General features: G+C 44.0%; 7 protein-coding genes and 1 long non-coding RNA gene across 16 annotated transcripts; 3 read left to right on the plus strand and 5 right to left on the minus strand.

Moving 5' to 3' along the window:
* Nucleotides 1-9,823: 9,823 nt before the first annotated feature.
* Nucleotides 9,824-27,495, plus strand: grid2ipa (glutamate receptor, ionotropic, delta 2 (Grid2) interacting protein, a). 3 transcript variants are annotated; one of them, XM_037088970.1, is made up of 19 exons: nucleotides 9,824-10,547; nucleotides 12,054-12,139; nucleotides 12,578-12,647; nucleotides 13,128-13,424; nucleotides 14,070-14,221; nucleotides 14,431-14,592; nucleotides 15,040-15,146; nucleotides 15,241-15,388; nucleotides 16,723-17,054; nucleotides 18,313-20,721; nucleotides 21,359-21,446; nucleotides 22,063-22,152; nucleotides 22,300-22,496; nucleotides 22,601-22,756; nucleotides 23,139-23,255; nucleotides 23,359-23,488; nucleotides 23,687-23,805; nucleotides 23,927-24,091; nucleotides 24,981-27,495. In XM_037088970.1, exons 1-19 carry the CDS (start codon nucleotides 10,261-10,263, stop codon nucleotides 25,059-25,061), a joined length of 5,193 nt encoding a protein of 1,730 aa, XP_036944865.1. In that variant the 5' UTR covers nucleotides 9,824-10,260; the 3' UTR covers nucleotides 25,062-27,495. The 3 variants fall into 3 exon arrangements, with proteins under 3 accessions (XP_036944865.1, XP_036944866.1, XP_036944867.1); XM_037088971.1 differs by having other exon boundaries at nucleotides 23,169-23,255; XM_037088972.1 differs by lacking the exons at nucleotides 23,687-23,805; nucleotides 23,927-24,091; nucleotides 24,981-27,495 and having other exon boundaries at nucleotides 23,359-23,543.
* LOC119014104 lies at nucleotides 23,157-23,810 on the minus strand. Its single transcript, XR_005072882.1, has 3 exons — nucleotides 23,677-23,810; nucleotides 23,330-23,554; nucleotides 23,157-23,208 (listed from the first exon to the last, which is right to left on the minus strand). It is a non-coding gene; the product is annotated as an uncharacterized LOC119014104 (long non-coding RNA).
* A 150-nt stretch (nucleotides 27,496-27,645) lies between the features above and the next one.
* slc5a11 (solute carrier family 5 member 11) lies at nucleotides 27,646-35,808 on the plus strand. 3 transcript variants are annotated; one of them, XM_037088983.1, is made up of 16 exons: nucleotides 27,646-27,770; nucleotides 28,780-28,928; nucleotides 29,888-29,959; nucleotides 30,224-30,328; nucleotides 30,432-30,491; nucleotides 30,577-30,681; nucleotides 30,763-30,868; nucleotides 30,971-31,051; nucleotides 31,131-31,336; nucleotides 32,258-32,393; nucleotides 32,574-32,681; nucleotides 32,776-32,926; nucleotides 34,085-34,253; nucleotides 34,426-34,641; nucleotides 35,193-35,349; nucleotides 35,435-35,808. In XM_037088983.1, the coding sequence occupies exons 2-16, from the start codon at nucleotides 28,788-28,790 to the stop codon at nucleotides 35,665-35,667; spliced, it is 2,046 nt and encodes a 681-aa protein (XP_036944878.1). In that variant the 5' UTR covers nucleotides 27,646-27,770; nucleotides 28,780-28,787; the 3' UTR covers nucleotides 35,668-35,808. The 3 variants fall into 3 exon arrangements, with proteins under 3 accessions (XP_036944878.1, XP_036944876.1, XP_036944877.1); XM_037088981.1 differs by having other exon boundaries at nucleotides 27,651-27,770; nucleotides 28,777-28,928; XM_037088982.1 differs by having other exon boundaries at nucleotides 27,656-27,770; nucleotides 28,741-28,928.
* A 143-nt stretch (nucleotides 35,809-35,951) lies between these two features.
* Nucleotides 35,952-59,848, minus strand: arhgap17b (Rho GTPase activating protein 17b). 3 transcript variants are annotated; one of them, XM_037088978.1, is made up of 21 exons: nucleotides 59,390-59,848; nucleotides 52,880-52,919; nucleotides 47,630-47,734; nucleotides 47,148-47,224; nucleotides 46,873-46,984; nucleotides 46,506-46,582; nucleotides 45,419-45,521; nucleotides 45,071-45,139; nucleotides 44,832-44,913; nucleotides 44,144-44,271; nucleotides 43,456-43,567; nucleotides 43,290-43,371; nucleotides 42,914-42,994; nucleotides 42,026-42,139; nucleotides 41,835-41,926; nucleotides 41,531-41,669; nucleotides 40,422-40,706; nucleotides 39,716-39,837; nucleotides 38,510-38,902; nucleotides 37,798-37,849; nucleotides 37,130-37,270 (listed from the first exon to the last, which is right to left on the minus strand). In XM_037088978.1, exons 1-20 carry the CDS (start codon nucleotides 59,440-59,442, stop codon nucleotides 37,842-37,844), a joined length of 2,274 nt encoding a protein of 757 aa, XP_036944873.1. In that variant the 5' UTR covers nucleotides 59,443-59,848; the 3' UTR covers nucleotides 37,130-37,270; nucleotides 37,798-37,841. The 3 variants fall into 3 exon arrangements, with proteins under 3 accessions (XP_036944872.1, XP_036944874.1, XP_036944873.1); XM_037088977.1 differs by lacking the exon at nucleotides 37,798-37,849 and having other exon boundaries at nucleotides 35,952-37,270; XM_037088979.1 differs by lacking the exons at nucleotides 37,798-37,849; nucleotides 40,422-40,706 and having other exon boundaries at nucleotides 35,952-37,270; nucleotides 59,390-59,847.
* Nucleotides 59,849-61,048: 1,200 nt separating this feature from the next.
* On the plus strand, nucleotides 61,049-65,715 carry aqp8b (aquaporin 8b). Of its 2 annotated transcripts, none has more exons than XM_037089012.1 (6): nucleotides 61,049-61,187; nucleotides 63,455-63,751; nucleotides 64,462-64,588; nucleotides 64,858-65,072; nucleotides 65,341-65,475; nucleotides 65,571-65,715. In XM_037089012.1, exons 2-6 carry the CDS (start codon nucleotides 63,486-63,488, stop codon nucleotides 65,611-65,613), a joined length of 786 nt encoding a protein of 261 aa, XP_036944907.1. In that variant the 5' UTR covers nucleotides 61,049-61,187; nucleotides 63,455-63,485; the 3' UTR covers nucleotides 65,614-65,715. The 2 variants fall into 2 exon arrangements, with proteins under 2 accessions (XP_036944907.1, XP_036944908.1); XM_037089013.1 differs by lacking the exon at nucleotides 61,049-61,187 and adding an exon at nucleotides 61,791-61,808.
* Nucleotides 65,716-67,886: 2,171 nt separating this feature from the next.
* Nucleotides 67,887-73,055, minus strand: LOC119013792 (meteorin-like protein). Its single transcript, XM_037088631.1, has 4 exons — nucleotides 72,826-73,055; nucleotides 72,191-72,402; nucleotides 70,312-70,371; nucleotides 67,887-69,204 (listed from the first exon to the last, which is right to left on the minus strand). The coding sequence occupies exons 1-4, from the start codon at nucleotides 72,909-72,911 to the stop codon at nucleotides 68,882-68,884; spliced, it is 681 nt and encodes a 226-aa protein (XP_036944526.1). The 5' UTR covers nucleotides 72,912-73,055; the 3' UTR covers nucleotides 67,887-68,881.
* Nucleotides 73,056-75,472: 2,417 nt separating this feature from the next.
* Nucleotides 75,473-78,532, minus strand: cbx8a (chromobox homolog 8a (Pc class homolog, Drosophila)). 2 transcript variants are annotated; one of them, XM_037089004.1, is made up of 5 exons: nucleotides 78,283-78,530; nucleotides 78,116-78,159; nucleotides 77,618-77,683; nucleotides 77,110-77,176; nucleotides 75,473-76,695 (listed from the first exon to the last, which is right to left on the minus strand). In XM_037089004.1, exons 1-5 carry the CDS (start codon nucleotides 78,349-78,351, stop codon nucleotides 75,865-75,867), a joined length of 1,077 nt encoding a protein of 358 aa, XP_036944899.1. In that variant the 5' UTR covers nucleotides 78,352-78,530; the 3' UTR covers nucleotides 75,473-75,864. The 2 variants fall into 2 exon arrangements, with proteins under 2 accessions (XP_036944899.1, XP_036944900.1); XM_037089005.1 differs by lacking the exon at nucleotides 77,618-77,683 and having other exon boundaries at nucleotides 78,283-78,532.
* A 6,433-nt stretch (nucleotides 78,533-84,965) lies between these two features.
* On the minus strand, nucleotides 84,966-93,845 carry cbx4 (chromobox homolog 4 (Pc class homolog, Drosophila)). The gene is made up of 5 exons (XM_037089818.1): nucleotides 92,360-93,845; nucleotides 92,181-92,224; nucleotides 91,460-91,525; nucleotides 89,505-89,571; nucleotides 84,966-87,883 (listed from the first exon to the last, which is right to left on the minus strand). Exons 1-5 carry the CDS (start codon nucleotides 92,426-92,428, stop codon nucleotides 86,477-86,479), a joined length of 1,653 nt encoding a protein of 550 aa, XP_036945713.1. The 5' UTR covers nucleotides 92,429-93,845; the 3' UTR covers nucleotides 84,966-86,476.
* Between the last annotated feature and the right edge of the window lie 12,158 nt (nucleotides 93,846-106,003).

Below are 106,003 nucleotides of genomic sequence, written 5' to 3' on the forward strand. Positions count from 1 at the left end.
TATGTATATATACCTGTTACATTAATTAACACACTCACATCTGTGCATTTATTTATCCTTCAGGTGGAGGAGGTCCTCGGGGAGGATCCAGATATAAAGGAACAGCTGTTTGAGGTGCTCAAGCAGTACGCCGCTGAGAGGGACGTGGAGACACTGGCCGAGGCTCTGCCCGACATCTTGATCACGGAGGATCATCAACAGCTGATTGACAGCGTCAGGTAGCCAGTCAGATGTTCATCCACAGGGTTGGATCAGATTACTTTTGATTACTTTGTAGTCAGTTACTGAATAAAACTTGCGCGTTCATTTTCGTAATTTGCAACGTAAACCATTTGATTACTAGAAAAAATGTATGTTGTGGAAGTTTTTGTTGCTGCTGTTTTTACTTCAGCATCCACATGAGGGGACTTCGTCCTTGTAACACATGTGAAGCCTCGCTCCACATTCGTTAACAGGGCTTGTTTATCATAAAAATAGCTTTGTTATTTTAAAAGGGACATATTTTAAAGGTGCCCTATGTAGATTTGTGGCAGAAATTTTAATCAGGCAGTTTTTATGCCTAAAAAACTATATAAATAAACAAACTGACCTTAAGGGACAACAGTTTCATACTCTTTTACTTTGTTTATATTTGGTGGACCCTGCCAGTTTTCTAGCTTCAAACACTGTTCTGGGGTCCTTTCTTCTGAGAACAGCTTGTTTATTCAGTTAGGGGAAAGATAAATATTTCAGATTATGTATTATTACCTTGTTAATATTGAAATATTCAAAGATTTTGAATTTCTTCTCCAACACTACACAGTGTCCCTTTAAAGACATAATCGAAAAATACGGTAAAGTAATCCTGGACAATGTAACTATAATCTCATTTTTAAATGTGATTGTGGCTGATTATAGTTACTTATTTTCTGTAATGTGATTACATAATCGCAATCAAATGCTACTTCCCAACCCAGCTCAACAGTGCGAGGCAGACCTGTAAGTCGAACACGTCTGCATGCATATTGTGTGTTTCTTGTTTAGATTCTGCGTCACTAACAAGTATTTCGGTTCTTCTCTTGCATTGATTTAAGAGGCCTTATCACATATGAGGGAATGTGTTAAGACTGTTGTTCGCTCTGGCATCTGGCTTTACATCTGGCTCATATCTGTCACCGCCGCTGATGCAACCAGGACAGTTCATTAATGTTTCAGCCAGCAGTGCTTTTTTTTTTTCTAGTCTAAACTCTCAAAGGATCTAGTGTGTTCTCATTAAGAGCTGTACTTTAGTGCCTTCATTCATCGGGAACTAATTGAGATGTTTATTTGTGTGGGAAGTTTCTTTCTAATGACCAAGCAACCGAAACTATCCTTGCGCTGGTTTTGTTTGGATTGATCGCTGTTAATTAGATAGCGCTAAAAAAACGTCTGCAAGTTCCTGGATATGGATAACTGTAACACATTAAGAAAACATTGGAGCACAGTTGTATCAACCTTGCAACATATTCCAACTAATCCAAATTATTTCTAAATGATTAATCTTCTCTGAAATACAAAGAAACAGCCAAAAACTTGCTTACAGCTGTAAGTTGTTGAGTGGGGAAGTCGACACCCTACAAGGGCTGTGTACAATTCAGATAGATTTCATCGTTGTTTTTGGAGATGCGTAGGAGTACGAGGGAGAGTTATTGTCCATTGTGTCTTCAGCTAATAGTTCAGTCCATGCACAGCATTAGGGGCAAAGTGAGGAAAGCAGGGCAAAAGAACCCTCAACTATCCCACTAAATCAATATTTTTGAATCTCTCCCCCCAGCATTTAAAATTAAGAGCACTATGCTGAGCACTGCCTGCTGCCTTTGGGTGCTTGAAAGTCACTTTGTTCATGCCCCCCCGCCCCCCCAGGTACAGTACACAAGGGTATTCTTAGAAATTCACTGCTGAATATTGCATTTCTTCCTCCTCAGCACTGATCAGAAAATCAAAACCCAAAACACAATATCGCCGCACACACTTGCAAAATTGATTTGTCAGTCCCCTCCCTCCTTCTGTCTTTGACTTCCTCACTGTTGGTCTCTTTCTTTCCCCGTTCTCTCCCTGTCAGCCGTGATGCGCTCTTTGATTACCGGCACCAGATTCTCTGGATGCTCTTTAATTCCCTCCTCTGCGTGCGGCTCTGAGCTGCTGTAGCCAGTGTTGCTGCTGGCGCCTGAGACATGCACACATACAGTGCAAAAACAGAACAACATGCAGATGCTTAGGCTGCATGCGCACGGCACCGTTTCTCACATGCACATGGTCCTCGCTTTGAAGTTCAATGCTGGGAGAAATTATGAACTGCTGCCTCAGGTGAGTACCCCGGAAAAAACAAAAAACACTATTTGGTACTGTGCATTTTGTAAGAGTTGTGGCATGTTAACTGGTCGTTGACTTTGGGTGTCAAAGCGGTCTCCAGCGTCATTTATAATTGGTCATGTAGTGAGCCGTGGTGCAGTTAAATCGTGCTGTAGCAGCATTCTCAGCGACTCATTTTTTTGGGGGGGAACGATCCATTCTCCTTCCAGCCAGAAAACAAAGCTGTTGTCCAGCCATCTCAGTTTCCTCTGACACAGCTGTCTCTATCCCAGCTTCGGTTCCGTGTTCCCTTAGAAAGCTGCCTGTAAAAATGCTTTGTAATGTTTGATTTTGCTCAGAGTTCCCATTAATTATGCATCAGCTTGATCCATTGAGGACTGAGAACTGTTTTTCCTCACCTTTAGGCTGTGAGAAAAGTACAGTAGCTCTCCCTGATAAGAGTCCAAATCTCTCTTTAAATAAACCCACTTCCGAAAGCTGTAGATAGCAATAATTCCTCCCCATGCGTTGTCTCTCTGATGTTGTCGTTATCAGCGCAGTTTGTGTGATTAATTGTGTTCCTTAATGCCGCACAAATCTTACAGTGTATTGTTAGGTTTGCGTTCTCTGGAAAGGTTTCCAGTGGCTCTTGGTTGTTTACAGCAGAATCTGGTGATGTTTCTGCGTTAGGAGCCTCGGGGGGGTTTTGCTTCCAGATTGTCCATGAGCCGTGCCTCGGGGTGCTGTTGGTGGATGTTCTGCTGCCGGGCACTGAGTCGCTCGGGCGTCTGGGGAAAAGATGCACTGTGCGAGTTCAGTTTTCTTGGGGAAATGCGCTGCTGATGATATTTTTAACAGGCATGTTTCAGGGCTGCCTGTCATAGTTTCTGTCATGCTAGAGGCGCAGCTGTAGGGTTAGCAGTCAGTCTGGTTTACCCATCCTAGAAATGTCTCAACAACTATGGGATGGATTTCCATGAAATTTAGTACAGATATTCATGACTCCTAGATGATGAAGCCCAGTGACTTTGGGTTCAGGCTGACATTTGTAGTATTGAGTAAAGTGTATTGGAAACTATTAGATAGAGGCCTCAAGATGAACTGTAATAGGATTGGTGACCCGTTTACGGCATTGTCAGGTCAAAGGTTTAATTTGTCCAATGCAACCAATCACTAACCTGCTGTGCCAGATGGTTTGCAACACAGAACCATCTGGGAAGTCATCCTTGTACACACTAAGGGAATCTGTTATGCAAAAAACGGACCCAAACACAAGCGACGCACACAAGCGGGCCGGTAAAGGAACAGAAAAATGAACAAAAAGGCAAACAAGGGAAAATACCAGAGTAATATAAAAGCTAAAAAAAGCACGGGGAACAAATCAGGAGCATAAGGAACACAAGAGGACCGCAGAATAGGAAGAGGAGCATGGGGGACGCAGGGACTAGGGGGTAAAATCAGGCAGTGGAAGGAGCACAGGAGACCCACTGTCCAAGAGGCTAAGATGTGTCGATGTGTCTGCAGCTGAAGCTGAATCTCTCTTTTAGTCACTCGCTGTCTCCGCCCCCTATTTCTGTCTCTCTCTCCCTCTCTACCTCAATCACTGTCACTCCCTGTAACAGTCGCACACTCGTATGAAAAACGCCCCGCCCCGCCCCGCTTGGTCCGATAATTGTGAGGTATCAGAGGATGCGAGGTGTGCTTAACGGGCTTATGCGGTCATTTCATCTACGCGTCTTGTAAAAACCTGACCAGCTGGGCCACGCTCCGCTCAGTCTGCCTCTGTCCCCTCTCCCAATTTTTGCCTCGCCCTCCCCACAGGAGGTGTTCTATTTTTAAGCAGCCTATTTCTTTTAATAAATTCTCTCTTAGGTTTCTGACGCATTTCACCAATGCCGACTCTTAAACGGCTCCGAAACCCAGGGGTTAGGGAGCGCTGGAGCAACTTGAAAGCTGTGCAGAAGATTGTGTATCAGGAGCGTCATTAGAGGCAATCTCGGAACATCTATTAGCTCTTTTGTTCTTGCAGTTCTGTAGCGATATGGTAATTGAATGTAATTACAGTGAACTGCAGGCCTCCTTCTGATGCTGTATCTGCATATAGACTTCAAAGATGTGAATTAATTAGACCGATGTATTCTAAACCCAGGGTTAAGGATGCAGTGCAGCCTCCCTGTTGTCTTTTGCACACGTTTCATTGATCCGTAAAGTTGTTTTGGGGCTGGAAATGCTTGGAGACAGTGGCAAAGTTGTCTTCATACATGTTGAAATCAAGAGTTCTGGATGCTGAGTGAACACGTGTCGCGCAGACATGACTGTCAAAGCTCCTGTACGTTCCCTCCTGCACATTGTTGCACACTCACACAGTCATTGTGCTGACCTGCCTATGAAATTCCACAGGGGCTCTCCTCACTTCTCCACTTCTCTCCTCTCTCCCTCCTCACTTACTCCTCTGTTCATCTCAGTCTTTCCTTCCTCCTCCACTGAGGGAAGAGAAGATTTGTCACTCACTTCCCTCTCACTGCCGAGTGACGGACGGTGACAAGGATTATTAGCTAACGGTGACGGAGAAGAACCCCCACCGTGCTGACCTTGACCCCTGGCTTCTTTGGGAGAAACAAACGATGGGAGCAAAGAAGGAGCGCTGCCCCAGACGTGAAGCTGGAGCACAGCTGACGATGCCACCCGAGGATGTTTTGGAGGTGTGGAGGGATGCGAACCACAGCCCCTCTTCCAGCCTGCTCCCTCCCTCTCTCTCATTCTCTCTCTTCCTCCACCTGGCTGCTTTCCGAGCCTACCGCGAGCGCTTCTGAGATCCAGGACACCTTCCCTTCTCCTCCGTCTTCTTTCCCCGCTTTGTCCGTGAGAGTTTTGTTTGTTTGTTCAGACTAGATGGGGACTCACCGAGATAGCGGGAAAGGCATTTGCATTAACTGAGCTCAGGCACTTCCTCAACGCCCCAAATAACCATGGAAAGGGACAGGAGCCTTTCCAGACACTTTCGGTATGGCACTTTTCCTTTGATCTCGGCAGTGTTGGCTGCGCTTTGTGTTGTTTCTGCTGAAGTTGCTGAAGTGTTCTTGTGCCACTGCTCCGTGTGTGTTTGTTATCAAAGTTTCTATTCATGATTTTCTTTCTAGAGTTTTTTTCTCAGAATGTAAAAATATGAAAATCTGTGCTGGCGCTATATTTGTCTCCTGAGTGGAAAACTCGAGTTAGAGTTTTAGAAAACCTCAACTCTCCTACCGCTTGTACTGATAACGATTTCTTGTTATGTTCTTGTTCCCGAGGCGTTTCTAATTCCTCTCTCTGTTTTCGAGCCACGCTCTGTGTTTGCAAATTCATAACTGGCTCAGCTGTCAAAGTGGTCTGATAATAACGGTTCTTGCAATGAGTTTCCCAGCTGATTACAATTGTCATTCATCCCTCTGTGAGCTGCGCCCTTGATCCACCCCTCCTTCAGACCTAATTATAGACTCCTCTCGGCCTCCTTTATAATTGAGGGCATCCCAAGGCCTACATCCAACTTCAATGGAGGAAATCTGTGAAGTTTCTTGCTCACTGGTTTTGGCCGGGTTGCAAGATTGAACGAAATGTTCGTGACATGACGGAAGTGTTAGAGCTAATAGAGGTGATAGACCCAAGGCCCTTTGACGATCTTTAATACTTAATTAATGGCCCCATTCTGTTTAGTTTTCCCTATCCACCGTTTGTCTGAGCAACCATGGTGATGTATGAGTGTTGTTTGGAAAAGTTCTGTGCCCTACATAGCCTGTGAGCGTATTCTAGCCTGCCTCATTCCCTAAAGTTACATGACCCTGGCCTAGAAAGAGTTCTAGTTCTCCACTTACTCTCCTTTCTGTCACATTTAACTGCTTGTGTCTTCCAATCTATCTCTGGGACTCTTTCTGCTGTTCCTCGTATCGCTTCATCGCCCCTGACAGCTTGTCTCCTCGTCAATCTATCTTTGATCATCTTCCATCTCTTTCTCTCTTTGTCACTCAAGTTTACCAAGTGCAGATTTTTTTACCGCATGGCATTGTCTTATTACTTCTTTAACTGGAGCTGTCATAGTTCTCCTCTTGCTATACAAAACTTCCCCTCAAGATTTAACATTTCAGAGCAGGCTGGTGTCGCAGATAAACACATTCCTTGTGGGAGGCGTTGACTTTTTGCTGCATTGCCATAGCCTGCACTTCATCACTCTCACCTACATGCACCACCTCCCTTGGCTTTTATTTAAGCGGATGCCTCCATAGTAATCAGATGAAACAGTACCAATAGAAGCCATTATCACCTCAGTGATGCCCACGCTGAGTGACCAGGGTTGTACTAAATCTTTTAATGCAACAATAAGCTTGCAGACAACCAATCACTGCCTCTCTTAATTGTAAAACACAGTGGTTCATGTAGTCTTACATGGTCCAAGTTCAAATTCAATAACAATATCACTGAAAATAAACACTTTGATGAAATGTCATTGGCTACATGATGCATCAATCATCTGGAGGCTCAGTGATCTACAGGAAAACTAATTGGCTATCGTAGGCTCTAGGTCGGGCATATAAGCTCATATCCCCTCAAATGAGCTGTCAATCAAATTGCTGCCATCTCAGTATCTCCTGTGTAAAGGTATTATGGCATCTGGTGTGAAGAGTCTTTCTTTTACAGATAAAAGCTTGAAAAAGCATCTGACATAATTCTTTAAACATGTCGTACCATGTTTTTGACTAAATATATTACTCAAATGGATCTAGTGGACATCTGAGAATAAAAATTTGAAGTGCCCCTGAAACACCATGACACTTTATTGGTGAGTTGGCAAAACCTCATACATTCTAGTTTGTTAGCTTGTTTGTCTGTTTGTTGATTTGACCTCCCTGATGTGGTTTTATCCTGAAATGACAATCTAAGCTGTGTAACGATGTATGACATGACTTTACACTTAAATTAAGGCTTATTTGTTTAGCTGTGTTAGTATTGTTTGGCTAGACGGTGGGCCATGGAACTTAACGGAGATTAAATAAAATGGGACCCATGATTAATCCCTGTGGTACACCATAATAAATTTACTGTTATTGCCAGATATTGAAAGGTATAGAAACAACATAACAACAGCATAATCCAGTCAGCATTTTGGTGGGAGAAAAGTCAAATTTATCTAAAATGATCAACAGAATGTAAAGGAATAACAGTTTTGCCATGATGACGTCTATTCATTTTTTCAAAGCATGTTTAGCAAGCAGTGCAAACACCCGGTGCTTCAAGTCAGCTTCTAGATGTAACTACTAGCTGCATGGCTAATTGAGCTAATTAGCTAATGGCATCATGTAGCGGTTATTTGGATCATATGTTGCCTTTGTTGAGAATGAAATAAACAGGTGGCCAGTTCTTAGATAAAGCACCTCTTAGTTATAATAGCAATGATAAGAAGATGATGTTGCAGGGAGAAGTAATAAAAGCAACATAACAATGATGCCAATGAAACAAAGTAGGTAAAAAAATAAGATCAAAAGACGGCAGAAATCGAATTAAAGAAAAGAAAGAACAATCAATCAATCATGAAATACAATACACACACACGTATAGACTGGGGTGTATTTTGGTGCATTGGAGAAAACGTGACCTCGAGTGTAATCCCTGTGGAGAAAACATGATAAAGTGCCCTCTAAGCTGCTCTTCCAGTACAATTTCTGAGTGCTGGTGCCCTTTTTATTGTTCGGACCCTGCCCCTAAAAGATCCTGAGTCTGCCGTTAACTCAAGCAATGTACTCAGAGATTGGATTCCCAGAGAAAACATTACATGCTAATCCAGTGGCACACACACACACGCATACGCATAATTATTCAGCTGTTAACTCAAGACTCCCATTATGTGACTGTAAAGTGTGTGTTTGACTCCACAGGGTAGCGACCAGGATAAATTGTGGAAAGAACAAACTGTACTTTTGCTGCACACTGTTGACTTAATAGTATTAAGGGACAAACGCTCTTGCAGTATACTCCCATGAATGAGATGCAACTGTGTCACGCTATAATGGGACAAGAGGATAGCAAAGCAGCCTCGGGATATTTATACTGTTTGTATGATCAAATGCTGCTGTTAATTAGATTGAGAAATCAGTTAATGCTGAGGGGAAATGCCATTGTTCTCCTTTGAGTCTTAGATGGTTACTAGCTTTCCTTAAATATGTATTTATGTTATGCACAGCTTGGACTTGGATGTGGTCTCTGTGTGTGCTCGCTTGCTAAAGCTTATTAACTTATCAACTTCAGCAAGTCAGAATTGTGTCTAGGTAAGAAGTCCCCAGGGGGAAATTATCTGTTCACTACAATTATGGATTGTGAAATATTGATATGGAGGCGGCTCAGCCTCATTCGTCACCCAACCCCCACTATATTCTTTCATGAAAGTGTGGAATCATCTAATCCTTGCCTCAGAAACAGCGTTCCCAAACGTACCTGCAAAAAGGGACCATGGCAGCTTTGAAAAACCAAACTGCACCACCGAGCCTTATCCTTAACGGTGGTGTTTGAGTAAGGAGTTGTTCTATGTATCCGGATGCACTCTGAAAAGGAAAAAAAACAACAACAAAGCGCTCTTTTCTCCTCTGCACAGGGGAAGTACTCTGGAGATTCATGTTGAAGACGGATAGACAGAGGCTTGCGCTGAGGATGGGGGCAGCGTCGTTTTGCAGGCGGGATGGGGAGGAAGATATGCAAAAGAGAAAAGGGACAAATGAGGTGCGAGATTGGAGGTTCGCTTGAGTTTGTGCGTGCAGACCACAGATAAAAGAGAAAGAAAAGAGAGGGAGAAGGCGTCCTACATTGATAGGAAAAAAAACACACCCTAAAACACTTTTACGAGACACAGTTATTGGCGATGATTCTTACATTTCTGGGTCATTTCTGTTGTTTTGTTATGTAATTTCTTCTTGTTCTTGCAGATAATTGGCCAAATATAAACAACAAGCAGCAGACAGCAGGGCTGCAGGAGAGCTTAATGGGAGTAGACGTCTCAAGCAGACAGAAACATCAGTAACGAATGTCAAGACTGCTTTCATTACAATTTGGCACCGATGCAAAACAACAACCTTACAGGGATGAATCTGTCATAAAGAGGCAGCAGAAGCAGCCAGGGCATCTGAAATAGAAGCCTTCTTTGATGAGCCTGATGCAGACACAGTTTTTTAGCCAACACTATTTGTTCTCCCTCCAGTCTGCATTTCCAGTGACAGTACAGCTTCTTTTCATCTACATGTGTGCAGCGTACGAAACAGGCTGGAGGGAGGTGGGCACACCGCGCCCACAGAACCACACACAAGAACACACACACACTGATATCTACGAGTGGCTGAGGGTGGGTTTTTTCCTTTAAGGAGGAAGAAAAAAGGCATGGGGAGTTGATTATGGGAGGGGATGATAACACCAGCAGGGCGAGTGGAGGAGCGCTTCCTCCCAGAGGTGGCTCTGAGCTTCCTCCTGTTCGCATGTGAGCCTTAGTTAGTGAGCAACTCTTACCTGCAGCTGCTACTGTGTCAGGACCACACAAACACAGCTCATCTCTCATCTCTTTCATGCTCTCACACACTAATGGTGGACCGGCCCCTCCTACCTGCCTCGGCCCTCCCACGAGACGATATGGACTGAACTATTTTTGAGCCAATTAAGTGGATCCTGCAGCTGGAACAATACGTAATCAGAGCAAGGATCCCTCCGTTTTGTTTTTTGGGCGACGGATGCATTGAGAGATCAGGATGAAGGATTTGGGATTTTGTGGGGATTTTGGCTGAAACGCTGCTGTGATGTGATTCTGTTGTTGTTTTCTATTTGTGATATTTTACTTATGTAGACAATAAGAATGGTCTTTTCAGTGAAAGCTGGACATCCCGCTTCCTCTGCCTCCCTTGAGTCTTTCTCCTCAATCTGAGCTTTTTCTCTGAACCCACAATGTTTGCCAGGATCTTCATTCCCAAGAAGCACCGGGAGCGTTTTGACGAGGTGGTTTCCCAGAGCCTGATGAGCCGGCTTAAAGGGCGGAGCTTCAGCGACCCCAGCCGTAACCACCTCCGCCGCAGCCGGAGCGAGGATCACCCCGAGCGCCTCCTGGTCTCCACCCGCGCCAGCTCAGTGCCACGCACCCACGCAGAGGAAGGCGTGGCCCCCCCAGCCCGCGGCATGCGCAAGACCACCTCGCTCATTGCTGGGCATTCCAGCGGCACCACCACCAACTGCAGGTCTGTGTTAAGGGTCATCACAGATGTGTATTTGACATGATTTTCCTCTCTCCTCCTGTCTGTTTTAGTTCCCAGCACAGCTTTTGTTTCCCATCGGCTCATCATCATTTTTAGCTTTGAGAGAAAACACCCTTACTTGAAAATAACATTTGTCAGATCAAATTTATAACCCCCCGCACTGTGACAGGTCTGGCTGTGTTAGCCTGGGACTGACTGCATGTAATTTAAGATGAGTAGGAGTTAAGTGAAAAATAGATCCCTCTCTGGGTACTCCAATGGAGCATAAACCTATTTAGAAAGTCATGGCTGTCCTGTGGCTCTCTTCGTACGAAATGATGTTTGCCCCCTGTCATGTTTTTACAAAGCAATGACAGGCGAAATGAATTAAAAGATATGGAAAAAAAACAACATGTAAACAACATGATTACAGACATTATAAACAACATCTCTTCAAACTGCAGGAAAAAAGACCCCAAAGAAACTGTTAATCTCCTCTGTGGCGCTGGCTGATGAGGATGTCTGTCTATTATGGCTCCCGTGGGATTTACTGTCCATATTTAAGTAGGGTTGTTAATGCAGGATGTGAATTTAAAGTAGTCTGCTGAATATGGAAGTGGAAATCTGCAGGAGGTCACAGTCGGGCTCAGTTTCTTTCAGGGCGGGGAAGAGAGACCTATTAGTTTAGAATTATTTTTATTTGTCTCATTGCAGAAAACATTTTGGGACAGATTTTTGAGCACCATGTACAGTGAGCCATCGAGATGAATGCATTTTACTACCTTTACTTACAATTTCTTTGTGTCCACTATGTTTAACAGAGCTTCTGTGTTTATTTTAGTCTTAGTATTTAGATGACAATTCATATTAGTTTGAGTCACATTAGTGTTATTTTTATACTTCTTAGATTTTATCGAAAAGTCATTACATTTGGGTCAACTTTTTGTCAAAATATTTTCTCTCTTTAAAGTCACATTATGTAACTTTTTTTTAACCTTAAGATAATAGCTTCGAAATCATATTGATGGTGTTGTTGTAATAGGGTGAATGGCGTCTCTGTCTCAGCCACTCCACTCTTGTTTCTGCACTATTCACATAACATTGTTATGATGTCATGAGTTACATGACATCTGACAAATTGTTACAGACCTGGGATTTGTGTTGGCGACAGTGATGTTACACTCAGAATCTGTAGGGGGCACCAAATTGCACAAAATGCCAATGTCTACATAATGTTGCTTTAATATACAACCTGTTATAGTTTTTAAATTTCAAGGATGTATTTTTAGATTGTCAAGTCTCGCATTAGTCCATTTTCAAACAACAAAATGATGGTAAACTTTAATGGTAAGCCAAGTGTTATTTAATTGTAGGAAATCATAAAGATTACCTAATGCAGCAATTACCTGAGATAGGGCTGAGTATTTTTACCTGCTTTCCTTTAATTTCATATGGCATCTTGTTATTTGTTCATCTTGTCATTGATAAAAGCTCAATTTGTCTCTTCAGGACAGTCAGAGTGTGTAAGGGCAACATGAGTTTTGGGTTCACTCTTAGAGGCCATGCTCCAGTGTGGATTGACTCTGTCATCCCCGGTAAGTTAAAATGTGTTCATCTGGGTGTAAATAATCCAGCCATTGTCATATATGAGTGGTTATATTTATTACATTGTTATTGCTTTACTACAGCTATTACATTTAACAGTAATAATACTTTGAAATATCTCTACAAAGCTTCCAAACACAAACTGTGCAGTTATTTTGAGGTCCTGCTCTGGTTAAAATATGTGATTTTCTTCTTGTTCCTACAGTTGAGTATTTAAGCTTTACTGTGTAGAATGACATACCTGCAGAGTTTAAAGCCAGTAGGCTGTTTTTCATGTTTATTGTTAAAAGTGTACATTTTTTTGTACACACTGAAAATCATTTTCAGGATTTTAATGTGGAAATTATACTTTTTTCTACAATAGCCATGTAATACATTCAGTACATTAAAGAATTAGTCAAATCGGACGTCTTTTACTCTGTCTGCAGGAAGCCCAGCAGACAAGGCAGGTCTGAAGCCAGGAGACCGTATCCTGTTTCTTAACGGACTGGACATGAGGTGGAGCTTTCACCCACATTAACTTTACAAATTCTGTGCAAATTTATGCCCAAACTCTGCATTAAAACATGCTGTTTTTGAACTGATACAATACAAAAGGATTCAGTTTTCAAGTAAACATAAATATTGTAATCCATTTTCCCCTGATGAAGATGTTTTGTTGTTTGCAGAGCTAACAGAATTGTTGCTGGGATTGAGAATCTCTTTTCAGATGGGTTTGGTAGAAAAGAAGCCGTTTGAAGGAAAAAGCTAAAAGAAATAAAAAAGATAAAAAAGCTCCTCAGAGAATGCAAAATGTTTTAAACTACAGTGTATGTAATGCCCCCTGCGGAGTACAGAAGGTTCTTCGTAAGTTGCTTGCATCAATAGCGGAAAATTACTGATTACTACATAGTAGAACGTAAAGTTTTAGAGTTTTTTTCTGTGTGTGTGTGTGTGTGTTTTCATGTGTCTCCATTCAAACCGTGTGTCTACCTGTAGGACCTCCTCCCATGAGAAGGTGGTGTCTATGCTCCAGGGCAGTGGTGCCATGCCCACTCTGGTGGTAGAAGATGGTCCACCGACTTTAACTCTAGCAGAGCAGGAGCTTGCAGGGGGCGGCATTCCCACAGAACGTGCCCGCTCACCTGTGCTCAGCTCACTGCAGTGGGTGGCAGAGATTCTGCCCCCCAGCATCCGGGTTCAAGGCCGGACCTTCGGACAGCAGCTGGAGCACCTGCTGACTATCCAGGAGAGGTACACCATCTGCAAGGCTCTGGAAAACTTCTTCCAGCACAGGTAAGAAAAGGAAAAAGGGGGAGTCGGGTAAGACAGAGAGACTGGATATGAAGTGATATGCAAACAAGACAAAATAATTGTTATATTTTGCACTTTTTTTCACACAACACCCAACACAACACAATAAGATATGACACCATACAACATGATGCAGTTTGATATGATACAATACAGCACGATACGATACGATACGATACGATACGATACGATACGATACGATACAATACGATACGGTGCTAAATGATACAATACAGTGCGATATGTTTCAATATGATGCAGTACAATATAGTATGATACGAAATGACACGATACGACATGGCAGTTCCATTTACACAAGTTTAATATAGTTACACATATGGTACAATTTAATGATATACAAAGCACATCAAACTGTACATTTAAACATATCATTATCATTATATCTTCATTATAATTATCAATAGATCCTCTGAATTCAGATTCAGTGATATCATTTCACAATGACTGCGGTTTACCAACAGCATAGACTAAAGTATAATTCTTTATCCTGTTGTGTTTAACCGCTCGCATTGAGTAAATGTAGTACGTCTGTCTCCAGTAATTTTTGTCCCAGCTTTGACCTGCCAGGCGATCTCTCTCACCTTACCTTTTTTTCCATGGCTTCAGGAATGTTGACACTCTGATCGTGGACGTGTTCCCGGTGCTGGATACTCCAGCCAAACAGGTGATCTGGCAGTTTGTTTACCAGCTGCTGACCTATGAGGAGCAGGAACACTGCCAGAGCAAGATCTCACGCTTCCTCGGATACAAAGCGCCAGGTATGTGCACACACTTGTCCCTTTTCAATTCTTTTGATTTTTGTCCCTTTTTAAGGTCTTTATGTGTGTATGAATAAAAGCGGGAATGTGTGTGAAATGAACGCTGTCATGGGGGAATAAATTCACCGGCTCAGATCAACTCAGGTGCTGAAGCCCTTCATACACCTTTGCCTCTTCCTCTGCATTGCCGATATGTGTGTGTGTTCCAGTTCCACCACCACCACCTCCTCCTCCCCCTCCTCCGGAGCCCGAGGTTGCCCCTGAGCCCCACCGGCGTAGCAGCTCCATGAGGGTGACAGGGACCACGTACAGGAGCAGTGTGAGGGGACGTAGCTCTGATGACCTGGTCATTGGCACACACTTGGGCATGGGTACAGATCTTTATTATTTTCATTATCATTATCAGAGGCTGCACTAACACTATAACCACCATGATTCTTATCAACACCACCATTACTAATCTCAGCATTCACCTTATCCTGTCATTATCCTTTTATAGCACTGTTTGCTTTTGTTTACAGCTGTAAATCATGGTAGTTTTGTCAATGCTGCACATAAGATTCCATATAATAAGTAATGGATTGACATGTAGACAAAATCACTTGGTTCACTCCTCCATTATTGTTCCAAAGATAGGCTGATCGCTGCTAAGTGGAGCTCGGCCCAAATCAGCCCAAGCCCTCATCCTAAAAACCGGGCCAGAGTTGGCTCCTTTTTAGCCCTCTGGTGTCAGACAGCAGCCAAATGTGCTCATCTACAGTCAGCTAACATGGCTACCTGGGTTGTAATCGCTCGTACTAATGGGTGTATTGACCTAGGCCTCCGGGCAGAGCCAATGCTGGAGACAGGGATGAGGTTGGCTCCAGGAGAGAGACAGTCAGGAGATGGTACTTCCCTTCCCGAGACTCCCAACAACCTCACCAACGTATGTACCGAAGTCCATCCTCACGGGAAACAGCTTAGAACTCATCATCATTAGGGCAAGAGGTCTTACTCTGGTTTCTTTTTCACCATACAAGCTGTCAGCAGTGTACGCTGAACTGGAGAACATGTATTCATCCAAGAGATCCAAGTCTCTGAAGAGTCGTCCCCCTCCTGACCCTGAGAGTTTGCTGGATTTGGAGCCTCCCTCGCGCACAGCCTCCCCTACAATACATGCTAATACAGGTAGCTGAAAGCATACATTTACACTAAACTCATAGCAGCTGGAATTAGCTGATATACTGTATAGTATGACAAACTTGCTGATCCACTGTGTGCGTGAGTGAGTTAGTGAGTGTGTGTGTGAGAGAGGGGGATAACAAAATGTTAGAAATGTACTGCAGTGCAAAAATTATAAATCCCAAGGCAGCCAACCCATTTCTGACTCCACCAAATATCCTTGAATTTTAGTTTGACAGAATTCTTGATATTTCGTGCTGTACATAAATATAGAGCATGGATAGCAGAGTTTCAAAATAACCCACTGCTCTCAGTCAGTGATCACTTTTAAGTTTTGTTAAAACTGGACCTGAGTAGGAAAGGTCAGAGCTGGCATCACACTTGTGGGGGAGGAATCCACTGACACCTTGATATAGAGCAATTCTTAATTTGTTGCAGTCTTTAACTTAATTGGGCCCATTGTTTGTCTCTCTGCAAGACTGACCTGGCAGTGTTAAAGGGGCGCATGACATTGCATACTAAACCAGAAGTGAGGTTTCTTGCATTTTCCATTGACAGTGGGATACACAAGTAACACTTTTTACAATAAACTCGACTGAGAGACATTTTTTGTCATCATGTGATTGTTTTGTATCACATTATGTTGTGATTTCTGACATGTACTTTTTTTTTTTTTACAAAGTTGTTCAAACTACTTTTTTTAAATAGCTTTATTGAATTAAACTTGATTTTCCCTAACAATGGGTTAGAGTCAGGTAGAAGGTTGTCGAATGTAGTCCAGAAACACTGAAGCTCCTACGGAGGGTATGGAGATGGTGGCGGTGGAACTAGAAAACACACAGTTAAAAACCCCTTGCAAGCAAAAATGTGTTTTCTGCAATGGTTCCTTTGGGAGATATGTCCGGTGTACTTTAGTACAAAACCCAAATGGGTAACTTTTCTTGTTTTTTTCCATCGTGGAAGAAAAGCCTCTTCCCCCTTACGTGGAACGTATACTTTGCTATACTTTGGTATACTTTGTGAAATCTTCAGATTCCTTTGAGTTGAATGTGCGTAGATAATATAAAATTATACAATTATTATTGTTATTATTATTAAGTACTTCTGTACTTCTTTCTGTCTGTACAAATACCGGTTGAGAAAACGTGACCACACCTTACTGAATATATCACCTTGACCATGATTTTCACTGATATACTTTTTATTTGTTTTATTTTTTGTTCTATTTAAGCTGAAAGTCAGCAGAGAGATATTTCTGAGAGGCATTGCATCTAAATGATGCTTCAGAGATTTAGCTGTGTTTCTATAGCTGGACACTGTTTATCTCATCCTTATTCCAGGTAGTCGTAAAGGCCCCCCACCTCCTACATCCTGGCCGGAGCCTCTCCCCAGCCCCCCTCAGTCACAGTTCTATCCACCAGGGCTGACAAGCCAGACAAGTGGGGAGTCCAATCCCTACATCAGCCTGGACAGTCCCCCTCCTTCACCTCCAGAGCCTCCCGATTATCCCTCTAGTCCCCCCGCCCACCGCAACAACAAGCGGCGATACACCTTCTCAAAACCACCACGGTCAGAAGACACGGATCGCTTTCTGGATGCGCTGAGCGAGCAGTTGGGTCAGAGGGTGGCCATCGTTGATGACTTCCTGACCCCTGAGAACGACTATGAAGAGGTAGGTTCACAGGAATGCATGTGTTACTTATGTGAAATAGCTCTGAGGTCTCATTTAAAAATATTGATCTGATAATCTGACTACTGCTGATTATGTGTTCAGTTATCATGTAACTATAATTACATGTTATTATTAGCTCTCATGTTATAATGATCTGAATCATTAACTTTATTTGTCTGCATGCTGCACCTGACTGATTTTATTACTTGAAATGGTGGGTGAACTAACATCACCAAAACCAAAATTTCATATCCAGAAAGTTATGAACTTATCTAAAAAAAAATAGTTTCCAACATACAGCCAATTCTTTGTCATCTTACTGAGACCTGTACTCTTTCTATCCTTTCATGTGGTGCTAGCGGGGTAATTCCCCAGGTACAGCACACTGATCTCCAGTGGTAATGTAATGTAAGCTCTGCGTAAAATAGGACAGACCTTTAAACACACAGAATGGGTACAGAACAAAATGAGTGGAACTAGGTTAAGAGAGGAGTCTTTTGTGTAAAATACAAAGCTCATTTAAGAGATGCAACATATTTATTTCCCTTTTATATTCCACTTTATATGGTTTGTGTCCCTTCATGATGTTTGTGGCCCAGTTCTCTCTCGTCTTTTTCGCCAGTCTTCTCTGTGTTTTTACATTCATGAAGTAAAGTACCTTTTCCCTTCTATCTCTAGTCAGTAGTCAGTTTTACAGTTCTTAAACAGAACTGACACTGGAAGTCATCTCTGCAGATTGCTGCTGCAGTCAGGCTGATAAACAGGAGTGTAGATAAATCCCCTTTTCTAATCCCAAAAGATTAAAAGTAATCTCAGAGTTCTCCTCCCATAAGTAACTTGCCCTGGATCAAAACAGAATCTGGTGTGACTGTGGAAGTTTGTACAAGAAGGTCCAGTTCATTGACTTTGTGTGTAAACTAAAATTGGCCTTCTTCCTGTGGGAACACACCATTCAAGCTGTAATCAAAACCTGCAGAGAAAGTGTTTTTAATCTATTGATGATTTTTAATCTACATGATTTAATGTCTTATCCATTTTTATACAGCTTTTGTAAAGAAATATATTCAGCAGATCCTGTAGAACCTGTCCAGTTTTAATAGAAGCTATATGTATTTGAGAATTTAGCATTTGTATTTATGAACAAAGTAAAAAGAATCAACACATTTTTGATCAGCTCATTTAGCCTGACAAGTAAAGAATTGTTAAGTTCCACTTTGGCAAACACGGGCTAATGAAGTGTAACTGGTGTTAATGCCAGGATATTGTGCAGATGGGCTTCCCAGATGAGGATGATGAGGACAATGAAGAGGATTTGGGGGTGGATGAAGACGAGAATGGCGGATTTGTTGCACCAGAGCTCAGTAGCCCGAGCGATGTGCAGAGTAGCAGTGGAGAAGAGAATGCCTCTTCCCTCACTTACTCTTCCTCATCTGACCACATCCCTCCGCCCCCGATGACACCTCCACCACCCCCGCCTGTACAGTTCAATGACCCTCCTCCTCCCCCTCCACCACCTGCACAGACTCAGTCTCAGCACCAACAACAGCAGCAACCAATCAGCTACACCCCTGAACACTCTCCAAGAGCATATGTGCCCATTCGGAGGAAATCTGGACCGCCTCCTCCACCTCCACCCCGCAGTAATCCACCACCTAAACGCCACTCCTTACATAAAGTGATCCCCTCAAGAGAGGACCTGCAGGTCCATGCTACCATACAGGAGCTAAAAGCCTACCAAGAACAACAAGTCTACCAGGAAAGACAAGCCTATGAGGAGCAACAAGCATACAAGGAGAGGCAGGTTTTTGAGGAGCAGAAAGCCTATGAAGAACAACAACTGTTCCAAGAGCAGCAGGCCTATCAGGAGAAACTTTTCAAAGAGAGACAAGCATATGAAGAGCAGAAAGCCTATGAGGAGCAAAAAGCTTTTGAAGAGCAACAGTTGTACCAGGAGCAACAAGCCTACCAAGAAAGACAAGCATATGAACAGCGCCAAGCCTACCAAGAACAAAAAGCATATGAGCAGCGTCAAGCATACAAGGAGCAAAAAGCATTTGAGGAACTTCAAGCCTACCAGGAACAAAAAGCTTATGAGGAACGTAAAGCCTATGAGGAGCAAAAAGCTTTTGAGGAGCGTCAAGCCTATGAGGAGCAACAAGCGTACCAAGAGCAGCAGATGCACCAGATCTACCAGAGCCACCACTCGATGCCTAACCAGCCAACGCAACAGAAAGCCCACTCACCACTGCCTCTCCAACAACTCCACCAATCCTTACCCCCACTTCCCTCACCAGACTCCACCCATCACCACGCAAACCATCCTCTATATATGATGCGCCAGGCACAACAACAACAACAGGCCCACCAGAGTCATCTTAATCGACGACAGTCCCGTTCTGCCCCACCTCCACACCAGCCTTCCCCCCAACCAACAGCCCACCCCAGCCAACAAGCTCAGTACTCTGAGGGCATCTACCAAAGCCATCAGGGCATGAGACCCCAGCCCCACCATTCTTCAGCAGAGATGCTCCACCAGATGCACCAAGCCCCAGCCCATCACTCCTCCACCGAGATGCTCCATCAGTTGCAACAAACCCAGGCTCACCACGCTTCTGCAGATATGATCCAGCAGATTCAACAAGCCCATGCACACTACTCATCTTCTGAAATGCTCCACCAAGTGCACAAAACCAAGGCCCATCATTCTTCAACAGAGGTTCTGCAACAAGCTCACCAGATGCAGCAAATGCAGCCCCACCACTCCTCAACTGAACTTCTCCATCAAGCTCACCAGATGCATCGAGGACAAGCGCACCATTCTTCGACTGAGCTGCTCCATCAAATTCACAAACCCCAGGCCCACCACTCCTCCACAGAACTGCTCCATCAAGCCCATCAGATGCATCAAACTAAGCCCCATCACTCCTCCACAGAACTTCTGCATCAGGCCCAGCAAGAGCCTGCCTCCCTCCCAGTTCAGCTAAACCGGGACAGCCACTCCCATCAGAGCCGGAGAAGTCTAAAAGGTCATAATCAGAGCCAAGTGTCATCACAAGGGAGACACCAGGAGCAGCAGAGCCACCAGACCCATCATCCCCAGCCCACCAAACCCTCTCCCCAAAGACCCCACTCTATACAGCAGACCCACCACCACTCCAGCACACCTCAGATCCACCACATCCACCACATGACCCCACAGCCCCCTCCACAGGACTACCAACACCAGATTCATGTCATCCACCCTCCCCAGCAGCCACACAGGCCTCAGCCTCTCCTCTCCACCTTTCAGCCTCTCCAGCCACATCAGCCCACCCTCTCCACTTTCCAGCCTCTGCCCCAACACCATCAATCCCAGCACCAAGTCCAATCCTCCACCCAAGCGACCCGTCCACAGTCCCAGCCCTCACATCACCTGCTGCAGTCGCCACACCAGCCGCAAAGTCAGTCCCACCATAAACAGTCCAACCCCCAGCCCCAGTCCCTCCCCCATTCCCTATCTGATCCCTCAGAGCACCTGGAGCCCCCTCCACCCCCACCTCTGCCCCCACCCTGTTCCCCTCCACCCTTGCCCAGGGCTAGGCTCTCCAGGATGGACTCCAACCACATGAGTGTGAAGAGGTTGCGCTGGGAGCAAGTGGAAAACTCAGAGGGGACTATCTGGGGACAGGTGAGCTGTGTGGGGCATGGGGAGCTAGGCCTCTAAAGGTGCAATGTGTACTTTATGGCCAGAGTTTTAGATAAGGGTTAATATTCAACTAAAATTATTAACGGAATCTTAGGGAGAAAGGAGTATCAGTTTTTACATTATATCGAAGATGTCTATATGTTGTGTTGCAGAAATATCCACTGAAGTTACCAGCTATGCACGGCCCACCCTGTCTCATAGTAGTACTTACTACCTGAACAGAAGATAGTAGTATAGTTTTCATAGTCTGATAAATAAACCAAATCAGACTCAACAGAATAAATGTCTTCTCGTCCTGGGATTTAGACTCCTGATTGGAGCCGCTGTAAATCACCTCTGTACTGTATCCCATGACGTCAAATTGACCTCTGTCAGTCGGTGTTTGCTCCTAGGCTTACTATGCTAACTGGCTAGCTATAAGTAATGTAGTTCCATCCAGATAGCTACTGCAAAGAGTATAGTCAGCAGCAGTTGACAGTTACTCCGGTTATATGCTGCCTCCTGACAGGTGGCCTTAACTTACACATTGCTCATTTAAAGTGTAACACAGTCCAAATAGATAACAATATAACAGTCATGAAATTATAAATGATGTAGCCATTCATTTCTTCTTTGATAGTTGGGAGCAAATTCTGACTATGACAAACTGCATGACATGGTGAAGTATCTGGATCTGGAGCTGCACTTTGGGACACAGAAGAGCTCCTGTGAGTACAAGTGGCTATGCGCATAACTGCAGTGCTTTAAATGGAAACAACTAAAGATCATAAGCTAAAATGTAAATAATTCTGGATTAATATCCCATTCATGTCTGCAGTTCATGGCAAATGTATTGATCTTAGTTGGACAAGAATGACCCATACAGTTTAGTTCAAATGTATTAGGCATATGTAGGTTAACTCAGAGCCAATGATAGAATGAAGTGTGCTGGAAAAGAAAACAGGTCAGCTCAGAAGTAAGCAGCAGTCGCAAAAACAGCACTAGTCATATAAAGATAAAATGACAAGTTACAAAAAGAACATTTTAAATAAAAATGGAATGAGATTAATAAAATATATCACTATATAAATATATTAAAACTAGAATAAGGATTGCATGAGGATTTGCATCATTATTTCTCAGCACATCATTATCCGGGTTCTTGAGTTGGATTATTTAGTTCCTGGTCTTTTCCCTCAAATTTTTCTGATGCTAATTTTGGGAAGTTTATTCTACAGCTGTACTCCTTATAATTTGCTAACTTTTCCCCTGTTTATCTCTCTTCCATCTACTATGTACCTTCATGACATCTGAGCATTTTACTAACAATGGTCCCATTTTTAGTGCCTGCTCCAGAGCCAACCCCCCAACTAGAAACGTTTAAGAAGAAAGATGTGATTGAAATTCTGTCCCATAAGAAGGCCTACAATGCCTGTGAGTATATAAAGACACATGGTAAATGTTATTTTAAAACTTTGTCATTCATCCTCATCTTTTTTCTTATTCGCTCAGATTTAGAGGCTCATTTATGCTTCACAGTCGGGAATTAAAATCCCTCTTTATCTCCCTTTTAACCTCTAGCCATCCTGATAGCCCACCTGAAGCTGTCTCCTGGGGAGCTGCGTCAGGTGCTAATGAACATGGCCACTGACCGCCTGGAACCATCCCACATCAAACAACTGCTGCTGTATGCGCCCGATGCAGAGGAGGTGAAAAAGTACGAGGAGTACAGACAGGACCCCAGCAAACTCAGTGAGCCGGACCAGTTTGTGTTGCAGGTACAGTCTGTTGGTTTGCATGTTACAAGTGTTTTCATTACCTGAGTGTGTGTCATTGCCCACGTGCTGTATTTGTGTTTACCGTCTTGTGCGTTCTCCTTTAGATGTTATCTGTGCCAGAGTACAAAACCCGCCTGGAGAGTCTCCTCTTTAAGTGCTCTCTGCAGGAGAAGACAGAGGAGCTGAGGGGATCATACGACTGCCTCTACAAGGCTTCGCTGGAGCTGAAGACGAGCAAGAAGCTGGCTAAGATACTAGAGGTAGTCTACCCTGCTGTGTTAGTGATGATGTGAAAGTGCTGTTTTGAGACATCTCCACAGACAACCTCCACCTGCACTGTGGGAGGTGGTGTTTATCCCTCAGCTAGAACAAGACATACAGTAAAAAGAGTTGCAATGGTTAGTTGATTAATCAATTAGTGGCTCGAAAGACATCCAGTCTGAAAATGAATTAATTGTTCCAGTTACAGTTACTAGATCCAGCTTCTTTAATTTGAGGACTTGCAGCTTTTCTTTGGCATGTATGATAATAACTGAAGAATCTTTGGGTCACTTGTGTCACTTTGGGTTCTGAGAAAGTGTGATTATTAAAGTTTTTCAATTAAAAAAATAAAAGATAAATTAGTTGTTGACACAGCTACAGTTCTGCTTGCTGCGTCCTGTCTTCCTTCAGTTTGTGCTGGCGATGGGGAACTACCTGAATAACAGCCAGCCTAAAACCAACAAGACGACAGGCTTCAAGATCAACTTCCTTACAGAGGTACATCATACAGTACATTAACCAAATGTTTGTGTTTTCTAAGCAGTCTTTCTCATCATATGTTGCATACGTACAGTTAATAACGTCCTTGTGTCCTCTGCAGTTGAGCACAACTAAAACAGTGGATGGGAAGTCGACATTTCTTCATATTCTGGTTAAATCGTTATGTCAACACTTTCCTGAGGTGTTGGATTTCTCCAAAGATTTAACCATGGTTCCTCTTGCAGCCAAAGGTAGATTCTTTCCTTTGATGTGTCTCTTCTGTATCTTAACATCATGTGTCTGAAATGTCTGATCATCTTAAAATACACAGAGGTCATAATTAAGATTTAGGTGTTATTGTTTAGTTTTACTCATGTTTGTCGGAGATTTGAAGTCTTCTTTCCTTCTCCATTTACCATTTACACACACACATGCACACCTGTTTATAGTAAACCAGAGGACTATAACGTCAGATCTCAACGACCTGCATACGACCATCCAGGACATACGCTCAGCCTGTCAGAAGATGCCTGCAACTGCTGAGGACCGCTTTGCTGTCGTCATGAGTGTATCCTTCACAAAACTGCCAAAGAGTGGCATGACATTAAGGCGTAGACTATTTGAAAGACAAACCCATTGTAGTTGAAGAGATGATGAAACTTGTTGTCCCTTGACTCCAGCATGTGCAGAACTTCTTGGAGAACAGTCACCCAGCTGTTCAATCTCTGGAGTCCCTGCAGCAGAGAGCAATGGAAGAATTCAGCAAAACTGCCTCTTATTTTGGAGAAGACGGCAAAGCCACCAACACCGAGGCCTTCTTTGGTATCTTTTCTGAGTTTATGGCCAAGTTTGAGGTGAGCAAGAAGGATTCAGACATTGATTTGTTTAAAAAAAAAGAATAGAAATCATGTTAGCAACTTATCCTTTGTGGTTCCTTCTCAGCCTGCCCTCAGTCTATTAAAATAATGGTTTAAAAACGCCTTTCTTTTCTCTTGATGAACAACTTTAATAGTTGCAGATAAACACTTGCACTGTGTCTGATGATTACCTCATTACCTCCCAGAGTATACTCTGCCAATGTTTTGTTTTTTAGAAAGCCCCATGCAGTGTGTTTAGTAATGAGCACTGGCTGCATTTCATCAAAGATATAGAGAAAAAGTCTGCAAGGCTGCAGAGCAAGTAATGAGCTACATACAGCAACAGGATCAGTATGTTGACACTGAGTATTCAGCACTGTGCTGCACCCTGGCATGCCTTCATGTCTGAAAGGGCTCTTTTCTCTCTAGGAAACCAGATCTGAATAAAGAAGGCAGAATTTTCAAAAAAACTAATATGAGCCAATTAATTACAAAAAACAACAATCAGCAGCTCTGAATGAGCACAACATTCAGATCTATGTATTATTCACATTTAGCTTTCTCAGGCACAAACTGTTTTTATCATCCACTTGTTTTAATAGTTGGGTCATGGACCCTGGAGTTAAAGGTATATTCACACATGTGGGGGTTCAATGGCCACCAAATATATTACATATGTATTATACAAAAATATTGATCCTTGGATACTTCTTCAATACCATGTTTAAAATCCATCCAATCAGTGTTGTTGTCGTACATTGTAAATGGTTAATTAATACTGTTTAGTTGCTTTAGTTTGCCTTTATCAAATTTTGATTTATGTTTATAAATGATTTATAAAGCATTATATATGTTGGCCTACAAACCTGTTGTTTCTTCACCACAGAGAGCTCTCAGTGAGTGGCAAGCAGCAGAAAGCCTGAAGAGCCCCAGAAGTCCACGAATGGCCTCCCCACTGGCTTGGTAACATACACACACACACACACACACACACAGACGCGCGCGCACGCACACACACACACACACACAGATGACTATTATGTACATGCACACACATGCACAATCGCACACATGAATGCACACTTCTGAGCAAAAAAACAAGATTTTATGTATTAATGTGTTGTTGGTGAAATCAAGGAATGGAGAAACTTTTACATCAAAGATGGACAATTTAGCTTTATAAAAGTGGTTGTATCTACTGTGCGTCTTTCAAAATCTAACAGAGTTTTCCTAAGTCTAAAACCTAAATTGCTTAGACGTCTTTATCTATTTGAACGATAGTTACTCAGAAACTTCTCATAGTTTAAGTTTTCTTTCTTTAAGCCTGAGTTCAGGTCTCCTCTGTAAGTGTGTTATCACAGTCAAAACCTTGTCATATATCTATGAATAAGACAGATTTACAAGAATACATTTTATCCTGAAATAGACAGTTAATTAAAACACACTCACATCGACATGGTGGTTTGGAAGAAGCCCCTGAAGCAGTTTTCCTGTTAGTTTACATGTTGTGTGTTTTTGTAAGTTGCCCACCACACTGAATGTAACATAAGTTCTTTACAGACTAAGTGTAGCTTATTTTCTTTAGTGAATATTAATTTAAATCAGCTGTCCTGATGATGGATTGTTTAATATACTGCATTCTATCTATCAGCTTTTTTCCCCCAAATTCCTGCCATAGCAGTTACAGCCATATATTAACTTTTTTCTAAATGGTATTTCTCTTGTATGATACTTAACATTTAAGGCTACTACTTTGTATATATGAGACATTGTCAGTGGGAAGTTGGCACTTAATATTTGTTTTTTCTAAAAAGACAATTTAAACTGCTCTGAGGATCATTTCTAAGTTGTCTGTGGTCATTAGCGCACTAATTACAGGAGGCAGGAGTGGGATTATGTGGAGCCAACAGCGGGCAGTGTGCAATATGTGAGGAGTGTTTAGCTGTGTGCCACTGTTCCATATTATACTCTTCAAACTGTTACAGAGATATTGTGTTTGTACTGTAAAGAGGGTGGATGTAAAGATCACTGGTACAATATGTATGAAGCACTTTGTTATGTGTATTTATCACCCAAATATTTATTTTATTGACTGTGTTAAATGAACTGATGACCATGACAGCAAAGTCATTAAAGGGGCAGTTCCCCCCAAAATATGTATTTTTCCTTTCACCTGAATTTCTGTTATTGTTTTTTAATACATTTTTTTTGTTTTAGTGTAACTGAATTTTGTATCAGCTGTAGCAATGGAACTTGGACGGCCCACAGCCTGTAGTGCTCAAAGCAACAAACAAAAAAGAAGGGGGGGTTCCTACACGAAACTGCTCCTCTAGCATAATTTCTTGCCGTTCTTAATTAGCGTATTTGAATGAAGAGCAAGAAGAGTCTAAATCAGTTGGTGGTTGCATTGCTCAGCTGGTCACACACAGGAGTTTCACGTCCTGTGTTGTTTGTGCCCAAATAAATAATTGTTTTATTTTCATTGTCACATAAAGCACAATGATTTCCTAAACCTAACCAAATAGTTTTTGTTGCCTTAACCTAACAAAACGTCTGACTCTCGAGGCTAATAACAGTCGTCATTAGTTTCTGTGCCCAACTTAAGCACAGAGTGTCATTGTTTGAAGCTTAAGGCCACTGACCAAGCTGTCGTATTTTATGAGCTGAGAGTGGCCAATATCTCCAGAACTCACACCAAAACAATTTAGACAGATAAAAAGCCCTACAGGTAAGAGCAAAATATGTATTTTCAATTCTCGGGGGTGAACTGTCCCTTTAAGTTTAGTGTAGTTGATGCAGTATTTTGCATCACTTTCAAACAGTTAATAATGCAGCAAACCAGTTTCTGAGGCGTTCCAGTGCTGTGTAAAACATAAAGCTTAGTCTGCAAGAGATGTTTTTAAATAAGGAGAAATTATTACTATAATAGCGTGTGCAGCTCTTAAAGAGTCAAAGCTGTTTTGTTTTCCTGATGATTTAAGTTGCTTTTTTCTTCTTTTTTTTTTTGCTCAAATGACAGAATGTAAACCTCTGAAGCATCGCTGTCCATTATAAGGCCTATAAAGTGTTAAGTCTGTATTTTGTATTGTATCCTGACAACGCTGATGACTATAAAGAGTGTTATGAAATCTTCCCCTGCCTGAATGTCTGTGATTTATGATGGAGTTGTGTTGTCTTACAGAGAGATACAACTCTTTATCTACTAGTTTATTATTTACAGTACAAAGGAAAACACAACCACTGCCTTCATTTTTACTTGTTTCCGCAACTGTGTCTTTACAACTGCTGCTGACACACCTGACATTGCTGCAATCAGTTTATCAGCCCTGACGTGTATCGTCCGGATACAAAAACACCTTCACTAATTCTTATGTCTTTCATTATAAGGGTTTGTTACGTCTTCTGTGTAATTGGACTGCATTTAAAACTCATTCAGAAATCCTTTAACGGGTCGTGTAAACACCGCTCTGTTGGGAGGTAATAAATTCCTTACAAGTTAACTAAACCCTTGTAGCACCTCAGGTGAAAGTGGAGTTTGATCTTTGTGGGGGGAGCTTTCGAGAAAAATCATGAGGCGCCTGTTATCGTTCACGTGTTATTTGTGACACGCTGCATTGTTTGGAAAAATCCACTCGAGGCGGCAGGAGCGATCCACAGCCTGACAGCCTGCTGAGAGGTGAGTTCATTTACCAGATAATTACCTCAGGTGAAAAGCTTGAAGAGGGAACGGGACTGAACTTTTACCAGTGTTTGAATCACTTGGTAAATGTCACTACAATAGCCACTACTTCATCACAAAGTGTTACTTTATGCCACCTCTGTAGAGCCACAACTGTCAGAAAGTGCTTCTCAAATGTGTTTAAATGCAAAATGAGTTTGTCTGATAGAAGTGTAGTGTATGGGTCTAGATTTAAATATTAAACTGTGTTCATCTTGCCAACATTTACCTGCTTGTAACAACAGCAGTTCCCGTAAACACATCCACAGTTATGTAAAAAAAACAAAACAAAAAAAAGATTATTAGAGCATTTTTGCTTGAAGGTCAGAATGTGACACAGAAAAGCCATTCAGTGCTTTATTTCAGTGAGTATTAAGAAGTATTGTCAGCTAAATGTTCTTAAAATATAGGTGAAGGTGAAGTTTCACCTCTCATCCAAGAGGCTTCTTCAATCCAAACTTCATCACCGGTCAAAAGTTTGAACACGCCTTCTCATTCAATAGTTTTTCTTTATTTTTATCATTTCCTACATCAGCTGATTAAAATGCAATGTATTCAGAATTCAGAGTGACTCAGGTTTTCCAAACCGGAAAAGAAAAATTAAATCGATGTCTAGTTGCAGCCTCTTGTTGTGTTTCAGATGTGAATGACTTGTGGAAAATAGATTTTCCCTCCAAAAGTCTCAAATAGTTTTATTTGATTTTTAGAAACTGTTTACGCTTCAAAATGGTAAAATCATCAATTATCCAAAGATTATGAAAAGTCTGTAGAATTAATAAAATGGGAGAACTTTCTGTATCAGAAGTTTGTCTATTCTTCACCCTTCAGTCATCTCAAGACCCCAAAGCAGTAGTATTGTATACAAGTACATGTACAAAGTTTTATTTTTCACTTTTATTATTTCCTCCCTTTTTTGAAACTATTCTAGAGTCTAAATATTTGATTATTGGCCTCACTGTCACAGCAGAGGACAGAATGGAAACAACAGAGGGCCCCCTAAGGACCAGCATGCCCCCTTCTCCATCACCCCCTACAGGGGGAAAGGCGACCCTGGTTACTGTGGACATCGTGGTGCTGGTCATCTACTTCGTACTGGTTCTAGCTGTTGGCTTCTGGGTAAGTAAAACAAGTCTCTACTCCAGTACGTTCACCAGGCATTTTAAGCTGCCTTAATTCTCGCCAGACACACTGAAGATGGCAGTGTAGGTACTTTGTTCTAAGTTGCTATGAATATATAGAGATAAAGATAAATGGGGAAAGGATGAAGTCAAAATGTAGACACAAGTATATTTTTCCTGCTGCCTCCTGTTGCTATAAAGCAAATGCTATTAATGTCAGCAACAACAGAATCAGTCTGTAGCATTAAAAAACGTTTCACTTTCTAGTCCTTCTGTCTGTAAAAGCCTCCAGTCGCTCCTTAGTGTGTTTGTGAACCTGCACTTTTCTGTCTGTAATGCTTTTTCTCCCCATGCTGCATGAATATTATGAACATTTAAAGGAAACTGTGGCTCAGTTAAATGAGATAGAATATAACTATTGTAAATCATGAGGAAACAAAAACGCTTTCTTCTGCTTGTGATTTAGCATCACTGTCTGACCATTTACCTGCAAAAAAAGGCTGTGATCCTTGATCACAAATGCAGACACATGCCAAATTTTGGTCAAGTTTGTTTGTGGTCTGAACAAACGTAGTCTGCTTGGTTTTCTGCTCTAGATTTTCAGGACATCTGTTACTATATGTAACACAAACATACAAATGCAGAGCAGGAAATATGTTGTTTAGTGGCAGATCGCGATGAAAATGAGCAAATGCAGCAGCAGTCAGAGAAATCCCGGTGGTTTACATGAAGGAGGCGTAAGAAGAATGTAGAATACGGCACACAACTCACACATGGAGCAGTTTTGCATGTTTGTGCTTCACAAACACTTTCAAAGGTGGAAGAGTTGGTTCAAGTAGATTTCTCTATTTGATCATCTAAAGTCAATGAGGTTTCACAGCAGAGCTGCAGCAGGACCGCTCTCATGAGTCAATATTATATATTATATTAAAGAGGTTTTCTTATTTTCTCTGTCAGTCCATGTTGAGAACGAAGCGCAGCACGGTGGACGGATACTTCCTGGCTGGGAAGAACATGACCTGGTGGCCGGTGAGTCAAACACTTTTTTGGTCCAGAAGAAGTATTCATCTCAAATAAAAGGAGTCACCAGATATTTTTTTTTGTTTTGTTTTGCCTCATATAGCTTCCATTTAGTGGACGCCTAAGTGACTTTCATTTATTTGATTATGTTCCATCACCATATACTAACTGTAGCACGATCAGACTTTAAAAGTCAGATGGAGGCAAAATGTTCTTTAGTTCAAAGTCAAACACGGAGCCGGTCCTGATTTGGACTCTTTCATCTATATTTAGGTGGGCGCCTCGCTGTTTGCCAGTAACATTGGCAGCGGACATTTCATCGGCATGGCGGGCTCCGGAGCTGCAGCAGGAATCGGGGCCATTGCATACGAGTGGAATGTAAGAGCTTCTAATATAAAAAAAAAAAAAAAAAGATTTTGAAAGAGTTTGATGTGTCGAACACTGTCTGAAGTGTTCAAAGCTGATGTCTGGTCTCCTACAGGGGATGCTGATGGTGCTGCTGCTGGGATGGGTCTTCCTGCCCATTTATCTCTCCTCAGGGGTGAGGCGGCTGAAATATCACTCATTGTGCACAGGCATGATTTTGCGCGTTTATTCTATCTCTGAACTCTCTCTTTCGTCTCCAGGTGACGACCATGCCAGAATACTTGCGGAGGCGGTTTGGGGGCAGGAGAACACAGTTGTTCTTAGCCGTCCTCTACTTATTTATTTACATCTTCACAAAGATATCGGTATGATCCGATATGATATTTATATTTTCTACCTTATATCCACCACACGTGTGTGTCTCACTGTGTGTGTTTCTGGCCCAGGTGGACATGTACGCAGGTGCATTGTTCATTCAGCTCGCCCTGCAATGGAACATCTACCTGGCTGTGGTGCTGCTGCTGTCCATCACTGCTCTCTACACTGTAACAGGTCGCCCCTCGCTTCCCCTCGCCATTTTAAACACGTGGAAATAGATGTGTAATGTAATGTGCTTGCTCTTGTATGTCACTGACTGTCGTGTGTCTATTCCAGGTGGTCTGGCTGCAGTCATCTACACTGACGCTGCTCAGACTGCGATCATGCTGGCAGGCTCTCTCGTCCTCATGGCCTTCAGTAAGTCCAACTGATGTGCTTGCGTCACCAGCGCTTGAATTTAACGGCTTGACTGACCCTGCTGTTTGTCTCTCTTCAGGTTTTGCCGAGGTCGGAGGCTGGAACGCTCTGATGGAGGGGTACGCCAACGCCATCCCTTCGGTCCGCGTGCCAAACTCAACCTGCGGCATCCCTCGCGACGACGCCTTCCACATATTCAGAGACCCGGTGAACTCTGACCTGCCGTGGCCCGGCATCATCATCGGCATGTCCATCCCCTCCATGTGGTACTGGTGTTCTGACCAGGTACTGTGATGAAATGGCACATTTCCTAACAACTAAGAGTTGAGGAAATAAGATCCAGCGTCAACCAAATTCATTAAAGGGCGAGTTCGCCCAAATGTTCAGTCATTCAGTCAAGATGCGTGGTCGAGCTTGTGCACCCACTTCAGATGGCAAAACACCTTTTGTGGCTACAGTGAAGATTTCACCCAACAAGATGGTGTAATTAACATCTTTTCAAATCAATTTGAAATCTCAGGGCTTCCAGACACTTGGATTACGTTGCACAAACTGTATGGTGTCATATTATATTTCTTTGTCAGATTTTTTTTTTTTTTTTTTTACAATTTAAAATAATGCCTACTTCAGTTGTTAAGGGAATGCTACAACACTGTTTTGCTGTGAAGCTCCGGAGCATACAAGGGTTAAGAGCATATAAGGACCCAAAGTTGCCGTCATGAATCAATTTTTTTTTATTTTCATTTAATTCACTTCTAAACTGTCAAGGGGTCTTTAATCTCTAACGATGAAAGTGTAATTTAGTGTTTTCTGATCTTGTTTATGCTGCCCTAACAAATTCATCTGAAGTTAAATATGAAAGAGTCTTCATCTGAAAACCCCATGTTTGAGAATCTGGCATGTTTTTCTGGCTCTTCTGGGAGGTTAAAAATTCCTTTTATACGCTATCAGAGCGACGGTTTCCCCACCAGCCAAACCTGAGACAACAGAAAGCACGAGAAAGTTTTTAATGAGCACTTCCTGTCTTCTCAGTTCAGCCCTTGTAGCTAATTTGTGCACAGAAACATTTACCCCACTTACCTGCCAGCCAAGTGGTTTCCTCATCCATTCTCCTATTAAAACGTTGCTTACAAACAGCTGCAGATCATCATAACTCATTAACCAGCGGCCCCTGGGAGTTAACTGAGGGTCCGTGGCTCTCCGCAGGTGATTGTGCAGCGATCCCTGTCTGCGAAGACCCTGACCCACGCAAAAGGCGGCTCACTGCTGGCTGCTTATCTGAAGATTGTGCCTTTTTTTGCCGTCATGCTGCCCGGAATGATCAGCAGGATACTTTACACAGGTGCAGTATGACATGACGTTTGAATGAATTAGTGGGGATGATGTGCTTCTGTTGAATGCATAAAGGTACTCGGTTCACTTATGAGTCTTCAGTGGTGGACAGGCGGTCACATTCACGTTGCATGTCTGTTTTCAGAGTTTTAATATCAAAGAAATAAGACGTTTTAATACTATTGTCCAGATGACGTGGCGTGTGCAGACCCTGAGTTGTGCAAACAGATTTGTGGAAACCCAGTGGGCTGTTCAGACACCGCCTATGCCAGACTGGTGATGGAGCTGCTGCCTGCAGGTGAGTTGGCTTCCTGTCCCGCCTCCTGCCTTTACTCAGACGTGCCTGTCTGCATCGCTTTTAATGCCGGTCTCTGTGCGTTTTTCCCTTGCAGGCCTGCGAGGGCTGATGATGGCGGTGATGATCGCCGCCCTCATGTCCTCTCTGACCTCCATCTTCAACAGCTCCAGCACCATTTTCACCATGGACCTGTGGAAGAGTTTCAGGGCCAGTGCATCCGAGTGGGAGCTTATGTTAGTGGGCAGGTACGTGACCAGACATAACTCAGAATATGGTCCAGTTTGCAGCATGTACACTCTGTACTGCAGTACTGGTTTAAAGATGCAGTATGTGAGAATTGGCTCCCCCTTAAATTCAGTTAGCCGTGCAGTGAGCTGTCCAGACTCTACGACAAAGGTTGTGCCAGGGCTAGCTGGTCAGCATGCTAACTTCAGTCAATATGAAACACATCACTTCAGTCAATATGAAACACATCAGCGTCTTAGATATCAAACTCTTATGTCTTCACATTATGTTGAGAATTTGAGTTAATTCTTAAGTCCTTTAACCTAAAATTCTTATATATTGCACCTTTAATCCCATATCAATAACGATTTAGGCAGTTTTAAACATGTCAAGAATGTTCAATATTTCTTTGAGGAAGACGAGCAGTATGTCATTTCTGCCTCTGGGGTCCCCCGATCATAACAATCACAACAAATTGCTGTCTTCAGTGTTAAACCACCACCAGTATTACAAAATTAATCTTATGTAACTCTTTTTTTTACTACTCACATTTAGTCACGTTCAGCGACATCCTTCCTCACTCCCTGATGGATAATCTAATGTTTCCTTTGGCAGCTGCCCAAATGAAACCCACTGTTACCTTGAATAAAACTCTCTGGGTATGAACACTGTTTTAAACATTTAGGATAATGTAAGTACACAACTCAACACTATATACAACAAAGGTCTTGTCATTATTAGACATTTTAATGGCACACATGTTACATTTTTACAATTTTGCCTTTAAAAGGAACCAGCGTCGCTCCAGAGAGCAGCCTGCTGTCTGCTGTTTCCACTGAGCTCTTGTGTTTAAGGTTAAAGTCTTCTAAACCATGTTGAATATTTGATCCCCACTCCTGCCGTCTGCATTTAACAAGTAACCACACGTGTCATTATAATTCACTTTGGATGAAACCTTCCAGCAAATTGCATGTTAAAATGTTACATTCTTTTGTCAGGCTTGCCCGAACCGTAACCTTTCTGTCCACAGATTCCTAAATAACGACTTTACCAGACTTACTTTTCAGACCATCATGCACACACACACACACACACAACCTCAGGTTTCCATTCCCTTCGGGTCCCCGCAGAGCTGAGTTGAATAATCTGGCATTAACAACACAGAGCTTCACTTGCAGGGTGTTTGTGCTCGTGCTGGTGGTGGTGTCCGTGCTGTGGATTCCTATCGTCCAGGCAAGTCAGGGCGGGCAGCTTTTTATCTACATCCAGTCCATCAGCACCTACCTCCAGCCCCCCGTCTCCATCGTCTTCCTCATGGGCTGCTTCTGGAAGAGGACGAATGAAAAGGTAAGTCTGTGCGGAAATCTGGATGTTTGTGTGACTGATGGAACAGGTCAAATTCATCCTGGAGCGAACCTAATGTCATAGAAATCTCTGTTTCGTGTCACCTTGTGAGTCCTGCTGCGACCTGAAGATGAAGTGTGTGATTCATCATACATACTGCTCTCCCTCCCCTCAGGGTGCATTCTGGGGCCTGACTCTCGGCCTGCTGGTGGGCTGCATTCGCATGCTGTTGGACTTCATTTACCCGGCGCCTCTGTGCTACGAGGTGGACGACAGGCCTGGGGTGCTGAAAGACGTCCATTACCTGTACTTCTCCGTCCTGTTGTCCTTCATCACCCTAGTTGTGGTGGTTGTAGTCAGTCTGGCTACAGAGGAGCCCAGACCAGAGCAGGTGAGGCCATTTCATCAGATCTAAATTTAAGTTTTTATTCCTTCATTGTTTTAGTTTCATATTCTGGGACAGGGTGCAAAGAGATCTCTTTTTTTTGAGCCACTGATTCACATGATGAAATCTAATTGAACTTTTCAGTTTTCAGTTTAAATTTGGTCTACTGTGTATTTCCTATCATAGAAGACTGCATAAAAACACATGGAGAGATTATGAAATATGTTTTGTTATAAATTCAACAACGCAACAGCTTAAACAAGTACATTTGCAACAATTAGTCGGTTAGTCAATCATTTTGTCAAGTGACCATAAATTAACTGGCAGATATTTCAAAGATCTTCTGTCATTTTTCATGACAAAATATTTGATGGTTCGTGCTTTTCTAATGTGATGAGTTGCTGTTTTTCTTTTGATGAATGATTATAATGAATGATTTCTTGAATGATTATATTTTTTAGATTAAGTTCATCTATAATTTTTTACTCGTTGCCTGAACGTATTTAAATTCCCTCTGTAGTCTACAGCAAATAAATCAGATTTTCTTGTAAAAACAGATTAGTCGCCTCACCTGGTTCACCAGGTTTGACCCTGTGGAGCCCAAAGAGCAGGGCACTAGGACCTTAGAAGAGATTACTATACAGACGAATGAGACAGATGCCAAAGGGAGAGAGCCAGAGGACAGCAATGGGAAGGCATGTCATCACAGGAAAGGTGGGTCTCTGTCCTGTTTGTTGTAACATTTTTCCATTCCACCGTGTGTCAGTCTTGCCCCTGAACGCACCCTCTCTCTCTCCAGACTCTTCAGCCTCCATGTCCAGTGTAAGGAGCCGGTCCCGGCTGATTTCTGCCCTCTACTGGCTGTGTGGGATGGAGAGAAGGAAAGAGGGAGATACAGATCCTGTGACGCCTCCTGCTCCTGAACAGCCTACCTGCTCCCTGGAGGAAAAGCCTCGTCTGCGTACCATTGTTAACGTCAATCTGATCATCTGCCTCTCTGTGACTGCGTTTATCATCGGCTACTGGGCTTGACAGGCCAGTTATGACATTCTCTATGGACACGTGGTGAAGGGGGAAAATTTTGTGTTTAAAACTCACGCCAAATTCCATTCATTTGTAGCACACTTTTACAGTTGTGATCTTTTCATGGAAGGAATGCTTACGTCCAATGTTGTGATAAAATCTCCATTTATACTGTGAACTGAAAAACAAACTAGTCTTTTAAATGTTTTTTATCCAACTTTGTTTAAAGAATTATAAAAACTATTACTTTTTTGACAAAATGACAAACAACTGATAAGAAGCTGACAACACTGTAAAATGTTGAACCATCTTTAATTATCAAGAGTAATGATGCATTGTATGATGCCTTATGTGCAGAAAAGCCAACATAAAAATGCTGAAAAAAAGAGGAAATACAAAGAAACCATAAATCAAAGAAGCTGAAAAACACACCCCAACAAGGTAAAGATCATCAGCTGCATTAAAAAAATAATAATACACAAAGAGGAATTTAATTATCATTTCGCTGCATTTGGTTGTAGCTTTGAGCTCGAGTGGGAGTGATCAGGTACAAGTTATCACAATCAGTTTGTAAGAAAAAAAAATCCCTTTTAATGATAAAAATCATCCAAGAAATAAATTCAGCTAAAAATCAAATACAATTCAGATGGAAAACAAAATTAAATTCTACCCTTACTGGATCATGAGAACTACCTGGAATACCAAAAAAATTACAGCATACAGGTATGTGCTGTGGAGAGGACACCACTCGAGGACAACTGCATTGTTATATTGCACTCTTGCCAAAATATTTGGTCATTAGCAACCATGACACAAGCCGAGCAGCTCTTAATTTAGTCAATTTTCCTTTGGCCAATTTCTTTGGTCCTTTATGTTGAAGTGTTTGGCACATATTGAAAAGTCAGCTGAAACTGACAAAGTGGAAAATGATTATGAGAACGCCGGAACGTGATTGTGTTTCATGGTAAATAAATCATCAGCGATCACCGCACGACTGTGTTGCTGAATATTAAAATACTGGTCGTCAGGTCTGACCTTGTGCTAAAACCAGATTTCCGTCTCCAAAAAACATTCATGGCACTGAGCCTGTAGCATCGATGGCGACATTTTTAAAAGGCAGTAGGAGACTCCCCGAGTTCAGCTGCTGTCCCATGAGCCCTCGAGTCTAGCAAGGCTCTGCAGTCCAATCTTAAAATACCCAGCAGTAAACAGAACAAAGTGGGGTTCGATATGAAGTCTAAAAGCTGGACAGGAGTTGTGTGGTTTATAGCACCACTGCAAGATGAGGTTTCTGGTCTGAGTCTCGGTGGGGAAACAGAAGAAAAGGCAGCCGAGTCTGGCATCGTGTGCGTGAAGAGTTGGAGCGAACCGATGAGTTACCTGTCTGATAATTGAACATATCTGTTCGAAGGAGGGTTTTGGATGATCCCTCACAGAGCAGTGCTCTCTGTCTGGATCTGATCTAGGGGCGGGGCTGAGGAGGTGGTGGTGGTGGTGGTGATGGTAGCGGCGGCAGCAGCGGGCTCTTGTCCAGCAGAGCCTTCCCCTTGTTGGTCCTCAACCACCTCGGGGATGAGGGCTCGTCCCATCCCCTTTAGGACCAGGCCTCCGTCTGTGCAGGACAGTTAACAGTCAGAGTCATCACATAAATCTGTGTTGGACTTGAGCTCAAGCAGAACCGGGGGCACACACACCAGCTGTACACACTCAGTAAGACACCAAGGATTGATCTTTCTGTCAAATTTAGTCAATACAGCATAAAAGTACCACATTTTTAGAGGCATAGTGGTTGTTGAAGAGTATCCTTGGTGTGTTAATCTTTTAATGCGACACATTTCTCCATGTTCAGGAAGTTCACGTACAGGATAACAGCACACGGTCAGTTTGAAGTCGGTTTAGTGGGTTTAAACGCATGTTAGTTAGCACAGAAAACTGTCAGGACGGTGTCGGAAATTAAAGCATGTTAGTTTTGCTGCACAGCAGGGTTAAAGTGCAAGAAAAAGGCACATTTGTATACATGAATATATGCATACAGTATGTGCACAGCCAGCCATCGCACACAAGAAAAAGGGAGCAGACCCCACTGACACACGCATGCAGTGCACACAGAAGCGAGGCATCAGCCAATCAGATCCTTACCGTTACCTGCCTTGCAAAGCTCATCTTACAGGCAGGCCAGCAGCTCAGACATCTGCAATATTTACACATTTTCTGTCATGCATTAGATCACCACAGTTACAATTTAGTGTGTGAGCCACTATGACACACAGTGAAACCAAAAGCCAGGAAACTACACAGACGCCCTGAGAGGAGGCTGAAATCACTCGATACCGAACACAGTATCGGCAGACGAGCAGCAAGTGATTTCAAGTCGTGGCAACGTCTGCAGAAAGGAGATCATGTTGAACGGTGTTAAACTGCACTGAAGAACACAAGAGCTGCTCACGACATCAACAGGAAACTCCTTGTTTCTCTGACTTACTGCATTCTTGGAATAACTTTGCTACTCTATACTTCTGCTCCACCAAGACTCATAGGCAAATATTGTTCTTTATACACTTTAAGTTGAAAACTTAAGCTGCAGATTCAGATTATTAACAGAAAATAAGATCACCAAATACATGTATTATTATAGGTAAAGATAAAGACTGATCCCTGTGGAGAAATTCATGTTAGAGTAAAACAAAGCAAAGTAGACCATTATGCATCAATAATTCTAATACAATGATATGTTGTATAGGATTCTGAAATGGGCCAAACACACTCAATGTGTCTAAGGTTCACCTTTTAACTGGCCAAATGTGCATCAAAAGCACGATCTGTATTATGTAACCACAGGAAGCAGTTGTACCTGTTATGATCTTGGAGGCGGAGCTGCAGATGCCATTACCATTGTCATTCGCAGCAGGTTGCGGGGGCGGCGGCATGCTGGGTCTGGGCCGCGGTCTGGGAGCTGGTCTGGAGGGGCGAGGGAGAGACCCGGAGTGGTGGTAAGACAGCGGGTTGGAGTGCGATCCATCGTGAGGCGGAGTGTCGGGAGGGGTGGGGCTGCTGGGAGGGGAGGGCTCCGACTCCCCCTGTGCTTGGTGGGCTGGTGGAGGCTGTGGGGGCGGGTGGCTCGGGGCGTGGATGAGGCTGTCTTTGCTGGGGTTGCGTCGGGGCGTGATAGGCGGGTGGGTGTTCCCAGGCTGGGAGGCGAAGGGGCTGGCCTGTTTGGGCGGTGCTGGGGCCTGCTTCTTGGTGCCTTCAGAGGTAAACATAATTATTACATTTTATTAATGATACACTACTAAATAAGGGGAATGAGAGCTGCAACAATCGACAGATTAGTTGTCAATGTCATTTCATTGTCATTGTTAGCATGCTAACAGTAGATATCTTTGCAACATAATACATCGATATCTTTGACATAACATCAACACTCTTATTTCTTCACATTTTGTTAATAATGAGAGTTAATTTTTGAATGTTTTACACTAAAATTCTTACATATTTCACCTTAAGGTACAATTTTAGAATAAGAGATTAATCAGATTCCAGCTTTTTAAATGTGAATGCTTTCTTGGTTCTTTTCTTCTCTATGATAATAAATTGAATATCTTTGGGTTGCGGTAAAAACAAGATTTGAGGATGTAACCTTGAGTTTTGTGAAAAACCAATCAACATTTTTTACCACTTATGATATTTTTTAGACCAAACAACTAGTCGATTAAAAGGGGCTACCTGCTGCGAACGTTATAACAGGATCACAGATTTACATGCATTTATATTTCTAGATACATGTTTTTCGAAACATAACATTGTTTGTTTGTAGTGAACCCCTACATTACATCTAAAAGAAACTGTTCCAGACCTGGGATTTGTATTTATAAACAGTGGCGTTGCACTCAGAAATTGTGGGGGGCACCAAATTGCACAAAATGCCAATTTCCACATAAACCATTGCTTTAAACTAAAAATTCTTGCATACTGCACCTTTAAATGATTAAACAGATAACATGATGAAATGAGTCACTGGTTGCAGCCCTAATGGCAATACAAATGTACATTCTCTCACCTCTGCGAACCATGTGTGGACTGGGCCCCCTGGATCCACCCTGCGAGTGGGGGGTTCCTACTGTAAGGTGGAACGAACCATTCCTCTGGGGAGGGGGTGTGGACATGAGCTCACGGGCTGGGCTGTGGAAATACAACAAATCTAGATGTTACTCCACCGACATGTTGTCTGTGCTTTACAAGGAAGTGCTGCACTGGTGCAAGAACTCATGCATAGAGTATAGAGACAAATATATTTACAGTCAAACGAGGGTTATCACATTAGAAATGGCTTCATAAAAAAACTGTCAATTCGAAAAGAGGATGCAAAATTCAGAAGTCTGTTCAGTCATGTGTTACATGCAAAATCAGTCATTGCCACAAAAAGCTGTCACTCAGACAGACACGCTGACAAGCAGGCAGGGAGGAAGGGGGTATGTTTTTTAACAAATGGACTGAGCTTGGTCAATCATCACAACAAGCAGGATAAAGGTCGTCGGTAAACAAAGCATCATGTGATTTTTGTTGCATTACATTCTTAATTTGTTAAAAATGAAGGCAAATTAAAAGCTGTGGACACAAGGACATTGTTACTCTTAGAATTTTCTCTTCTATGACATCTGATTGGGGAACTCAAACACGAATCAAACACATAAAGGTTGACTCCGGGTGATTGGCTGCGAGCAGGCGGTGGAGTACTGTTGCTACCTCAGCTCGCTCCTCCTTACCTGCTCTCCTCTGCGCTGAGGACCTGAACCTGAGGTTTCACTGTGGCTACCTGGACCCCACCACCCAGACCACCTCCAACACCGCCACCACCACCACCACCACTGCTCAGGAGAGGCTGCTCAGCCTCTGTAGCCAGGGACGGAAACTGGGGCTGGGGCTCAGGCTGGGCAGGAACCCCGGCTTCCAGAGGGGGCAGTGGGGGTTGGAAGGTGGGTGAGGTTGGGTGCTTTCTATTTACAGCGCTGGCTCTACGTGGAGCGGGCTCCGGCTGTTTGTTAACAGTGCTAGGGAAGGGGGGGAGAGGGGAGAGAGTTCAGGAGGGCAAACCATACGCCGTCAGACAGAATGAAAAGGGCAGGAGACCGAGAGAGAGACAAGAGACAGACAGAGAGAGATGGTGCGAGAGACAGAGAGAGACTCCACTTCCTGAGTTCAAAGAAACCAGCTCAGAAACAAGAACCCAAAGAGGACATAAAACCACATGACAGTGACCTTTAAAATAGAATGACTTTGAGCAGCGACGTCTCTGCGGGGACAGAGGAGAGACAGATGCCAACACCATACAAACAAAATGCAACAGAGGAAGCCCACACAGAACATAAAACCAGCAACCTACAGTGTGACCTAAGCTTTAATTGGAAAAAGGAGGCGATAACACAAGAGTACACAAGAGTAACACACGAGAATTGTAGCTGTAGACAAAAAATGGTATCCAGTTGACACTGAAAACATAAAAAACAAATAGGCTGAAAGAGAGCTGCTTTTTCATCATGTTCAGTATGAACCTTGAGGAAAACAACACTGATTAGATTGTGCTTAATAAGCTAAACATAACAGAAATGGGGTGCAAAAATCATACATGACATCATTCCCTTCTTTGACTTGTCAGTAAATTAAATTCATGGGAGCTACGTTGAACTACGGCACAGCTTTGAAGTCTGGACTGGGCAGATCTTCAGTGGGCGTTTCAGTGACTGTGATGGACTCGTTGGCCACTACATAGAGGGCCGACACGGCCGGGCCCCGCGACTCCTGCCTGCTCAGTGTCTTGGGACGGGACGGGAGGGTGAGGGGCAGGCTGAGGCTGAGGTTGGGGCGAGACAGGTACCTGTCTTTACGGGGGGTGTGACTGTCCCCGTCCTGCCCCACCAGGCTGCCGGGGCGTTTTCTATCCAGGCTGGGTTCGGGATCTGGGGTGGGCGGGTGGGAGGGCAAGGCGAACATGCCCGAAACGTTGAATTCCACCTCTGGAGGAAAGATGGTTGGAAACAAATGGAGAAGAGATGGTGAAAATTATGTGAGGGATGAACAGTAGATTAGACAAGTATAGTTGTAGTTGAGGAATTAAGAGGTACAAGTCCTTGAAGCCTTTAAAAAAAATACTTTGCATATTAAACAAACAGATGTTTTACCTTCAGGGAAGAACCAATCAGCGTGCTGGATAATGGGCTCAATGATGGCAACCACGTGGACAGATGTAGCTGCTGCCATCTCTGCCAGCGTCCTGAACACGACCACACACAGACGGGATGATTTATCAGCCCCAGCTTCACTTTGTACTCGGAAAGTTCACATAAATGAGGAAACAGATCAGAGTTATTACCCCTCAGTTTTAGCCCAGAGCAGGTTGGGCCCCAGGACGATGGCGATGTTGCTGGGAGTCATCTTATTGACGTCGCTGTCCTGAGCCAGTCTGGCCAGAAACTTCACCAGATACCTGCAACAGAGTCCCCTTGCTTTAAAAACCTCCAAGCTCCGGAAGCCATTATTCATTACATGTTTGTTGGCTAAATAATGTTGTAAGTTGACAGTTCCCAGGCCTGACCTTGGTTAGCTGGTTAGCTTGTGCTAAAAATATACAGAATTGTGGTGTGAGAATCACACAGGACATTGATCCCTTCTTTGACTCATCAGTAATTCAATTCATGGACTACAGCACAGCTGGGAAGATCTAAGCTACAGTAACAGCTTTACATTACATGCTTTTCAGCTAACTGATATGCTAAGCTAATGGTTCCCAAACTTAGCCTCCTGATTGGCCTTGAAAGACCCTGCTGAATAACATAAAACCATTTATCAGAGAGTAATTACAATAAACTAGAATAGCACCCAGTAGAGCGCAATTCTCTCGTTTTGATAAATGCATTTTCTCAGCGTCTTATTTGAATGCATTTCTATGTCTCAGTAAAGCACTTTGAATTGCCATGCGTCTGAATGGTGCTATAAATAAACCTTGCTTGCTTTGCCTCGCCTCAGACGTCTTGTGAGGTCATGACCGCATGCAGGTTGAGAAACAACGTTCTAAGCAGAATTGAGCGCTCCGCTGAGATGTCTGTGTCGAACTAGTAAGACAGGTTTCAATTGTACGACTCGTTAAACTGCGTCAAAAACAGAGCAGAAATTAACTCCATACATTCGGCACGGCACTGATATACTTTTAGAAACAACACGTCATATGAACAGAGCACATCGGAGCTGAAGACGCCCTTACCTGAGGTTTGCCTTGTGACTCTTAGGCAAACCGTCACATGTCACCCACAACGCCTGCAGCCTCTTGTCAGGGTCGGACACACTGAAACCACACAAACACACACACACACAAAATATATCACCTTCATGAACAAGTACTAAAATATCTAACGCAACCAGAGAGCACACACGGCCTCAGGTGCGTGTTTAATGCTTGTTACACAGAACGTGTGTGTGTTACAGGATATTAAGAGAGTCATGTCTGTCTGTCTCTCTGTGTGTGTGTGTGTGTGTGTGTGTGTGTGTGTGTGTGTGTGTGTGTGTGTGTGTGTGTGTGTGTGTGTGTGTGTGTGTGTGTGTGTGTGTGTGTGTGTGTGTGTGTGTGTGTGTCTTCTCACTTGGAGGCCTGTGTCCACTCGTCATACAGGCCAAAAGTCATTAGAGGTTCAGGAAGTTCCCTGAGGTAGGACTTCAGGGCTCCTGTGTGTGAACAGAAAAGCGAATGAGAAAATGATCTGGACCAGATGGTTTTTACTCTTTGCGGATTTGTAGAAGAGGCTGTACCGGCGACGGCGTGGGGATCGGAGTAGAACTCCTCGAGCTGCGAGGTGGAGCAGTCCAGCGCCGCTTTTAGCTTCTTCAGCTTCGAAGCTCCGGCTGCTATTCTGAAGAGACCCTGTGGGGAAAAAAAAAAAAAAAAAAAAGAGGTAAATGACTAGACAGGGCTTTGTATTGATAGACATAGGTGACTGGTTTCAATCCTGTATTTAGAGAAGTGAGTACAGGTCGGTATGAGAAAAGGAGAAGTTTATAACCGGTCCGCTGAATGACCGAGAAAGACGATGGAGATGTGGCTCTTTCGGGATGAGTACCGGACAGAAATACAGCAGGACTTTTTGTTTCCATTAATAAAAATAGTCCTTCTTGGGGAGTCTAGTGATATAGTTGAATTTGTGTAATAGTGAGCGTGCTAATGGACAACAGATGCCTGCACACACACACACACACACTCACTCATAACGCAGCCTCAAGACTAACTGACCACAAGTTGGCTGCAGATGTTTCCAGACTGTACGCGCAGTCCACACGACCCATATCTCCTGCCAGCTCTGACAGAGCGGAGCGGGGAAGTTTTTTACGGGTACAAATTTATGTCAAGAAGACATTTCTGGTTAATTAAACTTTCAACTTTGCCCTACTTTACCAAACTCTCTTCCTTCTCCTTTCTCTTGTGACATGACTCCATCCATACCTCCTCCTTCATGCCGGTCTCCAGCAGCATCATGACGCAGGCCTCGATGGGCAGAGCGATCTCGCGGTTACTCCTCTTCAGGTGCTCCTCCAGAGCCGTGCCGAACGCCGGCTTCTCCATCCAGGAGTCTGGAAGAGAAAAGCATCATCAGCGAACAAGCAAGGTTCTGTCTTCACTTTTAATTACCCTGAAGCTACGTGGTTTTAGTGTAAGTTGGACTTGGATAAGCCAATCGTTTCGAACCAAAATGAATCTCTGTGTAACAAATCGCTCCTTTGCCGTAACACCTTTCTGTGGTCTTTATCGTGCACATGCACACTTGTGAAAAGCTGATTAGAAACCAAACACTGCAGCCAAGAAACCGGCTTTCTCCCGGAGAAATCAGTTTTAATGCAAGGACTCTTTTAGAGTCTGAGGTCGAAAGATGCAATTCCCATTACAACTGCAGCGGTGACAAAGTCACAAGACTTGTAAAATGCATTAATTATTCAATTGTCTGTGCTTTCACAGTGTGAAATGCTTTGCTAACACTGAGTTGGCTCTGTTTCAGCTAACTTTATTTGCACTTTGGGCAACTGTGGCTGCCACTACATTGGGGTTAAATGAGGAACTAAAAGCAGACATGCAAAGGTTGACTTTCGTGTCACTGCTGGCAGATTCACTGAGTGTCTTATCTTGAGCCGTTCACCTTGCTGTATTTGGATAGTCGGTATAGCTGCCTCCAGAGCTGCCAGAGACCTCCGGTGGTAGTCTGCCTGGGCCTCTAATAACTGACACACAAACATAAACACAGGTCATGTGCACAAATCACTGGATATACTGAGGCAGGCATCAGCAGACAATACGGTTATAGTGGAATGGACCATATTTGCATCGCATTTCCATTTTTCCTTCTGGGTCATTAATGTTAAACTGAGGAGCACCCACCGTGACGTAATAGCGTGCATAGTCTCCCTCTTTGGAAGCAAAGTTGTACATATCTGCAGAGAGCTGGTCCTGCGGAGGGAAAACAATATATGTTCCATACACGGCAAGACAGTATAGCGACCTTAAACCTTCTGCTTTACTGTACACAAACTTTTTCATTAAGAGCAGATGAACTCCAGATGACAAAGCGATGACCTTTGATGACATGCTCCTAATAATGTGCATCGCATGTTTGTACCTGATCCGCTCGCGATACAAGGCCTCCTTTGTTCAGGCGGTTCATAAGATGTGATCCTAACCTGACGAGGAGGCCCTGGCTGGAATGTAGATATCTAAAACAACATGTACCTTGCATATTTCTACTTTGTTGAGAGCCTCGTCCATCTCGTCTTTGAGAGAGTCGGCCTTAGCTGCCATGGTCGGGTTGTTGGACTTGGCTGCCTGGTAATACCTGCACACAGTGGAATTATTGGAACTTGTGCATGTCAGTAAGTAAGTATGAGTGTAATGCTCTTTACAGCAATTCATTTGGTTAACGTCAGCTCATTTATTAGCACAAGACAAATACCTATGACAGATGTAACACAGACTGACTAGATACATATTGTTCCTGCTGTTCAAGCGATGGAGAGAAAACATTTTTTTCTTAATTTAAAGGGTGTTAAATTCCTGCGATACTGGCTCAAATACATGAATTGATATGTATATCCATCAGTACAACGGTTGAATAAATCTATGTTAGACAAAGTATAAAAAGAACAAATTTTGTTAATATCTGCATAACAATGCATTAGATAGCAGCAGTAACAACTTTCAATATCCTTAATGGAACATAGAAGTGTGCAATTAAAGTTATATGATGACATATTAAGGCCATTGTTGGTAGAAATAAAAAAAAAAAAAACATAAAAATAAGCTCAGCCATTCCCTGAGATTAAAGGTACACAAAATTTACATTTAAAAAAAAAGCAAAACAAATGTCCTAGACAAAAAAACAGTCTCACAACATTTTTGTGTATGTAAAAGGTGGCGAAGGAGGTTTCTCTCTCCTACAGGAAAACACTGTGTGTCAGACGTTATATAAATATACATTGTTATATGTTCATTATAAAATATATAGTCAGTCAGCAAACAGACAGTTGCTCTTGCTGATGACTCTATTTAAAGGGTATCCCTGACACAGGCAAGAAGATCGAGAGAGAGAGCAGGAGAAAGTGAAAAAAGGGAAGTAGGCTTGTCATGTTGCAAGCATTGAGATTTCATGAAAGTACAGATTCACAAAATCACTACAGCTCATGTAAGCTCACATTATAATGACGGTAACTTGTGTCTCCTCTCAGCAGAGTGATTGAAAAAAACGTTCTGTTAAATCCAAGTGTGAGGTTAACAGTGAAACTAACGTGGATAAATGAATTCAAACCGTAAGCTGCCGTACCTCGTCTTGGCCGAGTCGTAGTCCAGAACCAACTTGGCAAGTTGTTTTCTCTGTTTCAGAATGTTCGGAATCTCTATCTGTGAAAGAAACAGCAAGGCTCATGATTAAATCAATGTTTACAGCCGACTCTGACAATAAATCAACATGGCAACATTTTCTATGACACAAAAAGATGCAAAATTCCATCCTGAATTTCACATAATCACGATAGTAAAACATGCACACACAGTTTGTTTGGATCCTCTGCAGGCTCACTGAACGTTTCGGTGAAGTCATTTGCTTAAAGCTACAAATATGCAAATGTGCAACGTAAACACAGACACGTGCAGGTCGGAAGTGATCACTACAGTAGTTTTTTTTGCTTTACCTCTGCCAGCTGGTTGAGAGGATCCAGGATATCTCTCTCAAGATTGACTTCATGCTGCATCAGTTCAGTGGCCAACCTGCTCTCTGCCTCCCCACACACATCCATCATCTTCCTGCTCGCACAAGGAAAGAGGGATGTAAACAAAAATGACTTATCACTTCCTTCAGTATGTCTTGCTAATTAAGATCAATGCAATGTTCTTCCTGACACAGGCACCCATAAATGCTTCTGAAACTTGTCTTGAAACGCAACAAACATCTTGTATTATATCTCACCCAATCAGACTCTCGTCTCCCAGCTGATTGCCGCCCTCCTGCATGGCCTGGGACAGCGACGTCAAGGGCAACTTTTTCTGTGGTTAGTAAAGTTAAACATGTGAAGGCAGGCGTGTGGAAGAAGCGTAAAAAGTAAGATGAAGCAACATATGACATGATTCCCTGTCAGTTTTATTGTGCGCGCCTGTGGCTGAGGTGGGTCTCTGTCTGTACAGCGATAGTTGAAGCTGGCAGCGGGCCAGCGCCGAATACTTGTCTCCTGAGTCTCTCACATATCAGCGCGTTACATAAGAGGAGACGCTACGAGTTCATAGCACGAGATAGCAGGTCCTAGCTAACAGTGACAACATCGCCTCAGTGATCCACCCTTGTTAAGTGTCTGTATGAGCCGAAGGGACTACAGGTTTTTACAGAGACATCCTGACTTTGCAGCAGGTTGAGATAAAAATGATAAAATCAAGTCTCAGCTGAGTGCTTCTTACATGTCTCTTCTCCGTGTCTGTGCCCAGCTGACCCTGCAGACAGGTCACCAGCCTCTTGTGCGTGTTGTGCAACACCAGGCGCACCAGCTCCATCCGCCTCTCGATCTGCACATAAAGGAGCAAAGTGTTAGAAACACAACACACAGATAAACCAAATCAGAAACTGCCGCGAGCGGAGATCACACATTTCCTGTCGAATAGAAGCAACAAAGGTGCACAGAGGCTGCACCGGCGTACATCCATCTGTAAACTTTCCATCCTGCTCTTGTTACGGAACAGATGATGGAGGATGTCGATGATGTTTATGTAGCCCTGCTCTGTTACAACAGGCAGCGCTGACAGACAGATGGAAGGACTCGCGGCCGATAAGCAACACGGGCAGATGGATTGTGGTCTTTACCGAGAACAGGGGAAGCTTTCTTTGTCTCAATATACGAAGACTGCACACAGAGATATGATGAAGGAAAACAGATGAAACATTACTGCCACAGGCCTGAGGTGGCCTGATCTACTGGTTACACTTCATCAGCAGTTATTTAGAATATCGGACGGCGTTTTTTTGCGGACCATTCCTCAGGTCATGACGTACATTCATTCAGAATAATCTTCTCTGTTTTTTGTGTTTGCACCTAAATGAAAAATTGAGAAAAGATACCCAAGCTGGAAAGAGAAGCATCTGAATCATTTTAACATTAAAAATGCCATTTGCATTGTCAGGACCAATAGCTACGCCAAACAAAAGGAGAGACACCACAAAAAAGCACTTAAATCAACTGATTAATTTCCAAAACATCTGACTGTCCTCAAATGCACCATCAATGGGGAAGTTTATAGCTTGTGCTCGCAAAATTCATGACCATGTGACAACTGCCAGTCAAAGTCATATCACCAGAGTATCTGCTAACTGCTGCTAGTTGTAGCTGCTGTTAACTAGTTAGCTCAGTTAGCCATGCAGCTAGCAGCCCAGACTGGGGAGCTCAACCAGGGGAGTGTTTTAGAAGCGAGTTCAAAACAGTTATTTCGTCACAACCTGTTGATGATTTTAGTTGTTTGTTTTTTATATTTGAATGCTTTAAACTTAACATTTCTACATTTCCCCCCTTTAACCTTGCAGTTCAGTATCTTTTAGCGGGAAAATTGTCTTCAGTCATTCATAAAGCAGTCAGGTTTTGTATAACAAAGCATTTACAACAAACCAAACAAACAGTTTGTGATTTAAGTATCAACTTCCTCTTCCTGTTTCGGTGTAAACATCCCGCAGCGTCACTATTCGCCTCCTCATTTTGCGGTCTGATCCCCATCTTGCTCCCCGTCGTCTTCCTTCACCCTCATCCTCACTGATTCGCCGTCTCCCTCTCTCTTCCTCCTCCCTGTCCCTGCGCTCTCTCCTCCTCCCTTTCCTGCAGCTGTACGCTCCAGTGCCAGACCACAGCTGGACTCGGCTTCCTCGCCTGGATCCAATTGATTCGCTCGCCATTCAGCTGATCCCCGGCTCCGATGAATGCATGGCAGTCTAGCTCTATCTGGTGACTCCTCGATTGGATCCAGACCTCTCAAAAAAAAATCGTCGCCAGGGATGAAAAAAAATGGGGAGGGAAGTGGGGGAGTGACTGCAGTGACTGAATAAGGATTGTCTCTGCTGATGGGAAAGTGTTTTCCATGAGTGTAAACCAAAAGTACAAAATATCATGTCTCTGATACTGAATTACAGTCTGTTGAGCTCAAAGTTTGGCTCTTCACCTCTTCGTAGCTTATCTGCTTCTTTTGACCTACACTGTAGAGGCTGTGATGACATATTGGCAAAGATTCAGTCATTAAAAAAATACTCTTTAACCTCCTTTTAACCCAAAAACTCATTACAAAAAGAGAGTCAGAAGATCTTAACCTTCAATTAGCCAGTTTCATACAGCAGACCTCGCTGCCTCTGGGGGGGGGAACTCAATTATGGAAACAAACTCTCTCACACAGAGAAACACCCTGACAAACTGAAGTCATAGAGTTGAAAAGAGGAGGGGAAAAAAAACCACACACACACACACAGGAAAACTCCCTGATCATAGTAACAGACAGGCGCACACTCCGCTCTACGATCCCTTCCGCCTGCCTCTACAGTTATGGAGCTGTCCAAAGGTTTACAAGCCACTCACTGCCATTTTTTTTTTTCCTCCTTTTCCAGGCGGCAGTGAAAACAGAGCGAGCCGACGACCTCTGACCCGCCACAGCAGAAAATGTGGAACGTCGAGTGAGTCACAGAGGAACAGGGCGGGTGGACGCAGTTTTGTTTTGTGGCTCGGAGCTGCTCCGGCTCGCTGGCTGACCTTGTTGGCAGGATGGCCGGCTAATTGTCTGGCTGACTGATGACGGAGCAGAAACATGATTCAAATGCAACAACAGTCGTGTTTGCTTCAGGAAATAGTTTTGACATTTTGGGAAGAAACACACTCCTTCTCTCTACAGTCTAGAGTTAGATGAGAAGATCGATACCAGTCTCATGACAATATGAAGCTACAGCCAGCAGCTAATTAGCTTAGGTTAACATGAATACCCAGAACAGGGGGGGAAACAGCTAGCCTCCTTTCTCAATTGATTTCTGGGTAATAGTGAGTGAGAAAAGGGAAGCTTGTGCATGTTTGCAATAGCTTCCACAATAACTGACATTTATAAAACAGAATCAGGCAAACACAGCGGATGCTCTATAAATCTGACTTAAAGAATGCATCTTTGCATCACACAGTTTGAGTCGTGAATATACGCAGGGTTTTATGCATCTGGTCCCAGGAAGTAACTGTGGCCAGCCAAGAAACAGTCCAGCACATTCAACCCCTATACAACGGCAAAATGTCAGTAAGGTCACATACCCACCTAAGACTCAGTCTCAGGTGCAAGTATGGTCCAATCTTCCCAACAGTAACAGCCCATTGTGTATTATTTATTATAGTTGCACTCGGGGGTGGAAGTAACCAATCACAGCTACTTTTAGTTACTAAAACTTGAATGGAGTACAATTTGAATCTATATCTAAACCATCCAACTGCCCTCTGATCACAAACAGGCCCCATGAAAACCGTGACGTAGGGACAAATCTGCTGCTTGAGTACAGACTTCCAGCGCTCCTCTCCACCACTGGCTGTCTGCTAATATCGAGATGTGGGACCAGTTCTAGCCTGACTCTGTCTGCAGCGTATGAGGCCCGGCAGGTCTGAGAGCTTCCTCTACTTTCCCACTGAGGCAGGACGTGTCCAAACAAGATGAGCGCCCCAGCCAATGCAAAGGACGACGGAAAAATGGAAAAAGAAAAGACTACTACAACACCATGGAAATCATAGTGTCGAATTTCAGGTTGGACGGTTCAGAGAGCGGGGACGTGGTGGTGGTGGGGGGGGGGGGTAAAGGAAAAACTATTCTTTCTCTGCTCATGTTTGGAAAGAAGGGGAAAACCTTTCCAAGCGAGTCTGATTAAATCAAAATGTTGAAACTGATTCACTGGTTTGTGATTCAGTAAACCGCGAGCAGCACATTTTACAGAGATGACTGTAATCAGGTTTGCATATCAGAGAGACTGGCCGCCAGCAGCCTCCTGCGTCCTGATTGACTGCCAAAACCACAGATTCGGACGTTTTGGAGCTCAAGTTGTTGTTAAGCCGAAAGACGTGCAGCCACTTCCACTATGCCGACCGCCTGACAGTCGCATTCCTCGCTGAGAGCTGGCGCTGAAGGAATGTCTAACACAGCACAAAGCTCCTGTCGCTCAGGACGAGGACCAAAGACGGGAGGAAACATTCTCTGGGAGGGCTGGGTCAGTCTGTGCCGAAATTATTATTGCTATCAGCAGAGCGAAACGCGAGCCTCCGATGATTGTCTCGATCAAAGCAAAAACAACTGCCTCGTGTATATCTGCTTCTGCGACAAGAAATAATCATTTTCGCTGGCGCCGGCTGTTTGTGCTGTTCGTTACTGTGTGCGCAGACCACATGAAGTCCATAGTTCACCGCCACATGTCATAAAACCGGAGAGGGTTCAGCCTTCACCTTGACTTTCCCCTGTCACAGAAGTGCCTGTCTTCTGAACACAGTCTCAGTCTTTTTTTAAGTCTTCTTCACACTGTTCTCCTAGCAGTGATCTCACAGTTTTGCCAGCCAGAGTGCGTCTGCTCCCATCCCCCAACACACACACAGACAGACACACACACAAACACTCGATGCACATCCAGTATGATTTCAAGATAACGGGACATCGCCAGGGTTCGCCTCGAGTGGAAAACCATGAGGCCCTTTTTTTCCCCTGCCATGCCCATGAAGCTGGCGAGGCATTACTGAATGAAAGACTCCCCCAGTAATTTTGTTTCTAATGCCAGCGGCTGCAGAGAGACTTGGCATCAATGCGCTGCTAAGGCATGATGGCTTTAACAGAGCCTTATTGAGCAGAACGTGTGAGTCCTTTGATAACTTCCGTATTTTACTTATTTCAGCTTTCATGGGTGAAAGATGCTGAATTACAGACACTGAGCTGTGATGGTGAGTCTGCTGCAGGTGACGAGCGAGACGTGGCTACGACCAGCGGAGCAGCAGGCCCCTTCTCTCCGGCCCTGCACCGCGAGTGATTAAAGGGCGAGTACGCAAATGCAAATATGAGAAAAAGCAAGCCAACAGCTGCTCTTTTTAAGGAAGTTGCAGGATGGCGATATTGCACTGATGACATTTTATTTTAAATCTACTTTACTTGAGTCTGTCCTTTCTTTTTCTATGATTTGCTCGTTTGGTACTCGTAAGTCTTAAAAACAAGAACAAATTGCTTAAAATGCTGTGGCCGTGCTCTGAGGATTAAAAGTTTGCACATTTCAAATCTTGCCTACCTCATGGCCAAAACTGTTTAACTTGCCTGTCACAACTGGTATTCGAACTGCCCGCTTTGTTCGATTTCACAGTCCAGAACCTAAATACGTCCAGTTTACTGTCACACACACGTCAAAGAAAGGCCACGCAGCATCATACTGAAACTGACTGAACTGAAAATACTAGCTGCCGATTAATATTCACTAACCGAATGTCTAAACGAGATCAGGCTGCAGAGGCAGTTAGTGGTCACACCATAACAAACCAGCTCCACTTCACATACCCCGAGGCAGCTTTATGAGAGTCATGAGTCACTCAACAGTGCGTGTCATCATGTTTTGAGATACATTCACCACCGTCAACAAAAAACCTGATGAATTTCGTGTACAGTGAAGGACGAGAACAATGTCATATTCACCTGTAGGAGGTCATCACTCAGCACCTCGGTCTTCTCAGCCCTGTTGAGGAAAACACAAACATGAAGGCAAAGATCAGATAGAGAAATACAATATAATGTAACATATATATAAGGGGAGCACATCTCAAGCGTCTAAATAAATGGAAATATTTTGACAAAAAAAAATTAAAAATGCAGCAAACAGAAGTCCTGTGATGCACTCTGCTGTATTTCAGCTAAACAAGAACCAGCTCGCTGTTGAAACACGGCAAACGAGACCATCTGACTATCTGGCCCGACCTGTCTGCAGTCTGTGCCTGCAGCAAACTCACACAGAGCAGAATCTGCCTCAATCCACACATGCACATTAAAACCCTGATAGGCCTGTTAACAATGTGAAATTTGTTAGGGAGAACACGGGAATCACTGGGTGCCCCCCCCCTTAACACGCATACTCCACATTTATGCACAAATGCACCGCTCGCTCCCCGAGGCTTGTTTTTCCACGATGGGCCTGTCGGATTCCTCCACTCTCTCCCCCGAACAAACGCTTCCTGTCATATCATCTCCACAGTGTTTGTTGTGGCAACAGGAGCAAGGTGTGTGTATTGATGTGGAGGATTGTTGACGTCCAAAACACGCTGAGAAAAACTGCGAATTGTAGCAGTGTGCGTGCGGGAAATAGGACAATGACATCACTCCAAAACTTCTAGGAAATCACCTCCTCAACCTCTGAAATAAGAGAAGGCCCTCATGGCAGATTTCCACCAAGACTAATCATTGTTCTCTGTTCCTCGCCTTTAAATCTTGCTGAGCTGTTGAGACCCGGCCAGCCAGCTCATCGCTTACCGTCTCGATATCCGATGAATACACCAACGCGCACACATAATACATCTGCGCACACACACACACGCACACAAATCCCTGAAGACCCTCCCTCCACCGGAGCAGGCCCACAATATAGATTCAAATCTCACAGGGATCAATTAACCCTCACCCACGCTAGAGTTATTACCTAATGCTGCTGTAAGTTACACCCTTTACCTCGCTAATGCCTGAAATAACCCTCGGCGTTAATCGAAAACACCTTGGGCTGCACTCAGCTCAAGCCAGGAGAAGACATCTAAAAGACGGCGAATCAGTGATAAGCCAAGATGTCCTTCTTTATGTAATCAATGATTTGCAACTATTTCATTTAGATAATCTTTTAATGGGCTGAATGGCAACAATGTACTGGTTTAAGTTTCTTAAATGTGAATATTGGCTGTTTTTCTTGGTCTTTCGTGGTAGTAAATAGGATATCTTTGGGTTTTGTGCAGTCGATTCAACAAAATGAAACATTTTACTATGGACCAAATGAAAATATGACAAATAACTGCCTGCTGCAGCTGTAGTTGGCATCTAATATCTCATCAGATTCATAATCTTCTTCCCTTATTCTTCGATAGCACTAGATTTAAAGGACAGCCATTATGTCGTTTTGCTTTTTTCTTTTCTTGCAGTGTTTTATAAAAGGTTCTTGTGTATATTAAAGGTCTTTAAAGTTAAAAAGCCCAAAGTCTGCGCCAAAGCAAGCTCCTCTCTCCCACAGAAAACACTGCTCCTGAAATGCCTTGTCAGTAGTCAGTAGTCCAACACAGCAGAGGTGACTGCAGGACACAGTGAGCAATACTGACTCAGGCATGTGTGAGCTGACCAATCGCAGCAGACTGGGTATTCAGGAGGCGGAGCCTTAAAGCTTTTTTGAGCATTAAAGCATAAAAACCTATTCTGGTTGTAACCCAAAATAAGATTATGAACCAGCGTCTATCACAGGCTACCTTTTACCAACCAGATCAACAGTATGAGAGTGCTACAAACCAGCAAACCCTGGTGATACACTCTTAAACTCAGTTGGAGAACAGCGAAGAAAAAAATTCTCCAGTTCTGGTTGCTAAAGCTATAACAGCAGCTATGCTAACCTCTCAAGGAGCCGCCATTGGTTTTTCCAAACGACAGGTGCTTCTCTGGTTGGTTGCTGACCCTAAACCCCACCCAGAGAGGATCTCCTCAAGCCAAGAGAACATATACATACAAAATGTTGTACAGACTCAGACAGAGAGGGAGGATAATCCATTCATTCAAGTGAGAAAGTCCCAGCTCGTTACTTAAACTGGCTGAGATTTATGACAGATGTATTGGATGTCACGAGATATGATCTGCAGCTAGAATTCCTCCACACTGATCCAACATGATCACGTTGCACATTAGGGCCTCACTGGCTCGCCTCAGAAGGAGAAAGCTGCACGCGCAATCTTTAGATTCCTATCAATATTGAATTAGCACTGATTTGAATGGAGTGCAGCTCGACTCTGGACGGCAGCTATTGTTCCAAGAATAAACTCTCACAATGCTGGAGCCCAGACTCTTGGAGCGAAACAACACAGAAAAGGGAGAAAGAGAAACGAGAAAGAGTGTGTTGTGTAAACAGGACTTTCGATCACTAAGCGTTCATTGTCATCCCCAAATCAATGTTCTTTACAAATGATTCTCTGCACGCCTATCTCCCCACAGGTATGCAAAAAGACACCATAAACACTGCAGCCAACTGCATGTAAATCAAAACTGCTTCCTCCCTATTCATCACATGTAGTGAAACTGGCTTCCCCTTTATAAACAAAAAAAAGAAAAACACAGCCCTCTGTGACTGCGTTGATGTCCGCAGCCCTTCACTGTGTCCACGACAACAAGTGCAGAAATGCTTACTCCACAGAAAAACCCCTCCGTGCCTGCCTGGCCCTTCCTGTGCCAAACAGAAAACCACATCATCACAAACACGAGGGAGACAAGTTCACAGGCTTTGTGCAATGAACAGTTGTCACGGTGCGATGGTGGCAATCACTTCACAGTTAATGAGCATTAAAATCTAAACTGCCTTTTCGTGTAAATTATGTCAGCTATTTTTTTTTTTTTTTTAAATCTAGTCTTCATCTCTGCATCAAATAGTTCATTTTAATCATATTTAGTTGACCTCATTGTGTTTATTTTTCTAGTCAGGTTTTACAATATCAGTTTCAGCAGTTTGGTCTCATCTTAGTCAAAGAGAAGAAAGAGATGTTTCAGTTTTGGGATGCTGTGATGGTGATAATCTAAGCAATGCATCCAGGCATAATAAATCACTTGATGCAAGTTCCTCCGAGTCATGACTGAGCTCACGGTCGGTGTAGTCCTGACACGTCATGGACAGCGTGAGAAAAGGAACTGCTGCGCTGAAATAAAAACAGCTTTATACATATTTCATTGTCGATACAAATAAGAGAGATTTTGGTAACTTTTATTTTTTTTAACTACATATCAGTCGAAGTGGCACCATATGTTGGCGTCTGTGCCGTGTTGTCATCGTCGCGTCTTAGTCATGGAATTAAATGTTGTTGGCGGACATTTTTACTCATAGTGGTGTTGTTTGTGGAAATAAAACTAGTGTGGAAGGACGGTATTAGAGCCTGACTGATATATCTGTATCAGCGTGGAAACTGTCCGATATGCATCGACGTAAAAGGATTTTTTTCGAAGAGGTTAGAATGCAGAAATAAAGATGCTTGCAATAACATAATCAAAAAAGTGTAATCCTCAAGAATTTTAGTTTAAACCTTATACAATTAACCAAAATTATCAACAGAGTGTGAAGACACGACGTCTGTGTATTGTGTTAGAGAGATATCTACTGTTGTTAGCATGCTAACCAGCTAGTCATGTGCCTGAAAACCTAAATCCAAAGCTCCTGCACAAGTATTGTAAACACCAACTCTCCCCCCGGTAGTCCAGCTAGCTGCACTGCTAACTGAGCCAACAAGCTAACAGCAACTACAGAAAGTAGTCAGCGATGGTGGGCAGTGACTCCAGTGATACGCTGCCATTACACTGTAAAATATCCTGCCTCTGTTACAAATCTCTGACACAACTTTTGAAGAACAAACAAACAAAAACAAAAAGTGTTACCTATATATAGATATCGGAATGTTTCACTTCCTGATATCGGTTTCAGTGGTCGGATCAGGATGGTTCGCGATTTCTGTCATCTCCCTAAATCCAGTTTAAGCAGAATAATCAATCACAAAAATTTTAAAAAATGATGTAACTGTAAGCATTTTCTTGAAATCTGTGTCACCAAACTGATGTAGAGCTTCAGCAAGTAGTCCAGAAATTGATTAGCTGATTGACGGAAAATTCATTTACAACTGTTTTGATAGTCTGTTAGACAAAACTAGAACATTCTGTAGACCAAACACTTAATAGTTTAATCTGAAGCTTGAACAATTTATCAGTTAGTTGTCAACTGTTAAATTAATCGCCATTTATTTTGATTATCTATTAAATCTTTTGAGCAAAAAAAGTAAGAATTGTCTGATTCCAGCTTTTTAAAAATGAATATGTTGTGGTTTCTTTGCTCTTCTATGACAGTAAATCAAATATTGTTGAGTTGTGGACAAATCAGACATCAGTTTGTCATCTGTGGTTTTGGGAAACACTGATCAAGGGTCTCCACTATTTTTGTAACCTTTTTATACGCCTAACAATTAATCTTCTAATTGAGAATATAATTGATGGATTAGCCCTGAACTGCTTTTCAGACTAAACAAAAAATGATACAACTTGACAGTAACTCACTGCTTTATCCATGACGCTGCTATTCTCAGCCCTTCATTTATGTAACATCCTGACTCCCACTTTGTTTTAACCATGCTGTGCTCTGAATGGCACCAGAGGGCTGTCTTCAACTCTACCCGGCAGCAGTAATCCACAGTGGGTGTGCGCCTCTAAACACTTCTGCCTCTCGAGTTGTCACTGCGCTCAGCGGAGTTTTCACTGCTGTTGCACAACATAAGAAGGAATGTATGTGAGGAATCCAGCGGCTGAAGGCGACTGGTTGGAAAAAAGTCATTGTGAAGAAACATCATCTGCAGACACCATTAATGCAGCAATAACTGGAGACATCGTCTCAGTGGGGGCCGCTGATGGAGAACACAAGGCTGGAAACCCCTGAGGAGATGGAGGAGGTTGTGTGTGTGTGTGTGTGTGTGTGTGTGTGTGTGTGTGTGTGTGTGTGCGCGCTAACAACTAACAGACAGCATTACCACCCATCAGTAAATATGCGTTTGTATGCAGAAATAGCAGTAACTCCATAATATGATGTTATTCCATAAAGACGAGGCACAAAGGTCAAACTATTAATGTGAAAGTGGGTTCTGTGTGCCCAGAATTACTGCCTTCAGGCATAATGAGCAATTCAGAGCTTAATTATTCTAATTAGAGCACAAAACTTAGTCAATTAATCAAATAGTCAACTGACAAGAATCACTTGGCAACTGTTCTAATAATCAATTCATCATTTTAGTTACTCCATTAGACAAAAAATGCCTTATATTTGCTGCTTCTGGCATCTAACGTGAGAGAATTTACTACTTTTTTCACTTTAATATGATTTTTAAATGACTATATTTTTGACCGATTGGCAGGCAAAAACAGACATTTGAAGAGATCGTCTTGTGCCTGCAGATTGGCATTTTTGTCCCTTTTTTTCTCCTCACCATCTAATAGAGCTAACAGTTAATCAGTTAATTAAAAACCAACTGGCAGCCTAAACACAGTGAATGTAGTTACATCAGCCCTGACTCTAATAAAGACACCGACGTCCACACGTGGGTGGTAGAAGGATTTCATGGGCTTAGATTCCGGGGGAGAGGAGGAGGACAGGTGAGATAAGAAGCATTTGTAGAGGACTTTTATTTTGACAAACCTCTTTCTGGAGAGCCCTTAGTTACCTTCGGCCCCTGATTTAGAGGTTTATACCTTTGTTTTGTTAATCCAGATTTACTTATTGAATTCCCTGTGTTACACTGTCCGCTGTTCATATTCATATTTGAGATCACCACCGCAATAACTTCAGATTCTTTGTTGATCTGTCACATCTTAAAGCAACTTTGTAACTTTTTAAAAGGTGCTAAAAAAATTAAGTTATTATCATTATTGTTACTTTATATTTTTACTTGTCACCTGGCGCCTGAACATTGGCAATTCCTTTACATGAATAAACACACTTCCCCACTAGGAAATGAAGCAGAATAAGTGCACGAAATCAACAAAGAATCAGAAAATTTGGGGTGTGATGGCCACAACTTCCTCAGGGGGGGAGGACCCCAGCTTTAAAGGGCACCCACACAAACCCCACCTCCTACGCCTCTGGCCAATTGATAAAGTGATTTTTCACAAGGAAAGCCTCAAACTGACATCTGGAAAACTTATTCAAGCGTGGAAACTCTTTGTATTGACCTAAAATCAATGAAAACCAACGTGCGTGTGATATTAGGCAGGTTTAGTGTCTTTGTTTTTACAACTTCAGGTGTTTATAAGACAAAAAAAAGGCCCTTCCTACAGATGACACTGACACAGTGAGATCCTGACAGACAGACAGCAGTGTTGTGTCCTCCCTGCAACAATATATAAAAACATGACACCAACTCGCATCAGCATGCTGGTGAAACAAACACCCACCTTCCCACAGTCTGGTTGGCGAGCTGCCTCATGCGGTTAAACTGTTTCTTCATTGTTTATCTCCTTTTTCTTCCACCTCTTGAGTCAGTATGTATGTGTGAAAAAAAAAAAACTTATCGGCACCTCACTTCGTTCATCCAGAAAGGAAAAAAAAAAAAAGTTGCGCGTTACGTCGCAGCCATTGTGACAGAAAACAGCTTGAACTAAACAGAACACACTACAGCTCGGCGGTGCGCCCGGTCACTCTCACTAAAGACAAGAGAGAGAGAGAAAAAAAACAAACAAAAAAAACAAACAAAACAAAACCACAAAGTCAGATGAGACAGTTTCCAACGAGCCTCCGGATCCCCATCGCCTCGAATAATCACACTTCCTATTTAGTGTGCGGCTGGTTCGAGTGCAGCCAGTGGGGTAGGAAGAAGGAAGTGCCTTTACTTCCCTACTGACTGTAGCTGCACGGCCCAGCGGTGACATGTGATACCTTACAGAGAGAGAGAGAGAGAGAGAGAGAGAGAGAGAGAGAGAGAGAGAGAGAGAGAAAGAAAAAGAAAAGAAAAAGCTTTGACTCAGCTAGTGGGCTGACATGGTCACAGCAAAGTCACACACACGCACGTTTGTTTCTGGGGACTTTAGAAAGTTGTTTTCTACAGGAGATTAAGGAAATTGTGTTACATTTAAATAACTGTAATCAAAAACAGCTCCAGGACGGTTTCACGTGTAGAAAAATCCGTATGACAGCGACATAGTAAAGAGAAAAGGATTGCAAAAGTCAATATAATTGCTGAATTAATGGCACAGATTGGAGAAACATGACGCAGCTAGAATCGTACCCAGGCTGATAAGATTTCTGAGATCACCGGCTTTTTTTTTTAAAGCCGATCAGAGCCAATCAACGTCAACCAACAGCTGCAAAAACTGACGTGGAAGTCATTCAATTAGATTTCCTCCACTGATCCAGGGTCAGCCCTGCTCACTTCAAGTGCCCTGTTCACTTCAGGACTGACCGGAGATCAGTCTGTCATGAAACCCTGGAGCAGAACTGTGGTGTTCATAGTGATCTGCTGCCACCCTGTGACTGATCTGAAAATCTACAGTTATACATTAATAACTCTATAATGATTTTAATTTCTGAATAAAATACACAAAAGTGAGTCTAATAGTCTTATAATGTTACGATTTTAGTCTTTTTGCATATTTGAATCGATTTATTTTTTTTTAATCATAATGATTTATTCTGTTTTATCAACATTTCACTCTTCATGATGATCGTCATCATTTCATTCTATTTTTATAAACATTTAAAATTATTTTTTCTTATCTTTACTGTTATTTTTTCTTGCTTGTTTTATTTTTCATCTTAGAATACTTGTATTATCTATAAATCAACGCAGTCTTAGTGTGCATTAGTCTCTAAATAGTTGTTTTTATTTTACATTCAAACTTGTACAGCACTTTGACACGTTAGAAAGGTGACATATGAATAAAGTTTGATTGAGCGATAGTTTTAAGTTGCTATATGTAAGATTTTTGTTTGAAAAACACTCAAAACGTGACTTAAATTATCGTCAGAATGTGACGAGATAGCAAGTTTGTCTTGAATATGTTGTGAAGCCACTCCCTCACAACGTTTCCTGCCTGGTGCAGCGCCTGAACGTCCCCCCTCCCCTCCCAGTGGTCCAGAGCTCCAGTTCTGACAAGAACATTCCCCTGGTGGTCACAGCTCAGAGCTGCAGCTTCAGGTAGCAGCAGCTCAACTGTGGTGATCTGCCCCCCCACCTCAGGAAGATGAACGTGACAGGTGAGTAATTGTTACATACTGCTCCTTTAATTAATTGATTGATTGATTTAACTTTTGACACTTCCGCCGCAGACATTTGTACAATGGAGGTGAAATTGTACCACAGAGCTCAAATCAGGTGTCCCGTAGGACATTAATAGTGGATGTCATCAGCAGACCTTCATGATGTTCAGGCTCATAGTCGTTAAAAACAAAACTCCACACCTTTCTCAGGCACACCTCCGCCTTATCAACCTATTGAGTCCATATAATGAGGGTCCATTTTGGATAGATTACCTTGCTATCTGAGTTGTGAGACCTATGAACCTTGTCTGTCATGGAGGCTAAATGAGGCCAATAAATGGAGGAAAACATGAGGTTTGTGTTCATCACAGCAGTGAACTGAAACTTTGCTCGAGGTCCTGGTGTGTTGACGTTAAAGAACAACTAGCGGCACAGTTTCACACCTGTGATCTGCTTTGAACAGATTTGAAACGGCACACACTCTCATCTGTGGTGATGGAATTAGACTTATTTTGTCTGTGTTTTCCCGGGTATCTGCTCCTGTCAAACACTTCTGCCTTTTTTTTTGCAGACCAGCTTCAAAGACTTGTCACTAAATGCAGCTTACAAGTGTAAAAGGTTTGCACTCTAGAACCAAGACCTTTAAAATCACAGTGTCAGGTGTGCAATTCATTTGTGATGATGATGGGACTTTCAGCTAAATGGAGAGACCACCTAATATCTAGTATTTGAACCCCCAGTTAAAATATGAAAGTAGTAGAGGGCTTTTGGGGGGGGGGGTAGACCACCTGCCTGAGAGCTTAACAGCATTAAATTTAATCATAGTATTTAGAATTGTCACCTGGTACCTGATTGTTGTGCTTTCCTTCACATAAATAAAGACATTTTCACAATGAATGATACAGAAAAGGCAAGAAATCAGTGCATAAAAATGAGCAGAATGCAGAAAATAAAGTGATATATATATTAGTATCTTTACTTTAATTTTATGTTGCAGACCCTGCCACCTTTCTAGCTTCAAACAGTGTTCCGAGGACCTTATTTTCCTCTGAGAACAGCTTGTTGATTCACTTGTGGAAAAAATGAATATTTCTGGACCTGAATTTCTTCTCCAAAACTACATAATGCTCCTTTAATCGACTCTGGGTTTTGACACACATGGGGGAAACTCAAATTTTCCTACCACGCTCCTTGGTCATGGAATAACCTCCACAGCTGTGTAGTTTATCAGCCGCCACATGCTGTGTGTGTATGTGAAGTAATCAAAAGCTCTGATAATTCATGGTGACTGTTTAATTCGCTGCTTGTCTCATTCTCATTCCCAAGTGGAAAATGTCAGGCTCATCGACCGCTGGTTTGATATTTCCGCCTTCTAACCTCATCTTCTTCACTCAACCACTGTGCAAAAATGATCCTCTTTTGGCAATCATTAGCTCTTCTTCACTTATCTTAAATATCATTCATCCAATAGACAAAGTGTCTTACAAGAATGGCAACAGATTCAAAGTTCCAGTTTTCATTTTCTACCAGATCTTCCACATAAAGATGTCTGTGTGGCAATGTATGTGCTGTGTCATGTATGCATGTATGTATTTTATTTTATTTTATTTTTCATTTAATGTGTGATCCTCTCGTGGGAAATGATTAATAAGCTGCTCCGGAATTAATTTATAAAACGTTACTCACAGTTAGTCTTATTTTTTCCCTATTTAAAAACAAGGGAACAGACTGTGCTCTCAGATAAACTCGCAGCAAGAGTTCTGACTTGCATTCTCTATGTTTTTGTTAGAGTGTTATCAACAGAGGGATTTAAGAAACATAACAAGTCCTGCTGCATCTTAATCACAATAGGAGGAAATGTCTTCACCTACAGCTTCAGTGTTCTCCACATAATTAGTAAGAAGTCTTTGGCTAAGACTCTGCTCTGTCCTGTTTTAACCCTGTAGTGGAAAATCTGAAAACATGTTTGCTTTTAGGGAACAATCATTGACATAATCTAGCTGATTTTTAAACAGCGCCGGCACAGTTCACCAACCTGTCAGCGTGAAATATTTACCTTCGCAGGTGCACTTTCGTACTGTGAAGGCGTGTGATGAGCAAACCGTCTCACATTATTAAGAAAAAAGGGGTCAGCGGGTCTACGACAGGGCAGTGGGGCAACACCAGGCTCTATCTTCATACACCAAAGTCCATGTGATAAGCAGGCATAAAGATATTTGCAGGTACCCCTTTCAAGGCTCTCACACTCAGTGTCACATCCTCAGCTCGCACAACCCACACCTCAGCGGACACACAATGGTGGACGAGAAGATGGAGATGGAGATGGCTGAGGTTGGGACGTCTCTCGTGTCCTCGGAGGCGAAGACGCCTCCGGCCAGACATCCCAACAAGTTTGAGAGGGTGTTTCAGCCGTGCCTGGGCGAGCTGGTGGGGACTGCTTTCTTTGTGTTCATCGGTTGTGTGTCGGTCATCGAGAACGTGGAGAATGTGGGGAGGCTGCAGCCGGCTCTGGTGCACGGACTGGCTGTGGCTGTCCTGGTGGCTTGTATGGCTGAGATCAGGTGAGGCTCATCTTCAGTGTTTGATACATATTAAAGTTTTATTTCATCTAAACATGTATTCTTAGGATTTTAAAGCATTTTACATTGTGAATTGTTTAAAAAAAGAAATTGAATCTTGTGCAGAATAAGACTCATTTTTCCAGGTTATATAAGACATCTGTGCTACTTTGAGTTATTTTTTCTTTTACATGCTTCTGTTCACACAACATAATACAGTACTTGATAGTTAGGGAGTTATATTTAGAAGAGGAGCCATGTGAATAAATCAGTCCTGGCCATCCATTTACCTCACATGCCATCATTCATTCAGTCTGAGTTAAACTGTTTCATGTTTTGGAAGAATTTTCATTTATGTTTTATTTATTTATATAGTTTTTTTTTTCTATCAATGAAAGAAAAATATTCAAATTAAAAGAAAAAAGACATTTTAAACTGTATAAGTACTTTATTATACAACACTTTAATTTGCTATATAGTATTGTGTATATCTGTATTCTATGTTTGCTTTTGTTTTTGTTTCACACCTACTTTGGCAATGTAAATGTCTGTTTTCCCAATAAAACCACTTCAAATCGAATTGAATGGAATGGAATCATACTGACCGCAACGAAATTAAATACTGCCGCCAAAACTCTTAATTATCCATCACTTTCTATGTTGATAACATTGCCTTACACTCAGAGGTTTTCCCTCTGTTGTTCCTGCTCCAGTGGCTCCCACTTCAACCCTCCGTTCACCCTGGCCATCTTTCTGTGTGGAGGGTTAGACACGTACATGGTGATCCCTTACCTCGCCTGTCAGCTGATTGGAGGGGTGCTTGGAGCCGCTATGGCAAAGGTGAGCCTGTCTCATTTCTGTGCCATTAAAGCATGCATCGTATACTCCTACTTCTATGTACATAGAGTTAGAGGGTTAAGGCTACAGGGTTAGGGTTACAGGGTTAAGGCTAGAGGATAAGAGCTCGAAGGTTAGAACTAAAAGGTTAGGGTTAGAGGATTCAGGCTAGAGGGTTTGCGTTAGTGGGTTCGGGCTAGAGGGTTAGAGACTAGCTCTACACTCTCTTCTATGCACATAGTGCTGAATTAATGCTGGATTAATGCCAACAGGCGATGACCTCGGTGGAGAACTACACCAAAGCCCAAGGAGCTGCATTTGCTCTGCTGCAGTCGAACAGTGAGATAGGACGCGCTCTATTTGCCGAGGTGGCCATGACCTGCCTGATCACCATGGTGCTGCTGCTGGGGGCTGTCAACGTCAAGACCAGGAACCCCATGGTGCCCTTCATGGTGGGCTGCACGGTCATCTTCAACATCTTGGCTGGGTGAGCATCTTGTTTAGCACGACTACGAGGCATCATTTGCTTTAAAATACTCTGTGTATATCATTTCATACATTCATGGTTTCTGACAGGTTTGTCAGAGTGAAACGAATCACACCTCATTAGCATTTTTAGCAATATCTCACACTGACCGTGTGATATATCTGCAGGGATTCAATTAGGATAGAAAATTACAATAAATATCATCATTCTCTACATAAATAATGTAAAACTCTGAACCTGAATTGCTCCTACCTGTCTGTTTTATCAGTGGAGATGTATCCGGCACCTGTATGAACCCAGCCAGAGCCTTCGGTCCAGCTTTAGTGAGCAACTACTGGACTTATCACTGGGTCTACTGGGTGGGACCCATCGCAGGAGGCCTGATAGCAACTCTGCTCGTTCGGTAGGTGCAACAAAAAATATACTTATCCTTTTGATTTTGACTGTGTTGGTAACAAAGACAACAAATGGTGGAGTGTTTTTACTGTTTCTTTGCAGACTCCTGCTTGGAGACAGGAAGATGCGACTCATTCTGAAATGAGGGCCTCTGTACGTGAACTTAAAGGGAACAAATCATGAGTGAATGTAATATATCTGCCTCCTTTGTACACGATTATACTTCCTTTCTATACAATAAAAATGACTTTTTTACATATTTACATTTGTTTTTTTCTTTTAGCCTTCTTATGTGTGTAACCTGACCCTTGTGTCTGAGTTTGATGGAACAAACGTGGGAGCGTGAGCAGGATGCAGTGTTATTCATAGTTTACAGATTATGTTAATGTGATACTGGTCCCGTCACTCTTCTATAGGCACAGTTAAAGTTAAACAGAGTCGTAGATGTTTTGCGAGAGTTAACTCGTCGCTCCAGATCGGAGAAAGATACTCTGGCTTTGTCATTCTGATGTCTTGACTCTGTGTTTCATTGAAGGACGTCAGGAAAATCTAGTTTTCAACCAGGTGCCGGAGACCCTTTGGAAAGGCTCTCTCTCTCATTACCTTTTGAATCGAGAAGAACATTTATAAAAAAGCTTCGACCAAAATTCAATTATCAGATTTTCAAATGCTGCTCACTGTTAAAAGGAGACCAAATGGCAACCTTTTCAAAGCCAAGAGACATCTCTGCTGCAGCTTTGTCTTCCTGCTACCCCGTGCCTGCTCTCTATAGCCGGGGTGCTGAATGCCTCCTCGGCACTGGAGGGTATCATGCTGTTTCCATATTGTACCCCTGGGCCTCCACGCAGCAGTGGCCCACATGGGAAAGCAGGCCAGGCGGTGGGATAAACCAATTACCCCCCAGTCTGGGTGGACTCCTGCCGGTGCACCACGCAGCAGCTCCGGGCCAGGCCCTCCCGGGCTCGCTCCCTGTGAGAGCCGACTGGAATTCCCAGAGATGAGAATTGTGTGGTTTGAAAAGCCTGCAGAGAGGCTATATTTCTGCTTGGAAATTTGACATGGTGGCCCCCTCGGGACAATACCGAGGGAGGAGACTTCAAACTGGGCTTCTGTTGGATGAAAAAAGTTTGAGGAAAGCTTGATTTTTGGCCAACATTTAGAAAAAATAAGCTCTTTTTGCAACCTTCAACCATGTTAACGTCCAAAAGACATCTCCGAATGTCAGAGGAACTGTTTTTCATTTGACTGTTGACTGCTAGAATTGATCTGAAGTTTTTTGTGCCAGAAATATAATTGGATTAATTTTAGTTAAATATGTAAGTAACCTAACTCTTTTGGTTTATATGACTATATTATTAATCCATTGGACTTCTAGATGGACAATGTGCTCTTTTTGTTTTCACCATAACTCAAAATACAGGCCTGTTTTCCCCGAAAAGTAAGGATATGGCTTTAAAACAAAAAATGCACAAAACAATACATAGAAACATCTTGAAGTATGTTTTTATTAGCTGAGATATTTGAAATATAAAAGGTGCTTTAAAAAGAGAAGCAATAGAGAGAAAATAATAGCAACATACAGCAGAAATACCCGAAAGGACTGAGAGTAAAGGCAGCGATCGCCCCTCCTCTGGCTTCATGAGCCCTGATGGTTTCTAGATGAGAGCAGCCGCGACAATGGTCATTATGTCTGCCTGAGGCCTTGTCACTGCGGGGCCTTTGTGCGGGCCCCATTCACCACACAGTCATTTACACTTTCATTGGCAGCTATTTAGTCCTCATAAAAAGTTCAACACACCAATTTGTGAGCCCTGCTCAGCCAAGGAGAAGTGGGGAATAGGCTAAGAAAGCAGTTGCTTTAAAAGTCAATTAATTGTTCCCGTCTTGTGGGCGGGGCTGAGGGGGAGGATCCCCGGGCTTTGGGGCCCCACATCTGTCCATTTGTCTTCCCGGGCAGTGATGCAGGGGCCAAAAGGCTCAAAAGAAAATGTCCAATTCAGTGTGCTCACGGAGTTTAGCCATCTGAGGAGATTTTGTATTTCATTTTCTGGTAGGGCTATCCTATTATCATAAGAATCTGATTACAGGGGGAAAGATGGGACACAGAAGGAAAAGGGACGAAATAAGCTTGTCGGACACTTCAGCCCTAAATCCCGTCCTCCAGAGATTATGCGGCATATGATGGGAAATGGGGGTGTGAGTTCATTTAAGCCTTTAACGAAGCAGCTATCAAAAAGAGCACCGAAGTCTTGAGGGGCCAGAGCATCCTTATTAACCCGAGGACCTCATGAAATTTAGATTTTTTTATGCAGTGTTCATGAGCTCTGTTCACTTGTAAACACTTCATCACACAGATATATAGAGCTGGCTAGGTCCTCTATGGAAATGTTAAATAAATCTCCAAAATTGGAATGTTAAGAGTTTTATTTTGTATGTATTGTGTTGCCAAAATTACAGATTTGTATCTGATAGTAAACATCAAATCAAAATGAACTGACCACCATGTTGTATGTATTAAAATCAGATTTTTGGATAGTTTATTTGAATAACCTACAGTCAAAATAAATGGCAAATTAACTCTCTCTTGCAGACCAGGGAGAGAGAGTTAGAATATGAAAATTCAGTCTTACTGACAAAAAAAGGCCATATCTGATTAATTACATCCTGTCAAAGTGAGCCAAGATAAGCTTTTCACCACATTTCTCCTTTACTGAAAGGTTTCATGGAGTCTCTTCATGGATTTAAAATTGTAAAAAAAAAAATAAAAAAAAAAACAACGAACATTTTCGGCCATTTTGAAAACAAAGAGTGTGTATATCATAGCTGAAAATGCACAAAATATGATCACCACTACAGTGGAGTCTTCAGAGGATTTATTTTGCACTGTGAGCACAACAACCCTGATGCACAAACACTTAGTTCAAAGATCCTGTGTACAGCACAACATTTATAAATAGACAACATGAGACTCAGTCAGAATAAAAATAACTTCTCGGTCATGTATGTACAAGCCTTTCTACTAAGACAAATAACAAATGGCCGTGCTTCGGTCTCCCCTCCCGCCTCAGTTCAGAGGGTCACACAGAGCCAGCAAAGTGAACGACGGCTGATGCTGGGAGAAGCACAAAGAGAGCGCAGCAACCCAACCCCTTCTCCGTCTCCTAGGACCGAGGGCAGTGATGGGAAGGGGACAAAGGCCGGCTCTCTCTGAGCCTCAGTGCAGGAGGCCCTGCTGTTTGCTCCTGTTCTGCTCCTCCAACATGTCTTTTAACCAGCAGTTCCACAGCTTTGTCCCTGCTGGTGACGTTGGATGCCACCTTGCTGGCACAAGACAGCATCACAGGGATCCCACGGTGCCAGCACAGGGGCGAGGACGCCTGTGGGGCTCAGCGGTGCTAAAACAACACACTTCCTCAGTCTAAAGGGAAGTCGCAGGAATTCCGGCGTGCCGCCCAGGCGGTCTGGTAGACAGACAGGAAGTCTTTGTATCGTGGGGCACACCCTAACCAAGCTTCCCCAAAGTGTTCTGACCCCGTGAACAGAAACTCTCCGTCCCCAGGCTGCACGTGGCACTGCAGGAGCGTGTGGATGTGGCCGCGCCAAGGCGACCCGGCAGCGGTTGGTTGGTGCTCAAACACCCCGCTGCGCTGCCAGTAAACCCTCGCTGCTGACACCTCCACCAGTGAGGTCTGACGTGCAGAGTCGTGGGAGACGTTCTTGATGGAGCCTCGGACCACTGACAGAACACAGAAAATCACATGAAAGCTCAGGGGAAAAAAAACAAGTTTTCTGTAGGAAATTCCCTCCAAATCTCAGTTATCTCCTTCAGGTCATGTTTTATTATTTTCTCTCTTCTTTGTCTTTCTTTTTCTCCTTTGGGCCGTTAATCCCAGTGGATTTATAGCTGCCCCCCCCTCCACCCCTAAATCTGTTTGACCTCCTCTGCACCACCAGGAGAGCTGCTGCTTTTGGCACATTAACATACCATTCGAAGAGTTTTTAACATCTGTCTTTGTAAGACTTACAAGTGGTGGAGGAAGTATTCACAATCTTACTGGAGTAATAGCACAGAAGTAGGATCATTAACAGAATGCGAGGACATAAGAGTTTTTAAGTGAGGTCAAAGAAGTCTATTTACTGTTTAGCAGAGATACTTACTCTCACTAGGTTAGCATGCTATGCAGCTAGTCGTGGCCTGTCCTTTGTCATTACACCCCACCGAGCTCCCACTCTGGACCGCTTACTGCACGGCTAACTCAGCTAACTAGCTAACGGCAGCAACAGTTAGCGGTTACTGTGGCGATATGTTACTCCCTATTCCTGAGTACGAAGGCGGCCAATTCCTACCGATTGCACTTTCTAGAGGCCAACGGACTGCAAGTCAACAAAACAGTGATTTAAGAAAATGACAGTCAACAATTTGACAAAACAGCACTTAGAGTAAACACAACCAAATACATTTACAGTTCAAAACCAGAGGACACAAAATGTGATGAACACATGTCAGAGAAAACTTATTTTTAAATTTATGCTTATTGTCCAACACTTCTTCACAGCAGGATCCAACAAACGTGTCCCAGCCAGGCTGAACACTTTTAACTGTGGGTCTGTATTTAGTTTTATAATTTTCTATTTTTTGTTGGCATTTTTCCAAATGACACACGTGATATCAAATTGGTGAAGATGTGTTCATGGTTGGCTTTTACTTTGTCTATAACTTGTTTTCTTAAGTTCCAGTGCATTGAGCTCTCGGGGGCCCCTGTTCCAATAAATGTGAGTAGGAACTTGGTGCTCTGTTGGTGTGTTTGAATAGAACAGTAAAGGCAAATGATTGTGTACCCACCGAAGTCACTGTTGCAGACGGCCATGAGGAGTTCTGTGTCGTTGCAGGGTCGGCATGAAGCTGCGGGAGCAGAACAACCCGTTTAGAAAAACGAGGAAGCAAGTTGCGATTAAGATGATGAATACCTGCACCAAATCATTTTGTCAGGTTCCTCTTTTCCCCCTCACTATTTTCTGTCAAGCATAATCACCCTCTCCTAAACCATACATGACCCGAGGCTCTGAGACTGACGCTGGCTGATAGATGGGTGTCACATCTCTCCTCCCTCCCGCTTAACCGACCTAGAAAAAATCTGACACACATACCGACTGCTCTCATCAAAGAGAGAAGAAACCAGGGGTAGGGTGAAGGAATGCTGCTCATTTAAGTGTTCGCCTACGGATCAAGAGATCCCCTCGCTCATCTTGACCCCGTGTTTGACTCCTATTGTATCTACCTAATTGAATGACCCTGTGCCAACGCAGGAGGCTGCAGGAGTCAAACATGTCTGCCGGACTGCCAATGCAGAAAAAAGATAAACCAGCAGCCGTCTATCATGGACTCAGAATGACATCACCACGCAGGGGACAGGCCCGCACACATGGATAAATGCTAATAAACAGACGCACACAATGAGAAGGCATGCATGGAATCTGCAAAGTATTTGCCATCTCAATTCAGGCTCCTTGGCCCTGTGCCCCTTCAGCCGCCCTGTGGTCCGCGCTGTCCCTGCTGCTTTGTCCCCCGATAGAAACCAGACAGCCAGACAAAACACAGGAATGACCGGCAGCTGCATGCTCCAGTCAGCATGATCGGGCTCTGTAATTACACAACCACTGTTTTTTAGCTGTGGCCCCCGCAGCTCCACAGCTTGCTCTGCTGGTTGGTAAATCAATCGGTCAGTCCATGAAGATTTTCCAAGTTCTTTTTTTCACCAAAGGACGCTGAAATTTGGTCTGGTGGTCGACGTTTGTGAGGTTGCACATGGATGCATGCATGTACTTGATTGCAGCCATTGCAAATTTGCTTCTTCTTTCAAGGATCGAGGACTGGCTGAGCAATTGTATTGATAATTGTATTAAATTGTATTAATACAATTCTTAAACCATTTTCAAGATGGGTTAACCATAACCCTAACCCAACCTGACATTTGTAATTACAATTGTGATGCCACTCTCAATCAAGGCTCACTTTATAGATATATCTATAACAGATGTTTATTATTTCTAATTGGTAATTGGCCATGAAACTTGTTGGTAATCATTTATAAATGTTTATTAATTTGATAATAAATGTATTTTGATCTTCATGATCTCTGCAGCTCCTCTAGGATCAAACAGGTCACTCCCATCACAAGAAGGACCTCAGAAATGGGACTTATTAATGACTTATAACTGCTCTATAAGGCTATAGCTAATGATTAATTAACTATTTATAATGGCATCGTTACAACTCATACCACGACTTATTGGAGAGGTACCAAATGTATGAATACATCCATTTAGGACTGATCTTTTTGAACCAAAATAAAATTCACTTTCAAATAAGGCACCCCCTGTAAAGAGTTCATCAGCTGTAACTAATGTCTTATTAGCATGCACTGATGCTTTATCAAGCAGTTTGTAACCATTAATAGCAGAAAAATGCTCCAGTAAATGCTTACTGAGCTGTTAATGAATGGATTTTTCCTGATCCTCTGCAGCCCCACTGAGTCAAGTGGTTATACTCTCCCATCACTAAAGGGACTAACTATTAGTGACTTGTAACTGATCTATGGCGCTTTGGTTAATGATTTATCAGCCATAAGCGAGTCAAGTGGTTATACTCTCCCATCACTAAAGGGACTAACTATTAGTGACTTGTAACTGATCTATGGCGCTTTGGTTAATGATTTATCAGCCATTAAGCTCCCCGGAGCGTTCAATGAACACGCTGGCTCCTCGGAGAGACGGGGACGGCTTGATGCACACGGTGGTGCGCCGGGCGGAGGACAGGTTGGGCTCCAGGACCACCCGGAGAGCCTGGCCCGGGTAGATCCACCTGACCGAGCCCTCCGTGCAGCGCAGCCGCACCTGGAGGACGATCCTGGAGTCGACAGCAGCTGCAAAACCGCTGAGAACACCGAGGAAATCACATTAACTACTGCCACAAATAACTGCTACTGACATTAATGTTATCACAGCGTCCAACAAATCGTTACTGAGGCTTTTCAAGACAACAATAAGAATTTTAGGCTTGAGGTTGATCACATATCCTTTAATTTGCGTGCTTAAAAAGTGAATAATTTTGTTGATAAATGCTCATGTGTTTCTTGGCAATATTAATGATTCAGAAAAAATAAGCAGGTATAAATGTTAAAGAGACATCATTAAGTGTTACAAAATGTCTATTTGGAAACAAAGCGTGCTCTTTTTAATGACCGATTTATTTATTAACATTAACCTTAACGATCCCTTTTAAATGGACCGTTCTCCTTTTTAGTATTTGACGTCATTTTCCCTCTTTTAAGCTGAAATCCTAGGGAAAGTTCCTCACCTCCCGGTCCAGCTGCAGAGATCAGCCGCGCAGTGCCGCAGCTGGAGACCCAGCATGAACACCAGAACCACCAGCCTCAACATCATCTCCACCACACAGACACAGAAAATCCCCGAAACACAGACAGGAGAGGACGGAGGCGCATCATGGCTGGAGAGGCGCGGCGGACTGACTGACTGACTGCTGCAACCCGGTGATGGCTCAGCCTCCCTCCCTCTCTCTCTCTCTCTCTCTCTCTCTCTCTCTCTCTCTCTCTCTCTCACACACACACACACACACACACACACACACACAATTAGGATTGATCCAGTTGTTGAGGACTGTGCCGGCCCTCTGCAGGTCTTTGTCTCTGCTCTCTAAGGACACAGTCAGTCTCAAAGCCTGCAGCCATCTGTTAACACCAGCGCGCCTCCATTCACCTCGCAGTCAAGAACTCTCTCACTCTATATATATCATACTTTTTTTTTCATTATCATCTACTGGGGAAAAACCCTGAAATGTCAGAGTAAATCTTCATAAAATTCCTCCCTCTAATAGTCAGACTCTAAACCATTAGCTCTGCTGCAGGAGCAGTGAAAATCATCTCAAAAGTAGGCCACATGAAGAAAAAAAAAATCAAAGGGAGGAAAAATCTTAAAAAGAACTGTGTGCTCGAGCTTCATCTAGTGGCGGGATGCTGCACCGCACACTCCCCCTCCCCACCCTCACCCCTCACCCCCACCCTCCACCGCCCCCACACATCTGGAGGACCAGCCCAGGCCCGCAGGAGGAGGCTGTAACTCAACAGCCGCTCATACAAACTGGAAGCAGCTTTCACCAGCGATTAATCCAGCGAGGATGAGTTGGCCCGCTTGCGTTTCGACCTGCAGGGGTCCCTTTGTGCTAAAATCATTTGGCCCCGTTTCAAGGTCTCGCTGGTGGCGACATCTTGTGGAGGTGAGACTCTGTGGAGCGTAACCAGCAGGCCGAGCCGAGCCGAGCCGAGCTGCAGCTCCTCTCAACGTTCATCTCTCTATATATTTATATATAAAGGCCCTGCAGCATCACATCAAAGAGGTCTGGTGTGTGTGTGTGTGTGTGTGTGTGTGTGTGTGTGTGTGTGTGTGTGTGTGTGTGTGTGTGTGTGTGTGTGTGTGTGTGTGTGTGTGTGTGTGTGTGTGTGATGGAGTAAATTACATTCATGTGTAGAATTAGGCCAGATGTTGTCTCAGCTGCAGGAGAAGCCTCTGCCTGAGCTTTAAAGGTGCAAAGTGTAAGAAAAGTTGGTTTTAGAGACTCATTCCCAATTCGTCAAATAATGACGCTCTGGGATTGTTTTGATATCCCAAAGCGTCGCTGTTTGACGAGCTGGGAATGAAACTCTAAAATCAACTTCTATCAGGAGTAGCACCTTTAATCACATCTGTAAAGTTTGCTCACAGTCACGACACACTTTGGCAACGATTTGTATCGATTTTTGCCTCAGTGCATCTCCAGAAAAAAAAAAAACCGTGCTGTTCCAAGTTCAGTTTCCCACCACCGTGTCACGTTTCTTTTTTCTTTTTTAGAAAAAACAAACAAACAAAACAAAACAAACAAACAAACAAAAAAACCCAACAACAACAACAAAAAAACGAAACAAAAAAAACCCCCCAAAAACGATGAGCCAGAGAGCAGCTCTCCTCACAGGAGTACCGGCCCGGTCAGATTGGGTCATGTGTCGCGCATCTCCCTGAATGGAGGCTTTGTTGCCTGGAAGAAAGTGGCCTCTTATCGGCGCACTGTAGCCCGGATCCTTCATTTACTGGGGGCCTGTGTTAAAGAGAATGAAGAAAAAAGAGGGAGATGCGGATTGTGTGCTGAGAGGAAACTCTGTCGTTAACGAGAAGGATCGCGAGTTCAGCTGGATGCTTAATAAGAAATAAAAAAGATTTTTTTTTTTAAATTTAAATCTGAGGTATAAAAACGACATTTTAACGCATCTCCGTCCAAGAGGTCAGCGCCTGTGGTCAAAACGTCTCACTGGTGCTTTTACAAAAAATCATTTCCATCCTCTTTTAATTAAAACTCTCCTCAACCAGCTCGCTCCTCACAGGCCTCACTCGCACCCTGAAGTCGTTCAGTAAAGAAGAAAAAAAGGCCCCGTGCTTGGAGTTTTAGCTGGTGAAAAGGTTTTTAACCTCTGCTGCCAAAAAGAAATGAAGGAACAGAAATCGAATAAACGCAAATGCAGTGAAGGATTCACTGATCTTGAGAGCAGGCCCTTGGATGGGGTCACCCAATGCGTCGCTCCACGTTCAAAATCCCACCTGGAAAATAGACGATTTAATAAAGAAATCGAATCCAAATGAGCAGATTTTTATTTTATTTTCTTTTCTCTTCTCATCCCACAGGTCCTTGTTAGAATAATCTCTAAAATCAGCAGGATTTAAACACCACTGTCAGCCCGTGACCTCTGCACACAAACAGCCGTGGAGAATATATATCAGTCGTTTCCACTGCGGGGCTTTTTGACCAGTCTTGAGGAATTTGAACGCTTTATTTGCAAGTCTTGATTTTCAGTCAATCAAATATATCCGAGTGGGATTGATTATTTCGATTATTTGCTGCCTACAAAACATCCTCAACAATCAGCCTGCGAGGGGGGAAAAAAATACATATTAAAACCTCCAATTTATAAACTTTATTACTCAGGTGGCTGAAGATGTGAACAAACAATAAAAGTGTACATTTCTAATCTTGTTTTATTGGATTTAAAAAAACTGTCACAACCAAGTTAATATTCCACAGAGTGTATAGGGAACTTGCTCGTGATGAAGTGGCTGAACAGAAACGTCGAAATGTGCCTTTTTTCTTTTTCTTTTCTTTTCTTTTTTTCCTTTTTTTTTGCAGCAACAAAAACACCTTGAAACTCACGATGTCACGTTGGTTTTTAATGTTCTCAGTAGCGTATTAAATATCTGTATGTACACGTTTGAAAGTTACATAGAAAAAATATATAGTCTTACAGTAGGCATGTTCGTTAGTAGCTTGTTACACGATATTTATGCGCTCGTCGGCTCATCTCTTCCCCCTGAAGAAGCCTTGGTCCGTGTTGCTCTCCCTCACCGTCACCGTCAAGAAGTTCATGGTGACGTCGGTCACCGTCACAGCGTCCACGTTGGCGTAACAAGGCGTCCAGGACGAGGCCGGTCCCGCGGGCGAGGAGTCGTGGAGGGCCTCGGCCTGCAGCGGCGGGATGAGAGCAGGGCCCGGCCGGCGCTCCGGCACCTGCTGGAGCCTCCGGTGCTCCTCGGGCCTCCTGTGCTGGGGCGCCCTGTTCGCGCAACTAGTCCTGTGCTCGCCCCTGCGCACATCTGGATTGAACGCGCAGCTGCAGGACAAGCCCGCGTGCCTCTGCTCGCCGCAGGGCTTGGGTGTTATCGTGGTCTCCTCCTGGAACCTCTTGGTGAGCTGCAGGAGGCTGTGGTCCGAGGTCTCTCCGTGGTGGTGCAAGCGGCGGGGGGCTTTGGACAGACCGTGCGGCAGCGGCTCCTCCAGCAGCCGGCTGCGTTTGACGCACGGCTCGGCCGAGCTGCCTCCATCATCTCTGTCGTAATGCAAATGCAGCTTCGGTTTGCGCCCTCTCTTTTTGGGGAGCCGGGCGGATTCTTGGAGCGTCAGAGCAGCTGCTGGAGCCGGCCTGGGCCTCCTCTCCGGCTCCGGCGGTCTGACGTGGACGCTCTCACCTCTGTTGACCGCGCTCGGGGGGAAGATGGTGGGAACCACTGCGCGTAAACCCTCCCGGGCCCTCGGTGTTATGACAGGCTCCGGGATGGGATAGGAAACCTGGATCCCCCTGGGAGCCTCTCCTCTAAATTCATACGTCTTTTCTTTGGCTTTGGCTTTGGCCTGAGGACAGAGCAAATGAAGTTTATGAGAGGAGCCTGCTCAGAGATGGAAATCTAAGTCTCCTGAGGAAATGTAAAGGTTTAAGAGAAGCAGCTGGAGATCTGTTTGGTTGCACTGAAGGCCTCTTCCCGCAGCTACTCTGAAGGAACGTTTTTCTAATCCAAAATTCAGACTAACAGGCCTCTTTACAGGTGTTTTTTAATGTATAAACACAGCAGCTAACTTAACCCGAGTACAGTCACGCGTAAATTTCGTTTCAGTTGTGATTGTACTACTTTGTACGGAGGCCTGAAACCGCCAGACAGTTTCGAAATGAGTTTAAAACACCGGAGTTGTCATGAGATGGAAATGATTCATCGCCGCCTGAGAAAAAGGCGACGAGATGAGATGAAAACCAGAGAACGAGTCACCCACCTTCAAGAGAAACGTCTCAGGTTTGGGTCCCCTCTTCTTCGGGCCGAACAGCTCCCGTTCGCGCTCCCTGGCGAATGAAAATCATACAAAGATTCGTGTTAATAGAAGGTTAAAGATGTGTGTTCATATGTCACCATTTTTAATCGGATTATCTGTCTATTCAAAGTGAAGGCCAAGATGCTGAATGGAGCGAGATCTGCCCACGTTTTATGAAAGTTTTTGTTCGAATTAAGTTCAAATAAAATGAGACACGAGTCTGAGAGAGGACGGTGACCTGTTAGTGATGCCACAATATCCTCACACCTCGCAGCTCTCTCAGCTGGAAGCAGAATCATCTCGCTCCACTCGCACTTGTTACCACTTCCTCGACGCACACTGAGGGCTCAAAGATTCAAACACACGCTGTGGTGTCTCATGTGCTTTAAGGACTTCGTTTTGGAGCGCAGAGTGCGCGGTGCCGTCCCGGTTCTGCGGAGCGGCCTACTGCTTGCGCTGTCAAAACCCTCACCTCTCCTCGAAGGCTGCGAAGAGTCGTGCATCCAGAATGTTTTCCTCCGGCTCCCAAGTGCTGTACCTTTATCACAACGGGGAGGGGGGAGAGGTGTGCGTTACCACACGGTGATCTGATCACATGTCAAAGCGCTCACACGCGCAGGTTTAACACTTTTATCAGGCCGATCTCTGTGCGTGCGCTGCGATAATTACAGACTACGTAGCGGACAGTGACGCATGGTGAACCCAGCCATTGCTAACGCTACTGTGGACTCTGATACATCCCATGGCGGGGCTGCAGCTCGCACATTTTACAACCCCCCTGGACCGCTGCCGCACAAGCCAGCTGACACGCACTAAACTGCACGACAGCACACAGAGCAGATGTGAATAGACGAAAAGAAAAAAGGAGAGAACATCCACGAGCTGAGCAGCGACACAGTGTGAGGTGGTGCAGTTGTGCGAGCGGCCAGGATGGAGCGCTGTCCTTCACAGCCTCGGAGATTATACTCACTTCTGAGACCAGCCCTTCCATTTCACGAGATATTCCCAGCGACCCTGCAAAACAGATCCGAAACACATTCAGGTTATCAGAGGATCGCCTGTCGGCGCCGCACACACAAACGGTTGCGTAATAGGTGTGGAGACACAGGCTGTGGGTGAAAAGAAGGCAGCGAATACCCGTCTGATTCTCCGTTTAATGATGGACTCGGCTGCGAAGACGCTCTCACCAACAGCCGAGAGCTCCATGCTTCACCATGCAACCCCGTTTATTTCTGTCTCTTTTATTATTTTTGGCTTCCCCGCGTCCTCTTCGGGTTGTTTAATTCCGCACATCCCATAATACGCAATCTGGGGAGGACGTCATCACGTCCTTCTCTGTTGCCAGGCACCGCGGTCGGTAGGACGGATCGCGGCGGAGCACATTGGCTCAGTTGTTGCTACGTGCTCCGGCTCTGTGCGCGGAGGGGAGGAGCCCCGCTGCTCTGGCTGCTGCACAGGAATGTCTGGCACAGAAGGGGGACGAGAGGAGTCAGAGGCTCCCGGAGCGGATCCACGGACCCCCCTCCTGAGGGGGCCCCGTGGAGCCGGAGCAAAAAAAAAAAAAAAAGAAATATATTTTAATTTCACAAGCATTTATTTTTCTAATGAGAGACGAACACACACACACACACAGAGAGAGAGAGAGAGAGAGAGAGAGAGAGAGAGAGAGAGTCGGAGAGAGTGAGAGGACTTCACCCTCAGGCGCAGCCCTCTCACACAAAACATCTTCAAACATTATCTTTACAGCTATAATCAGGAGCAACTCGCACAATTAACCTCAAAATAATGTCCTCATAATTAGAAACCGATGTGTTATAAATATATCAAGTGGGAACTTAAACACGCTTTCTGATAGATAACGCAGAAACCTGCCCCTCAGACACGCCTCACCCGCACGCTTCCATTGCTCTATGCGCTCATTATTGATTAATTAAAATGTAAGTCATAAAATCTACCTTTCTTTTTACAGACTGAGCCGTTTAGGGTTCATTGTGGTGAATATGAAAATAAAAGGGCCCGTCCGTGTAATATCAAACCATGCGCAACTGGGCATTTGGCACACTGACTGCGCACTTTATTCGATGAGAAGCGCACGACGATTGCGCAGAGAGAAGAAACGGAGAGAGACACAAAAATACATATGTTTCAGGTCGATCGTCTTCCAATGATCATTCCTGGCGTGTTTTTATAGACATTTCTGATCCATCTTTTGCACCGAAACTGTGAAGAGAAGTCGGTTATGAGCTGAGATCTTTACTAGATATTGAAGCAAATGTGGCTCCAAAACGACTCTTTTAATATCGTCTTCTTTACTCACAAAACAAGAATAATACAGCCTTCATAAACAATTTTTTAAAAAATAGTATGCTGAGCTGTTCTAACAGTTTTTTATTATACAAAAGGTGGAGGCTGGAAGAAGCAGGAACTTGATTTGGGTTTTCAAGACTTTATCCAGCAGAGGGACGTCTGATTTATCTAAAAAATTTAAATGTGGCTACATATAAATGCTGAAGTGTCTCTGATTAATGTAAAACATAATAATAATAATAACAATGCTAACAAAATATTAAAGATACTGAGAGAATTTTTTTTCATCTGATCAGTGATGAGTTTTTGTTAAAGAGAGAATACAGATATGATTTAATTTAGTCTTCTTGTATGAATAAGTCCATGATGGCTTGCTGTCTCAAATAAAAAAAATCTACAGATGTTTAGAAATATTGTTCTTATTATTAGCAGAAGAATTTTCATGTTTTATTTATTTTCTTTGTCTGATACTCACAAATAAATGGAAGGATTTGGAATATTTTAAACATGGTCAGAAGCAAATTATCATTATTATTACTATTACTATTACTATTATTATTATTATTATTATTATTACCACGATTATTATTAGTATTATTGTTATTATATTATATTATTACTGTTGTTGTTTTGTTGTTGTTGTTATTGCTGTTGTTGTTATTAGTATTATTTTTATTAATATATGGCTACAACCTCCACTCGGAATATGAATCACATAAATTAATTAATTAACAAATGAATAACAAACAGATGAGGAGGAACAAAGGAGTGAAGGAGGTGTAACTTCATTTTCTTGAGGCCCCAGACGCAATATTTCTACATTCACCAGCTTCACGTTTTAATTTCACTAATGACAATTAAATACAATGATAATCAATGTGGCCCAAATCGTGAGATCAAGAGAAAGATCTGCAATCTAATTTACTAAAAAAAAAAAAAAAACTCATCTCGCCAAAGTCTCCAGGTCCTCATCCACATCATCCGGTCACTGGAGCTGAACGGAAGGTCAAAAAAACAGCCGTTTGAAAATGAATTTTGATATATTTATTCAGTGCTTTATACATATTTGAGCTTCGGCCCGACTCTGGGAACACATTGTGCTCACTGTCAGGCGTGAACTCGTCTTCTTTTCAAGCTCGTCCATTTGAAATGAGCACAATCACAGAGGCAGCCTGTCCTGCACAGGCCTGTTAGAGTTCATTCACTAGAAACATTGAAAAGTCAGCTCAGAATCACAGATGTGTGTGTGTGTGTGTGTGTGTGTGTGTGTGTGATGCTGGGGTTGACCCGTTATGAGGCCACACATTTGCGTTATCGCCAGACGCACAAATATGTCTGATTTTTAAAAGACGAGGTGACATTTTGAGGGAAATCATTCCTTATTTGTCACCAAATCACCACAAATTCTCAGCATCATCGGCGAACACCGCGCATCAATGTGCTCCTCCGCATTTCTCCAGGTGTGCGCACCTCGTTTTGTCGCGTAAAACCATGAAATCCTGACCCGATATTCACCATAAATGGCACCTCGAGGAACATAACAGGCAGGATTTTAATTGATTCGCCTGGTTAATTAGATTTCGGGTGGCTGGGAGCAGGTGTGTGTGAGAGAGAGAGAGAGAGAGGGAGAGAGGAAGAAAAAAAATGGAATGGCAGCGCATGCACGCAGGGCGGGAGTGTGTCCTGTGGAGGGGTGCGGGCGGATCTCCTGTGATCTGCTCGTGTTAAAAGAGATCGACCCGCGTAACTGACGGACGGATCTGCTGCTGCTCCGTGGCGATCACTGTCCCCGCCGCCGAGCGCACAAAGGCGGGCTCGCCGCGGACAAAAGATGCGTTGTGGCTGCCGTCGAAATATGAACCACCATTTTGATAGTCATAGGCTGTAGACCGACATTTCCTGTCGGTGCTATAATGGCTCTAGCCTGCACGGTTTGTGTTCAGAGGGAGACAGATAGAGAGAGGAGGCAGCCTCGCCTCGCCTCGCACGCTGCGGTTCTCTCCATATTTGGCTGCGACTCGATGAAAAGTGAGTCTGCAGGAGCCGCAATGGCGACAGCCGTACATGAATAAACAGTGCTGGCTCTGTGAGAACATTATTGGCTCTCTGGTTTCTGGGCAACTGCTGCACACAGCTCGCTGTTCACTGTCCTACTTTACCGGAGTGACATTTTCTTTTCTTTCTTTCTTTCTTTTTTTTCTCTTCTTTTTTTCTGTTGAAGGTGGCTCAGATGAAATAACCAAAAACGCAACACAAAAACAAAACAAAACAAAAAACTAACACGAAACCATCGAGCTTTACAGTGTGCTTGAAATAGAAAGCATCCTCTCTACAGCCCCTCCACCACATCACCACCAGCTCTCATTTCTCACTATAACTATTCTGGGTTTTTAGGTGAGATCTATTTGTGTTTAGATAAAGACGTGAGAGCAATCTTTCTGATATATATGTCCAAGCCTATTTAAAGAGAAGACCCAACGTAGTGATCTCACATTGAACAGGAGCCCCTCCTTTCATTAGTTTCACTCTTTACCCTAAAATATCTTTCTCTCGAGAATTGTTCGGTTTTTCCTGAGCCACAGGCCTCCGCCGGCCGGGTCACACACACACACACACACACACACACACACACACACACACACACACACACACACACACACACACACACACACACACACACACTGGGGGGACTTTAAATCAGCCAGCCGATCCCGCCGGTGACACGATCCTGCGAGGCTGCGCTGCGTGTAAGCGACACTGTGCAGGCTGCTGGTGGGCACGACGATAAAGAGGGAATGTGAAACATCACACTCGGTCTATAAATATGTCCCCCTCCTGCTCAACGATGCTTCAGTTTCCTGTCGGTGCTTGACTGACTCGCATAGTTGGTGCACGGCCATCAGAAGGCCCGCGGAGACAACACACACACACACACACACACACACACACACACACACACACACACACACACACACACACACACACACAAACACACACACACACAGCTGGAACCTCTCTCTCTCTCTCTCTCTCTCTCTCACTGCGCGTGTGTGTGTGTGTGTGTGTGTTTTTGTGTGTGTGTGTGTTCAGTTGGTTTTGAAATTCCCGTCATATCCCGTGATATAGTTTTGGAGAAAGCGTGTCAAGTATCGCGTGACAGCCAGTCTCCCGTGGGCCTGTTTGGATTAAAACCATCGTTGTTATCTTTTTTATTATTTATTTTTTTTTGCTCTTTCCAGACTCCAGCAGCTCACACACCCGCGTTCTTTACTTGTTAATTCTTACATTTTTTGGGTTATAAAGAGGACACTGTCGGCGATTTTTGAAAGGTAGCTGATTATTCTAATAAAGCAGGTCACAACAGAGAAGGAAATGAGTTTGAAATGCATTTATTCAGGGGTGGAAGTAGTTTAAAGGTCGACGGTGAGTCAAATGTAGAAGTTAAAGTGATTCTTGTGAAATCTTGGGTGAGACTGCAGATCTTTAGGTCCAGTCACTGGCCTCCAGGAACAGAAAATCATTTTCTTTGAATGTAGATTTTGACGCATTTTCCCTGAGCCAGGGGGAAAACCTGCAGACGCAGTTTTCTCAGAGAAGCGACTCTCAGCTGGCAACACAGTCCGAGAGCACAGGGGGAGTTCAGAGAGGAGATTTCGTTTGGGGAAATAGCTGGAAATGCCCGAAAACCTGCGGCAACCCCTTCGTGTCACTCCAACCCCTGAAGGAGCGTTTGGTGATTTGTATAATTTAGAGAGTTTGTGACTCAACATTTAAAACACTTCCCTCCTTCTTTTATTAACCCCAACCCTTGTAAAGATTTCCCTGTCCGCATTCTTTGATAGGCAACTCCCATGCATGACACACACACACACACACACACACACACATTCCTGGGCCTATCTATCATTCAAGTCGTTCAGGACTACAGCTCGAGATTCCAGTGAAACAACACAACAAGTTATGTCTGCGTTTCCACAGAAGACTACTGCGGAAGGTCACACGACATTTGGAAACGTCTATTTAAAGATTCCTTTCACAAAGGCCGACCCATGAGCACAGATGTGTTTGCGTGTATGTGTGTCTGCGTCTTTAAGGTCTGAATTGTACTATGTGTGTGTGTGTGTGTGTGTGTGATAACCACGCCGGGAGAACTGCTGTGTCATGGTGACACACGCCTTTTAACGAGAAAACAAAGCCCTTTTTTTTAAAAAAAATATATATAACAACTCGACCGATGTTCTGGAAACGCCACGGAGCATATTGCAGACGCATTATATTTAAATGGCCACGGAGCCTTTTCTCCTCCACACGGCCCGAGGAATTGCACAGCGGCCTTCCCCTGCCCTCCTCCAGCAATGCTGCGTGTTTACATTCCTGCCCGGGGTCGAGCTACAATAGAAAAATAATGCATGGGCAGTGTTTTAATAATACGAGTGGCCGGTGCAGTTACGCAACACAGAAGGCCCTTTGTGCAGGACCGTCTGCCATTACGCAACTGGATCTGTTTTTAAGATTCACGGTTCACAACCGAGTACGTTTTTTCTTTTTTCGAGTGTTTAATGTTCCATTCTTTGTCCATAGGCCTTTGGAACAACTGCGGGAACAATGATGCATAAATCTGCCACTTGGAAGGCTGGAAAGTTTGTGCGCTGTTCAGTATATCAGCAAGGCCACAACATGGCCAGCTGTGACAGCTCTGTGGCCAGGATCAAATGTCAGCAGCTAACCGGTTCACAAAATGTGCCACGTCAAGTTTACAGTATGCGTTTGTTACCTGCCTCTCATACCTGGCAGTGGTGGAGTCACACGTGACCAGGCAGACAACCAAGTGACCTCAGTTGGAGTCAACTTTCAATATTTGTAAGTGTGAAACCAACAGATAATTTCACAATTTCCAGCCAGGTTTGTGGCAACAAAAAAAACAGGTATCTCTGACAGTAAGTCATTCCCGACTGTGTTTGTGGCAATAGAACCTGGTGTCTTTAACCAGACTATGGGGCAATTTCCAGCCATGTCTGTGGTTACAAAATGTAGATTTGTAAAAAAAAAAAAAAAAGAAAGAAAAAAAAAAGGGAAGTTGGGCCATCTGCAGCCATGTTAGTGGTCACAAAACCAGGTTTTGTTTTGTTTTAACAAGGCTTCAGGACATTTCCAGCTGCGTTTGTGGTAACAAACGGCGGATATTGTTGATGGAAAGTCTGGCCATCTGCAGCACATGTTGTGTGGTGACAGATCCAGGTGTTTTTAACAAGACTTTGGGGCATTTACAGCCGACTTTGTGGCGACAAAAAAAGGGGTTTTAAGCCAGACCATGATGTTTTACTAAACCTAACCAAGTGTTGTTTTGTGCCTTGACCTGGCCAGAGCACAAGCAGTTTTCTAAGAGACAGAAAACTGAACCTTAAAGGTCCAGTTTGTGAGAAAGTTGAAACGTTGCAACATAAAGAAACATTTACTCCAGTGATCGAGTTGGTTTGCACCCACCACACATCAATGCAATGACACGTCAGAGGTCGTATCTCATTCTTTATTGTGAAACATACCATCCAATAAGCTGTGCCAACGGCAGTAAGTCAACCAACTCGTGGTATAAGATCCTTTATAACAATCGTATTCGAACCAAGTGCAAGAAAAAGAACAAAACAAAGCCAAAGATCAACAAAAAAGAGCAAACGGACCCAAATTGTCTTCAAAGAGGGCAAATTACTTGCAGCTTCTGATGCAAAGAACATCTTGTCAAGTTTTATGATCAAATTAAACATCAATAAATATGCACTCTTCACTTTTATCATAGCTTTTTTTTTTTTTAGCATTCTTACTGGTTTTGTATCAAATGTGCATGGAAGGCAATTTTCGACTCAAATGTAGGTTACATCCAACAGCTTGTGACGTGTGAATCTTCAGCAGCATAATCAGAAAAGCCTGCACTCGTTGGATCGCCTGTAACAGTATACAACAGTCAGCCTCGCAACTCACATTTGAATCTGCATAACATACTCATTAATGACCCTGGTCACCTTTTCTAAAGCAAGTAGCATAACGTGTGTTTCAGATCATTTAATGAGCTTCATTAGCTAAATGAGATGAATATCGCTAAGCTGTTTCATGTCAGGAGACTCGGAACAAGACTAGCGCGCTTTCATTAAAGTAACTCCAGCAATGTTGTGAGGTCAATAATGAATGAGGTCATAAATCACAACCTAATCATGGTATGAATCAATATGTTGTCCTAACGGGAAGTCGCACATTTTGATGAATGACATGATTTTCTTAATGGTGACTGACCTTTTGGAAAATTACATGTCGCCACTAATGTTTGCTAAAGGTGAAATGTGCAATATACAGTAGATCAGGTTGCAACAGCATATTCACTGACAGCTCTGATGCATCTCAAGAGACAAAAGAAAAAAAAAAAAAGTCTTAAAAGTTGTGGACGTGGCAGAGTGCGTCCCACAGTTTGTGTACACTGTATTCAGACGCACCTGTAACAAAACAAACCAATTCATTCCAACGATATCTGTCTGGGAGTAACAATCAGTGAAATAAGACTTTAAGGGAACAGCTGTCTCACCACTAGTAATGACACAAACCAACGTGTGAAAATGTTATTAAGTGCTTTCATTTGATCTTCGATCACATATACCCAACAACTTCCTTTCTACCTTGTATCAGGACCAAAATAAGTGATATTATTCATACAAAATATGTATAAACCTTCATACATCTCAGATTATACGTTTGGTACAGTTATGAAACAACAGCAAAAGTATCCCATTAAGCTCCATCTGACAAATAAACTGATTTTTTTTGGGTGGGGGGGCAGATGGAATACATCCACCTGAATGCATTCGCTCAAATCCTCGAGGGCACTTTCTTGGCTACAACATCATAGAGTTACAGTATAAAACATTATAAGAAACATATTGAATTTGAATGATAAATTATAAATTTCCACATATACAAAATTCTGAGGTTTTTACATATGCACATATTAACAGGTAGTCCCATTTTACAAAAAGGTTTCTCAGAAAGACACGTATTCCTTGAAGGTGACGGTGAGACTGTTCGTTGTGATATCAGTGATTATGATATTTCCCATAAAAGGGGAGATCTTTTTCACAGGTGCTTTTGTAGATTTCTCTGTGGCTGGCTGGGTGTCTTCGACCACAGGAGGTGTGTCTTCGACAGCAGGCTCCGGCTCCGGCTCCGGCTCCAGCTGTACCTCCGGTTCCACCTGCTTCTTAGTCTTTGGGCAGCTGAGATCCATCGGTTCCTCTTGGCTGCCAGAGTCCTCATATGCACATGTACTGCTGTGGCGTGGGCCACTACAGTGGAGGTCCATCGGTTTGTCCTGAGGCGGCGTGAGCACAGTGCTGGGGACGCTGAAGCTTCTGGAAGTCAGGTACGCTTTAGAAACACCCCTGTCCTCGGTGGGATCCGTGAGCTTTCGCTTGCGGTCGTTTGGAAAAGAGGGGATCCTGATCTGGTCGACAGCTGTAGGGGTCGGGATGTTGGAGTCGACGGACCACGATGTCATGGGTGAGCTAGCGGTCAGCTGAAGGGGTAGGTCGTCTGGTAAATCCGCCTGACCGCGAGCCACCTCAGTGTTGTATTCCTCTGCTGTGCTCGGCGAAGGTTTGGAGAAATGTCTGTCCTTTTGGGAACACTTCATCGGATGCTCTGCCGCAGGGAGCGAGCTGCCGTTACAGAGCTCTTTGGGGATACCGTTCTCCGGGTACTCCAACATTTTGGTCGTGTGCGCTGGATTGTTCTCCGATGGTTTGGCGTTTTGGGGTTTCTCTTCGCTTGACGATTCCCCGTGTTTACCCTTGGCTCCCTGAACCTTGTTGTCCATATATTTGCTCATGACAATAACAATACGTCCATTCTTGTTTTTGTTCTTGATTATCTTCATTTTGCTGCTGATAGAGCTAGGTAGGGTTGCATCTTTAGGATTGGGCTTAAGGGCATGTTCGCTCTCAGCCTCTTTAACGGCTGGTTTCCTGACCTCCACTGCCAGCTCTTTGACCTTGCTCAAGCAGCCTGTGTCTTTGTCCCGAACCCATTTCTGTTGCAGGGCCAGCGGTAAGTTCCAGCCAGGATTTGCTGGTTTACTGGCCGGTTCTTGAACTTTGACCACCTCTTTGAGCCTCGAGGCCTGTGCGTCGTACATGTTCAGGTGAGGCTCGTAGTGGTGGTGCTTCTTGCTGTTAAGCTGGTAGATGAACTTCTTCTTGCCGTTGGTTAGCTGTTCAGCAGGCACCTCCTGGCTGCTGGGCTGATACTGATGGTGCTTCTTGCTGTTCAGCTGGTACTGTTGAGGCTGGGGGCGCTGGACCTGGATGGGATCGGACTTGACGCTGGTCTCTGCATCCTGAGATGATTCCTCGAAACCTGCAAGGATACTGGATCTTCTGGCAAATGATGGTACCTGAAAGAAAGAGACGACACACCAACTTTAACATGTTGTCATCCAAATCTTATTGTCAACTCAGTATGATATGCCAAATAAAGAAAACTTACGGAAAACAACTGACACTCTCAGATCTCTTTTATGGTCGCCTGTGAAGTTCGTGACCACTAGTAACGCTATGAATGCAATGCTTTTATATTTGTACCCTTTTGTTTGCACAAGGATGCACGTGACTATACACATTCCTATCATTGGTTTTACACCACTGGTTGGCAAGAAAAGCATAACTTCTGCCTGCAAGGCAGGGAGGACTAAATTGTATGTAACCAGGTGTGGTTTTGAAACTTGTTTTGTGATCATGGAAATGCATTCAAGACATTTCTTAGACCAGAAAGATTCACACACTGCATTTTGACTTGAGTGAAACAGAAATTTGTTTACAAAAAAAACTCCACAGGGCACCTTTAAAGGTCTTATTAGTAAGAAAATATGTTTTTTATTCTCATTCCCAAATCATCAAAAACTGATACTTTGGAATGGCGGCCAACACCAACAATAATCATAAAGCATCAGTCTTTGAAAAGATGGGACTGAGGTTCAAAAACAGTTTTCTTACAAATTGGACCTTTATCCTTTGAAATAAATAAAATATGGCCATGTCTTAAAGTGGTACTCCAGCGACTGGGTATTAGTTTCTTTCAGATCCACCAGATGCAGTGTGTGTTGAGTCAACTTCATTACTTTAAGTACTTTAAGTAAGTGTGTATGCTCAAATTACAAGATAACACTTTTTGTTAGAAATTGGAAAAAACTATCAAATGAGTGCCCGGCTTATGACCTCCCTCCCACCCGCCATGCCTCTCCCCCTCCCTCCTCCTCCCCCTGTACAGACTGACCCCTCAGGCCGTCAGAGGGGCACTGCAGCGGAACGCTCAAGACGCTTTGGCTGTGACCTGAGGTCAGAGAAGTGCCACCAGACATGTCACGCTTTATCCCTGATCGCTGGCCACGTGTCACTCTGGCAGAGTGCTATGCCTCTTAAGGAGTGACACTACATAGCAATCAGCTCCGAGTCTCTGGAAATATATAATCACATTTGGCTCAGAGTACAGTCCTGTAAAGGCCTCAGCTAAGATAGTCAAAGTGCTATACAGGGCTACTCTCAGCCATCTATTTTTGTCTTGGACACCATTTGCAAACAGGGAAATGAAATAAAAACATTCCCTGGATACAGATTCACTGGGTGCCTACAATAAAACTATCTCTCTCTCTCAAAAAGGAAAGGGAAACAATGTTTTGAAGCTATTTACCATGAAGAAATCATGAACATGCTGCTGAAATGAGTGCACTCAAGCAGTACACGAGTAACCTCAAGCAACAAATCCAGTTTCATAATGAGTGTGGAGAGCAGTCCAGCTGCAGAGCCCCATCCTCTCTTTGGCTTTTACTCCGCTTCTGTCAAAGAACTCTATAAATAACCCCGGCCCAAATGACGGCAGCTCTAAAACACCTGACAGGACCCTTACCCTCTTGGCCTCTCACTGACTGAAACTTACATAAAGGCTCGGGGAAAGCAGGACACTTTCCACAGAAGCCATTATGTCTGCGGTGACTCATCGATGATGAACATGATAATTACCTGCAGTAAAAGATGTTTTGGTTTTGGCCCCCGTTTACGGTATCCCATCAGCTGCTCCTGCCTCTCTCTGTGAAAACAAAAAAGATAATTACATTTTCTTGCACCATGTTTACCTTCTAACCAACATCTCATTTGACAGACGGTGACTCAATGCTCCACTTGAGAAATCCAATTAAATCTGATGGTAAATTACAGGCCTTGACATTTGGAGTATTCATTCGTTTCCTTCTACCTGTTCAAGGTCAAAAGTGGAATTTTGATTCGAGGACTAATGAATGCCCACGTGTGACCTGCTGCAAAGCATTATGGTCCTTATTTGCATCGCTCTCCATGGTAATCGGCCCATTCCATATTCTCATTATCCCAGAGAAATTCAATTAAGGCTACAGCAGGGAGAATCTCTCCCTGTCTTGCAGACACCCTCCCTCCCTCAGCACGCCCTGCCTCTTCTTACATTCAATCTCTAATTAGGGTCACGAGGTAGGGATGATACGGGATAAAAACAACACTGCGGAGGACTTCTGGGATGCATGTTGCTGTTGAAAACATGCAAACCGCCACTGCTTGAGCAACACGACGCCCACACTTTGATAAATATCCAACAAACATCTTGTGGAAGAGTTTTGATTGAGGGAGGAGAGAGTGAGATGTGTTATTGTAGCTGCACTGACTAGACTAAGCACCGGGCTGTCTCTGAAATATCCCTGATATAAACCTTGACTCATCATTGGCTCATAAATAACCAGCGGTGGCTGAAGGCCGACTGCACTCAGGCTGCACCGGGCATGCGTAAAGCCCAGCCCAATGTTGGCCTCCTGCTACAGATGTTCAAACTATCAGGGCTGCCAGAAAATTGCCACAATAAACAGTCGACATTTTAATGCTATAATGTGTGCGACTTCCAAACGGCATCCAACGGGGTGACCCCCTGTTCACAGAAGATTTGGCAATTACAGCCTCCCTTGTCGGATCCCCTCCCCCATCCTCTGGGAGCCGAGAGGAATCCACACACACAGCGCAGAGGCAGCACTCCATGACCATCACACACACACACACACACACACACACACACACACACACACACAGCCAAGGCAGGGAGGCAGGCAGGCTGTGGGGGAATATGAGAGCGGTACACTGGAAACGCTGGAGAGCACTGCGTGTCAATTAGCCTTTTCAGAAATGCGAATTCCTTTCCCCAGCCATCATGTCTTTACCCAGAGTGGCCTGATGGCCTACAGAGAGAGAGCACATCTCACAGGCCTCATGGGCCAAGACGAGATGTGGCAAAGCGAGCGCCACAGGGCATTCACATTCAATGGCGTCCCAACCTTTCGAGATCGGCATGCATGCGTTTATGATCACGTCACAAGCCTCCACTGTTGACCCAAGACCGAGAGCAGGTCGAGCATTTCATGCATGTGCTTCCACAAAGTAAACATGGTTGTTGCATGTCATGGTTTCCCTCATACTGATAGTGATGAGGGTCCCATCAGGCAGCAGCTTGACCTTCAAGAACCTAAAATAAGATCATTAACAAATATGTTGTAGCTTGATCCACATGGGGAGCATTGCTCACTGGTCCAATATGCACCTTCTGGCAAAAACAAAACAAAAATGGCAGCTACTTGAGTTTCCCCCCTTTTAAAACTGGGTCAAGGCCCGTCTGTCTTATTTGTGACGCAAAATCGCGCAATCGGACCATAATTCTGTCGATGGGGTACATCCGTGCAATTTTTCTTCCTCCGATTTAGGAATTCGCACCACCTACATCCCCAAAGCTTTTCCCCACGGGAGTCGAGTCCTGTGGGGAAGGGGGGAGAAGGAGGAGGAGGAGGGGGCGGGGCGGCTCAGTGATCAGAGTCACTGGGTCGCCCCTCCTCCCATGCCCATATATGGCCATGGCTGAAGTAGGGAGGCTGCGCGGGGCCTCTGTCCGAAGTCCACATCTCTCTCACCTGTGTTGAAACGCGACGAGGAGGCGCGGGTCAAGGATGTTTTCCTCTGGCTCCCATGTGTTGTATCTGGCGGAGAGGAGCAAACAACTGTCAGAGGGAGACATCACGTGCACATTTCCTATTTTGTAACGGACACACAGGCCTCACACACACAAACACACACACACACACACATTCCCAGATCTTCACCCATAACTGTGCAGTCGGAGCAGAGTGCACACAGGTGAGGCGGGCCGGCAGTTTAAACATCAGAAGATGTAATTTAAAAAAAAAAAAACTATTATTCTCATGCACATAAAGAACATAAAGACCGAATGCTGTCCGCGCCGGACGCGTTGCAACTGCGCGGCGAGGAATGTCAAACCGATATTGCGCGTATAGGCTCTCCAAGCGGTCCTCCAGCACACATACAACATACAAGTCGGCCATTTTAGCACCACTGTCTCGTAAATTCGCTGGCAGAGCAGAAATAATTAAAACGGGATTACATGGCTGTGCCTACCCCCCTTTCCCTCGCATAAATTAGTGAAGGCATCCGCGGAGCCACTGAAACGCATACCGGGCGCGCTCTCCCGGTGCACGCACGCACGCACGCACGCACACACACAACACACACACGCACACGTCCTTGATGACTGGCATGTCCAAACTAACAACATTTTCCCTGCAAAATGACGCGTCTGCTCATTGCACTGATTGGAAACGTTGCACGGAGACTTACTTGGGAGACCATCCTCGCCACTTGACCAGGTACTCAATCTTGCCCTGTGATGGTTGGAGAAGGAGAAGAAGAAGGAAAATTAATAATTGAGGCTCGTGTCAAACGCCGATGTCTCAGCGTCCAGAGCGCGTTTTTTGCAAACATGCCCCCCCCCCTCTCTCTCTCTCTCTCTCGGTTACCTTGCGGATGCGCTTCTTTTCGATGCCCTCCACCGCAAAGACGTGCTCTCCGGCGGCGGGGAGCTCCATTCTCGCCTGGATCCGATCGCAAGGGGGACGTCGACGGCGAGGGGGGGGGGAGTAGGTGAAGTGTTGGCTACGGCACCCGTCGATGTGCCTTCCGCTCGGTGCGTGCTGTGCGCGCTTGGTAGTTTTCCAGTTGTGTCCAAATCCAACTGTATTCCCTCCACCTCCTCGCTCTCCTCGCTCGCTCTCCCTCCCTCCGCACACTCCACGGCGCTGGCTATGAGCGTACAGATATTCACAGTGGTGCGGCTGCGAGCAGCTCTCTTCGCGCACTAGCTCCAGCTCGGTGCATGACGTCAGGAGGGGAGGGGGGAGGTGGAGACCTTGCACAGGGGTTGGGGTTCATCCCGTGCGTACTGGACTGCAAAAGAGGGATGTCTGGAAATTCAAATCAGCCGCTACGTTACTGTTAATTCACAGATGCATAAAATCCACTCCTGCAGTTTTTTTTTGTTTGTTTGTTTTATTTTTTTAATTTCATTTTTTAAAAACAGTTTGTTGCAATGGCGGAGCTGCTGGGGACTCCTCCTCCACCTCCTCCACCCCTCCACCAAAAATGCTCTGAGTGGGTATGTTTGGACTTCAATTAAGAGTGCAATAGATGCAAACACTGCCATTAACACGAACATTTGAATACGAATCTGTCACAACTGCTCCAAGCATGTTTTTTTTGTTGTTTTTTTTTTGTTTTTGTTTTAAAGCTGCAGAACTGCACCAGAGGAGAGTGGAGACGACCAGTTTAGTCATCTTCAAACCTCCACATCAGTGGAGAACACTGTTTCAGGGAGACTTGTCCAGCAGTGCTCCAACAAAGACACACCACCGTTGGTTTTTTTTTATCACTTCTAACTGAGGCTGACGCGCTGATGAAAGACCAGTTCCCCTTTTATTTCCGATCCCCTTGAAGCAGCGCAGTTGCAGACGCAGCCCTCGTTCGATCCGCTTTACCGCGCTGTGCAAATATAGGTCACAGTCTCCTGGTCGTCAAACCAGTGCCGTGTCCCCCCCTCTGGGCCCAACTGCCGTTAATCTGACACACGGCTTCAGTCTACCTGTGGCAACTTTTCTAGAAGCTCAACTCCTTCACTGCCAGGGCGCTCAGCTCTGGGTCCCCCCCCACCCTTACAAAAAACAACAACATTACAGCCTGTTCCTGCTCGTAATATCTGCTCTCTCGTCTGCAGCCTGACAATTTAAATCCAAAATCATCAACCACAACACCAGCGAGTGTGTACTCTGCGCTGTAAATGTCACCCGACGTTGAGTCAGCTGGATTTATGGGCGCTTAATTGGAAACATGAGGACAGAATTTGCCTCCCCGCGCATCAAATGTTGTGCTTTCCTGCGCGTAAACTGCGATCCGTGCGCACGGCCGCCACCAGAAAAGGCGCAGTTCCCTCTCGCATCTCGAGGAGTCGGCTTCAAAAGGACGTCTGAACAGGCGAAAAGCCCGACGCTTTTTTCTCGCTCTAAAAATAATTCGGCACCACAAGGGTTAAAACGAAGCCTCCAAGCAGAGCGGCAGCGGCCAGCCTATTAAACACAGGCACGATATATCTCTGCCCTGCCATATAAGGCAATGGACAAAAAGCGCCCAAATAACGCATTTTGCACTCGTCCATTCCCGAGTTTTGCGCTAGAATCGGGCACGGGAGGGGGTCTGGAGTGTGTGGGTCGCGCACATGCTCGATCAAAACTCGTGCTTTTCGCCCTATTCCTGTTTTTTTCCTGCGCCCTTCAGCCGCGGCCAGGGAGCGCATACGCCCTGCTTCCCTAGCAACAACAGCATGAAAGGAGAGAGAGAGGGAGAGAAAGACACGGAGAGAGAGAGAGAGCGGTGGAGGAGGAGGGGGGATTTAAGTTTGTGACAAACAAACGAGCACTTGATTAAAAAGAAAATGGCACCGCGAAACCGTCGTGTCCTCCGACATTTCGTCTTTTCGACAGATCTCATCCGATCGAAAAGACAAAGTATGAGAGCCTCAGAAAGCAGCCCCCCCCCCCACCCACCCCAAACCCCTCCTAAAGAAAAAAAGAAAAAGAAAAATGAGTTGGAGGTGTTCACTGTGAGCGCTGTTTACTCAGCAGGTACCCAAAATACAAATTATGGATCATTATGTGTGTGTACACTGACGGGAATGACGCTTGTAATCTGCGTCAAGAGGGGAGATCATCATTTAGAAAATCCTCACTGACTCAGACTGTCGGCGGGATTTGATCGAGAGAATAAAACACGTATAGATTCGGAAAAACCTCCAGAAAAATTCCAGAGAGTTTAGTCAGAGTGGGCTCGAACCGTTTTCCAATCCAGAAAACGCAGGGCGACGAGGTTTCCTCTTAAATTAATTCACACACTCCACAGATGAAGTTTTGAGGAATTAGAAAAGCCGACACGTCGCTCTTAGATTAAATGTTCTGGTCGCTCATATATGTGTGTGTGAGGTCTCCACAGGAGAAGTTACCGCATCCAGATCTAAATAATATTCACAGGGGTGTCGGTCCTCTCTGGGAGATGCGCTCAGGTGAGCTCCCTCTCACTTGTTCACCTGCGAATTTTTTTTTTTTTTTGACAACCCAGCTGCTGACCGCGCGCTGAGCTGGTGTTTTTGATTTGGTTTATTTCGATCGCCGATATTATAAAAGCAGAAAAATCTTAAGCCGATTTTTTTCTTTTTTTTTTGAAAAATGAAATAAACATCAACAACAAAAATAACAATAATTACAACAGAGCGCGATCTGATCCAAACCGACGGGTTCCGGTCGGTTAATTTGTCTGAGAGATAATCTGTGAGGAAAAACTTGTCAGTTCCAGCTCAGAGCCGCTTCTCCACGCAGTTATTTGCGGTTCTTTAAAAGCCTCTAAACCTTTATAAACGTCCACGTGTCTCTCAGAGCTCTTCTTTTCGCTACACTTCAAATATTTTGTGTTTCTTTTTAATTCTTTTTTTACACAGCTCCGTGGGGGCTTTTTGCATGAAACCCTCTCCATGTTCATTGCTGTCCTTGCTGCAGCCTGTCAAGGTCAAACGAGCTCTTATCTCCAACAGGAGGATAAACTCAGGGTCAGCCGGGCTGTTTCTTTATCTGCTGCTGGAGGGGAGGGAGGGGGGGACTCTTTGCAAACAACCCATGGCGTCATTTTATTTTGACAACGAGTCCTGCTGGGCCGTTGTTTCGTGAACGCAGGGAATATTGCGAGTTCCCCCCCCCCCTTTTTTCTTTCTGTGATTTCTGCATTTCAGTTTGGGGAGCATGGAGGTGCGTCCGTGTGGATGTCAGTGTGCGTCTGCAGGAGTCAGGTGAAGAGACCCCAGCCTCGTGACCTTTTATTCTTCGCCGGCAACACCACTTTCTCCTCTCTCTCTCTCTCTCTCTCTCTCTCTCTCTCTCTCTCTCTCTGACTCTCCCACACGAACACAGCTGGCTCTCTCACTCGAGGAGGTAGCGAGCCACAAAATGGTGGCTCTCAGGGCCTCCTCCTCTCTCCTTGGCACCCGCCACCCACGGTGCCAGGAGTGCCAACTGAGGGAATGGAGAGATGAGACGGGTGGGATTGAGCTTGGGAAAGTGTGATTGATGCAGAAAGGGGGCACAAACCAAAAAAAAAAAAAAAAAGAAAGAAAAAAAGGTGTGGTGGGAAGAGGAGCGGAGAGAGGAAAGAGCATCCGATTCATTCCTCCACATGCGAGAGTTGAGAGAAAAGAGTTGATTGGTTTAAGGGACATAATGCAAGGACGGAGTGGAGAGGAGGAGGAGGAGGAGGAGGAAGAGGGAGGAGGAGGAGGAGGGTGTTACAAAAATGTTAAGAGGGCCCTACAGCCATTCTCACGGCGCTCAGCGGGCGGTCATTAAGCTTCCACTATCAAACAGGCTGACGATGGACCCCCGCACATGAAACACGCAGGGAGGACACGAGGAGGCTCCGCACACTGTTGCCCGCAAAAAAAAAAAAAAAAAAAAAGGATTGGAAACTCACACTGAAGCCCCCCTCTTCAACACAGCAACTCCTTTAATTAGCTACTGTAAATACATGCGCCACCGTTGCAAGCGCGCAACTCTGTTCGGGCTAATTAAGCTGTGACAATAGACGATCCGCTCCTGCTTCAGGTGCCAACACAGAAATCTCCCCGTTTCCTTTGTCTGCCCCTGACATATGTTTAATTATGATAATTGTAACAAATGGAAGCTATTAGGAGGCCATTCATCTTGGGCGCTGTAGATTTTTTTTTTTTTTTTTTAATGCACTGTGAAGATGGGGTGGTGGGGTGGTTGGGGGGGCGCTGAGCGGAAATTCCTCCTCCAGTGTCATTGTCACGGCCATTGTTGCGCCGAGGCGACAGGTCTGCAAGAGAGAGAGAGAGAGAGGGGGGGGGGGGGGGTGCTCCTCTGCCAGGGTGGGCTCTCCAACCAACCCACCCTCTCCCCCCTCTCCCCCCTCTCCATCCCTCCCTCCTCTGCGCCCCACCGCCTGCTTGCCTGCAAGGCTGCCGTCGTGTGGGGTTCACCCCCTCTCCACCACCATACGCTCCCCCCACTGATCCCCCCTTCAACCCACGAGCAGGAGGGGTTGAAGGCGGGAGGGGGGGTCTATAGGCAGAGCAGCCGGCTTATACAGGGGGCGAGAGGGCCGAGGCCAGTGGAGGAGGAAGGAGCTGGTGCAGTGGAATTCTCATCGATAGTGTATTGAGCTGCAGAGGTGGAGGAGAGGCACGGATGTTTGCTCGGGAGGGGGGCTTCCCGTTCCGCGGAGCTACTGCTGCTGAAAAATTATTCAGCCGCAGCCATCAATGATAGATACTCTGCACACACACACACACACACACACACACACACACACACACACAGCTCTGCGCAGGGAAATCACAATGGCGAGCTTGTACATGACGCACAATGGTGAGCACACAATGGTGCGCCGCGGAGAACAAAGGCCGAATAATCCACTGAATAATTGTGTGGATTTTTTTTTTCTTTTCTTTTTCCCCCCCCAAAAAAAAAAAAAAAAAAAACCCGATTCCCTCCGTGTGGTTACAGTCTCATCGGCGTGGAGACCTCGCAGCGGCAGACACAGCTCCTGCTAAATGCGCCCCTGACCCAGCCTTCAGATTTAGCTCCCTCCAGTCTAATGCCATGCTAATGATGAGTGACGCAGGCCCCTTATCCTGAGAGCCCTTGCCTCCTCTCCTCCTCCCTCCCTCCCTCCCCCTCCTCCTCCTCCTCATCTCCAGGGAACAGCCTATTTGCCTGTTTTTAATTGCGTTTTAATTTACATGTAAGCCTGGAAGCACCAAGATGAGGAGCCGTCTTTCTCCCCCCCACCACCTCCAGTTCCACTCTTGTTCCTCCCAGAGCAAGTCGGCGGGGTAAAATGCTTGCAGTTAACCTTTCTGCAAATCAAAAAAGGACTGTGTTTATGTAACATATTGACATTTGTGAAAAATGCATATGATGGTTGTTAACCTGACTTTTAGGCTGCCAAACCAGTGACCGCAGTTCAAGTCTGCGTTCCAACATTTGTAAACTCGACAGCTCTGGATAGAAGAGCTCCTGATTGCTTCTATTTGCAGTTGCGGCGACAAAGAAATGTATGTTTTGGGAAGTAAGGACATTTCTGTCCAAGTTTGTGGCAACAGAACCGGGTGTTTTTAACAATAGCTCAGGACATTTGCATACGTGTCTACGGCAACAAAACCATTGATATTGTGACGTGAAATTTGAACATTTCTATCCGCGTCTGTGGCGTCAAAACCATGCATTTTTGACGAGACCTCAGGAAATTCCCGTATATGTTTGAAAGGACAGAAAAGTCAAAACAGTGCTATCCATAATTGTGGACATAAAGCTGGGTGTTTTTAACGAGAACTTAGGATATTTCCATACACATCTGAAGCAATAATCTGTAGATATCTTTGATGAGAAGTCGGGCCATCGCCAGTCGTGATGATGGAGGCAAAACACTGTATTTTTAACAACACTCCAGGATATTTCCAGCTGTGTCAGCAGTAACAAAACAGAACCTGAGATATTTTTGATGGGAGGTCTGATCTGTCGTGATTTTTGCATGACTCCAAGTGTTTTTTGTGCCTAAACCTAACCAGAGTAGAAGCGCAGAATCGTCAGAAGAGACAAGTTGAAATCCAACCCTTAAGATACACCGCTGCGGCGCAAAGAAACGCAACGTTTGGACTCTACTGCCGTTTTGCAGGAGGATCCGTTGCGACTGTGTCTTCCACTCGTTCCCTCCTCATGGAGCTGCAGCTTTTACAGGGGGAAAGAGGAAGGAGGAGGCCAGATTGAGCAACCTCGAGATTACAAACGAACACAACAAAACCATGGCAGGAAAAGAAGTGGTTCCTCTTTATGGGGTCAGCACCAGTTCAGAACCAATCGAGTGTCCAGGGCAGATAGAGAGAGCAGGGAGGAGGAGGGGGGCAGGGGGTGTTGCAAGCTGATGATGTAGATGAAGCGGCCGTCTCGCCATCAAAATGTAATAAGGAGGAAGAACGGACAGTGAGCTTGCAGATAGACAAGTCTAATGTGCTCGTCTATCTATATGGAAATGCAGCCACGCAGGCGTTCACCCGGCTGCTGCTGCTGCTTCTTTTTTTTTATTTCCTTTATCATAATTCACTTTGCGGTTTTGATTGGCCGCATGAAGAGCAAAGAGAAGGAGCTTCAGAGGGGGGTGGGTGGGGGGGGGCTGAGAGATAAAGCCAGCTTTCTTTACTTGAGCAAAAGAGCACAACAGGGATTTTAGATTTGTATTAAATTTAGAGAGATAATGGAGCTGCTACTGCAAAACAAAAAAAGGAAAAGGAGAGGAAAAAGAAAAAAGAGGTGACAATCACTCAGAAACTGCCATGCGCAGCACAATATAAACAAAGGCCGCGGCTCAATATTATCTATTGTTTTCTGGCTCGTGCTCTTATTCCCTCTTTGTTGCTTCTCCCCTCATATTTTCTGTGCATCCCTATTTGAATAAAACCGTCCGACATTATAGAAACTTTTCAGGCTATAAGCCGCGGCACCCGCCCGGCTGTCTAATCACCTCCCACTCCCACAACTTGACGGCCTGAGGCGAGCCTGTCAGGACTCATAAGAGGCAGAGCTGGGAACTCGCGTCTCTCATCACCCTGCCACGTGAACCAGACATCATACACTCAACACAGGAACTCGGTGCGTGTCGCAGGTACTGCAGCTCGCCACATCAGAAACCTGTACGGGCCACTTCCTGAACACAGCAGCACAGACAGGCCTTTGTCTGCTGCATGTCCTGTGCAGTCCGCTGCGTGGGTTCAGTCACGCGTGAGACAATGAGCTTACACTGACGCGGATACTTCACATAGATTCAACGTGGAGGGAAGAGGTTCTGTTAGCACTTTATATTAAAGGTGAAGTTAAAAAAAGTAGTGAAAATGTGGTCAGCATCTACTGATACCGGAGCAGATGGGGACTTGGTTCTAAAAGAAAATAAAGGCTCCTCACAGCTCGTCCATTGTAATCCACGTCTCTTTAAGACCTGAGATCCCAAATTAATGTAGAAAATAAGTTAAAAAGCCAAAAATTGATGGCGTGGACTCTGTCAGCAGGGTAAATAATGTCTTTTCAAATCAATTTTGGATCTCTGGGCTCCCAGCGGACTTGGACAAGCTGTATGGAGCCATTTTATGTTTTCTTTTTTCTATTTTATTTTTTTAAAACAAGTCCCCACCTACTTCAATTGTGTAGGGGAATGCTGCAACGCTGTTTCGCTGTGAAGCTCCAGAAATGTTGCATGGGTTACGGAACTTAAAATGATTTTCCATCGGCATGGAGGAGAGGAGTTGATGACTACATTTTGGTTTTTGAATGAGTTTATCCTTTAAGGTCCTTGTAGTAAACGTTAATTAACAGATAATCAGGCCTTTATACGTCCTTCTGAAATAGTGTTCATGCACTCTTGTTAACAGTTTATAGGACGTTAATGCATCATGAGTTTCTTTCAACTGATCATGATCGCATCACAATTACATGTATTGAGTTTTACTCACTCACCCTTATGTTACTGTTAACTGTTGGCAAGCTTTTTCTGGTGTTTTATTAATACGATAAATAAAATTGCTGTGTTACGTGTTTATTAGCAATTAATGGAGCTTTTTGCAGGTATCTGATCCAATGTAAAGAAAATGCCATAAGGGGGCTCAGACTGTTTTTTTCATGCGCTTATCAACATTTTTTTTTTCAGACGAGTTTGTGTGCTTTTATTGGAAAGTACACCTTAAGACGAGCAAGTGGGGAGGGGAGACATGCAGCGAAGGGTTTCATGAGTAGGACTGAGAATTGTTTCTGAATCATCACATCTAAGCTCACCCACCCACTACTTTCTTGATGTGAACACAGATACTTTCAGTATGTTGTGTCTGTCAGGTGAAAAACGCACCGCTGGAAAGTTTATTTTGTTCCTGGTGAAGGCGAAGGGCTATTTTCTCAGTATGACCAGTATGACACCTGCATGAGCACACCGTTTGTATGCCATAAATAACAGAGTGACTTATTTGTCATCGGAGTTTCTGCCTGTGAGATGTTGAATCCGTGCTCTCCTGGTTGGTTTGGCTCAGGTGGTTAAAGCTGACGTCATATATGTCTGTGGCTTATTTTATAATCATTTATATTTAACATGACGGCGAACCATGTTTTCTGGGGATTTGCATGTTTCTGTTCTGCACATTTGGGTTTGTTTGAGAAAGTCAAGTAAACTCAACCATGCACAGTTCTCTGACCAAAACCTTCTTTTTTTTTTCCATTGTTTATGAAAATCTGTCTCTCAACAGAACCAAGCTGTTACCCATCAGAACCCTGTGTGCACTGACTTGGTGATTTTAAGGTCAAAAACACATCTTTTTCTTCTCATTTAAATCTGGGAAGAATTAGGTTGAAAATTGAAAACATTATTAGACGTCTGTGTGTTTTAACAGCATTTCATTAAAGGATCACATTAATCCAAGTCTGTCCTAAAATACTCACATGCCCTGACATGCATGCATTCGTTTGCTTCAATTGTTTCTCCTCTAAATACTGGCTCTCAAGGGACTTAAAATCCACAGCGGAAAAAAAAAAAACATTCTTAACTTTATCCAAAGCTAATGCAAAGCTTCAGCAGTCTGAGTCAAATCGTCGTCGTAGTGCAAAAATTCCCCCTTTTGTCTCCGGCGGAGATACAGTGACACAAATAGTGTTCTATAAAAAAATTGCAGTGATTTTTGGGAGATGCCCATTTCGTCATGTGTAGCAAATGCAGAACTGAAACAGGCTGGGTTGAAACTAAAAAGCCCAAAAAATAAAACATGAATCCAAAAAAAACAAGTGAACAAAAGACATGCACAGGGAAGTCCGAGGAAAAAAGAATACATCAAAAACTGAGGACAAACCAGAAACACCATGAGGAACAAATCAGGAACACAGGGATCACACGAGGGCTGGGGACAAAAACAACACAGGCTTGAATACAAGCTAAATTAACATGTTGAGGTGCAGATGAAGAAACAGGACGGTGCTATCGAGGTGGATGTGAGACAGGTGTGCGGAGAAATCAGTCTGGGGAGGAGCACAAGGAGCACAGCAGGGAACCAGAACACTGGGAGCACAGGCCAGCAGAAAGTGACAATAAGACAAAAGGATATAACTGCAAAATAAAACAGGAAATAACTGACCAAATAAACAAAACCATCATATGTTTAATTTGTTCAGTCAGACCACTGAAGCCTTCTTTTAGTTTCTTATGCATCTCATTGTGTAAAAGTACTTTTTCCACGGTCAAGATTTAGTCTTGAATTAAAGCCTCTCCAGTTTAAAAGCCGGCCTACATCACCAAAACCACTCGCTGGGCGACACGAAACACATGCCGATTTATCTGTGGAGCCGCGAGTGTGAGGAGGAATCCCTCGCAACAACAAAACCCTCAGTCGAGGACTCTCTGGAAAAGCCTGATTCAGCAAAGCTTAAGATAATTCAGCAGCTCCGTCTTTGTCAGACAGGAGACACGCGGCGAAGATTGCCGCGCTTACAGCGGGCGTCCCATGTGTTCCAATTCGATATGGTTTCTCCATGATATATCTCTCTTGTCCTTGTGTGATGGTTATTTAAAGGGAGAGCCATGGATTTTTTCCCCCCATGCAACATAATGGCAAATCAATAACGCAGAGCATGCAGGGGGAGAGTGGGCATTTCATAGAGCCGCTTAAAGGATGGGAGGCCAAATTGGAGTGGAGTTCTGGCAAAAGACGAATGGATGGATTTTTAAAACTGCATTATGAAAATAAATGTTTAATCACTGGGATGCTAAATTTTTCTCATCATCGTGGTGCCACACGGCGAGACTGGAGAATAAACCCACAGCGTCATTTTAAAAAGTAGTTCTCAACGGGCTTCCTCTGACGTGAGGTGAGGCTCAATTACAGCTGTGGTTGTGCATTTAGTCTGTGCTTACACACATGTGGAGCGCGAGGACGAGTGCGCCGACGTGCCTCGAGGCCCCTGTGGTGTGCGCACACACACTTAAACACACTTATGCATGTTTTTCCCATGGCAGGACCTGTCAGCCAGCAGACGTCTGACATCATGCTCTGAGCGAGGAGGAGGTTTTTCCACCGCCTGTGTTACAATGTGTGTGTGTGTGTGTGTGTGCGCGCGTAGGAGGAAGACGGTTGTTATCATGACTTATGGATTGGACAGCAGTTTCCTACTGGGCAGAGAGGACAGGAATGGTTACACAGAGGAATGCAGCGGAGGAGGGCTTTGCAGGAAGGATGACATGAGGAGAGAATTCAAGGAAAGCAAGGAAATGAATCTCCACCAACCAGCAGCAGCAAAGGCAACAAACACACACACACACAGGGAGAAGAGATGTCAGAAGACAAGACGCCCGGAGGTCCTCCGTGTTTACACTTTCCACTCTGTCAGTCAGTGCCTCCTCCAGTCGTTTTTATCTCTGACACAGCTGGCAATCCCTCAATGACTCACCGCTCTCTGAAGTGCTGCGAACCTCACTTTGCTCGAGGAGGAGGTGGGGAGGATTGCGGATCTGACAGCAAATCCTGCTTAATCATCCCCGCCACCATCACCACCGGCACCACCAACAGCATTACCGCCGCAGCCGATAGCCTTTAGGGTATGACAGGATGTGGATGCCGTGGGTGGGAAACACGGGAGTAAAGCCTCACTATCCAGACATGGTGACAGCTGAAGTAACAGTTTGTGACTGCTCGGCTTTACCCACGCTCCCACGCTGACAAAGGGGAGGTTGTGTTTCCTTGTGTGTGTTTCCCCCCCCTGAGTTGGAGAGCCATCGTCAGGGCGAAGCTCCAGCCAAACTGCTTGGACCGGGACTCCTTCAAAGAGCCTCTTTTGTGCCGGGGCAGCCTGAGAAGACAGGCTGTCAGTGTTCTCGGTGCGGTGTGATCAGATGATGGCTCAAACATGCAACATTTCTGCACATAGAATCCAACCTCACCCTCCTCAAACCATACATACACACTCACAGACGCACAAGAACACACACACACATACAAACCACAGCTTCTGATGAAGAGCTGAGGTGTTACTTTGCATTGAGTCACTCTCGACACCTTTGCAGATGCTGCACGCATGGCATACACTGTGTGCAAGTGTGAATTCACGCAGACATAGAGAAACTCACCAGTGCTGCAGCTCAAAGTGAATTATGGAGGAAATCTCTCTCTCACTCTCAAACACACACACTCACACACACACACACACACACACACTTTCCTATGGGTTTTGTACTGCCTTGGGTGGGTCTATCAGAGCTGTGGATGAGAGAAGGGTAGGGATGTGCGATGTTAATCTAACACTTTTGAGATCGAGAGTGAGGACAGTAGCTAATCTCACACTCACACCTTCCTATCTTCCCAGTGAATCAGACTTATCACATATACTGGAACATGCACACGCACATAGAGGGCTGCTCCTTGTGTTTTTTTGTCGCTTAGACTGTCATTACTAGGATGACATGTCAGCCGTTAGTGTCTCTGCCCCACCACGTATGGTCAAATGTGGCTGCACAGCATGGTGACTTTTGCACAAAAAGTGTCCAATCACGTGCACATTACATGTTTATAATCAGATTTGCATGTCAAAAAAGCCAATCAGGGCATACAACACAACAAGAAAATGTGAAAACTGAACCTAAAGAAAGATAAAGTTGCAACACAAAGGTTTAAAGTTCAATTAAAGGTGCAATATGTAAGAACTGGACACCTCTTTGAATACTCTCAAAAATATAGAGAGAAACTGTTTAATGCTGTTAACTGTAGCTGCCATTAGCTGGTTAGCTCAGTTAGACGTGCAGTAGGCAATACTGAAAGGTAATGCTAGCTGTTTAGCATGCCAATACCAGAAGATATCTCTGCAAAACAATACATAAATGCCTTTGACATGATGTTTAAACCCCTATTTTTGGGGGTTGTCGATTTTGTCGATCATTTTGACACAATTTGTTCTAACATTCTTACATATAGCACCTTTACAGTTTTAACTTATCTGCATTCCTGCAGAAACGTACTTCACCAACATATATTCATGCAATTGGGGCTGCATTGCTCAGTGTCAGTGGGGCAGAAAAATAGCTGGTTGAAAATACACAGTCAAATTTATGCAAAGAGCTACACGGGCCTCCTGCTGCATTCGTTTGCAGCTCACTGATTGAACTGAGAGGTGTGTTGTAAAAAAAAAAAAGAAAAGAAAAGAAACTCTAGGTAAAATTGCACTCACACATCCTGCAGGACGATTGATTCAGCTACAGGAAAACAACCAAGTAAACGGAAAAGGAAAAATAAAAGGTTTAATGCATGGGGGGGCCCCCAAAATTAGCCAGACCCCGAGGCATGCCTGAACACTTCACAGACTAGAAACACTTAAGACAGTCTTTGTGGTTATCAGGCACACAAGAGCAAACACACTTCTCACTAACACACACAAACGCCATCCTCTTTATCATACAAGTTGTCATCTGCTCTCTCGTATTTCTGCAGGACTGCCAGATCGTGCTGTTTGTACCGGCTCAGCTCAGCACACACACATACGCTCTGAGCTGCGAGCACATGTTTGAAAGCTGCGGCAGAAGAGGACTGTTTCAACGCCACATCACACACACGTCTGCTCATTTTCTGCGGGCCTCTGAAAAACAGTCAAAAGCTTCCGATCAGAAAACCGACGCGCGCTTCAAAGTTGCGAGGAAACAGAATGATTCCGCACACGTTATAATTACTTCCACAGCCGCTCCGACCGAGTGGCAACATCTCAGTCCAACGGCTTCCTCGAGATGATAGCAGCCATGTAGATGTCTCCCTGAAGTCCCTTAATGTGGCTGTTTTTATTCTAAGGGGGGGCTACTTCAGAAATACGACACTGTTAAGAGCAAAAGCAGGGAAGGTACACCGCTGGGAATGAGATTAGAAAAAGTGTAAAACCAAAAGAAAAAATAGCAACTACAATGGATGCAGAAAAACGGCAGGAGGGACTTGGGGAATACACTGAAATAGACTTTTTTTTTGTTTGCTGATTTGTTGGTTGGTTGGTTTGTCA

Source organism: Acanthopagrus latus, chromosome 23 (genome assembly GCF_904848185.1).
Source record: "Acanthopagrus latus isolate v.2019 chromosome 23, fAcaLat1.1, whole genome shotgun sequence".
In the NCBI taxonomy this organism is placed as follows: domain Eukaryota; kingdom Metazoa; phylum Chordata; class Actinopteri; order Spariformes; family Sparidae; genus Acanthopagrus; species Acanthopagrus latus.

What these genes read in the sequence shown, in the direction of transcription:
- aqp8b (XM_037089012.1), top strand. Translation starts at nt 63,486, where the DNA reads ATGGTGGACGAGAAGATGGAGATGGAGATGGCTGAGGTTGGGACGTCT. An exon ending in TTGGAGCCGCTATGGCAAAG is followed by an intron (nt 64,589 to 64,857) that starts GTGAGCCTGTCT and finishes TAATGCCAACAG; the next exon opens with GCGATGACCTCGGTGGAGAA. An exon ending in ATCTTCAACATCTTGGCTGG is followed by an intron (nt 65,073 to 65,340) that starts GTGAGCATCTTG and finishes CTGTTTTATCAG; the next exon opens with TGGAGATGTATCCGGCACCT.
- slc5a11 (XM_037088983.1), top strand. Translation starts at nt 28,788, where the DNA reads ATGGAAACAACAGAGGGCCCCCTAAGGACCAGCATGCCCCCTTCTCCA. An exon ending in CAGCAGGATACTTTACACAG is followed by an intron (nt 32,394 to 32,573) that starts GTGCAGTATGAC and finishes ACTATTGTCCAG; the next exon opens with ATGACGTGGCGTGTGCAGAC. An exon ending in GAGCTTATGTTAGTGGGCAG is followed by an intron (nt 32,927 to 34,084) that starts GTACGTGACCAG and finishes CTTCACTTGCAG; the next exon opens with GGTGTTTGTGCTCGTGCTGG.
- LOC119013792 (XM_037088631.1), bottom strand. Translation starts at nt 72,911, where the DNA reads ATGATGTTGAGGCTGGTGGTTCTGGTGTTCATGCTGGGTCTCCAGCTG. An exon ending in ACGCTCCGGGGAGCTTAATG is followed by an intron (nt 70,372 to 72,190) that starts GCTGATAAATCA and finishes CTGCTCCCGCAG; the next exon opens with CTTCATGCCGACCCTGCAAC. An exon ending in CGTCTGCAACAGTGACTTCG is followed by an intron (nt 69,205 to 70,311) that starts GTGGGTACACAA and finishes GTGTTCTGTCAG; the next exon opens with TGGTCCGAGGCTCCATCAAG.
- arhgap17b (XM_037088977.1), bottom strand. Translation starts at nt 59,442, where the DNA reads ATGAAGAAACAGTTTAACCGCATGAGGCAGCTCGCCAACCAGACTGTG. An exon ending in GACTATCCAAATACAGCAAG is followed by an intron (nt 44,272 to 44,831) that starts GTGAACGGCTCA and finishes TTTCTCTTCCAG; the next exon opens with ACTCCTGGATGGAGAAGCCG. An exon ending in TCCACACATGGTTCGCAGAG is followed by an intron (nt 38,903 to 39,715) that starts GTGAGAGAATGT and finishes TTACCTCTGAAG; the next exon opens with GCACCAAGAAGCAGGCCCCA.
- cbx4 (XM_037089818.1), bottom strand. Translation starts at nt 92,428, where the DNA reads ATGGAGCTCCCCGCCGCCGGAGAGCACGTCTTTGCGGTGGAGGGCATC. An exon ending in TGGCGAGGATGGTCTCCCAA is followed by an intron (nt 91,526 to 92,180) that starts GTAAGTCTCCGT and finishes CCTCTCCGCCAG; the next exon opens with ATACAACACATGGGAGCCAG. An exon ending in CAAAACATCTTTTACTGCAG is followed by an intron (nt 87,884 to 89,504) that starts GTAATTATCATG and finishes TCTTTCTTTCAG; the next exon opens with GTACCATCATTTGCCAGAAG.
- cbx8a (XM_037089004.1), bottom strand. Translation starts at nt 78,351, where the DNA reads ATGGAGCTCTCGGCTGTTGGTGAGAGCGTCTTCGCAGCCGAGTCCATC. An exon ending in TGGAAGGGCTGGTCTCAGAA is followed by an intron (nt 77,684 to 78,115) that starts GTGAGTATAATC and finishes GTTGTGATAAAG; the next exon opens with GTACAGCACTTGGGAGCCGG. An exon ending in CTGAGACGTTTCTCTTGAAG is followed by an intron (nt 76,696 to 77,109) that starts GTGGGTGACTCG and finishes CTCTGTCCTCAG; the next exon opens with GCCAAAGCCAAAGCCAAAGA.
- grid2ipa (XM_037088970.1), top strand. Translation starts at nt 10,261, where the DNA reads ATGTTTGCCAGGATCTTCATTCCCAAGAAGCACCGGGAGCGTTTTGAC. An exon ending in CTGAGAACGACTATGAAGAG is followed by an intron (nt 17,055 to 18,312) that starts GTAGGTTCACAG and finishes TGTTAATGCCAG; the next exon opens with GATATTGTGCAGATGGGCTT. An exon ending in CGGACCAGTTTGTGTTGCAG is followed by an intron (nt 22,497 to 22,600) that starts GTACAGTCTGTT and finishes GTTCTCCTTTAG; the next exon opens with ATGTTATCTGTGCCAGAGTA.